This window comes from Polyodon spathula, chromosome 2 (assembly GCF_017654505.1).
Source record: "Polyodon spathula isolate WHYD16114869_AA chromosome 2, ASM1765450v1, whole genome shotgun sequence".
NCBI lineage: Eukaryota > Metazoa > Chordata > Actinopteri > Acipenseriformes > Polyodontidae > Polyodon > Polyodon spathula.
The window spans coordinates 29698444-29842622 of record NC_054535.1 but is presented as its reverse complement, the minus strand read 5'-3'; the positions used below and the strand labels follow the sequence as shown (position 1 = coordinate 29842622).

The 144179-nt window shown below is 37.2% G+C and overlaps 3 protein-coding genes across 13 annotated transcripts in view; all 3 read right to left on the bottom strand.

Moving 5' to 3' along the window:
* Positions 1–49789, bottom strand: part of LOC121295112 (transmembrane protein 131-like) — a 54931-nt gene extending 5142 nt beyond the window's left edge. Inside the window, exons 1-28 of one of the 2 annotated variants that reach the window (XM_041219521.1) lie at positions 49562–49789; positions 48806–48876; positions 46886–46929; positions 26683–26751; positions 22939–23062; positions 21588–21704; positions 20387–20491; positions 18742–18819; positions 16827–16977; positions 16197–16255; positions 15921–16026; positions 15575–15680; positions 12259–12406; positions 11924–12094; positions 11468–11534; positions 10870–10987; positions 10457–10526; positions 10116–10225; positions 8735–8798; positions 8142–8275; positions 7729–7871; positions 7211–7397; positions 6797–6982; positions 6242–6391; positions 5545–6130; positions 5130–5254; positions 4773–4936; positions 986–1174 (exon numbers count right to left, since the gene is read on the bottom strand). In XM_041219521.1, the coding sequence (XP_041075455.1) occupies positions 986–1174; positions 4773–4936; positions 5130–5254; positions 5545–6130; positions 6242–6391; positions 6797–6982; positions 7211–7397; positions 7729–7871; positions 8142–8275; positions 8735–8798; positions 10116–10225; positions 10457–10526; positions 10870–10987; positions 11468–11534; positions 11924–12094; positions 12259–12406; positions 15575–15680; positions 15921–16026; positions 16197–16255; positions 16827–16977; positions 18742–18819; positions 20387–20491; positions 21588–21704; positions 22939–23062; positions 26683–26751; positions 46886–46929; positions 48806–48876; positions 49562–49688 (3769 nt within the window). In that variant the 5' untranslated portion in view covers positions 49689–49789. The remainder of the gene's footprint in view (positions 1–985; positions 1175–4772; positions 4937–5129; positions 5255–5544; positions 6131–6241; positions 6392–6796; positions 6983–7210; positions 7398–7728; positions 7872–8141; positions 8276–8734; positions 8799–10115; positions 10226–10456; positions 10527–10869; positions 10988–11467; positions 11535–11923; positions 12095–12258; positions 12407–15574; positions 15681–15920; positions 16027–16196; positions 16256–16826; positions 16978–18741; positions 18820–20386; positions 20492–21587; positions 21705–22938; positions 23063–26682; positions 26752–46885; positions 46930–48805; positions 48877–49561) is intronic. The other variant, XM_041219530.1, reaches the window with a different exon arrangement.
* Positions 49790–54842: 5053 nt separating this feature from the next.
* Positions 54843–70870, bottom strand: mnd1 (meiotic nuclear divisions 1 homolog (S. cerevisiae)). 3 transcript variants are annotated; one of them, XM_041219489.1, is made up of 9 exons: positions 70801–70870; positions 69870–70149; positions 68500–68565; positions 66859–66916; positions 63937–64085; positions 61775–61849; positions 58719–58833; positions 56284–56328; positions 54850–55039 (listed from the first exon to the last, which is right to left on the bottom strand). In XM_041219489.1, exons 2-9 carry the CDS (start codon positions 69870–69872, stop codon positions 54933–54935), a joined length of 618 nt encoding a protein of 205 aa, XP_041075423.1. In that variant the 5' UTR covers positions 69873–70149; positions 70801–70870; the 3' UTR covers positions 54850–54932. The 3 variants fall into 3 exon arrangements, with proteins under 3 accessions (XP_041075433.1, XP_041075423.1, XP_041075442.1); XM_041219508.1 differs by having other exon boundaries at positions 64021–64085; XM_041219499.1 differs by lacking the exon at positions 58719–58833 and having other exon boundaries at positions 54843–55039.
* A 2721-nt stretch (positions 70871–73591) lies between these two features.
* Positions 73592–134944, bottom strand: LOC121295083 (tripartite motif-containing protein 2-like). Of its 8 annotated transcripts, XM_041219473.1 has the most exons (13): positions 117015–117172; positions 90379–90513; positions 89542–89655; positions 88162–88399; positions 86734–86885; positions 83728–83908; positions 82568–83291; positions 81530–81633; positions 80426–80593; positions 78997–79165; positions 77651–77721; positions 76255–76395; positions 73592–75809 (listed from the first exon to the last, which is right to left on the bottom strand). In XM_041219473.1, the coding sequence occupies exons 4-13, from the start codon at positions 88273–88275 to the stop codon at positions 75657–75659; spliced, it is 1977 nt and encodes a 658-aa protein (XP_041075407.1). In that variant the 5' UTR covers positions 88276–88399; positions 89542–89655; positions 90379–90513; positions 117015–117172; the 3' UTR covers positions 73592–75656. The 8 variants fall into 8 exon arrangements, with proteins under 8 accessions (XP_041075407.1, XP_041075357.1, XP_041075348.1 ...); XM_041219423.1 differs by lacking the exons at positions 89542–89655; positions 117015–117172 and adding an exon at positions 134854–134944 and having other exon boundaries at positions 90379–90550; XM_041219414.1 differs by lacking the exon at positions 89542–89655 and having other exon boundaries at positions 90379–90550.
* Positions 134945–144179: the final 9235 nt, after the last annotated feature.

The window sequence follows — 144179 nt, the reverse complement described above, 5'->3', positions numbered from 1 at the left end:
AACCAAAATGTAACAAATCATATCGACTGTGTGCCACCAATCTGGTTTAATTTACACATCACAGCCCACCAGAAACGGTATTAACATCCTGTGCTTCCCATCCACCTCGTCTTCCGGTGTGTTTTTTTCTATGTACACGTGGAGTGAAGTTGGCGACTCAGCGAGTGCAATAAGTTGTGTTCCAAATGGATAGATTACTTTGCTACACGAGGTACTGGCTGCTGGGACCAGCACTGGTATTTACATGTACTGGATTGGACGACGACCCAGTGCGTCACTTGTCATGAGGTTTTGTCAAACAAAACCCTTAAACCTGCAAAATCGACTTGACATTTATCTAGAATGTATTCAGAATGTATATTTTTAAACAAAAAAAATTGAAACTTTGCCATCAGCAACTTACAATGCGCAAAACAACAACATTTTTGATGAACTGAGGTAGCGAAGACTCAAGCCTAGGGATCTCATTAAGTTTGGCAAATTATAGACATACTTTCTACTGCTGTATATGCATACAAATGTGTTTCAAAATGCTGTTGTGAAAAAAATGTGTGGCAAGTGGTTCGTGGGAAAAATTTTAAACACCAAAGTGGTCCCTACATTGAAAAAGGTTTGGAACCACTGGCTTCAGATAAGTTAGCAGTTGTAGGTGGCAGAGTCAGCAGACTTGAAAACTTATATAAGCTGCCCTCTCTGAGATGCTTATTTAACCCAATTAAAAGAAGAACTAGTAAACCCTGTACTGCACAGTTTTCTCCTGAGATAGACAAGCTAGTCAAATGATTAAAAAATATTTTTATATTAATAAAAATAAAGTTTTTTTTAAACACAATTTATAAATATAAAATTGATTTTCTTTCCATCGGTAATGGTTAAATTAAAATGTTAACTAACTTCCAAATATGAAAAGAACACAAAATGTGATAAACAGCAATTGTAGTGTCGTGGAACTATAACAATGAGAGTGACATAGACATCAGTTTACTTTTAGCTGTGGAGGTTGTGCAGTGCAGTTTGGTGCTCTTGTGGTCCTTCTCTCCATCCAGGCTGCTCCAGCTCCCCCAGCTCTCCCTGCTGGCTCCCACACTACCTGACGAGCTTCCCGAGTCTGAGCCAGAGTCTGAGAACAGCCTCCTGTCCAGGGACTTCCGTCTTGGGTTTGTCAAACACACAGCTACATGGGGGAGCAACAACACTCTTAAATATTCAATACACAGGGCTCAGTTGCAGTCTATGCAAAGCTGTTTTTTATTCACGTTTAAACCCTTCTTCAGGAGAGGCTGCCCAGATTTTGTTTGTTTATTGGCTGAAAGGTCAACATCTGATGAGTTACACAGAATACTACTCCCCACTTGACTTTATATAAAAATAAATACATAAAAATCATGAAAAGCATTTTTTTGAAGACCTGAATTATTTCATTATAAATAGTGTATAGCACATAAACAGTCACACAATGCAGTTGTATATTAAATATTCTCCACCGTTAAATCAAACGGTACTTTGCTTGCTGGCTTCTTTGCTCTCCAATACTATTTGCAATTGCTTTTCGCATTATTCATTTTAATATTCACTGTTTAGATTGCCACTTTTTCCCACCATAGGCTACCAACTCCTCTCAACACAACAAAGCAGTTGTGTCCTGGCCGTTGATGAGCAAGCCATGCCTTAAGTACTTAGAATGGTGGCTTAGAAACACCAAAAAGAAAAACGTTATACCACAGTAGAAAATGTACATTAATTCGAGATGTTGTAGTATTTAACAATAAGCTTTCATACGTATATTTTACACAGTTCAACCGAACATTGCCATTTAATGTGTTTACCACGGTAAAGAGGCTTGCGTTTCTAAGCTTGAGAAATTGACATGAGTGGAGTATTCCAATCACAACACCGCACACTTCTGTTCATCTGATGCATCATGTAGATAACAGATACAAAATAATGCCTTTGTTAAAATCCCGAAAAATGGAATAGAATATGCAGACCGTGGAAAAGGTAGCGGTAAACTTGGAGCATACAGATATTAAATAAACCTAAAGACATGTCATGGAAAAAGATGTGCGTCTTTATGTCTTCTTACACACAAAGTGAGCACAGTGATAGAAAGTCTGCCATTTTCAAGTATCCAATTCATTATACATCGGTCCCTACAAGGTCTGATAAGGTACAGTAGGTAATGTTTTATTCTACTAACATCAGCTTGGGAGGGAAAAAACACATACACTGGTATGTAATGTTATATTCTGCATAAAAGAGTTGATCAGTAAGTTCCTGCTAGATAGGTTATTAAAATAATACATTCAGTACAAAACAAAATCAATTAAATACAGATAATTAGAACATAAGTTTACAAACAATAGGAGGCCATTTGGCTCATCTTGCTTGTCTGGCTATAAGTAGCTTATTGATCCCAAAATCTCATCAAGCAGCTTCTTGAAGGATCCCAGGGTGTCAGCTTCAACAACGTTACCGGGGGGTTGATTCCAGACCCTCACGATTCTGTGTAAAAAAGTGCCTCCTATTTTCTGTTTTGAATGCCCCTTTGTTTAATCTCCACTTATGACCCCTGGTCCTTGTTTTTTTTTTCAGGTCGAAAAAGTCCCTCGGGTCGACATCGTCAATATCTTTTAGAATTTTAAATGCTTGAATCAGGTCGACACATAGTCTTCTTTGTTCAAGACTGAACAGATTCAATTCTTTTAGCTTGTCTGCATATGACATGTCTTTTAAACCCGGAATAATCCTGGCCTATCTTCTTTGCACTCTTTCTACAGCAGTAATATCCTTTTTATAGCGAGGTGACCAGAACTGCACACAATATTCAAGATGAGGACTTACTAATGCCTTGTACAGTTTTAACATTACTTCCTTTGATTTAAATTCAACACTTTTCACAATATGTCCGAGCATCTTGTTGGCCTTTTTTATAGCTTCCCCACGTTGTCTAGATGAAGACATTTCTGAGTCAACATAAACTCCTAGGTCTATTTTATAGATTCCTTCTTCAATTTCAGTATCTCCCATATGATATTTATATTGATGTTTATTTCCTGCATGCAGTACCTTACACTTTTCTCTACTAAATATCATTTGCCATGTGTCTGCCCAGTTCTGAACCTTGTCTAGATCATTTTGAATGACCTTTACTGCTGCAACAGTGTTTGCCACGCCTCCCTCCTTGAATCCCTACTGCGTTCATGCGGGACTTTGTCAAAAGCTTTCTGAAAATCTAAATAAACCATGTCATATGCTTTGCAATCCATTACACTATGTAACACAATTTTTGGACCTGGGTAGTAAGTGTTATTTCCTAATTGCTTATGCCTCAAAAGTATAGAAAATGGCTATTACTCCCCACAGACTTTGCTTTTGTGACCAGGACAGTGATATTTTGAAATTTACCTATTTCCAATGAGAAAACGGTCTTTTCATTCACATAAAGTCATATAACATATGAATCCAAATTAACATGTATTTATACTAAAGTAATACAAAAATGACTACAAAAGATTTAGAAGTGAGTAGTTTTTCGGGATTTACGATTATACTGTAAATCACTTTCACGAATCAGCCCCCAAATGTAGTCTCCCATCATGTTCTCATTATACTGTCCTTGGTAGCGGCGTTCAAAGTCCAGTATATCCTGGTGGAAGCGCTCACCTTGCTCCTCCGAGTACGCTCCCATGTTCTCCTTGAATTTATCAAGATAAGCATCAAGGATATGGACTTTGAGGGACATCCTACAGCCCACTGTGCCATAGTTCTTCACCAGAGTCTCAACCAGCTCCACATAGTTATCGGCCTTGTGATTGCCCAGGAAGCTCTGAACCACTGCGACAAAGCTGTTCCAAGCCGCTTTCTCCTTACTAGTGAGCTTCTTGGGGAATTCATTGCACTCCAGGATCTTCTTTATCTGTGGTCCGACGAAGACATTGGCTCTGACCTTTGCCTTAGACAGCTTAGGGAAGAAGTCTTAAAGGTACTTGAAGGCTGCCGACTCCTTATCTAGAGCTCTGACCAATTGTTTCATAAGGCCCAATTTGATGTGCAGTGGTGGCATCAGCACCTTCCGGGGGTCCACCAGTGGCTCCCACTTGACGTTGTTCCTCCCCACAGAGAACTCGGTCCGCTGTGGCCAGTCCCGCCTGTGGTCGTGCACCTTGGTGTCCCTGCTGTCCCAAAGGCAAAGATAGCAGGGAAACTTGGTAAAACCGCCTTGGAGACCCATCAGGAATGCCACCATTGCAACCTCTTGATGCCATCTCAGAAAAATGCAGATATGTATCCACTTAGGCAGCTGGAACTAAACTGAACTGGTGTGCTTAAGGCCCCTGTATTTATACTACTATTTATATTACTGGAAAGTAATAGAAGTTACTCCAAGTTTACTCAGCACTGAATCTATCTGGAATGTTCTGGAAAATAAGTAAATTTCAAAATATCACTGTCCTGGTCACAAAAGCAAAGTCTGTGGGGAATAATAGCCATTTTCTATACTTTTGAGGCATAAGCAAATCTGTGCAGAACTACGGAGAATCTGCGCTACAAGAACTCGACCACTGCATGCTTATTTGTCCAAATTACAGATATAACGAGAATACTTTTCATAGCAAGACCAAATTAAAGCACTGTGGAACAATGGTTCCACTATTCTCAAGGCATTTACAGGCAAATCCAAAAAAACCAATCACATTTAAGGTTTTAAGGTTAATCAAGGCTTTTCAAGGTTTTCAAAGCCCCGTACGAACCACGTATGTATGTTTCCCTACCATTCGGCATCTGCTTGAGAGGGCTGTCCAGTTTTGGGCATGATGTCACAGGTTCCTGTTTTCCATTTAGGCAGCGATTTCGTGATCTGTTGAAATTTCTTGGTTCTTTGCGCTCAAGATCTCTGTTCTTCTCTGTGGACACAGCAACAGTGTGTTCGGGAACTCTAAAACAGAGAGATCAAGGTGAAGACTATAATTACTACAAATATCATGACAATAATAACAATAAAAATCGACTTAATACCTTGCTAAAAACACTGTACTGCAAAATGCAGAAGACCAATAAAACAAAGTGAATACATTCTTATTGGAAACTTAAAAGGCCAGAGAAATGAGGATATCAAATTGTCCACCTACCCAACAAAAACCGGAACCTTCCTTCTGTTTTTCCCAGAGTTCCTCCTTGCCTTTCCACTTGCAGCTGTGGTATTAAACTCCACTCTCTCCTGAGGCTTTCTCTTTAACTGTGCATCTTCCCTAAGCTAAACATCAATAGAAACATTGCCAGCGTCAAGACCTAGAAATATCACTACAGCAAAGAATCAAAATAATGTAACGTGAATGCAATTATGTGATGATTCTGCTGCAGTAGCAGACTGGAGTAAAGAAGAAACTGTGCCACCTTCTCAAACAATACAGTATTCCAGTGCTATCCTGAATTACAAGGGAGATCATTTGGTTTGTTTTTCAATCTTATGTATTTGCATTCATAAACCTGTACAATGAATTAAAATATGTGCAATACGATGACACAAATGGAAAAGCCACACACCTCTGCGGTGGAGGCGTCCACTTTTTCCCATGGCTTTTTTCCCATAAAAGGAAACAAACTGCTGCACTGTTGTATTCTTGGGACTTGGTTGTTGAGCAGTTTCTCCTCCAAGCTGCAAGCGTAGAGGACTGGTGTGCTGCCTACGGTCTCTGTTAGATTCTCATTGTGGTTTGAGTGCGTTTCCATGGGAACCAGACATGCTGTCACCTCCCCCTCGTCTTTAGCACTATGGTAAGGTTCTTTAATACATTGTGCTGATTTTTCTGGCAGGGCCGCGTCTTCGTCAGTGTTATTATTGCAGGTAGTTGGGTCCTGATCCATGTAGTCACCCAGGTTGTCCACTTCTTTCACTGGCAGACACTCTTCCTCTAGAGCAGTAGCCACAGTAGTAATGGGGTTCACTTTATATTTACTATAATACATAGAAACCTTGTGTTTCTTCTGAGGCTGAGCAGGTGCCCCCGAGTTCTTTTTTGACCCATTCTGGCTTCTGTTTGGACCATTTACCACGGCAGGAGACCCTTTTCCTTTGCCTTTATCTGATGCACTGCATGAATCGACAAATGTCTTGCAACTACCTATAATCCTGTAAATTAAAAAAAAAAAAAAAAAAAAAAACAAACAAAAAAATGTTTTTTAATATAAATGTATAAAGTATGTTACTACCACATCTCCTCCTAGTAATTACACTTCTTACCTAGCGGAACTGGAGCTGACTGTATCAACAGGGCTGTTGTCTTGAGTTAATGCAGAGTCGTGATTATGTCTGGTCCCTGGTGTGAAAAATTCAGTCAAAATGTAGCGGGCTTGACGACAGGCCATCCAACACACCCCACACAATGACAAGCTGTTAAAACAAAAGCAGCAAATTAACTTCAAATCCCACTAAGCTTAATGTATTATACATGTACTACAATTTGAGGCATATGACCATGTTTCAGTCTTACGAAAGCAGTGCTCCCTTTAAAACGATGTAGTCAGGAAACATGGTAAGAGTCTGTGCATTTTGTGTTCTGCCAAATAACGAGAATACAAGAGCAGGTGTAATGGCAATGTTGGGCAAATAGGAGCTACTACCTTATAACAGTGTTATAAAGAGCAACAAGGGAGCACTGTAATATCAAAAGGGAAACAGAACAAAAAAAAAGTAAACAATTCAGACATTGTTTTACACTAACCCTTTGCGTATGATATTTGAGTGAAATCCTTCACTCAACCCTCAGCTCAACTTAGACGCATTATTTTGTCTTACCATGTGATGATGATGGTGACCACCCAGAAGTTCTCCTCCCAGCTGGGTCCTGGAACCACCAGTGCACACAGTGGCAACATGTGATGAGGGAGAGTCACATTAAGAGTGAAGGAGAACAACGTGCCCCGACCTGTCACAAGGGTCAGATCTCTGAACACCCTGGACGAGGTAAAATCTGGGGTGAAACTGGGGAAAAAGGAAGAGCACGAGACATTTAATCACATTCTTAAAAAAAAAAAAAAAAGAAAAAGGAGTACTTCTCATACACCCGAAAGCACTTTACAAAGTTAACCGCACGATTTGGAAAATGTGACAGCACTCTGCAATGTTTAAATGACCCTCTGCTTGTTTCAAAGGACCTGTTTCAGTATGACAGTGTATCACTGGTAAATAATAAAGACATCCTGTACGTACGCAATGCTGATTTCACGGGAGGAGTTGTAATCCATCTGGAATGAATGACACTCCAGTACTTCAAAGCCAAAACCTTGGCACTTGTATCCATTGATGTTCATTGACATCACTTTTAATGGCAGCTCTCCTGCATTTTCCACTTTAAAGCTCTTCTGAATGACATATGATGGTTTGTTGTTTTTCAACCCTAGACCGGAATAAAAAAGGAAATGTAAATTGTTTGCAAGTTTGCCATGATTTCATCTTATCTATGTGGACAACGCAGCCTTGACTGCAATGTTGAGATGAACGAAGATATTACCAGAACATAAAGGAAAGTGATTTTGTGTTTGTTTGCATGATGCTTTGCTAGGCTAATAATAATAATAATAATAATAATAATAATAACAATAATAATAATAAGTCATATTACATTGCCTCTATATAAGGGCTAGTTACACATTGAGGATACTGTTTATTAACCACTTGGCCTCTGTATACTTGAATACAAATGCAGGTATCGGTATGGCGGCCCTCACCGTTTCTACATTCCATGAGTGCAGACTGCGGGAAGTTGAATCTAAGCGAGGCCCCTGGCCCTGGCAGCTTTCCTCCCACTCGCAACATCTCTCTGGCACCTAACCCTTTCACAGTGACCATGTCAAACACTGTCAAGTTATTCCTGATTAGAAAAAATACAAGCACATTTAAAAATAAATAAATAAATAAATAAAAAATAATAAATCAAAGGTTTTTATTTTTAAATTGAAGATTGCAAGTTACCATCACACTTTATGAATCATTGTTTAAAATCTAATCTCCCCATCCAATCACTTTTTTTTTTTTTTTTTTAAATGAAGTAATGTTCTTAGAACTCCTAAAGATAATCCCAAACTACAGATTCAGTCGGTATTTCACGATTAGGAATACAGCTACTTGTGGTCACAGTCACCTTATCAGTATGATTGACGTTACGGTTTTATGCTCTGCTGGTGTAAAAATGACACCAATTTCCTTTGTCTCCCAAGGTTGTAAATGGATCTGTTGCACTCGCTCCCCAGCCATGCTTTTAATGTCACTGGTATCCTGCATTGCAATATTTAATAACTGTTAGATACATTCCTGTAAGGTCCCATTTAATTTGCTAAAGCCCACATATTTTTTAAGTATATATTCTGCTGTACTACATTAATAAGACATTGGTCCCTCACTAAATTCCTTATCATATTATACTTATATATGATATTGTTTACAATAATTAATAGTTACAGATGTTTAAAGGAAATCTATCAGCTTCAATAAAAAAAAAAAAAAAAAAAAAAGTTTTCATACATAGTAAAAACTGTTTTTCTATTAGGAAGATAAATACATTTCTATTAGAAAGATAAATAATATCCTAAACAAGATTTATCACAGTTAGTCAGCATTTCTCTAGACTTACAGTATTTATAACTCTAAAGTGTGACAAATACAAAAATTAATCTTCAAAAGGGATTAAGGGATCAGACCCTGCAATATAAACTGACAAAGATAAGCTATACATACCAGATTTTTTTTCAATGTGAACTCGGTTGTAGTGACATTAACAACTAGTGGGTTTATCTTGAACCTTAAAGAAAAAGAGAAAACATTGGTTTAATAAACACCACACACACAATGCTGGCCTGCAGGCATTGCAGTAAGACCACTTTATTACAAGGATGATGGAATTAGGTTAAATGCACACACTTGTATTTCACTCAGGTGAGTAATGTAGTTGTCTTACTTGATTGCAGGTCTTGGAATTTGTCCATACTTCTTTGTTTGATGTAAAGGTATTCTGCATCTATCCATCAATGTGATGCTGATCATTACTGGCAATACAACATTACTGAAGGAATGCTTTTATGTGTATTAGTTGACTCTGCATTTTGGCAGTCTGTATGATACAAGTGTTTTCACAGCTTGACTACAATTTCTTTTGTGCTTTTATGGTGCAGTTCTATTTATTTATTTGTTAATATTCAGGCTACATCATTTACTTGATTTAAAATTAATTTCTGCTATTTAAGTGATGTAATATTGTAACATGTAACAATATCCAATTACATGTGAAGAGGTGATCCGAACTCAGAGCATTATTTATTTATTTATTTATTTATTTATTTATTTATTTTTTGGCCCATTATTTTTTATTTATTTTCCCCCCAATCTGGAATGTCCAATTATATTTTTCCTCCTCACCGCAGTGAGTCCCCACACAGCACAGATGTTCTGAGGGCGTGTGAGCGTCCTCCGATCTCACAAGCCTAAAACCACATTCGCTTTTACACCAAGCAATCCGGAGCAGAGATGGGCAGGCTACCGATCCAGGAGAACAGAAATCAGACCTGCTTTTTATCCACTCTGAATGTGCTTGGAGTCTAGCCAATAGGGTTCGCCGTTGAGCGATAAGGAGGAGGAGTCCCTGCCAGTTTCTCATCCCCCACCTTGAGAGCGTCAGAGCCAATGTGACGCCACCTTCTGAGTCCCCAGCAAAGTTCAGCCTCTTTGACAGCCTGGACGCAAACTGGTGCCATCCAGGCTGTATGGCTCATCCTGCGCTCCCAGCAACAGAGGTTTAACAGGATAAACCACTGGGGACCCCTGAATCAGAATATAATTCAATCCTTATAGACCTCATTCTACGTAGCACTATTAGCTCATGTAACTGGAACTGAATTAAATGCACAATGGCAGGCTTTAAATATGTGAAACTTTACTTCAACATATATATTTTTACTAGCAACACCTATTTCAAAAGCAAAGAACCACACACTAGATCATACAGTCTTGTACCACACATTTTACAGTAGACTAAAATACACATCAATGTGTAATTTGTCATTATTGGGTCTAGACTGGGTTAAAATGTAAGAAATACATGACCATTAAAGCCTATAATTACCATTTTGTGAGTAAATCCAGGGCTCCTAAGGGATACGGATATAAAGACAGTGGAAGAAGTTGCACAGCAATTGGAGAAGCCGACGGGTTCTTTAGTGTGAAATGCTTCATCTGTTTGGTGGAAACAACAATTTACACTGTATCAGTGTTATGTTTAGACATTGTCAGAGTCCTTACTTTAACAATTAAAGAAGTTGGCAAATCAGAATCCTTTTCTATGTTTAATATGTTTTGTAAGTAAAAACAACATATTGCCATAATATTGCTTGACATAGCACTGGAATTCATTGACCCCGTATTTAGATTCAGAAACTGTTTATTATATATTATATATTTCCAGACCTTGCTGTCATTGACCAGAGTAGCAGCAAAGTCCATTGTGACACCACTTTCCATTGGTAGTCGTGGCCAGCTGTAACAAACAAAATGTAATAAGCGTAACAGAAAATCTAACTTCCAATAAGGTCTTCCTTCTACCTACTTTTACAGCTGCAACATGTAAAGCAGGTCATGTACCCACAGGGATTCTTAACCCTTCTCTCTAACCATACCAGTTAACAAAATATACAATTAAATAAAATCATATTTCCCATAGTCTACACTCTGTTGCAGAATGCACATCGTCAGAAATAGAAATACAACTCCTAGTGACTGCACATAACCATTAAAAATGCTGCAAGTCAAACTCAATAAACTTTTATGTTTGCCAGTAAGCTCAGACTCGACTAACTGGAGGTTTCTGACATTTGAATTACCTGCAGGTCTTTAGGTCCTTTCTGTTTTGCCACATTTTGCACAATTCTGTAGCAAGACCGGTGTCTACCTTCCAGGTGCTGGAGTCCAACAGGAGGCTCTTCTGCCACTGAGGAGCCGCTGCCACACCAAACAAGCCAACAGTAGTGATGCACAAAACATACCATTAAAATGCACAAGATGGAACAAATTATTATTATATAGCTTAACCAGCTTAAACTACATTTTTGTCTGCGTTTTTTTTCCATCACAGACATAGTAATTAAACATACTGGATTTTTTTTTTTTTTAATACATTACACACACAATTAACACATATTTTAACTTGAAAGTGTCATTTCATCACTTAAACTAATGTCACACCATCTCTCTTTTTTGTTTTATTTTACCATGTCAACATTCTTCCGATTCTTTTCAGTTGCTTGATTTATGTGTCACAGCAAAGAGTGCGCCACTGTCAAGCGCAGGCATACAGCACCTAGTAAACGTGCAGAGGCTTATTTTATTTTCGGTCTGGTGTGAGATGGACGCTGTGTGCGCTACTCCACAATGCACCTGATAGGATAGGATTTGACAGGAAATATTGAGGGTGCATTTTACCTGCGGCAGGTATCCCTAGGAGACACTGATTATCGCACTCTGCACCGGCCTCAATACTTGGATCCCCCTGTTGGTGATAAAAAAAAGAATGTATGAATTGTGAAATCTGACTTATCAACTCCTTGACCAGATCAACTAAAAAAGTATGTAACAGACATATATCCTGCCACACAGCTGTAAATACAAAACCAGAGATATACCAGAATACCATGAAAAAGTAAATCTCTGTGACCTACATTCACCATAGTACCATGGAATAACGAATGACATACACGCTTACAAATGTGCTTCAGAATGACCTGACCTAGTTTCATACCACATCTAGATATATGTAAAAACATACATGTCTGCAGCATTTAGATGTGCAGCCAGTTTAGATCAACTTAACAAATATAGGAAAATATGTATTACTTTTATTATACTTTATTATGATAAAGCTATGGGCAATAAAAGTACCTCCGATATGGTGGAACTAATCTGCAGTGGTATCTCCAAAGAGAAACCAGCGCTAGTGACCAGGACCAGACTGGTCATCACATTCACTGGAGCATTCCTGGCTGTGAACTGCAAAGAGAACACCTTCCAGCAACCAGGAGGCAGCGTCACTGGACCACTGAAGTTCACAATCTAAACAGAAGGAAGGAAATATGAATACATAAGTATATAGTGTGAATTCCACATATTACTCCAAATTGTGTTAAAACACTGACAAAAAAAAAAAAAAAAAACACAGTATGCAGTATGAAAGCAGAAAGATTCCAATAAAATCAGAACTTTGGACATAAGTTTACCCTGAATAAGCCTTCGACTTCATGGGGCCTGATGACATCATTTACAGTGAAGCTAAAGTCAAAGCCATTCGTCAACCAAATGTCCAACAATTCTCCTCCATTCGGTTTCTGCTTCATGTGAAATAAAGCTGGAGGTTCATAGCCAGAACTACAAAAAAACAAACAATATTGAATGCTTTTCCAGATCATGTACCGGTATACACTGATGATGGTTCAGGGCAGGGAAAGCAGGGAAAGGGGCAGCCCAGCAAGTTACAAGTACAAGAGTAACGTATACATGAAAAGATGAGTACTTCAGAAAAGTACTACAGAAACATAGTTTAGAACTGTAAAACCTCCCACTGCCAAATCATTATTTACCCGCATCACAGAGATCATCACAATCTTTGTCAGCGTCTTTCATGTGAGAACATTTATTTAATTTTAGAGCCGAGTCTTTAGCACTGCTGAATGTTTTGTCAGTGGGTGTTTACATTTATGGATGGTTGAGAGTTCACTGTGTTCAGAGTTTAATGCGTCTATTCTGTCACCGCATAGCTATGCCGTGTTTTTAAAAAGCTTGGTAATACCTGAGTCATCATATTAGTTTTCGTTAAAACATCCATATGCATTCAGACTGCTTTAAACCACATTAAATTGCTATTAACACCTGCTTCAAACTGTAAGGTACTAGAGGCACTGAACTTGATAATGATTCAGAGGCACAGCAACAATTAAGTAATAAGAACATAAGAAAGTTTACAAACGACAGGAGGCCATTCGGCCCATCTTGCTCGTTTGGTTGTTAGTAGCTTATTGATCCCAAAATCTCATCAAGCAGCTTCTTGAAGGATCCCAGGGTGGCAGCTTCAACAACATTACTGGGGAGTTGATTCCAGACCCTCACAATTCTCTGTGTAAAAAAGTGTCTCCTATTTTCTGTTCTGAATGCCCCTTTGTCTAATCTCCATTTGTGACCCGTGGTCCTTGTTTCTTTTTTCAGGTCGAAAAAGTCCCTTGGGTCGACACTGTCAATACCTTTTAGAATTTTGAATGCTTGAATTGCCACGTAGTCTTCTTTGTTCAAGACTGAACAGATTCAATTCTTTTAGCCTGTCTGCACATGACATGCCTTTTAAGCCCGGAATAATTCTGGTCACTCTTCTTTGCATTCTTTCTAGAGCAGCAATATCTTTTTTATAGCGAGGTAACCAGAACTGCACACAATATTCAAGATTAGGTCTTACTAGTGCATTGTACAGTTTTAACATTACTTCCCTTGATTTAAATTCAACACTTTTCACAATGTATCCGAGCATCTTGTTAGCCTTTTTTATAGCTTCCCCACATTGTCTAGATGAAGACATTTCTGAGTCAACATAAGCTCCTAGGTCTTTTTCATAGATTCCTTCTCCAATTTCAGTATCTCCCATATGATATTTATAATGTACATTTTTATTTCCTGCGTGCAGTACCTTACACTTTTCTCTATTAAATGTCATTTGCCATGTGTCTGCCCAGTTCTGAATCTTGTCTAGATCATTTTGAATGACTTTTGCTGCTGCCACTCCTTCTACTTTTGTGTTGTCTGCAAATTTAACAAGTTTGCTTACTATACCAGAATCTAAATCATTAATGTAGATTAGGAATAGCAGAGGACCTAATACTGATCCCTGTGGTACACCGCTGGTTACCACACTCCATTCTGAGGTTTTTCCTCTAATCAGTACTTTCTGTTTTCTACATGTTAACCACTCCCTAATCCATGTACATGTGTTTCCTTGAATCCCAACTGCGTTCAGTTTGAGAATTAATCTTTTGTGCGGGACTTTGTCAAAAGCTTTCTGGAAATCTAAATAAACCATGTCATATGCTTTGCAATTATCCATTATCGATGTTGCATCCTCAAAAAAATCAAGCAAGTTAGTTAGGCACGATCTCCGTTTCCTAAAACCATGTTGACTGTCTCCCAGGACCCTGTTACCTTATAGGTAATTTTCCATTTTTGATCTTATTATAGTTTCCATAAGTTTGCATATAATAGAAGTCAGGCTTACTGGTCTGTAGTTACCTGGTTCAGTTTTGTTTCCCTTTTTGTGGATCGGTATTACGTTTGCAATTTTCCAGTCTGTCGGTACCACCCCTGTGTCAAGAGACTGCTGCATGATCTTGGTTAGCGGTTTGTAAATGACTTCTTTCATTTCTTTGAGTACTACTGGGAGGATCTCATCCGGCCCAGGGGATTTGTTTATTTTAAGAGCTCCTAGTCCCTTTAACAATTCTGCCTCAGTTATGCTAAAGTTATTTAAAACTGGATAGGAACTGGATGACATGTGGGGCATGTTGTCAGTATCTTCCTTTGTAAAAACTTGTGAAAAGTAATCATTTAATATATTTGCTATTTTTTTTTCTTCATCTACGATTTTGCCATTTGTATGTTCGCTTGCTGTTGTAATATTGGAAAAACATTTTGGAATTGGTTTTCGCTCCCTTAGCAATGTTCATTTCTATTTCTCTCTTGGCCTTTCTAACTTCCTTTTTGACTTGCGTTTGCAGTTCTGTGTACTCTTTCTGCGTACTTTCTTTTTGGTCCTTTTTTAATGCTCTGTAAAGTGCCTTTTTTCGCTGAATATTTTTTTTAATTGATCTATTAAACCATTTTGGCAATTTAGTTTTACATTTAGATTTGTCTACTTTAGGGATATAATTGTTTTGCGCCTCTAGTACTACATTTTTGAAGAACAACCATCCTTCTTCTGTGGGTGTTTTCTCTATTTTACTCCAATCTACTTCTGTTAGTCTCTGTTTCATACCTTCATAGTTTGCTTTTCTAAAATTGTAAACCTTAGCTCTAGTCATTACTTTTGAGGTTTTAAAAAACACTTCAAATGAGACCATGTTGTGGTCTGAGTTTGCCAGTGGTTCTCTGACCTCTGTTTTAGTTATTCTATCTTCGTTATTTGAAAAGACTAAATCAAGGCATGCCTCCCCTCTAGTCGGTGCCTTGACAAATTGTGTTAGGAAGCAGTCATTTGTTATTTCCACCATTTCTTACGCTACAAATATATTTAAGCAATAAATGAAGGGTGCCACATGTCCAGGTTTGTATGCTTGCAAGGGATACAGTTGTCTCTAAGTACACCCAATATGCTTTCTACTCAAAGCTGTGGAATTTAAATCAGTATATGCGCTGTTTGTGTGCCGAGTCTCAAAATGGAATCACATTCAGCGGCCGGCTGTACTGCGAATTTGGAATCCCGATGGGAGCGAAAGGCAGGGATAGATTTCCCTTGTCGCACAGTTACCAATTTACATGTATCTGTACATGCTTACTTACCCATCTGTGATGAGGAACGCTGGGTATGTTTTCAATGTGTAGCTGCCTTCGAGTACCTGCAGACTGATTTGACCCAAGCAATTGCTCTTATTATCACATGAGTTAGCTGAAAAACCAGACATGTAAACATCTTATAAACCAATCCAAAAGTGCAAAAATCATTCTGGGTGGTGGTATAATTATTAATCCACTTACAAATACAAATCTGCTGAGGGGGGCATCGGCTCAGACAGAACCTTTGGCCTGATTTTATGTCATCAGCATTGTCAAATGAACCAGAACCAAATTAAAAACCGAATAAGAAACTTTCTTTAATTCGTGGGTGCCACTCAGACAATACACATACCTTTAAATACTACCGAGGCAACATGTGTGAAATTTGCTGCAGAAGCACTCAATGGCACAGGCTCAAATTCTACAGTGCTTTCAGTCTTTGAAACAATTTGTATTTCCTAAAACAAAGACAACAAAGTAAAGACCATCATTACAAAGATTAACATGACAATAATCTATGCATGTTAAGTGAATCCAAAATCTAAAAAAGAACTGCAAGTGCAACAACAAAAATAAAAACTACAACTTAGCGCAGACATTCAGTACAAAAGAAGAACTGATTTCTTACCTTTACATGCAAATGTTTGACTCCTGAATTCAAAATATAAATATTGATCTTTGGCACCCCTGAAAAAAGAAACAGCAACATTTAAAACATTGTCAATTTCTTGAAACTAACTTTTACATGGGCAGGCTTTAATGCATACATTGTTCATTGTTCACAGACAAAATTAAAAAATGCAGCTGAAACTAATTTGTTTGGACTCCTGTATCTTCTATATATTCTTTTAAATTTATTTGAACTATTGCAATTTTCCACTAGAGGGCACTCAATTATCTCTTTAAACTATTACATGTTTCAGGACATAACTTCAGACTGCACTTCTGTAGAGAATTACAATAGAGGAAATCTAACACTACTTATTTCCTGTTTGAAAACTGCTAACAAAGTTTTAGAAAAGCTTGTTAATTAAGAAATAAAATAAATAAATACAGACAGACATTACCTGAACCCTAACTGAAAATCCTTCACAGCAATACAACATTGCTGATTCCATGCATGACATTAATCACTTAACTAAAAATGTCACAACATCCTATTCAGATTTTGTGAATATTTAGTGCGTTTCAGAAGGTTAGATTAAAATTCCACTAAAATGAATGTTGTAGAAACCACATAATAACCTAGTATACTTACACAATCCATTGTCACCTGTTGGTATTACAAGCAGCACAGAAACATGTTCCAGTATGTACTGCTTCAGCTTCTCGAACTCTTCATGTTTTTCTCTTTTTTCAGACAAACTGATTTGTACCATAAGCTTTTTGTCCGTTACAAAGGAGAACCCCTGGGAAATAACAGGAAAACATTCCAGTCACGAAAAAAAGAAAAAAAAAAAGGGGTTAAGGCCTACTTCACTATACAGTAACGTCCTGCCGAAAAGTTACTACAATTGACAGAGTGCCTATGTAGTGCCTGCTTCATGGCGAATTTGTCATTTATTTATCTGCACCTTGGTGCAGTCAGCCATGTTCGGACATGAGACTTCTTAGACCAAAAACTCTCGATATAATGGAGGAGATGGGCATTGTTAATCGTATGTTCATATTAGGGCTGTCAAGCGAATAAAAAATGAATCATGATTAAGCAAGAGATTACAAAAATGTTAAATCTCAGTTAATCTTGATTTTAATCACTTATTTAATTGATACAATTACTGCACCCATCTAATTTATGTTTATTTTATTACTGATGCTATTATTATCATTATCATCATCATCATCATCATCATCATCATCATCACCCTCAAACAATTCAGCATTTGTTGTTAAATTGTTTGAACCAACTGTATTGAATGTCCATAATAGTAAATATCATTTAAAATTAAAATGTGGTTATTGAAATAAAACAAAGCTACAATGTTATCAGGTGTGCAGTTAGTAGCTACCGAGTTTGCAACAGCACTGGTTATGGTATCGTACTGAGCTTGATTCATGGGTTTGCCGTGATCCTGAATTTCTAAAAGAGTACTCTGTCGAAACTGACAGGCTTCATTTGTTGTTGTATTGTTGTTGTCTGTAGCAGAAGAATTACTCAAAAGTGCATTTTGAAAGTGAAAGCATTTTTTACAGCACGCAGGTGGTACAACAGACTAGATGCACTTCTGGGATAGTAGAACTCACTTTGACAAGTAAATTATTTCTATCCAACAAATTGTCAGAAAGTTTTTTAAAAAATAAACCTCCCACTCACAAGTCCTTCAGTTTGAGGGCTTGTTACATAATGCAATTCTGTGACCAATGCATAATGCAGTTCTGTGATTTGATATTCTTTTCATTGTTCGTGCCTACAACTTTAATGCCTTTAATGGTATTTTCAAAATGTCCTCTCTACTGCATTGACAGATAAGGATCATTGCCCACAATGTCAAACAGGTAACGCAGCAATAACAATCCATGAGTCCCCCCCCCCCCCCCCCCCCGTTTTGTTTACATGCCATTTTGTAACGATGAGGTGCACTCGTCAAAATCAAAATACAAAAATGTAATGACATGACGGTGGTTCTGGAAAGATTAAATAAACCAATCAATGTCCCTCAACACTCTCGTGATGACAAGTTGCTTTCTTACAAAACAGTACTGTATCGATTGTGAAAGAATCACTATCAGTGCCAAGAAGGTGTTCTTTTAAGCGAAGTTCCTGTTCCTTTAGCTGGAGCATTTACAATGAGAAAAATCTGTTTTGCCACAAGGGTGTTCCCTAAGGTGAAGTGTTCTTAGGAGGTATTCCTATACGTGGAGACTACTGTATTTGAAAAAAAAAAAAAAAAAAATCTGATTTGGAAAAATCTAAAAATTCAGAACACCAAAACTCTTCACTTCTTTTTAAACGCACCCCCACCCTTTTGAAATCTTGGATAACACGTTTGTTTCTGAAAAAATGGCAAAAAAAAAAAAAAAATGAGCAGATTCTGAATTTTTTTAATTTCCCTACAACCTATTACTTATTTTATCCTGTAACAGAAATAACAGTTTGTCACTTTTTCTGTTACATTTAGAATATACCACAGGGCCTAGCCGATCACAGATTCATTCTGTGTAAAGACTCTCACCTGAGAATATTTGTAGCTTTTATTCAGTAAACTGCATTCGAGTTGTAGTCCCAGAATGCTGGTATCAGATGCATATTCCTGTACACACAACAAATTCTGAATTAGTTGCAGCTCTTCCAAAGTACTACCGGGATACTGGAATTTTCTCGCCCAGTATATTAGTACGCTGCTAATGGAGAAGAAACCAGACAACACAACATAGGCAGGTAAGTTATGGGTTTGTTCCTTAAAGTGTGTTATCAATGGACTATAAAGAGCGAACCGCACATTCAATTGTGCTCCAAAACGTATATATTTGATTCATAAAAACTTCACCAACGTTTTAACACAAAGATACCTTCGTCATGGACTATAGACTATAGGGTGTGGAAATGAAAACGGTCAACTGTGAAGAAAATGGAAAGTCACATATATATCACATATCCTTTACCCTTAGCGGTCCATTTATTCAGTGCTTCTCAGGCGCGTCGGGTCCAATTTATTTTCCCAAGTGCTGTTTATTTTACACGCACTGTTCAATTTTTTTTTCAGAGTAAAACAGGTTTAAAAGGCAATGCATAGCAAAAGGACACTCAGTACTGCATCTCCAGCCAAGCCCCACCCCTTGTTCGTACCTCTTCATAGTCATGCATACTAATAAATCCTCTCCCGATCACTCATTTTTATCACCGAACTCCTCAATAATGCAATCCAAGTCATTATTTTATTACTATAACATCTCAAAAAAACTCAAATGTCTGTGATATTCTTTGAGCGCTGGATGCGGAAGCAATTATCTTCTTTGTTTGGGTCCATGTTTTCTCTGTGGTGCAGGGGCTATGTGTATTGCAAATTTTTTTTTTTTTCGGCTTCACTCTGCTCCTATTGGTCTCACTCGGCCATTGAAAGGTTTTCTAGGCTTTTTTCGGAGAAAAAATGGCAAAAGACCTGTGCTTTTCATCTTTTTGACGATGTCGGACAGCGTCCGACATCGGACTGGAAAGGGGAAATTGTAATGTCGGACCTGATATGACATAGGGTTAAAGGGTTAAACATCTATCCTGTCAAAACCCTCTCACCTCCCCTAAAGCAGTCAATATGAAATCTATTACTGTGTCAGCATAGCCACAAAGAAATGGCGTCCAAAAACATCACCATTTAACTAGATTTGTTTTTTTTTTACAATCTATATGTGTCCTATCATTTTGGGTCACAGGGAAGCAGCAGATGCAAATTACAATGAGCAATTTCACACAATAATATTGTGCTTTGCATGAAAAAAAACAAGTATGTCAAAGAGATACACCCACTTCAACACCTATAAATATGAAATCAGAGCCATCAGTATCACGAAAAAGTAAAAATCACCACGACTTGCACCCACCAGGATTGCTTGTAACTGCAGTTTTCTGCTTTGTATCCAACAGCCACTGACTTCCTATACAGATATCTAGATGTAATTGGGCAAACTTCCAAAAACACAATCCCCACAGAAGTTCCTGCAGGTAGATCAACATCAGCACTTGCTGAGTGCAGTTGTCAGCTGTCACAGGCTACCAGATATGCAACATTTCTACGCCTGTAGGAACACTTAGGAAGTCCGAGTTAGGGTGAATGTTGACTGAAATCTTAAACAAATTATAAAAAGTGTACTTTAATAACTTACCTGCGTTTGTGTTAACTGTATACTTTGTATATGTGGAAAAATTAACACATTGGGATTTTTCTGAGTCAGATTCGAGGGACCACTGGATACCCCAACTCCAAATATCTATATATTTAAAATAAAAAAATAAAAAATCACAAAATATTATTACTATTATAAATATTAGTACTACTATGTTTGTCCTGAATCATTCAGCAATACAATTGCTAATGGTAGCAGATGTAAGAAGTGCTCGTTTAAATCATTAAAATACTCCAAAGGAATTTTTTTTACGAAACACTGACACTGCTCTGTTTCATATCTTTGGAACACAAAAGGTTCTATAATCATTTAGACCGATTTGTGACAGTATGGGTTCCAGGTTATGTACATCTGAAAACACTTATAAGTGGGATTTCAGATGCAACATGGAAACCACTTTGTCAAAGTGGCCTCAATAATCACATTATCCCTGGTTTTATTAACTGTAGATCCAGTGGTTATAAATTCATCAGCACATATTATAGTAGACAGAAAGATAATTGATGATGCAGAGGAACACACTAGAGAGTAGAATCTGAAAGAGGTGATTTAACGTGAAGAGATTAAGAACACCACCTGCCGAAGTCATAGGTAATATAATGGTTTTGTTTGACTAGTGCTATCTTTTGATCTTTATGCTGTCTAAATAATGTGATAACATTGCCATTAATCAAGCAGAGCCTTTTCAGTACAATCACCAGGACCTACCGGGAGATTCAGCGTCCACAGTTTGTATAAACAGGTAACATCATTTGTTTCCCTTGAATTACTTAAACTTAATCAAGAAAGTCAACAAAAGGAATAACACAGTTATGCAAGTGCACTTTACTCCCACTAGCATGACATTTGTAATTTCACACGATATAAAAGGCTTCAACTGGTGTTCTCTGTAGAATGAACAGAGCCCTTGATTTATAAAACAGCTTTATCTAACTTTTAAAAGCACTGCTTGGTAAAGTCTATATTAGATATAATCCAACCTTGCAGTATTAATAAGGCAGAAAGGCTACTCTGAATATCCCGGTATAGGAATCCGGATGAAATAATGACAAAGGAAGCTTAGAAGTTGAAAACTTTTTCTTCTTGCCTTTTCTTTTTTCTTCTTCATAGTTGTCACACATTGAACCTACTTCTATCCAAGTCTATTGAAGCTCTATACAGGACGGGCAGTGTTACTAACCTGATATGACAGAACACCATGAGAGGACGTATTTATAAATAATGAATTTTCTACATTTCCTTCTTCTGTTGGCAGGAAGATGACCCTAAATGAGGTTTTTCCTCTGGGTATGATCACCTGAAATAGGTAAGCAGAAACTAACAACTAACATTTGGAAAATAAATCATACGACAAAATACTATGTCCATAAGAGCAAGCAAGTGGCATTTAGGAAAAAAATAGGTTAAAATGCATTCAGAAACAGGGACAAACTATTTGAATTAAACTACGTATAACAGTGATTCTGATTAAATATAAAACCACATCCATTTGTGTTTTTAAACCATTTAACGTGGAGATTTATTTTACAGAATGTGTTACGTTAAAGACTTGCAAGGCTTCAACAAGATTCTCATTCGTACCAGACATCTTGTTAGAACAAGGAAATTCCCTGGTTCCCAACAACCACACTCTAATTACGAGGTAAGAGAAAGCACGCTGGAGCTTCTTTTTAAATCACTGTGTATACACAGCTGAATGCAGTATGGTTTTCTTTAACATCTATAAAGAAACACTAGATGATTTGACAAAACACACAGGATTTCCTCGGAAGGCTTAATTTACTGGTGTTTGTTTGTTTTTGTTTTTTTTAATGAATGTATATTAGAGATGAAAGTGTTGAAAAAAGTGAGAATAAAAAAGAAAATAAATAAAACACTCAATCAGATTAGATGGTGCAACACTCAACCCTAAAATTGTAGGTGATGCAAAATGTGCGTACGTAACATTGCAGTTATAATGGAAGGCCTACCCCATCACCATTAAAGATTGTACACTATTTACTGAGATTACGCAACGTCCACTGACATTCAAGTATATAAACAATGCTATACCTTGATGTAATATTACTGATTACTGCTTTCAGTTTGGAGCGATAAATAATCTGGAATTTATCTCTGGAATATATATATATATATATATATATATATATATATATATCTCCATTTGGAAAACCACGACAGTAAATTGTTCTTTAATTGTTCTTTAAGTCATACGAATGCTGCATTGAATGAACGACAATCAAGGTTAACTTGAGGCATATAACTCATCAAGAGCTACATAAATATATCAAATCAATACATTTTCTTTAGTGGGTGTAATACACTAGTATATTAAGTGTATACACTGCAACCTCTGGAATGCAATCGTATTCTAAATACTGAACATTAAACCAAAACAATTTTTTATAAAAATTAGATCAAATTGAAACCTTGCTTTATTTTTTAACTTACACCCTCCTGTCCCTTTTCCATGCGTATTCCTGCTGCGAAGGATTTTACAGACGCTTGCGTAAAAGAGAGAATATACTCACCCTTCTCTGGAATGAAGGCATGTGAAAATGTCTGCTAGATGTAAATACTGATATCAGTGTCACTGGCAGCTCCTGGCTGGGGTTGTGCACATATATTGTTTCTGCCCTTGGCAGACCCACAAGCCTACAGAAGGGAAAAAAAAAACCCAAGGAGTTTATGACACACGTAACACTGTTAATAATTTCACATGCACCATGCACAACAGGATTTGAGGATTATAAAAGCAAAAGAGCTATAATGTGCTTGCAAATGTATTCCAATGCTATCTTTATACTGTACCTAATTTAAAACATAGTTAATTGGCTCATACAATTTTAAAGCTCTATGCTTTATTTGTTAAATAAGCATGCCTTACAAAAAAAGGGAAATGCTCAGTACCATCTCATGTCTAAATGGCATGCATTATTCATACATTTCAAGTGTCACAGGCCAGCATGATCCACCCACTCGTGATATTTCTTAATCTAATATTTTTACTAACTCCACTTTGTGAACGCTGGCATATCTTGTTTCAGAATAATAAAGCAACTACATAATTGTTTAGATACGCTGCAGACTGAGTATAGTTCAAGCTCTGGGTTTTCAGTTGTAACTGTGTTACCACATGATCCCAGTCAGTTTAAAGTTTCCTCTACCAGGTATGAGGCCTGTCTCCTCCTAGGATGGGAGGACCTTTGGTGTTGAATAAATTAACCTTTGGCGGCAAAAAGAAACAAGAGCTGGTTCAGCAGTTATATCTTGGGAAGAAGCACTGCAGGGAACTGACTTCAAAGTGGAGACTGGTTGGCATTAAAGGGACACTTTATATATCATCTACAGTTTTATAATACACCACCCACTCAATATATCGCGGGTGTCGAGGTCCAATATAAATCCACTATATAAATCGAGGGCCGTGATATAGTGAGAGACCCACAGAAAAACAAATAGGCTAACAAGTACTATACAACCACTCCCTCGTTTTAACGGAAGCATCAGGGTCCAGTATAAATCCTCTACACAATCTGCTTTTTCTCATTTTTTTATATAAAAAGAAGCACACCATTTAAATTTGTACTGCAGAGGGTAATTGCTTTGCATCAATTTAAGTCTGCAATTAACTTTATGCATCTTCCTCTCCTTTCTCAAATGCACACCTGCTGCACTGAAAGAATCCATTGCCAACATAAGAGGCTTGTTGCTAGGGAGCCAACATCACTGCCCTGTGATTTGTGCATTGCCGCCACACGTGAACACCTCGTTCCCTCGTTCACTGAAACAAACGCTTCAGCAAGTAGATATTTAATTTCCTTTGTGTTGTTGTGCGACGCGTGTGTATATGACAGTATGATATTAATGCTTTGTTTTTAATTGTTTTGTATACTTTTGTTTGTGATGTGCAGTACGAAACAAAACAAACAGTAATTCTAAGTGAAATTGTCTATGTATATTGCAGCAAAGGCATGTGCAGTTAGACTGTAAAAAAGGGGAGCCAACTCCAGCACCACGATATATCCGAATCCGCAGTATAGCGAGGGCCGGTATAATGAGGGGGAGGGTGTATTTCAATTCAGCTGCACACCGTGTGGTCATTTTTAAACCACTCTGCTATCAGAAGTAGTTGAAAATGTACCATTTTGGCGTGCTGCTTAAGACAGACTTTAAGAACAAGAAAACCCTGTCCTTCATACTTTAATACAGGTCCTTCCGTTTAGTAGCACTGTAAATACAACACTAAGCATAAACAAAAACAGTAGCTAATGATGGAAAAGTCCCCCCCCCCCAACACTGTGGATGTATCTCTTCTGGTACTGGAATGCTTGTTACCATTGTTGCTGTTAACTGACACAGTTCTCTTCCTCTGCATTGTGTGAAAAATGTATTATTATTATTATTATTATTATTATTATATATTAGAGTACATCAGGTTTCCTTTAAAATACCGGCTATACCAAATTTCGAGGGACTGGCAATAACAATCACCTTACCAGTCTAAGCCAAATGCATAGTGCCATTTTTTGTCATGAAATTCTACTATTTATACAAAAAACACAGTGAATCATTCATTAAAATATGTAAATAAGAGTGATTCAAATAAACACATACATTTTGACATTTCAAACAATCAGACATACATCTTCCCCTTTCCTTGCTTTTAAAAATCACTATACACTTTATAACCCATCCTTAGCACCAATTAAAATGAAACGACTGTGAGTCTCCCAACACATAAAACACTGCAAACATCAATTAAAAACTAAGCTGATATTTTAAATGACTCACTTTGGATAACTTACAATTACATGTAAGTAAATATATGCTTATTAAACATTAGCTAACATTATGAAACATCTGCAGTATATAGCATTACATAAATTTTTCAATACAATTTCATATCACTAGCAAGCAGGTGTGATTAATCAATCATGTAGATCGGATCATTAATCGATCAATAGAAAATTTCAGGAATACAACTAAAATAAATAAATCGACATTTCTGGAAAGGTACTAACAGAACATAAAAACGTAATTGCAGTGGTTGTATACAACATGTTTGGTCTGGTTTTCACAATGCGAGCTGAAACAGACATTTACAAGTGTCAGGGTGGAAGCCCAAGCAGCATATTTGGCCAGTCAATGGTTTGCATGGTGTGACTTATAACCACAAAGAATGCTTATGAAATTGGTTCACATGTGGAAACCTTTTCTAAATCTCACAGAGCCCCTGAGAGTGTGAACCTCAACCTCTTTAGTGAGTTATAGACTGCATAAAAAAAAAAAAAAAAAAAAAAAAAAAAAAAAAACACTTCTATATTTGGACAGCCTCCCTCTTCACTCTGATGTGCTCCTAGTTCTTGCGATTACTCAGCACAGTAGTGCTTGCAGATTACTTGCTTTGAGTTTTACCATTTGGTCTGTAACTGTAGGTGCATGGACATGTTTTTAAAGTGAAGGGAGTGTAAATGATATTACACAGATTCTGACTGCTAAAAGCAGAATGGATTCTTAAACAAAAATGTTTTGCTCTTTCTGTTATTCCCTTATAAGCATGTTGGTGGTACAACAAAGGGTACACTGTCTGTTGGCCAACAAAACATTACTTTTAAGAAGCAACTATATTAATACAGACACCTCTGAGAATTAAAAGGATCTCACTAGCATTCTGAGTTCTGAACACACACATATTTACACAATCAATGCTGTAAATACACAGGCTTTTTAACTAGAAATGCTAGGTTTTGGGAACAAAAATAAAGCATACTTGGTAGGATACTTAAGAGGTATGTCATATCACACCAAATTATTTGTAACAAGAAGTGGCAATGTGAAAAAGATCCGTACTTGATATGAACAGAGGTTAAAAACAATAGGGAAGAGGGACAGATCTGTGTGCTAGTAATTACTGTCCCTGTCAATCAGATAAGGTTTTTTTAAATATGTGTATTTTATCTCAGTGCTATATGTTGCAGTAGGTGGTAGCTTTAAGACACCTATAAAATAACACCTTAGTAGAAGCAGGTTCTATTTGTAGGAGCAAGTTTTACCAGAGGTCAAAATAACATGTTATAGAATCACCTGAATCTGAAGATCCCCCAACTTATTATTTGGTTATTTAGGTGGCACACTCAATGGAAAACATTTACAGCACAGGAAGGATGTGTGAATTTGGTTGCAGCATCTTTAATTGTGAGCAGGTTCACATCCAGATAGGATACCCAAGTCACTGGGGTTATTGTTATGATTCTCACGCAGACAAAACTTACTGTGTTCCAAAGTCTAGCACTGACGGCTGGAAGTACAATGTTCTCCCACTTGGCACAGTAAATGATGAGCTGGGGGAACAAAAATAAGTACTGAATTGTTAGAATCATCTATAAGTTTGTACAAATTAACACCTTGTGAGAAACAATCCTGCTTTGTATGATTGGAAATTTAAAAAAAAAAAGTGGAATAAAAAAGTCTGCAAAAGCACGTACTGGAGCTCCAAAAAAATAAGGCAGTGCAACTTTAACTACTGAAGACTTGAAAAGACATTTCAATACCACCATTTCCTTTTAATTTTTTTATGCCATACTTGAAAAGCCTGCACAGTTCTTGCCGAATTTAAGTTTTTGGATGGGCACAGGATACGAGTATAATATACAGTATAATATAAATGTTCCGTTATATACAGAGATACATAATAAGAGCCAGATATTTGTGGATAACCTTGTTGCACAACTAAAAAGTTAGACCTCCATATAGAGTGGGGAGGTCTGCAGAGGATATTTAGTTCAGTGTTAGAAGACCAACCATATGCTATCCAAATATCACACTGGCCAGCCTTGCTCTCACTGAGGGCGCTGGTCATCCAGCTAATTCTAAACACTAACTCTTTCACAGTCATCTGCAATCGTGTTTACATTTCAGGTACATTATTTGAAATGCATTTGACCTTTTGGTAATCAAAATAATCCAAACTATATAAAAAGGCTTCCTAAAAGCCTTGTATATGTTGGATATATAGAAACACCATCTTATGACATCTTCTCTTATGTAACCCTAATATTAGTCCATAATTTGTATAGTACTATATCCTTAAAAGATACTGTATAGTATTTAGGATTAGTGTATATACAAAGATGCATATACAAATTGAGTGAAATGGCAATACCCATAACAGAAGTATTAAAACCATCAAGTAAAATGCTTATAAAACACTACTTTTCACAGGATAAAAGTTACCTTGCAAAGGTAAAACCTAAAAAATAGACTAGTAGACAATTTAGCCATACTGTTTTTAAAAGTGTACTGTTTTTTTTTTTTTTTTTTTTATTTAGAAATACACCACAAAATAGCAGGAACATAAAATGTGAATATTTATTTTTACCAAATGTATTTTTGATTGGATATATGCTCTGTGCAATATGTGCCCCCACCTTGTAAAAATTATTTTAAAAAATTAAACTTGATCCATAAACATATAAGTAACAGGTTTTAAAAAAAAAAAAAACCCACATCCATTAAATAAATAAATAAAAAGTCTACTTTTACATATAAAGAAAAACGCCCAACCACCAACGTTGGAGCCTTTAGTCTAACTGTAACGGCTCGTGTGTGTGTGTGTGTGTGTGTGTGTGTGTGTGTGTCCGTGCATCTTCTACTGAGCCACCAATAACATCTTGCAGCTGCTGCCATCCCACTGCCTGCCCTCATTTTGGTTTTTAAAAGGGCTGCCCTATTTTGACAGTGAAGTGCATCTTTGGGAGACTAACTGCTGTGCATGCTCAGCATGAGCATGCATGATTATTACAACAAGCTTCATGATTTCAACTCCTTTGCAGCTCTTAAAGTGTGTGCGAGTGTATGTGTGTGGGTGGGGTGGGGGGGGGGGGGGGTTAGTGAGTCGTGACTACTATTCTGGTTTCCATTTCAGTTATAGCAGCATTATGCAAGATGCACTCAGTTCAGGAGGAAGACCGTGAACATAGCTGTGCAAAACATCAGTAAATGATTATTTAAAAACAACACAAGCACCAGGTCAGGATCTTCCTGATAAAGCAAACAAAACACATACATATTAAATAAATAAAACAAACATTCTGATATGCTTCTCGTGAATAAGAAATACAAAACTATGTAAACCATAAAATTGCTGGCAATTCTCTATGCAGAACCTCATGTGCGTTTGAGAGGGGCTGCACAGCAAAATGTTTAAATGAAGAAAAAAAAAAAAACACTTGATGGTTTCCTGTGCTAACGGTTCAACATGTTATTTCCTACCTTCTCTCACTGAACTTTATTTGCGTAAAATTTCTGCACTACTGTCCTCTGAAGAATGCAAAGCTGTGTACAGCAAAAGTTGGAAGCAAATCTTTTGCTAAAACTGCTGCAGCTGCTCATTTAAACTCTTAATACCTTCCAGTGAGGGTTGATTTAACAAGGAGCTGTACAATACTGAATCGATGCCACAGCATTACAACTACATAGTGTTATCAGAACCGCAGCTTGGCTTTGCTTATTTCAGTATTCTGATGCTGCTTCTATTCTAAATACCATGTACGTATAGTTCAGAAATAGATGGCTTCAGCTTATTCAAATCATTCTATGCAATACACAGAGTGAATAGTTCTTTTTTTCGTGTGAAGTGAAAAAACACGATATAACTGCAACATTTGAGTTTACATATGATCTATATAGCCAGTTTCAATACAATACAGTATATTCTATCTGTATTTGTTTTTCTATTAATCTTTTGTCCAATTTTTTTTTTTTTTTAAACTACCAGACTTTAGTGAATACTGTATTGGTGATTCATTCTTTGCTGTGACCTACAGAAAGACAGCCTAGCAGGATTTCATACCAGATCCAGTTTGATAGTCTCCTCCATAATTTAATCTTCAATATGATTTAAAATGGTGTTCAGGCAGAGGTACTATACTTCGCACTAAATCATGCACAAAGATTGGAGATTCCTGGACCTGACAGATACTGTAACCACACAAAGCACCATCAATGACTGTGTGCCTGTTAATTTATGTGAACTGATTACTTAACTAGAACTGATGGCACAATCCTAGCACAGTATGAGTAATCACCTTTAAAGCAGATCACTTTTAATGGTCTTTATTTCATAGAAGGTAATTCAGTGGCTGCTGCAGCACTAGTGACAGGATTTCATTCAGAAAGGAATTAGTTTACAAGCAGTTTCCAATAGAGTAAATGGAAACTTTTTACCGGGTATTAAATAACTGTATGAAATCACCTTTTGAACTACAGTACACCACATGTGGAAACATATTTTTAGCCTTTGCCTCTTCAGCGTATGTTTGAACACCAAGTGTGAATATTATCACTGAGGGTCAAGATTATATTTTAAAACCTGTTTATGCAAAATAAAATGAACTAGCTTTACACCATTCAACAGTTTATTAATTCAGTTAAACAGACACCTAAAAATGACCTGAAAATAAAAACAAATAAAAAAAAGCTTCACTTTTATCCGGTTGTGTACTGTACATTACTATACAACTGAATTAACTTGAAGGATTAATGACTGATTAATGAGTCCATTCTAGTGATCTAAACTGTGGAGGATCAAAATAACAGCATAAAATTTGACTGCCTGACGTTTCACATATTTTTTTATAAATAGAAATGGAGGCTATATATACCAGCTAAACTGACCCCTCTACGTGTTACAGTAGGTTACAATGCAGATATCTGACATTAAAACAGACAACTTCCTGTTTGTTTGAAACTCAATAACTGATAATGAAGGGAAGTTTTTCCTGTCTAACAGACAGACCATCTGGTATAATGAGAACTGTGGCATTTGCAAGCTAGCCACTGCCTGTCATTGTGTTGTCCAGGCTTTCAACGTCTGTCTTCACCATTAAAGAGGATGATACAACCCAATCTAAATGATCATGATTCAGAAACTCACCCGCTGGGATCTACAATAACTCAAATCCAAAACCCTGTAGCATATCCCACTGAGCCATTGTGATTGGCAGATACTGAATGCATTTTATACTTGACAGCCCTTTGGATTATGCATAATTTTTGTTACCGCCTATGCCAGTTCTCAAAGGTCTCCCAACATTCTTAAATGGAACCCACCCCCATGAAACAGTTCTGTTAGTTCCAGATTTCTAGGATTTCTTATACTACATTTACTTATCAGACCAAATCTACCAGACAATTGTTATTAAAAGAACAATTAATTAAAAGAACAGGATATTAAAAAGTGAGCCACTTTCACAATCAGTGAGGCAAAAGGTTATGGTGCATTTGAGTTGTGAAAACGCTTTTGTAAAGGGTTAAAAAATTATAATATGCAGTTTATAAACCAGAAGTTGGCAGTTAATGTTCAAACAATCAAATTTGCTCATAATTAGAGTGATTTTATTTATTTTATTTTTTTACCCTAGTAAAAACAAAAAAAAGGTCTTGGTGGATGTGTTCCACTTTTTCCTGCTGAAACATGTTAGCATACCTAAAACCTCAAGGCTACTTTATTTTGCTGACTCTTCCAAAGATGCATTTACTACGGAGGTACTTGAAAAACTGCAAGTTTCACACAGTTGTCTTAATGTAGGTGAATCCAGGTCCACAAACTGAATAAGTTCTCTCGTAGTTTCTAATATACTAAAGGGTTTACAAGACCTTGGAAATTAATCTTGCTGAGAAAGTGGGGTCAATTTAATTATATAAATACTGACACATGTTACTATAGCTTAAGTGTCGAAAGCATACTGATCTCACTTCCTGTAAAAAATAAATAAATAAATAAATAACAACAAAAGTGTGAAACAGGAAACTGAAGTCAATTTTATTGTTGCTCGAGCTGGTGTCTTAGTCAAACATCACTTTCCCTGTATACAATTAAAACAAGGGCAGTACAAGTCATTTATATTTTCATTTTTCAAAACTACAGCAGCTAAATTTCATAGCAACCAGGGCACTCATATTAATGGCAAATCTTCTAGCGAGATCATGTTTTACAACTGCCTGCTCAGTTTAAATATCTATGTCAAGGTATCTGCTACAGCCAAAGATGTGGCAAACCACTTATTTATGGCTAGTGCAGTGTACATAGGGTCCCAGTCATTTTACTGCTGCTAACTAACATCCCCTACAATAAAAGCATAAAGAAGTTTTACTTACTTAGGGGTAAAAAAAAAACCAAAAAACAACACACTGGTTCGGGCTAAAACTGAAATACATTTGTTTAAATAAGAAAAACAAAGTACGGCAAGAAACCATAATGTTACCAACTTTTACACATTACATTAATACAATCAAGGTCAATTAAAAAAGTACGAGGAAGTGTTTTGGAATTGGTCAGTTTGCATGGTGTGCACCTGTCTGTAAACCGATGTCCCTAATTTGTAGTGTAGCAGCAACTAATCGATGCATTGTCTGTCCTTAAATTTCTCGAGCTTCGATTACATATTGGTAAACATCAAATAACCCATTTTTAAGTCTCCTGTTGCGGGTTTTGCATTAAATCCTTGAGTGTGCTTTTTTTAGTGCTCTTATGGTAGATAAAAAGCAAGTTGCTAGGATACGCACTTTAGGCCTCAACATTGGCATTGGATATACCCCCTATAAAATGAGCTGAGTTGCTTCACTGGAGTCGGTGCATATTTTTTTGCACTAAAAAGTGACAAGAACACATTATACACCTTTTATGTTACATGCAACCATTTCAAAAGAATGCCAATATTAAAATCTATCGATTACCTTCTTTTGTTTCAAAATATGTTGTTTGGATTATTATATAAAAAAAAAGCTGAAATTAGTACAGTAGTTAATTAGTCAGGATTTATGAGATTAAAATGTTTTGCTATGCTTTGGACTTGAAATGTTAACAGTAACGAACAACCTTAGTTCAGATAGAAATGACTTCTGTTAAAATATAGTATTTTTTATTATTATTACAATGTTAAAGGGACATCTGATGCAGACGCACGCATATTCTTTTCAGTCCTTTGTATTTCTTTTTTTTTTTTTTATAATCGGAAGTGTTCTAATTTGAATGTAAGCTATGCCTTTTTGTTTATCTATTACGCACAACAGTGTCGTAGTTATTGGATCTTGTTAAAGAAAAAAAGGTGTGTTCTTTATTTTGAAAAATAAAACGTCAACGCATTGATTATCGTTGACAAATGCCTATACGATAATCAAATAAGAAATTAGTTTGCAATTGCACAACTACTAATTTAATCACCAGATAGGAAAACTAGTTGAACTCCATGACAGTGCATAACTTTTTTGTTTAAGGTTTGATTTTAATACCTTATTGGAGCTGTATGGACTAATATATTTCAACTTACCATATACATACATACAAGAGTCTGTGCCTGGCTACCACAGGTTTCACTAACATAGTTTATTTATTCTATAAGTGTGGGTTACAAACACTCCAATTCTCAAATTAGTGCCCAGTGTAATCATGGTCATACTCATAAATTATCTGCACGGTAAGTCTGAGTTCTGTCGCTGTCACTCACACGGAGGACCTGGCAAGTACAATCACTTCACATGCTTGATACGGCAGCTTTTCAAAGGTCACCCAAGGACAGAGCAGTTCTCTAAAGGAATGGGAAAAAAACAACACACATGCACACACTAGCTCTTGTACGACTAAACAAAACGAATGGACCTGCTTACATGACCCGTCCCACAAAGTCAACTAGCCTAACAATACATACACTTTACATTGCTGTCTTGTACTATCCTGGTTAAATCACAATCAATGCGCAATGAAGTGTGAGTTTTTTGTTTTTTTTTAAACCTGCAGCAACCTTAATTCAACCTTACTGGATTGGAGACATGGGTGTGGGTGATAGCTATGCATTTATTAAACTTTGACAATTGCAGCAGAGTGGAAGCTAGTATTTAAACACAGATGTAGAACAGGGGGTGTGAAAATGAGCACTCCAAATCTGTATCTGTCAGCTTTGCAGATTATCACTGAGAGGCAATCCATCAAATAAAGTAACAACAACTGTAACCATCTTATAAGAGTCTTAACTCTTTTCAATAACGGCATGAATAGATGTATATCTGAGTTTTTTTGTTTTTTTTTCTGGAATTGTGATTTTATTGTTTATGAACTAAATTTGTTTATTTGGTTTTGTTCTGATTATTTTTTATTTTATTTACAGTAAATGTTCTTTTCTATCTGAAACAAAATATATGCATGCATATACAGAGCCTATAGAAAGTCTACATCCCCTTGAACTTTTTTCACGTTTTGTTCTGTCAGTGCCTCAGAGTTTCATGATTTTAAATGAGGATTTTTTTTCCACTTATCTACAAACCATACTCCACACTATTAAGAGGAAAAAAGTTTTTATTGAGAAAAAAAGATTACATATTAAAGATACAAAACAAAGATTATAATTGGATAAGTCTTCACCCCCCTGAGTTAATACTTGGTGGAAGCACATTTGGCAGCAATTACAGCTGTAAGTATGTTGGGATAGGTCTCTACCAACATTGCACACCTAGATTTGGCAATATGAGACCAACTGTTCAAGTTCTGTCAAGTTCCTTGGGGAGCATTGATGGACAGCAGTCTTCAAGTCATGCAATAAATCTTCAATTGGATTTAGGTCGGGGATCTGACTGGGCCACTCAAGGACATTTACCTTTTTGTTCCTTAGCCACTCCAGTGTAGCTTTGGCTGTGTGCTTTGGGTCGCTGCCATGCTGAAAGGTGCCTTTCCATCCCAGTTTCAGATTTCTTGCAGAGGGCAGCAGGTTTTCCTCAAGGACTTTTCTGTACTTTGCTCCATTCATTTTCCCTTTTTATCCTAACAAGTGCCCCAGTCCCTGCCAATGAGAAACATCCCCATAACATGGCTCTTGGTGGTGCCATACATCTTCCACATCTTAATAATCACCTTGACCATGCTCCAAGGGATACTCAAGGCCTTTGATATTTATATATATATATATATATATATATATATATATATTTTTTTTTTTTATACCCATCCTGTGATCTGCACCTTTCAACAACTTTGTCCAGGAGTTCTTTTCAAAGTTCCTTGGTGCTCATGGTTGAGTCTTTGCTTTGAAATGCACTACTTAGCAAAGGGAACCCACAGGAACTGCTGAATTTATCCTACAATTTAACACAGGTGGAGGCCACTTAACTTGGTGTGTGATTTTGAAGGCGATTGGTTACACCTGAGCTAATTTAGGATTGCTATTACAAGGGGGGTGGACACTTATCCAACCAAGCTATTTCAGTTTTTATTTATTAATTTTCTACAAATTTATAGAATATTTTTTTCACTTGGAAGTTGTGGGGTAGGATGTGTAGATAGATGAAAAAAAAAAAATAAATAAATAAATAAATAATGCATTTTAATTCCAGACTATAAGGCAACAAAAGGTGAACATTTTGAAAGGGGGTATAGACTTTCTATAGACACTGTATACATACAGTTCACTTTCTAATGCTTTGCTACAAAAAATGGAAAGAAAGCTACATCAAATTCATGTCTTTATAACCACTCTTAGTCTGGTCAAAATCTTAGAGAGGTCTGGAAAATGGAATATAAGGCATTTTGTGTTAAAATGTGGTAAACAATGGATTCCTAATCATTTTGACCTGCTGAATCCAAAAATGTTGTACACTAAGTTGAAATTTGTGTTCTTGACCCTCAAATTAGGAAAAACTAAATAGTCACCAACAGTACTGTATACCTCTAACTTCTGAAACAGCTTATTTTTTTTATAAAGCTTCTTATGGGTAACTGGGAGAAGATTTCAGCAGGTTATTGAAGGAATGCATTTATTCGCTCAATCTACTTTTAAATCCGGCATTTTGGCTCATTACTGTGTTGTGGGGAGACGCTATGTGCCAACAGTGATTACAGTACTTCTTTGCAGGTATCACACAGTTGCATTGACTACCTCTGCAACCAATACCTTAACCCTTTTTGAGCATGCCATTTGCAGTATGAAAGCTATAGTAGAATGTTTTTAGATTTCTGGGAGATTTGTTTGGCTCTGCAGGATGAAAGAAGTGGGAGGGTGGAGGCGTGTGCCCCTGGGGTTTCTGTTAAGAGCTTGTTACTGTACTTACTGAAGCACTGTTAATCCACTTTAGATCACTGGCTCTTTAGCAAAAACTAGGCCTAATCTATTGAAAGCATAGACAGGTTTACTTTATCAGTGCTACTTGTGCATTTGAACTGCGGTGTGCTGCCAGGCGTTGTATTTCTCTTTCTTATGGTTTAACTGCCAATCTGTACTGCCTGTCTGTATTGGTATGTATTCAAGTGTGAGTGTGTGTTGGTGTTTGGGGGTTGGGGAGTATAAGACACAATAGGAAACAGAAAGTGCTGATTGGCTTAAGTCTGTAGTTAAAGCACAACAAACGTTTTGGAGACTGACAGAAACAAATACCACGTTTTATGTGTCTTTTGAACTAGTTCAAAATATATTGCCTGGCCCCACATTTATGCCCCTTTTACTCATGAAATGATGAGAAATTATCCATTCATTAGCGGGGCTTTGCCCTCTTGCACAGGAGATGGCAGCGATGGCTCCTCTCCCTCTTGCACTGGAGAGGGCAGCGATGGCTCCTCTCCCTCTGGCGCTGGAGACGGCAGCGATGGCTCCTCTCCCTCTGGCGCTGGAGACGGCAGCGATGGCTCCTCTCCCTCTGGCGCTGGAGACGGCAGCGATGGCTCCTCTCCCTCTGGCGCTGGAGACGGCAGCGATGGCTCCTCTCCCTCTGGCGCTGGAGACGGCAGCGATGGCTCCTCTCCCTCTGGCGCTGGAGACGGCAGCGATGGCTCCTCTCCCTCTTGCGCTGGAGACGGCAGCGATGGCTCCTCTCCCTCTTGCGCTGGAGACGGCAGCGATGGCTCCTCTCCCTCTTGCGCTGGAGACGGCAGCGATGGCTCCTCTCCCTCTTGCGCTGGAGACGGCAGCGATGGCTCCTCTCCCTCTTGCGCTGGAGACGGCAGCGGCGGGGCTTTTCCCAACGGAGCTGGAGATAGAGGGAGCCCTGCCAATATCTGCAGCCAGCTAGCGGATTACTATGACTGCAATGTCTGGGAGGGACACTGGGATTATTTTGTAATCCACACAATTTAAAAAAAAAAAAAAAAACACTCCTGGTCTGACGCTTGGTGACGCTGTCGTCCTGTTTCTGACACCAACTGTGAACAGGATGGCTTTGCAGGAGTGACGTCAGACCAGAAATACATACTCTAAACAATGAGGAACGGCGGTGAACCTGTGAGGATACGGCATCCAGTTTTATTAAATAATAATAAACAAACAAAAAGATTTAAACAAAACACACAAAACAAAAGGGCGCCACACTTTTGTTTCATACTGCAGCTGGCATGCACAAAAAGGTTTAAGGTATCGGTTGCAGAAGTAGTCAATGCAACTGTGTGATACCTGCAAACAAGAACTGTAATCGCTGTTAGCACATAGCTTCTCCCCGCAACAAAATAAGTAAAATAAATATTTTATAAAGATTTTATTCTTTAATGTTTGCATATCTGGTGATACATTTTCAAACATAATTATATAAAGTATTAAAATAAAATCAGAACTGATTATATTTAGCCTAGAACAAAGAATTTGGGGGAACATGATTGAAGTATTTAAAATCTTAAAAGGAGCAGAGAAATTAACTTGGACCTACTTCAAGCACAGCACTGCAACCAGGACAGGTGTTGGAGATTAAGTGGAGATAGACTTAAGACAGAGGGAAGGAGACACTTCATACAAAGTGGTGAGGGTATGGAATGGGCTACCTAGTCATACTGTTGAAGCAGAATTACTTGGATCCTTTAAGAGCCAACTGAGTTTCTGAGATTAATCAGCTACTAGGAACTGGACAAGGATGGGCCTAATGGCCTCTGCTTGTCTGTATATTTTCTTATGTTCCCCTTTTTAGAAATTACAGAGCCACCTCCCAAAGTAATTCAATTATGTCTCTGCCCAGATATTTTCTTTTTTAAACTACTGTAATTGTATTGTTCCCACTTAGGAGAATTCTGACTAGTCAGCCTGATGCAGGCAGAATGACAGACAATGAGCAACAATGGGAGTCAACCTATTGCAGTTTTCTGTCTGTCTGCATCAGTTGGAAAGCATGTGAATGAGCTCATTTTTCTGTACTACAGTACCTGTTTTCAACGTAAGTCACTCTCACACTGTACAGCCTGTGTACTCTAATCTGCATGACCTTCCACAAAAGGAAGAAAACAGAAATGTGCAGAAATAACGCTGCACACTAGAACTTTAAAAAAAAAAAAAAAAAATTGATAATCCACTTCTACTAGAGAATGTTTTTCTCTATTATTTAATGTTATGAAGTACCTTCTGTTTTTGCAACCAGTCTAAAACAACACTATTTTAATTTGGATTTGCAAGACGTGCTTTCATCTAAATCCTGACTGTTGTCAGCATCCCCCCCCCAAAAAAAACAAAACATTATGCTGTTTAGAACAAGACATGATGACCATGTAATCAGTGTTGTAGACTGCACACCACACTGGTGCAACAGATCTCCAAAAGTAGAAAGATTTCTGAATTCTGGAAAGGCAGCATACAACCAGTCACAGCTATTTTGACCCCATAGTCTACCTTTCTGTCCATTGTTCATGAACGACCCTTAAAAGATGAAACCCAGCAAATCTGAAGTCAGCTGTGAAAAAATATTTTAGTACATGCTAGGGTAGACCATGATCGTGTTGAAGTTCCAAGTACAAATAGAAACAGCGAATCAGCTGAGGCTACACAAAGCAACTGATACCAATGCTTTGTTGTGTAAAGGGAAAACACAGAGATGCATGTATAAGGGTCAGTTTCCAGCTTACAGACTTAGGCTTTATTTACACAAATTCCAACATCTTAGAAACAGAATGTCTTATTGTGATTTACTAATGAAGTGGTTTATTTGTAAATCAAATGTTACTTAATTACATTAAAAAATTACCACATGAAACAACTTACTTAGGCTAGTATTTATGTCTCAAATGTTGTGAAACTGACACTGCTTAAAAAAATCTGTAGCCAAGCAACAAGAAGGCTACCTAGGCTTTGAATCTCAACTCTACCACTGACTGATCTTGGGCAAAACAATCTCCCCGCATCTTTAAGATATAAACCTGTTTAGAAAAAGTGCAACACTTTAATGGATATATCTCAGAGGGATAATCCTGGCAAAATGTAAAAACAGTGAAACACCAAGCATCTTGTGATTTGCATTGTAGAATTCAATTTTTTTCCTTAACTACATCAAAAAAGTCAAACGTCAACATTAGCACATTCTCCATGCCCCTCTTGTGGTTTAAAGACCAATGTACTTTATTAAAACAGTACATAAATTAAGGTACTGTATTTTTAGCACAAGGTCTGCTGCCTATGAATGTGATACTATTGGCAAGGTTTCTATGTAGCCTGGAAACATGCCTAAACAAGGCAAACAAAGTATACTGTAACTCTCCTATTTTGCCTCTATGAAGTTATGGCTGAGAAACTAGTAGCAGCAACCGGGACCCATTAAAACACACACAGGCTTAGATACACAGTAACCTAGGAGTGCAAACCCCTTATTTAGTAATTTACCAACACCACAAACTAAATCTAAAGCCACATCCCCCTCAAATACAAGCTTCCACATTCTAACATCACTTCCCCACTGTACTTTATAGTACAAACATGTGCATAAATAAAGTACAAACATGTGCATAAATAAAGTACAAACATGTGCATAAATAAAGTACAATCTTGGAGATTCATCCGTTACATCATTCTTTTATTAAAGAATAAATGACATATGTGCTTATGCAGTACAAAACAGTACCTTTTCAGCCTAAATACAGTTTGCTCTATTTAAACATCTAATGTTGCCATTTTAACAAGTCCAAACAACTTTCTGTTTTAATTTTAAATGGATGCTTTTGGATGCACTCATTCTAATATTCATGAAGCCCCGTATTATTGTACAATAGAGCCACTTCAAAGCAGGAACACAATGTTTTACAAGGTAAGAACATTTAAAGGAGCAGAAACTCACAGATCTACTAGATCTATGAGCTAAGCAATACCCAAAGTGGATGTCATGTCACCTCATGACCATCAATGTGAAAAACAGATGAAGTGTTACTTTTTTCTTATTGCAGTACAAGTAAATCACAAGAAAACTGTACAGAATACTAAACAGCACATTAGAATTACAGTAAGCATGCAGTACACTTAGGGTTGCCAACTGTCCAGTTTTGACCTGGACATTCCACCAATTGGCATCTGTGTCTGGGTGGCAGGAATTACCAAAGCCTGGACGCCCTAATGTCTGGTTTTAAGTGAAACGCATATGGAACACCAACCTTCCTTTAATATTATCTTTGACATGCATTAGTTGCTATAAAGATTTCCACTATCATATTAGAAATGTAGTATTGTACATTAGTATTGATCTGTACTTTCTACTTACTCAAATACTGGGGAGGGACAATGAACATATCTACATTATGTAAACAATCCAATACAGTACTGAGCTGATGTGTGATTCACTGGATTATAAAGTCTGAGGATCCTTCACTCTGATCTTGAAAATCCATGTAAACATGCAGCGTCATGTCGCCTCCTTGCCAAATTTCGCATTTTTGCGTTTTCTATTGGTATTTAATCATAATGTTTACTTGTATTAGTTTTGTTATTTATCATCTCTGGATGCTTTACATTACACTGATTTGTGTGTGATTAAATACACAACCTTTAAATACAAATATAAATAAAATATAGTTTCAATATGATATATAATGGTAATTAAACCACAACCAAATTTTAGTAATTATGTTTTCCTCCTTATACTTACACACAACCGAAGGTGTTTTGTTTTGTAGTTTTTAACATGTATTAATAATGTCTGTTAATATTTATTATAGGGCAGGCAAAATTTGCCATGCTATAATCGCCGCAAAATAATTATGACCATCAGACGGGCTTTTCCTAAAGTATCAGCTATTATTTTTCTGGATTGCAAGTTCGATTGATAAAAATATCAAGAGCACAATACTGTCATACTGCATGATTATTGATTTGTACTAGGATCTGGTGGTTTTGTGTTAAACTATTACAGTATACTACAGTTTTGATAGACCTAGGCTGATTGAGAAATATGTCTGGGTTTGGTCTGTGGAAAAGGTGGCAACCCAACATACAGTCACTAATACATGAAGTTGATGTTACGAGAGTACAAGAACACAACAAACTGTGAGCAAGTTGAACGATCATACGATACAGGAGAACAGCCCATCATGCTTCTGTTCTGCTTGACTGAACTGTAGCCATTGTTAAGGGTTAAATAATGTTATCAGAAACTGTAGCTGACAGTTAATTCAAACGTGTTGTCAAAAATTATTATGCCAATTGCAGAGGTGGGTGATCTTTCAAAAAATATCTCATGATATTTTAAAATGTTCTCTATATATTATATATATATATATCTATATATTATATAAAAATATATCTATATATATATAGATATATATATATATATATATATTCCAATTGTAAGCTAAAATATAGAACTAGAAAGTACTTTTAAAAGCTGCTTTAATATAACCCTACAGGCCCAAACACTTCTAATACTGTATGTTTAAATCATTTGCAAAACATAACATACTTACATACATACTTTTCACATATTATATAGGCAAATGACGGGGGGATTAGGCTTACTCTTTTACCATGGATTGTATGTATATACACAAAGTACGTTTATTAACATACAACAGCAGAAATGTTGGGCAAGTAAATATAGTTTAATATTCAATATTACAAGCAAGTAAAAAAAAAAAAAAAGTTATATAGCTAGTGTAATGCGGCTCACCCTAGCAAGTGACATCGAAACACCACAAGGTACTGCTTTAACAGAATAGTAACCAGGACGCTACGTTTTAGATTTTTAACTACTGGCCCCTCGGGCCACTGAGCTAGTGTTTTTACTGCACCGGATGCAATTTTATCTGGCCCAATATATTTATATATTTTTTCATGATGGTTTTTATTTTCAGTATGTTTCTAACTGTGTGGTAGCCAAAGCGAGCCCACATCTCAAAAGAAAGCTGCTAAACGAAGCCTTTCAATATATGTTACTTCAGCCATTTAACATGTATATAGCAAGTGCTAAACGAGGTATGGTAATCCAACCTTTGGTAACATTGAAATTAGAAAGGTAATTTAATGTTATGATGAATATAAAGACATACTAAATGTTAAGCACAACAACACAGTGACTATAAGAAAATGCAAGATATTTGGAGTTGGAAAGGAGTTATTTTTTAACTCTGGACTGTAGTTCAATGTAAAACAACTACTGTTGACTTTCTATGAATGGATGGAGTAACGGCAACATTTGCACTGACCATTAAAAGTACAACCAGGTATCCTTGTTTTGAATTATTTACAGGTTATTGAATAAACAAAGTAACTTGACTGCGACATCTGATGTCAGTACTTGATGGTTAGTTGTAATTAGTAATATTAAACTACTGTAATGTTGGAATGTATTTTCTATTTTGGTCAGTTTACAATATTTACACTGAGATGATGTTATAAATATTATTTGTTAGAATTAAACAGATGTAGAATATTTAGGTTGGTATATGATAGGTGTTATTTTACTCTGAATACACTACAGCAAAAATTATTATTTGGTGGTTTGCGCAATATTATGCTACTGTTGCTTTAATAAGAGATACACGCTGTGACATTGCTGCTCATTGTGTTCGGTGTATTTTAATTAAGTAAACAAAAGAAAACTTGTGCCTAAGGAAATAGGGTACAGAGCGAAGAAATCTCATCTTGGACATTGTTTGAACACTTTGTGAACCCAGCTAAACTTTACCGGCATACGCTGTTATGCTGTCTGCTTGTGCTCACACATTTGCCTTTTACTCTTGGTAGTGTAAGGGACCAGAGTTCGGGTAATCGATTACACAAAAATGCTGCACCATGTGTATTCAACTAGGAAACAATTAGAAATTCCCATCCCTAATCCTAATAGTAAACACTATTAAAACAATATTCATTATACAAAATAATAACAATCCTACTTAGAGCATTGTCGCTTTGCAAGGAGCTTATATCAGGCTTATGTCTCTGTGTGTGATTACGTCACCTACCAGCCCTGCTGCTACCTACCCCCCATGCACGCTACAATAATTTAAAATTACCTTTTTTAAAAACTTTAATGTGACGCCCAATTGATTAAATGGTTGACTTGACAATGAATAAAATAACATGAGTTCTGGAATTAAAAATTGAAATAATATACGGTAAAACAAATATCAATCTGTACTACCTATTTACCTCCCTATGAAGTTCAAATGGATCAGTCCAAAGCTTAATACTTTCAGTTTGCGCCATGCACAAGAAAAGGGTTGACCAAAAACAAATTTAAATTGTCATTAAAAAATACCAAACAACAACAATACCGGTACATCGCCCAACCCTAGCCAATTGCTACATTAAAAACACTGGTTCTGCAAGGACAAGAGGCTAAAGGTGACTTGCCAAACAGATAAATCACCCACTGGAAAAAATGTATTGCCTCCTTTCGTATATATCTTGAACTGCTAGTCAAAACCAACTACTGTAGTTCTGCAAGCTTTTTAAAACAGCTAAGGACATACAAGGTTATTAATATAGGCAGGAAATCTGTGATTTTAATGATTTCTATCAGCCAAGTATACATGTTCTGTATAACTCAATTGTTGTTTCTTCCCCTCTCCCTCCTCATACACAAAGAACCTCGGTGTCACCCTCGACTCCTCCCTCTCAGCACATCTCTACTCTGGCACGCTCCTGTCACTTCTTCCTCAGCGACATACACAGAATTCGCCCCTTCCTCACCGACTATTCCACACAGCTCCTTGTTTAGGCCCTGGTACTGTCCAGCCTTGACTACTGCAACTCCCTCCTGGCCAGACTCCGCTCCAGCTCATCCAAAGCTCTACTGCTCCCCTTGTCTTTTCCCTTTCTCCTCCTTAAGACACACCTGTTCAGACAGCATCTGCAAACCTCACAACTCTCGACTGTACTGGACTCTATGGCACCCAATTGTACCAGTACTTGCATCATATTGTACTTGCACTGAACTGCTCCATACCTTGCCGTATTCTACTACTGCTCTCAATTATAACTACTTCCTGTATTCTGCATTTGACTTTACTCTTATAGGTATCTGTATTCACATTTTTTGTAATTGCTGTTATTTTAAATCATTTTCACCCACTCATTATACTTACTACATGCTCATACTGGATTTTACTCAAAGCAAATATTTTTTACTATTTTTAACTGCTCTTAGTCAAACCCACTCTTGCATGTAATTACATACTGTAATCCCTATGTTTTGCTCATTTGAATTTGCTTTTTTGCTCCTGATTTTATTGTAGTTTTACAACTGCTCTTATCTGTAATGTGCTATTCTGTAATGCTATACTTTACAATGTGATACTTTGTACTGTGATATTTTGTAACAACTGTAAGTCGCCCTGGATAAGGGTGTCTGCTAATAAATAAATAGTACTGTATACAGTCAATTCTCATAAATACGAATTTCAAGGGACCAGCAAAAATCTATCAAATTTGTATTCAGAAATCTAACGCCAAATGCACAGCGTCAGTTTTTATTTAAGTTATAGTAAAACTGAAAGCAAATTTAAATTACAAAACAATGAAAAATATTATAAATTTAAAAAGTAGGCTACTGTGTGGTTTATTGAAAATACAGCTGTAAGTGAACTTTAAAAAGCATACGTTGGAAATGTACTGCAGGGTGCGAAATAACCGAAGGACCAGTGGCAGTTGCCGCAGTGCCCAAGCTGCTTTTGCCGAAATTCCTCTCAAATTAAAAATAATAATAATAATAATAAAAAATAAAAAAAAATACTTACAGCAAAAGTTGCCTGCAAGACCGCCAGTCATTGCCGCTGGTGTCCCTCAGCACCGACAGATCTAATCAACAACCTATTCACAAACTTGCTCAGTCAGCTGGCCCATTCTGTCACAGTTCAATTTAATTTAATTCTGTCTAATCTCGTCCTCCTTGAAAATAACTCATTATCATAATGTATTATTGTTGCCATTCTTTTAACTGTGCACCTCCCAGGACTAAGCCACAAACAAGACATACTGTACCATTGGTTAATGACGGGCAAACAGAGGGAGGGACGCTGTTAAACTAAGCTTAATATGACCGCGCCTCCAGGAATTTTCAATCACACCTGTTCACTGGCAGTGAACTCCTTTCACGTCTTCAGTGTATATACATTGCTAATTTATATAGACATTAGCATGACCGCTGCTGTTTTGTAACAAAACACCAACACTGAAAATGAACACATGCTAGGTAGATAATTATTAGTTTTGCTCAAATTCTTTCATCAAAAAAAAACAAAAAGCAGCTATGACATGGTTCAAGTAGCAGCTTTCTGCGTTATGAAATGAGTAGGAGAAATAGCATAATAGTTAACCAAACATAATCTTGAAGTACATCGATTTCTGTTTTAATTTATTTCTGTGTAATACATTCTCACTACCTTACGTAGTTTTTCTTTTTAAGTAGTAAAACGTCTGCTTTCACTAAAGGAGTTAGAACGTGTAGTATGCTTAAAAAACATTATTCAGTTTTTTTTGTTTTTGTTTTTTTTCCTGAATCAAGTGTCCAGCAATGCACCGCAACAAAACTGTAACTCCTTTGCAACTGTACATTTCAAAACTATATGTAGTCTCTCAAATGCAAATACCTAACACTACGTACATCCTGCTGTTCGTCACTGTGATGCACAGCACTCGCCATTGCCTGACCAAGTTTCTAGTTCTATTTATAGTATTTGTTTTTTCAAAGTTGTGTTGTTTGTACAGGTTGCACAGACACTACTACTTAAATTCCAGCCACGAGCAAATCTTCAGCCAGTTTTCCTGAAAATCTATCTTTAACTTTCCCTTCACTGACATTGCTTAGTTTAGACTGTATCTAAGCCTCTAGTCTAATCTATGTATTAGTCATTGGTGTCTGAACGAGTTTAGTAAAAAAAAAAAAAAAAAAAACACCCTGAATATATATATTTTTTTGCCCAATTACCCTTATGTTGTTTTTTAAATTTGATTTTTTTTTTAATACCATTTTATTTAAAATAGAAAAGTTTTTTTTGCTTGTTTTTTTTAGTAACAATTACTGTTTGAATCATTCAGATAGAGTAGAGATAGAGTAAGTGCACTAGAGGCTGTTGCAGGTGTGCCTACCACGAAATATAACCCACCAGACCAGCATGACACTGATAATGTGATATTAGCATACAAGAGAGAAACTTTGGTACTGCAACAGGGAGATATAAGGGTGTGTGCCGAATTATCTCTCGACTGCAACGAAGAGACTCAGGGTGAACTCCGGCACAAAGTTATCTTTCAGAAAAGCATATTAAAAAGTATGACGGGTCAGAAAATTGTTGCATTTCATCAATCCCATGTTGGACCCCAAGAAAGCTGTATAGTATCCTACTTCAACAAACAGGCATTGCTTACAGTAACAAATCTTAGGAGAACACTTTACATTGTATTATTTACCAGTTAACCACTAGAGCAAGCTGAAATGTGATTGCTGTCACAGCCCTCCACTCCCCCAACATACTGACATCTCTTGTATCAATAGCCTTGTGTCAAGAGGTTGACAACTTCACGACATATCAGGAATATGGTCGTTTTTAGTAGTTTTCAAAGTAAAAGCATTTAGGTTCTTAAGGAAACTGTTACAAACATTTGTAACACTTCATTTGTAACCTTAACCATGAATTCACAGCTATACAGCAATCTACAAATGCAATAACTGTATGCTACTTACACTTGTGTACTGTACATGTTGACAGAACACTCTGGTGTAATTTCAGCAGCTTTCTTTTTATGTATTTTATAGTTTAAGTGCTCAACTGCTTTATGTCAGAAGTTAATCATTCAGCCTGCTGCTGGATGCCATTGAAACAAAAGGATGCTGGATTTTGAAAACTCAAATGGGGCTTTACTAGAAAAATAAATCTCCCCACCCCTATACTGCTCTCTGATAAATTGTATTAACTTAAATACTACCCACTACACTACAAATCATCATTGCATGCTACCCACACATAGCAGATGAAGCCAAACATCTTTGCTGCAGATAAACGGGACTTCATTCTGCAATCTTCTGCTTATTTAAAAAAAAAAAAAAAAAAATCTGCTCTAAAGGGCAAACCAGCATTGCACGGCACATCCCTAGTGACTTTTTCTATTCTATCAAATCTAAACTTAGCAGCTTGGAATGTAAGCCTGTGAGGACTTTTGCTCTCACCACTTCCCCACACAAATCACTGTTTTTTTTTGGTTTTCTCTTATTCAAACTGCTACCACAAGACTTTGTTGCACAGTTTATATTATTAAATAACTTTACCCTTCTTCCTGCAGAAGGTCTTCCGTGCTCTTCTCAGCCTCAGCCTAGAAAAACAAAACAGTATAATTCTCGTTATCAGCTCAGATCACAAACAAACATTCATAATACAATGGGCAGATCACAAGCATGTATAAATTAGTTCAGAAAAAAAATAAAATAAACACTAGCCAATCATGTTCATACTGTAGAGAAATGATGTACACTGCATGTCCCTGCAAGTTCTTTCTGGAAACGTCAAGGCAAATAAAATCTACTTTTTCTTCAGCCCTGCAACCACGCAGTTAATCCTACCCAAAGTCCAAAAAACCTAAACTTAAAATGAGGTTTCCCTTCTAAAAGCTGACTATGGTATTTCTGAACAGTATTTCTACAGTTTTACCGTGCTTTTCCATAGTTTTACTATGCATTTACAATAGTTTATCCTGGTTTGCCATGCTTTATTACTTTGCTATGCTTTTACTATGGTCAACTTTTATAAGGGTATTCAAATCATTGTCAAATGTTACACTGATTTAGTGTACCCCACACCTATTTCAACGTAAGCATATTAGTCCTTGGAGGATCAATTTTCCTAGAAATACTGGTCATGGAAAAGACATACAGTATAACATATCAAAGGCCATTTCCATACAAACAGCACACCACCGAAAATGTGAGTAGCAACTGGACCCTGAAATGTCACCCATAAACATCAGCTGATCTAGTCAACTGGCACAAAACCTAAATTCCAGCTCTGCAGCTTTTACAAGCTTTCCTAAAAGACTTTCAAAGTTCTCAACTAAAAAGTCATAGCTTTTTAGAAGCTTATTTAGCTTATTTTTTTAAATTAAACTACAACTTTTTAATATGATTAACATGCCAATAGTTTGTAGAGCTAATTACATTATTTTTGGGCTCAATGTAAACTTCTACATTATTATCTCATAGAACCAGAGATGACACGTAGTTACAGCACGTTACTTCTGTTTAACATGTACAACCTTGCAAACCACACCTAATGGAACAATGAAGCACTAGTATTTGTATATAGAGGGCAGCAGCACAATGCAAATGGCATTCAACTGCCAATATATTATTAGTTAACCTTGCTGCCATCTTGAGGTTAAAAGGTTACAGACAATGACAAAATCCATTCTATGCCATTTATAGGTCACAGCTTAGTTTATATATAAAACACAATAAACAGACATGCTAACAACAGTTTGGAGAAAGAATATTGCATCATGTATGTTTGAAACTTTAAAAACTTTCCCAATAGGAGGATGGCAGTTCCAGCAAACCAAGACTCAGTATTATTCCAAACTAAGGAGGTGTTGCTTGCCAATGCCAACCAATAAAGACCCTCCCTGTATAACAGGCAAATAATGCAAATCATCTCCCCTGAGAAGTAACTAGCCTAATGTATTATTAAGGTGAGTTGTACCTTTGACAACAGATAAACACAAGTCAAGCGATATTGTAGCGTTTCAGACGCTAGGCCATTCATGAATACGGACATGCAAGCCCAAGCCACATGGTCATTAGTCAAACAGGTGACTCAGCCCATTCCTCCCTGGTCTCTCCTTATTACCATCAATATAAAAAGCCTCACGTGTAACTTGTGATCAAGTAACAAACTATGTGTATGTATATATATATATATATATATATATATATATATATATATATATATATATATATATATATATATAAACCCTGTCATACTCCACTCAAGATTCACAAAGATCGAACCTGCCATACATACATACTCCAGCACACACACATCTCAACCTCTCTAACTTGCTCCTACAGATGATCTCATGAGTGAAGCCTGTGTTCTGCTTTTTCTATTTGTCTGTCTTGCAATTTGACACTGAGGTAATGTACACATTTTAGTTGCTTTTGCCACTGCCAAAAAATGCTGCAATGAAACTTTCTCACCTGAATGGGAAATAATATGCCCACTTCTTCAGCCTGCCAAACTTCCACCAAGCTGGACATCTGAGTAAGAGCTTCGTTTGGAAAATAAAGTTCATAATTAAAAAGGAGACACAAAAGGGAAAGTAAACGATAAGGAAATAACCCTGGAGGATGAACCTCGTTTTCTTCCTTTTTCATACATATATTAAATAGCAACTACACTCTCAACACATTTGTATTTAGCTATTGTTTTGCTCAGTAATAGACAATGCTTTACAATCACGATACCATGATGCACACGGTTGTTATTATGATATAGACAGAATCGATAACACTTTGCCACACAATGTATCAAATGCTCCATTACAGTACATTATTTTATCTGAAGAGTATGAATTATACTGAAAAAAAAACAAAACAATGTAAGACTAAATGTGATAGTCTTTTTTTTTTTTTTTTAACCAACACAGGAAACACACACCACTATGCACAACACACATGAATATGTTCAGAGCACACGGGGGAAAGCGACCCGTAACTTTGACAAAATAACTGTTATTTCAAGACGTTTAACGTCCTTAGATTATGCATGAAACTCTTATGTCTAAGGTATACACACACACCAAAAAAACATTCTTTCTTTCTGTTCACAAAAACGACTTCTGTTTCACTAGCCCAGTTAAATATTCAAACAAAATACACGACCCGTTGTGAGCTCTTCTCCTTTCAAAAATAATCAAATGTGGACATTTTAAATATATATTTGTCCTCCCCAACCTTGTAGTTGTGCTTCTCCTTGGTGAAAACAGTGCAGAATGAGTTGTAGCAAGCTGCACAGCAGCAATTTGATCCATGTTTTTTCATGGCAGTGGCTGCCGTGCTGCAAGTCCCATAGCCCCGCCATGCTGTTCTTGCTTACTGCTTACTGCTTTCTCTCTGTCTGTGTCTCGCCCGCCCTCTGACTGAATGTGAGAGAGTGTGAGGGAAGTGAGTCCAGGAGATAAGACTTCCACCGTGCGCAGCAAAACGTTCTGCTGCCTGCTGCAGAGGGACATGCACAATAACCTCAGAGCACCGCCTAGAAATGAGACGAGATACAGAGTAAGAACAAGCACAGAGTAAGAACACATCGGCTTAAAAATGACTGTATAGACTAGTATCATATAAAAATAATTTGCAATAGTATATATCTTGTCTTTCTTTCTCATATATCCTGCGGATCTAATTCGAAGAAAGGGGTATACAACGCCATGTCAATTAACAACTGATCGGATCCAGTAGTTGATTTGATCAGTATTGTCTAAAAAAATGGGCAGTAGTATTACCTTTGCATTACCCCTAGATAAAGTTACTGTATTATTATTATTATTATTATTATTATTATTATTATTATTATTATTATTATTATTATTGTATGTATTTATTTATTTATTTGATTGTGGTAAAAAAACAATACACATGGATACTGTATATAATATACAGTAGTGAGAATTAGCTAATCAAAATGTAAAATAAATGTTTTCAGAACGTATTCAAAAGGGAGCATTAATTTAACAGCAAAGGCAAACATGGAGCAGAGTGAGGCTATATTTGGCATTATCAGAAATAAAACCTGCACTGCACTCTTCCAAGGTACAGCTTGGTGTGATTGGCTAAGAAATGTGCCAGACAACAACCCCTCATTACATCATCCAAAAAACAAAATTACAGCCTCACTTGAGGGCTGATTTTGTATTCATTCTTCATCTTCAGCACAGGACATGTTTTATGCTTACAGTATTACACCCAGCTAATTATTTGGTGTAATGTGGACTACACAACAATCCCCTCAAAGGCACAAAAACTAAGCTTGTATCACCTGATCTGTACTGAACATGTTATGTAGATGTTTTGGGACCGAACATGAGCTGTTGAACAAGATGCTAGAATATTCACTGTAGGTTGTGCACATTAAAGAGTGCATGGCTCTGAGTATTAACAGTTATATGCATCCTATCAGCCTTCACAAACACTGTTTTGTAATCAGCAGAAAATATAAAGTAAAGGACAAGAGAGGCACTCTGCACACTTCAGAATGGTAGAAGTATTTAACTGAAATGTGTGAATATGCGGGTTTCATTTTATGCACCATTATTAAAGTTGAGGAGGTTTCTATTGTCAAATGAGATATCACACCGAACACACCAACTCCTCACTCATACATACTGCAGGGATTTGGTTATAAACTGCAAACTCCAAAAAGATAACATTGTCCTGTTTGCTTTACTTGTGAACTGTAGTTTGTACACACCCACATTGTGTTTTAATTTATCAACACATTATGCAATAGGTCTGGGTGTTGGTCTGTTGATCCATGATATACACTCTAAATTCACAGATTGCAATGCTTTAGGTGCAGTGTTTACCACCGGTACAGAAAGCCAACCTGTATTTTTTCCCATAGGAAAAAATATACACCTATGTGTTTATAAATATCACTTTTGCTGGAGATATTGTTGTTGTAACTTTGCAACATATATATATATATATATATATATATATATATATATATATATATATATATATATATATATATATATATATACATACACACACACACACACACACACACACACACACACACACACACACACAGGGAGCAGGGAGAGGTTTAATTTCCTCCCTGCTGAGAAAAAAAAAAAATCATGTGCAATAATTTAATTATATTGGTGTTAATTGTTTTATTATTAATTATCCCCTGCACCTGGTGATTATTGTAAATTAGAGCCAGGTGCAGGGTATTTAAAGAAAGCAGCCAGTGTACTCAGGGCTGCTGCTGTGTGGAGGACTTGGTTGATGGTGTTTTCAACCGTTATGAAAAAAGGTACTGGCGAAAGCCTTTTTTGTGGTGTTAGTTTGTGTAACAGGTAAACTAGCTGTCCTGTTTTATAGTTTAGGTTCCTGTATTGGGAGTTAGTCAGTGCTCTGAAAAGAGCTAGGTGTTTATTTTGTTTTTGTAAATATTAAATGGTGTGTCGGTGCTGATAAACTTCCATATCTGTGTCCTGGGTCTTGCATTGACAGGGGCAATAAATCGTGGTGAGGTGCAGTTGTGTTACTATATAATAACTTTTTTTTTTTAAGCAGGAATCTTTTTGAAAGTATCTGGTGTTGTAATTAAAAAAAAAAAAAAAAAAAAAAAAAAAAAACTGCATCCTTTGAATTAAAGGAAAAAAGAAATGGATTTTAGAAGTACTTTAACTGATGTAGTTGAGTTCTAGCTGAAATGTGCATAGTTAATCTGTCAAAGGCTTTCTTTAATCATCTTGCCATAATAAACACAGAGTAATCATTATGATGCATAGTACTCATTTCCTGGAATTTGTTAAACAGCACTCTGGTTAAAGGTTTGCCTGGAGACTGATGACGATACGCACAGAAATAACCAAGTACTGTAGCACTAGATTTCCAAAGCCTTCTGGCTTCCTCTTGCTATATACACAGCATTAAAAGTATCTAGGTCATTTAAATGGCATTATAACCACAACAAATGATATCCTTGTTTCTTGTTTTAGAATGTGAATTCAGAATTATTATACATATGTTTAAAATAAAACAAATATATTGAATCTTTTGTGTAGGTTTGTTATTTAAGATAGATTTGATATCTTATGTAACTTCCAATGTGTCACTAATATGATTAATTTGTTTGTAAAAAAAAAAAAAAAAAAAAAAAAAAAAAAACCTTCAGTTATTATAAAACAATAGAAGGCTGTACTGTAAAAGTAAGCCTGTCTTAATGTTAAACATTAACATCATGAGAATTTGACTTTTTTTTAAACTAGGTGGTGTGATCATGTGGTATTAGTGTAACTGAATTACTTTGTTTTCATTCCAGGTGTGATGACAGGGTAATCTTCCATTAGCTACAGATATCTGTTTTTCTGTGATAAAAATTGCAGAGGCAGAATTCATTCTTTAAACTGTAGTAACCTACAAACAGAAACACACTAGTTATTGCTCAGAGATAGTTTACAAGAACTAAAGGTTTGGATATTTGCTGTGTGAGAAATTCACCCACTGTATAGTGTGTTGGAAACTTTCCGCATACTTTCAATTGAAAGTGCATAGTTGTTTTTCCAGGAAATGTTTAAACAACTTCTACAAAGAACGTGCAATCATAACCAGTATTTTGTAACTGCTTATCTGGCATACTTAGTAAGGGCCTAAATGTGATTAAATCATAGGTGTGACTGTCTGATTACTACAGTTACATATATATATTTGTTTACCAGTATGGTTAGCAATATCTTGGCATTAGTTTAGTGGTGTGATGTTTTGAATGGAGTTAGCCTACATCTATAAAGGCCTGCAAAGAGTTAAATTGGGTTTTGCTAATGCAGTAGTTCTCATTTTCAATTTAAAGCCGGGCAATAGAGAGCACATTTGTTCTGCAAAGGCTTCCACTGAAAGCACACTCTAAACATATCCTGAAATGTACTTAAACTCCAGTCACACATTACATTTTTACTTAACATGTCTTGCAAAAGCAGATTGTTTGGGACAGTGTACCCTGTATGACTAATACTGACGATTAAGGAGCCCAAAGTCGCTGAGGATTGTGTGCAAATGAGTACGTGTACTGATATTACTGTACTTTCATAACTGCTCTTATCTATATTATATTCTGTAATGTGACATTTTATAATTGATAACCTGTAATGTGATATTTTAAATGCAATACTTTGTACTGTGATAACTTGTCACAATTGTAAGTTGCCCTGGCTAAGGGTGTCTGCTAAGAAAAAGAGGAAGAAGAAGAATGTGTCTGTGCATTTTTGTTGAAAGGTTGTTGGCATGTAAAGACATCTGAATTTAGTTATGGTTAAGTCTCTGGAAAAGCATTGCCCACTAGCTTAAACTAAATAACATTTCAACTACAGCTATGGCCAAAAGTTTTGCATCACCCTATAGAATTACCTAATTTCATTCATAAAGTTGAATGAAACCTGTTGAATAATGTTACATTTGAATATTGAATTGCATACTGCTTTCTAGTTTTCCCATAGTATTTAACCAATGTGTCAATGAAAAAAATTTGACATTTCAAAAGCACAGAAAATACTATGCTACTCCTAGACTTGAGATGTCATGTTGTAGTTTCTTTGATTACATTATGTTAAATCAAAGACCTAAATTATGTTCATATATATAAATGAGGTAATGCACAACTTTTGGCCATAGCTGTAGATAAGAATGTTTGACTGTAGGAGATCAAACACTATATTGTTACAAGGGGAGATGATGCAGAACTGTATACAGTATTGCAGAATAGTTGCTCTTGGCATGATTTATCTTATAATCCCCGCCTGCGGAAAGCATATTTCAAACAATAGGGATATAGTGGTGGCAAATGTTTAGATGTCATTAGGTTATTTTTGAAACAATAGACACTTAGATAACCTCTCATCCAATTGTGATAAAACTTACTAAGGGCATTCTGTCTCTCACATGGTCTACTCTACACTCCTTTATTTACATAATTTGCACAATAAAAACATGTATGACTGCACCTATACAATATTTTTCCTAAATATAACACACTTCTTAAATTGCCTTACCTTAGGTATGATAGTAATATTCACTGTCATCCTCATAACTTACTAACAATATGGGACTCTGATACTTGATTCCCATCTCATTAGTCAATAATGCTCACTTCCATTCTCATAACTTTCATTCTTATGTTAAAGCAATTAGCTTACTTGACAGCAGCATTTGCTTTAAAAAAACCTTAGTCAGTGCTCTGTTAGAGTGAAAGAGTTAGCCAAGCACCATTTCTTATTTCAAAATCTTTGAAAATGCACACACTTGCTTATCACATTTCCCAAAGAAGAAAGTCTAGAGATAAGGAACTCAAGGTGTGGAATTCTCTCTGGGACATGAAAACCTTGGATACAAAAGTAGTAGAGTGTAGAAAAACACAAACGGGCTGCAAGTCACTTCCGAATATTTACTTCGGAAGGTTAAAATATATATTTTGTATTGTTTTTGCATGTAATAAAATACAGGTGTCTTTTGTCTTAATTCCCAAACAGCTGAATAAATACATTTATTTATTTATCACAAACAGAAAAATACAACACATTTTCTAAATTGATCAAAAACTTCAATCAATGTAGTCAAAATCCTCTGGTATTCCAAACGTTTTATCAATTCGACTTTCCTCAAAGCCAAATTTTCTCTTGGCCCACCCCTTGATAGCAAAAACATTATCTGTGAAGAGAAGAGATGTCATGAGCATGGGTATTGTTATCTATTATAATATATTGCCATTACTCTGACTTTTGGCAACCGGCAAGGATAAAAAAAAATTGTCAATCAGATAGATGGATTTAATCAATAAAATTGCCAGTTCTGAAAGCTTCTTAGAACTTATTTTTTTATACATGTTGTGTTCATAAAGACACTAATCAGATTGTTATTGCAGCATTGTTACTGTAATATGGCTCAGGCATTCTCAATAATTGCATTACAACCCTCTATCTTTGAATATTTAATGTGCACTACTGTATTATAAAACACCAGTGACAGCATCCTGAAGGTGGTTATGAAATGCTCTGTATGACAACTGAGCAGAAAAGCTTTGCTAGGCACCACTTTCATTTATTATCAGCATCAGTCACCGAACACTTAAATCACAGTATATCATTTTTGTATTCACATATGTAGTAGTTATTCCTAGGACATTCCATTGGAATTAGTTATAAACCTGATATTTTTTATTAAAACAAGAAAATGGCTATACCTTTAAGATTTTCAGATGTATATATTTTGTACTAATGATACTGACTTAAAAGAATATCAATATACTTCAAGATTATAATAGAATTGCATGTCAGATGTTTTGGAAATAAAAAAATTGCAACCTCCCACTGCTTACTGTGGAGTAATGTCAAAGTTATGATAGCGACCCCTGCTGGCTGATTTGACTCAATGCAGCAGGACTGCAGCCCACCTACACCCTCCTCAGCAAACTACTGCCTGTCAATGCTTGTGTTTATTATCCATCTGCATGTTCATGCAAAATCTATGGTCACATATCAAATACCTCCCACTAGCGAGCAGAAGCAACTGCCAAAACATCTTACCACAAAGTGAAGGCTTTGTGATGGACACAGAAAACCAATCAGCTGGGGGATTAGTTCAGATCGAACAGACAGATCTGACATTTGAACTCATAACCTTCTTATACAGGGTGCTGATAACCCAGCAATGTGCAGATATTAAGGAATATTTAATTGCACTAAACCATGATGGACAGAAATACTGGCACTGTTTACGGTCTAGTTTTCTTTCTGCTGCCAAGGTTACAAAATCAGACATCTAACAATGCACGGGAGTCTCTTTGGTGCACAATAGTCAGGAAGGGAGGGTGTCATTTTAATGATTTAAAAAGGATTATAATTGTAATTTTCCCCTCGATCCTTTGAGGAAAAGATGACCAGTGTCTGACCCACCTGTCCACCTGTTGGCTGCATCCTTTGCAATTTTGTTCGACTGCCCTGTAAAACAAAAAGTGGGAGGTCAACTACAAAGAATGGCTATTTTGTCAAAATCGAAATAAACTACGTTAAAAAAGAGTATTGAGTCAAGAGATTGATAAATTACAATGCTGAAAACAACCTCATGCAGTTTTCTGGGCAGGGCACCAAAAACAACTAGAAGACTCTTAAGGACCAATACCTGACTGGTTTCAGATATCCTCAGTTTCAAGCAGTCAAACACTGGGAAGCAAAAATAGTTATTTTATTTTGCACCAGCAAATATTAAAAATGTTATCCCTTTGTTTGCCAGCATATGTTTTGGGGAATAAGCTTGCACCTAAATAAAGACTGCAACACCTTAAAGAGAAAAAAATATATATTTATATTAAGTGAATGCCAATAAAAATCCTGGTTATGATAATTTTCAGCTGGCTGTACTGCTGTTCCATTCATAACAAACTCAAATTTGCAGACAGGCAAATACCATGGTCTGATTTAACAGGATAATTTTGCCTCACATATTACATATAGCTATTGCATATTGGGATTTTGTACATTGGCTGCCACCAGGATACAGAATCCAGAGATCATATACTGTGTTTCAGTATTTAAAAATGAGGTTGCTTTCTTTGAACATGCAGCAGAGTTACTTTACCTTGTAACTTGAAAGGTCTATACCAGGCGTGTACAATACGAGATCCCAGGGCCACATTAGGCCCCCTGGACAGTTTATTCAGTATCTTCAAGGGGTAAAGCATACAGGAGGTGCAAGCTGTATTTTTAAGAACAGCTTGCAGTGATGCATGTGGATATCAGTTTAATATCGTACACATAAACAAGCACATGGCTCTTGCAATCTCCCAAAAAATAAATTAAATACAAAGGTAGTGAAAAGCTTTTTTTGTTTTGTTTTTAAACCAGTCCATGAATCAAGAATAAAATGTTATCTTTTATCTGAAATCTACACTTAAAATCATGAATGCCAAGTCAAAGCTTTGGAAACCCTGGAAGGTGCAGTATAACTTCTGCTGCTTAGAATTCATATTTCATTGCAGTGGACTGGCAGGACCAGTTTGTCTTGATGGGTGTGGCAACTACATATTTTTTTATTTTTTACTATTATTTTTTGTTTTATTTAGAATCAACACCTGCACAATGCTGCATTACAAGAGAAATATTGAGTGTGAAGGATTAAGTTACAGTTATTTATCTTGCTAGGTTTAGGTGAACAGTATATTTTAATGTGCTTTTCTAATTTCACAACTAATATGAAAATAACACTAGATAAATAAAGAAACTGTTAAAGCATTAAAATGTCGCGACAGAGAATTTATGGAGCTGACAAGAGTTGAAAAGTCATACTGTCATAAGACTTTAATGGATAGCAGCGGTTTAGTGTAAGCTCCAAGCCAGCTAAAGGGAGACTTAGAGAAACAAATATTGGGGCAACAGAACCCACAACCACAAAGGACTGCAAACATCATAAAATAGTAAGATGAATATAAATGAATTAATTAAATAAAATCTATAAAAAGACTAAACTTTAAGCTACTTAATCTTTAAAACAAAGCTTCAAAGTGGTTCTCAACTTCGCTACGGACCCAATAAAGTACGTTAATAAAAACAATAAACCCTGGGAAAAATACTAAAGCAAACTGCACTAAACAGTCACAGTTGTTCACATTTGATATACTGGCTCTCACTATCAGCAGTTTGTCTAACTCGGCTCACAACTCAGATTGGCTCAAATTACAATGCAATGGGTGTGCCATTTCTCTCTGAAGGATGTTGTTGAGTTTCATTAAACTAGGAAGAGTTCATATGCATAACAAATGTATTACTTCAATATTCTGACAGCATATACAAGAGATATCTAGAGTATTGATATTATATCTACAGTGTATATAATGACAAGAATCATAGATCATTCTCATTAGATGATCCGCTAAACTTGGATATTAAATGTACAGTCCGGTACAAAGTAGTTTCCTAAATTTCAAATGCAACTTGCCATTTAACTTTACCGTGGCTGGTAAGCAAACACATTTTAGTCACACCTGCAGACAGCGGTTGATGAAAAGTTACAAAAGTGAACAGGCCATCACAACTTTAGGTCAGGGCTGACAAGGTCAGTTCCCTTCATACGAAACAATCAAAACCTGTAGGGCAGCAAAGCCTTGCTTGAAATTAAGCACCATATAAAACTTTAGCTTACAAAATGGGGAAAAATATATATATAGAGTTTATTTTGTTTTTCAAGGATGAACATGCAACTTGAAGTAAAAGAAAAAAGAAAAACACAACATTTTCAGACAAAACTGAAAAATAGATGGGCCTAAGGTGTACAGCCATCTGCTACTTATATTATTCAGGTTAGGGTTAAATAAGTGGTCAAAGCATGAACTTACGAATTTCTTCCACCACCTCTGGGTCACATTCCCTGTATTTTTCCACCTCTGCTCTCAGCTGGTTCCGTTGTTCCCTCAGCACCTGAAGTTCCTTCAGTAAGGCTGCCCTATCTTCCTATAGGCAATAAATACGATTATCTCCCGTTAGATTACACTTTTTACATGAAGTAGAAATGGTCCTGATGTTCATGCTGGGTCAGTGGCGGCTCACGGCCAAAATTCGTGGCTGTTCACACCTCAGATGCAGGTGAGGAGGTGGGGTCCAGGGGGCCAACCTCAGTGATAGAAGCACTGTCCAGTGGATCTGTTTCTTGTTGGAAGCGATAGAAAAATTTTGCTCTGCAATGTCTTGTGGCAAATTTTTCGATTACTTTAATAATAAAGTCAAGAATGGCAGCCATCATGTCTTTCAGTTGACAACATGGCTAAAGCATTTAATCTTTCATTTTATAAAAACATATAAAAAGTGAGATGTTGAAATGACACATATATTAAACACACTGAATGTACTCTGAAATTGAAATGTGTTTTTATTTAAATTTAAGTGGTCCCTGAATCGAAATCAATCCCAAGTTCAAAAGACCAAGAACAGGAAAAAATAAGACCTTAAACGGAAGTCACAATTAAGGCTAAAGGGGAAAATAAAACAAAAAAAGAAATAAAAACCAACAACACACACCACTAATTAACAATCAAGTAGATTTTATTTTTATTTTCAGGAACCATCATTTAATTTATAGACCTAATAAAAGACTGATCAGCTACAAACAAACAGTAAAAAAATAAAAATAAATAAAAAATAAAAAAAAAATTAAAAAAGACCTAGGAAACAGGATTTAAAAAGATAACAAATGATATAAATATTAGATTCCCCAAACATGTAGTAGTGGTCAGTAAATTAAAATAAATAAATAAATAAATAAATAAAAAAATAAATGCTGAACACAGCAAGCTATTACTGTGCTTAAGTCAAAGCACTGCTGAGGAGCAGCAGCTTCGGGAGAGAAAAAAACAAAAAAAAACAAACAAAAAAAAAGACAAACGGCGCAAAATAAAGGCAGATTAAATCTGTGAAAATAACCAAGTTCAACAAATAAGAGTATGAACAGCACATCACCCAGAAGAAGTAATTTAGAAGTGACTGGAGTCTACACCACCCCAATTGACCAGTCTGGACGAAGAGAGCAACTCCACAGGAATAGAACTGTATTCTATTTTTCCTGCGCATCGCAGTAGACTACAGTGAAATGGAACAATCAGAAGCAATGTCAGAAATATCAGTAAACTTGACAGGTCATAACACAAATATGCGATAAACATGGAACACGAGAAATGTATTCAGGAAGTGCAGCTGTAGCCTTTGCATTATGATTGTTCATTAAATTCATACAAAGACAACAGTAAAAAAAGACAGTGTCTGGCAGAACATTCCAGGCATTATTAATACTGGCATGTCTGGTGAGTGACGCAGAAGAACTGCAGCAACAATAGGGTCACGTGAAAGTTTCTGGACGTTCGCCTTTGAACGATGTAGATACAAAATTTGCTCGCATCTAGTATAGACTAGAACCACCGACTCGGGTCTCAGTTTCTTTATACAGCTTACGGTGGAACATGGCCCATACATGCCAGTCCATATATGGTCGGAACAGTCCTGATTTCGTAGCAAATGTCCCACGTCCCGATGCATAGGAATAAAGTCCCGATAATTTACACATAGAAAACACATCTGTTGATTACTAACTTACCGGTATACAAAGGTAAGAACACTTGCTTGTGTCTGTGATTACTGTCATGCTGGTCATGTGGTGTTGATTTGAGAGGATATGTCTATTATATGACGAGTGTCCCACTGAACAGTTTCCAAATGTTGGCACGTATGCATGGCTTATGAAGAAGGGCAAAAACCACCACCATTAAAGTCACACTATTAAAATAAATAAATAAATAAATAAATAAATAAATATCTAGTGGATTCTATTTAGGGCTTTAAGTTTTCAGGTTATATTTTTGATCAAATGACGTCCCTTTAAACTAATTTTGAGCCAGTTGTTTCCTAATTAAACTGTTAATTACAAAACAATGTGAGCTGCTTTTACCTTCATATCTTGACTGAGCCAGAATCTGTTTCGCCTTATTTTTATTTCAAACAGGTGACAAATTCTGTTAACTGCTCATCCCTGATCCTATTTGCAATTCATTCTTGCAGTCTAGTTTATAGTTTAACAGCTATCCTGACATTTTCTTTTCATCATAAAACACCCAGTGCAGAGTGTAAACTGGTAGATTTAAAATCTCCTTGATCTGTAGCAAATGTAAATTGTCTTACAAAAAAAGTGGAACATGTGGGCTAATTACTGTATATATTGCAGCTTTTCTTTCAGATCATCTATGATCCTGGTTTACTCTCTATGTAATGTTCTATGGGTTGGTTACCATGATCAGTTTAACTTGTTTAAAGTTTGTATTTTCTTTTCCTGAAGTCAGTTAATTTGAAGCAAACAAATCACAAACACACTGCAATCGACTCAATGCAGTGGAAGAAAAAAATATATAATAATCTGGAAATCAAAACAGAATAAACAGCAGAAAAACATAAGGAACTTGTTATGAAAATGATGGAGCACATGTTTTTAAATCCCTTGTTTATTCATCTTTAAATGGGACGTACCACTATGAAAAAGCGTCGTTCACCTTCAAAACAGACTGAGATTCTGCCCAGAGCAAGTCTTGAAAATGTTCTAAAACCTGCATTCAGATTTTCATTTGCTTCAGGCTACTAACTGAATTGGTTGCTGGCACGTATATGAATATCCTATTGGAAACTACTGTGAGCCAAACACCCAAACAGCTATGATGTCTCTAAAACGCAGTGCAGTACATCTTGATTGCAACAAAATATTTGCCAATAATGCATTACAAAATTGGCAAAAACTGGAGAAACCTGGAAAATATACTATTCTACTGAGCTAACAAGCAATAATGCATAAAAATGATACAAAGTCTAAAGCAAATACATAAATACATCCATCAAAATGGAGAATGACTTGACTTACTGTTTCTTGCCGACCCACTTTTGCCTTTTCAATACCCTGCTGCAGGACTGTTTTCCTCTGGCTTCCCTCTGCATGCTGCAAAATGAGAACAGTTAAAATGTTACATGAGAGCCATTTCCCTTGAGCTCCTTCATCAAGATTTTTTTTATGTACAGGCTCTAACATATTTGATGAATCCTGACTTGTCACATACAGTGCTGACTGCATACCATTAAAAGTCTATCCTGTTTTGCCTGAAGGCTTAATGTCTATGTGTTATTTATTTATTTTTTATATAAAGGCACATGAGCCACTGTTAGGAACTGGTTCAAATGTATGACGAGTTTAATTTTTTTACTTCTAGGTTGTCAATAGTATTTGCAACCAGGGAATTATTTCAGGATATAGGAAAATGTAGACAAGTTACCTTTGGGAATTGTGTCAACTATCCTCAGAGAAATGATTCAGCATGTAAACATTGAAAAACATTTCAATATTTGCAATATATTCTTACAGTTTAGAAAGCCATCAGTGATTTTTGGGTTCCTTGTATTAACACACAATTGTATAGGCAAAAAATAATAGTAATACACCTGAGCACTTCTATATATACAGCTATGGCCGAACGTTTAACATCACTTAGAACTTTGGTATTGAGTCATAGTTAAAAAACATGTATGAACATAATTTAACGTCTTTTATTTAAGAAACTAAAAAAACATATTACAAAAGTCTACTGGAAGCCACCATAGTAGTACAGTATTTCAAAACATCACATTTTTCAAGTATATGGAAAACTACAAAGCGTTATGTAATTCAATATGTTAACGTAACATAATTCAGGTTTCATTCGACTTCATGAAGCAAAATGTGTTAATTCTATAGGGTGAAGTAAAACTCTTGGCCACTGCTGTAGTTTATTTCCAAAAATTATGAGACAGCACCGGCATTTGAATCACATTCTAATTCATAGCTTTACTGTAAGTATCACACAATACAGCCTCTCTTTCTTGGCAAAGCCACTGGTCTCAACAGATAATACCATTAACAACTGGTTGCCAGGCATCCATGTATATAATACTGATATACAGTAAAAACCTTCATCAACAGTGCAAACAATGTCACAAAACAGCAGTCTTTCGATTTCTGAGTGGTGTCAAGTTATTCATGATTGTTTTTGCAGATTAAAACAATGTCTCTAATTTGTATGGTTACTTTATAATCTTTTTAAAACAACATTAAATCAGATTGTCTCGCAGGAATGACAAATCACTGTACATATCTACCTGCCTTGAGGGAGAAGGACATGACGCCACTGAATTGGTTTCTGCATCAACCTTGTAGGAGGACAGTTACAGCTTTCCCTCATTATTTCATAATTATTCGTCACAAGGACATGTCTGAAAACTGTGCATAGCTGGACTATACTTTACAGCAGGGGTGACCAATGCAGGCCCTTCTTCCTACCCTGTTTAAATAGGGTAATTGAACCAATTAATCACAAAGCAGGCCCTAAAGTAGGATTTTTTGTATTTTACATTTTAATCCTGGAGTGGAATGGCCCTTTGGAACTGTAATTAAACACTCCTGCTTAATGTTTAATGGCCCCTCACAAATTCAGTATTTCACTTTTTAAGTCAGACAGCGGTATAACAAGGGAGCATGCACAGAAAGGAAGCCACAAGCAGTAGTGAAACGTTTTTCTTGCATTTCACTTCCTCCTTCAATAATACCAAAGTACTATATATTTACCTGTGACCCTATCTTTTTGGAAACCCCCTTCTGAAACAGATTTCCACACAAAGCTGTACTTCATTAATCTTAAAAATGGTACTTTTTAAAATAGATTTAAAAACAAAACAAAAAAAATACATAAATTCCCAGGTTTTTTTTTTGTTTTGTTTTTATGATTTTGTGTCAACAGAATCCAGATGTATCAATTGTTTTGCTCAGATCACCAGCCTACCCTGCACTTGTAAAACAAAAGTATAAGCTATTGCTGTCAAGGTGCTACACAGAGAATGCTCTGCTGAAACAAAACTGAAGATTAATATAGAATGAAACGGCTGCTTTATGTCAATTGTAGTTTTACAAACGACAGAATATACCGTTTGTAAAATGTAGGTACTTTATGGGAAACAAAAACAAATCTACATAAAAATATTTTAAAAAAGCAGTTTTACCTGCTTTTTCAATTCTTCAAGTTTACACTTCCTTGCATGAAGAGCTTTGCTTGGGAAAGCCCAGAAGTAATTGGATGTGCCTACCCTCTCGGAATCTACCATACCGTCATCCACTAGACTCTGCAGGACCTCCTTCACAGACATGGGGGCTGGGGGGGAAGCAGATCACAGCATATGTTGTAGAAATATTTTCCAAAGCACCCTATGTATTAGATCTTTCAGTTGTTAATATGGCGAGTTGTAGACTCGTAAAAAGGCAATACAATTCCCAAAAAGGCACTCATAAAAAGGCAATGCAATGCACGATTACCCTTGGACACAGTGGGTAGAATTGGGACTCTAGCCACTGCAAGCCAGCTTTTGTCATATTACAATGCATTTTTTAAATTTATTTATTTTTTACATGGTTATGTGCCCTGCTAACTGATTTTCAATGCTCTTCTGTTACTTTATCCAACGTTACAGATAGACATTATTGGGTCAACTGCAACGAACATTCAGTTAGTTCACATCAAGTGTACAAAGTTACTAAATTGCGCTCTAGCCGTTCTGGTACTTTTCTGGGGATCATCCCCAGCTGCGGATTAAGTTAGTTCCAATTGCAAGGAACAAAACCCTAAGTGCGTGTGGCACAAACAGATTGATTCCAGTTCGTGATAGTTTTTATGGGATTAAGCAACAATTAAAAGTTGTATATAGTGTATGGAAAACACAAATGGAATTGCATAGGCCTAAGAATTCACTGTCATCCCATTAAAACGCATTCGTATTTTGGGATGCTCTTGTTTATATATATAAAAAAAAAAATAATAATTATAATAATTCAACAAGCCTGAAACTTGTGTGTAGTATATGCAAAAGGTATTTATTCAGTGCCTCAGAGTTTCATGCATTTAAATGAGAATTTGTTTCCACTTATCTACACACCATACTCCACACTGGTAAGGGGAAAAAAGTTTTTTTTTTATATATATTAAAAATACAAAACTGAAAGATCATAATTGGATAAGAATCCACCCCCCTGAGTTAATACTTGGTGGAAGCACCTTTGGCAGCAATTACAGCTGTGAGTCTGTTGGGATAGGTCTCTACTAACTTTGCACACCCAGATTTGGCAATAGCTGACCATTCTTCTTTACAAAACTGTTCAAGCTCTGTCAAGTTCCTTGGGGAGCGTTGATGGACAGCAATCTCCAAGTCATGCCACATATTTTTGATTGGATTTAGGTTGGGGCTCTAACTGGGCCACCCAAGGACATTTACCCTTTTGTTCCTTAGCCACTCCAGTGTAGCTTTGGGTCGTTGTCATGCTGAAATTTGAACTTCTGTCCCAGTTTCAGCTTTCTTGCAGAGGGCAGCAAGTTTTCCTCAAGGTCTTCTCTGTACTTTGCTCCATTTATTTTCCCTTCTATCCTGACAAGTGCCCCAGTCAATGCCGATGAGAAACATCCCCATAACATGATGCTGCCACCACCATGCTTCACAGTAGGTATGGAGTTCTTTGGGTGATGCACTGTATTGGGTTTGCGCCATTCAGCTTTGCATTTAGGCCAAAAAGTTCCATTTTAGTTTCGTCTGACCACAAAACTTTTTGCCACATGGCTATAGAATGTCCCTAGTGTTTTTTTGCATACTTCAAACAGGATTCAAGGTGGGCTTTCTTGAGTAATGGCTTCCTTATGCCACCCTACCACACAGGCCAGATTTATGAAGTGCTTGGGATATTGTTGTCACATGCACACTTTGACCAATCTTGGCCACAAAAGCCTGTAGCTCTTGCAAAGTTGCCATTGGCCTCTTGGTAGCCTCTCTGATCAGTCTCCTTCTTGCTCATTCATCCAGTTTGGAGAGACGGCCTGATCTAGGCAGGGTCTTGATAGTGCCATACACCTTCCACTTCTTAATAATTGCGTCTTGGTGCTCATGGGTGAGTCTTTGCTTTAAAATGCACTACCCAGCAGAGGGAACCTACAGGAACTGCTGAATTTATCCTGAAATCATGTGTATCACTACAATTTAACACAGGTGGAGGCCACTTAACTTGGTGTGTGATTTTGAAGGTGATTGGTTACACCCGAGCTAATTTAGGATTGCTATTACAAGGGGGGTGGACACATCCATCCAACCAAGCTATTTCAGTTTTTATTTTTTAATTTTCTACAAATTTCTAGAATATTTTTTTCACTTGGCAGTTGTGCAATAGGATGTGTTGATTAATAATAATAATAATAATAATAATAAATAATTTTAGTGAATTTTAATTCCAGGCTATAAGGTTAGAAAAGGTGAATATTTTCAAAGGGGGTGTAGACTCTATAGGCACTGTATCTCATTGCTTCTCTTCATTGAGCATGACAACATAGTTTTCATCAAGTGTCGCTATGAGCTTCGAAATCCTGTGAACAATACAGCAAACAGTGCTTTGTGGATGTTAACCAGGCCCTCTTATTAAAATTTGAAAGCTCTGCTAAGTGCTAGATACATATTTTGGATTATATATATTTGTCGGTTTTAAGGGTTTCATTTTAGAAAACTTGTCTTTTAATGAGGTTTCTCATTTTAACTTGAGTTAGTATGGAAACTATTCTACTTAGTCTAAAGAGCTTGGTGGTTTAATTTAGTACCGTATATCAGGAACATCTAGGGGACAGCACTCATCATCTGGAGTTCGTTGCAATTGGGAACATTTTTAATCCGCACCTGGGGACTATCTGGAAGTTCTTGGTTTGTTGCAACTGTTGATAACTAGCGCACTAGTTTAGTCAAGTCCTGACTAACTACGGGACCGTCCGCTTTTTGTTCATTGCAATTGATCCATTATGTTTGGCTATCATCTCTAGAATGGCACTTGAAATGTCATGATCTTAAACAGTGACAGCATGTATTATTGGTTATTTGAATACAAGTTATATTGCTACCTACTTATTCCTTTAGTCTTTGGGGCAATCTTTTCAATATCTTTTAGCTGGAACACATCTTTCTGGAAGGAAGAATAGGATTAAATAATGCATTAGAATTACTATAATCCAACTCACAACAGCAGCAGCAACTATACAACCACCAATGTGTTGTTATCAGTGTTTATATGCTTTCCTATTCACAAGAAGCTGCTTTTTATATTAAACTTAGTGACATGGAGACATTTAATCAAAAGTCAATGAGCAGTACGTTAATATAATACCTCCAGCCGAGCTAGAATAAGAAACAAATGTGTATAGACAGGAAGTCTAGGATATTGTCACTATTCCAATTGTTGTTTCTGTACAGACCATCAGTCATCTGCAAAAATATATTAAAACATTTTTTCACAGGTTAAAAGAAACAGGCAGTCAAACCATTTTCTTGTAGAATATATCTTTTCGGTTTTTTAAGTAGGTTACATCATTCACTCTTAAGTAATGTTAAAGACATTATGCTTGCAATTCCATAGGTTTCTACCAATAACACTCTGCTATATAGAGCCCCAAACAAAATGTATTCATGAAAGATAAAATTACAAATAAAATGAGGAATGTTCAATACAAGGGAACCACTTACAAACATATGTTATTATGAAATTATGAATAGATTCCAATCACCTCAAGAACTTCTGAACTATCTGAAAAATGCGTCACGTCCTAGCCCCTGCATTAATTCCAGGTTGTCGGGGATACATGCATCCCAAACAAGAGATAACGAAGAAAACTTAATGGTCTACTATAGGCCACAGAAGCAACAAAAATGAAGATACATCATATTGATTCTGTGTAAGGGAGATCAACTGTTGAAAATGTTGAACTATCAGAAAAATAAAAACAAAATGTACTTATTTATTTTTATTATTACTGTCACTGAAACCAGATCTGAAAACGCACCTGGCTTACAATATGGCAACACTATCCACTGTATAACAGTTTATTGGGCTCCACTGAGTCCTGAGATTTTATACTGGAGGTGTGAGAGATGTCTTGTGGTTAAACAGTAAGCACACAATTGAATGCAAATGAAAAGGTCTGCTTAAAAAGTGCATTAAAAATAAGCATTCAGGCCTGCAACCATCATTAACAAACTGGCTTTGGGCTGGCTTTCATGTTTTGTATGAACACCCGGTTCAGTCCCAGGGCAATCAACAAAAATTTAATTAAGAAACCATAGGACTTTTGTGGTTTAAAAGTAGGGGCAAAACCTTCTGAAACAGCACTACTCCTTTACGTGGATTTGAAGATGACGTAATGCTGGGTTTGAGGAGGAGGTTGTGTGTGTTTTGTTGAGTTGCAATTTCAGTCATGAATAGCAGGGTTAAGGGATTTCAGAGTTTTAATGTTTATGGTTCAGCAACAAACCATGTTATTAAAGGCTCTGTGGCTTACTCACAATTGCTGTTACAGCTGTACAGACACTAACAACCTAGCCTGTATTTCCATTTATGTAATTAACACAGAAACATAAAACAAATGATTTGGTTACATAACACCAGTAGTGTAAACTGTGGGTTCTGTTTTTGAAGAAGAGTTGCTCCTAACAGATAAAAGAGGAATAGGTATTGTTAGTGCTGGGTCAAAATAACACAGTAGGCCTACTTACCGTCTCAAAAAATATCTCCATCATGCGAGTCCGCTTCTCCTCCAAGCTCAAACCTTTCTTCTTGGACTATTATAAATAAATAAATAAATAAATAAATAAATAAAAACCACAATATGGTACTGAACAAGTCTCCAGGCCCTAAGCCACTTCTCCTTGAATGACCACACCTTCTAGAACTGCCATCACCCATACGTTTATGACACGTGAGTGGATAACCATGTACCAGTTAACAAAAAAAACAACCCAAAAAAACACTATTTCAGTCCACACTAAATTAGTTAAGACTAACACTACTGTAAAAGCGAGACCTATGTGAGAATTGTAGTCTGCTGTGTATTCCAAATGTGAGGGTATTACATTACATTACATTACAGGAGAACAGCTGTATATTCCCAAAGTTATACACACACACACACACAGTCTCATTAGTATGGCACGTAAGGTATTAAGCACGCTAAAACGTATATCAGCATTACCAATATTCTTAAGAAAGTTAAGCATGCACTTTCACACCTATAGTACTACATGTCAACTTATCGTCAATAGCCTAGTACTGTATTATTTGTTTAGCAGACGCCTTTATCCAAGGCGACTTATAGAGACTAGGGTGTGTGAACTATGCATCAGCTGCAGTCATGTACAAGAACTTGTCACCCGAAGCACAGCGAGGTTAAGTGACTTGCTCGGGTCACACAGTCAGTGGCTGAGCCGGGATTTGAACCAGGGACCTCCTGGTTAGCACTTTTCTTTAACCACTGTACCACACAGCCTCATTGCACTTGAGTATTCTAGTATATGTAAAGCTTGTCCACCTTGTTTTTTGACGGGTGGCTCCCACTATCAAAACTTTGAAGACAGAGACGCAATCTCAACTTCCGATTGCTTCACAACAGCCCATGGTAGACGCAACAGGTTACTATTTTAAATACAACAGATAAGTATACCTGTGTAATATTTAAATCTGTATCATTCTTACAAACTGTAGGGGGATTACTATTTGCAACGTTGCGCTTATGTTATGCTTATTTACTCCCGTGTAAATAAATTTAGATCAAACGTAGCATTTGAAACGGTATTTGGGAATACCATCAATGACGTGACAAAACTGGGTTACAGCATGGCATTACAAAGTATTAAAACAAAGTCCTGCACATTTTGTAGTGTATCTATTTAAACTATCACTAACATGTTTAAGTTACGTAATTTAGATACAGTACTAAATAAAAAGATATCGGTACCTTGTTTCAATTCGCGAGCCAGTTTATTCTCGATCCAGAAATATAACTGTTACCGTACTGTACACAGTTTGCAGAAATGACTGGTTTTTCCAAACGACAAACAATTCTCAATTGCCTTAACTTGTGTCTTACCATCTTGTATAGTCAGTTGAACGATAATCAAACTGAACTCCAGTCTTCACGTACAAGGCTAATATTCACTTCTTTGCTCCCTCGGATTTGTTTTGCTAATTTTCGCGCTACTATTTTCTGGGTGGAGACTCGGTCGTGTTCTTATAGCGCTGATCTGCACAGATGCGCATTATTCGAGGGCTGCTGCGTGACGTCACTAAGCTCCACCCGCTGCAAAGCTGTGCAGCTCCTGCACAGCCCAGCGCAGATGTGAAAAGTTCCTGCGGGAGGCTGTCTGCCACTGTGAAATAAAACGACAGAGATCATGAGTGACCTGCCAATCGTAATTCAAATAGCTACTAAAACTACTGCTGCCCCCTTGTTACTGGAGGGGAAAAACATGTTATCTCTATGCAAAGAAGGGTGAACAACCTTGTCAACGTTATATTTCTGTTGATAGGTAATTCATGATGAATGCAGTCAGAATTAAATTATTAGAATTAGACGTGTATTCATCATGAATTCCTGTTTTATCTCACTGATAAATTAGTTCATTCGTAATTAGACAAAATTTTAAGTGTTACCCACATAAATAAACAAATCAATCAATATAAAATATTAATTAAAAGTGCACTAATAATAATGTGCTAATCCATGATAAGTAATTTATACTGTTACAATAAAGTTAATGACAATAATTACATCAAATTACTCTGTATAGCCTGACTATCCAGAAACTAACCACGACGTTTAAAAATTAGAATTATAATGGACTGTAAATGAATGCACTCCCCAGGTGTGATACATTGTGATCAATTAAATAATTACATGTAATTACGTTTCATTATATACAGCAAACAAACAGAATAAGTAATTCGTTATGCAACTACAGTATAAATAGGCGATGTTGCTGGTAAATTTCTCAAAGGTTTGGAAAAGGCGTTGCAGCAACCTCTGGGAAGCGTTTCTCTTCTCTTGTAGCTGCGCCTGACGTCAAACAGAGAACAGCCTGGAGCAGCAAGCGCAGTCATCTCTGGGATACAAGAACACGACCTCAGTCTGGGCAGCTTCTGAAGAAATACATCTCAAGCGCCCTCTGCTGGGAAAACAGGACAGGATAGTCCCCTTATGGTACCATTCCCTTGACTGGTGTACTGGTCGAATGCCAAACAACATTAATAAAACAATTCCTACATATCTTAGGCTTGCAGTCGTTTATTTATTTATTTATTCAAGAAAAGAACATATAGCAAGTTCTTATTTGAGTTTTTTTTTTTTTTTAGTGTTGTACTTGTTAATCGGGTTAACAATATGGGTTTTCCTATATAAAAATAACCCCCCAAATTGGATTAAGACGGGGTTTTATAACTCGCCCCAAAATAAAACTTACAATATTATTATTTGATTAAAAAAAAAAAAAAAAAAAAAAAAAAAAAAAAAAAAAAGCCCGAACCCTTCTCTTTGTGTGTGCAAAAATAAATCCTCAATTAAACATTTTTTTTTTTTTTTTTTACATAATGCATTCAATAGCCAGGTGCAATACGATCAAATCACATTAGATTCAGAAGTAAATATATTTTTAAATGCATTTGTACTTCATATAAAGCAGACATGTGGATAAAGTGAATTGAACAGAAGAACTTTCAGCCAGTACCACACCATAATGAACTTAATTGAAATGTATTTTACACAGGGCCGGATTAAAGGACGTGGGGACAGAGTGTGAGCCAATTTCATATGGAGCAGTGGAGCAGAGCGCAGGAACTGAGAAGTGAGTATGGTTTTATTTTTCTTGAATACATGTTCGGCCATCGAGTTTACAAAATAAAAAAATGAAATAAAGTGGTGACAAATACAGATGCAGTCGTCACTTAGCAGTTTTTTCCATCATGCCTGTGCGTGGTAACCATTAATTTTCCAGTTTCAAAAGAATTAGGCACGTTTGTGTTTTTGCAGACTTCGGAATTGCGTAATAAATAAATAAATAAATAAATAAAAATGAATAATCAATGTGATTGGCGTTGCACTTTATAATTCATTATAGAGGGAAACATATGGTTGTGGAACCATATAGAAATGTGAGACATGTGAGAAACGTCACCAAGTGTGCCCAGCTGTCTGCGGTTATTACATGGCCTACATTGTTTCTATGCAGTTCTATGGTTGTACACCAATCCAGCGCTGTGAACACGGTTAACATTGTAACGCCTGGTGCCGCCGTCTTCAAGACTGAGACAGAGCTGATACAACAGTATCACAGGAAGCTTAGCCGTTACAGTAAGTAATTGTGTTGAATTTGCATGAAAGACTCAGAGACCAAGTATGCTGTAATCAAAAAAGAAATGCACAGCCATCATAAAAGAACACTATTAATCAAAAGCAAGCTTCTGTGCCCCTCTCTTCCTATGTGTGTGAGCCCATCAGCATTCAGTTTTTGTAAAATGCCCCAAACAAATGATGACATCGCGTGGGCCCCAATTCTGCTGGGGTCCCTACGCTATAGCATAATTTGTGTATAGGTTAATCTGGCCCTAAATTAGTCACCAAACTGTGTCAAACCTCGGTTCCCACAAGCAGGGGCTTCTTACAGACGGAGGTCAAACACGAAACCAATAACACTCTGAGAAAGAGCCGGGCTCCCTGGCAGTAGCAGATATCAACCTAACGTCATCATGTTTTAGATTGCATCACCTACCAGCCCTGACCCCTCGTCCTGTGCATGTTACAATATGGTTCAGCAGTACATGAAGCTGAACAGTGTGAGGATCAATACGTTTAAAAGTCTTTGTGATGTGGTAAATGGGACATTGTTAACACACTGAAACAAATTACAACTTCACAAGTGGTCACCAATACATTTAACTGAGGAATTTTCATCACTGAAGAAAAAGAAGCTTTTCAGATCGCATTGTTAGGAGCTTGCTGCAGAAGCAGGTATTCAGAATCCAGAACAACCTGTTAAGGCCCAAGATAAACAAAACACAATTGAGGAGAACTGGTCCCTTGTCTAGGAGCTTGGCGTTGCTAGTTGAGATAATTTCCCTATATTACTGATGCCATGTAGATATCACTAGAACAGAAAGGCTGTGGCTTCCATTGCCTTTTGAGACTTGTTTACTAACCAGTTAACACTATAAATAAGTCTGGGAAAAGCAAACCCACTCAGAACTACAGACTGCAAATGCAGTCTAGCAACAAGAACTCCTCTCATTAATGCAGACTGGTCAGCCTGTCCTGATCTTGCATATACCCCTATATAGTTATTTCTGTTTAAGACATTTCATTATGTATACCACAGTTGTTTTGTTGCAAAGTTACGTGGCATGTTTTTAACCAGAGTGAAAAATACACAACAAGATCAGTATCACATCCAAATAAAATACGGGAAAGTACAGAAGAGTGAGAAGCTATGGAATGGAAGAGTGTCTGTTGTCACAGCCGTATCTGTGAGGGGCAACAAGAACTGCTGAGCCGCTCCCAAACTCAGGAGAAAGCACCTTCACACAGACTTATAAAAAAAAAAAAGGAATAATTAAGAGCAATTGCCATAAGAGAATGGGAATTAATACTAACATCATAACAAGTTAAGGGGGCAGTAAAAAAGAAAAGTTAAATCTACCCATTAATACTGCATGGTGTCATTGCTTGCTGAAGAAATAAGTTTTTGCTTGGATATAAAACTGTACATGTCATGTACTTCATAAGGATCAATAACAAAAAGACGATGTCCAACAAAATCAATATTCAATGAATGCAGTACTTTATTTCTGTGCTGTACACACAAAGGTTTTAACTCAATTGCAACAACGGAATGTTTGAAAATAAATAAATACAAACATTTTGTGCATCCAATGCAAGCATTGAAAATGGGCACTACTCTGGATATCGTGAACGGTGATCTTTACTGCAGGTTTATGAAGCTGTGCTAGTAATAGAGCATTCGGGCGGTGAAAAGGATATAAAAGCATGGACTCTGAGGCTGTGATGCTTACACACATTACATAGTGCTAGACATTCATCATCACAAGCAACACAACCACTGCTTCATTCCTTTTTTAAATCCCATGTACAAAATCTCTAGTTCCAAAATTTACAGCATACATTTCATCAATAAAAAAAATCCCAAAGTATAGTAGCATTTTTTTTTTTTTTTTTATTATTATTTTTTTAACAAAAATACTTTCTTTTAAACATAATCAGCTTCCTGTGGGCACTTTGTTTTCCATTTTGGCAACACAAACAAAAAAAAAGACAAATAAATAAACAACAAAAGACATTCACATTATAGCACTGACTGTATCTGCATCTAAATAGACCCAGTTGTACTGATCAATACTGTTAATTATCCTTGCAGTAATCGTGCAAAAGTAGGTATACCAGCAACTCCTTAATTACTCCCATACTTTTAATGTGATACTCAATTAATAATAGATATTACTTTTAATCTGATAAGTAGTGTCCATTTAGTATTTGAAAATTAAAGCCATTATTGCTTATTGATATAATTTCAACACAATCTAACTGAAGAGAGCACTGAATGGGTTATCAGTTAGTATCGGTGTCACATTTATAAATGAAGACAAAATTGTAAAATATGCAGCACAGTACATTCCCACATACTGTAGATACACACAAGCAAAACGCATTGTTTGGAGACACAAGAAGCCTTTGAAAAAATATGATCTTGTCAAAGTCACAGTAAGTTTGCAGCAATATTTAATTAATTACCATTAAGAATAAATTAATAATATAAATTTGCAATAATACCATTGTAAATACCATACATTATCTCTTGGGATCAGGTGTGACTATTTTTGTTTTGGCTTTGTTACACAGCCACCACCATTTGTGATAAAAAATAAAAAATGTTGGTAAGTCACATCAGGTTCCCCAATCACTTTCTGGATTGTTTCTTGATAATTGCAGATGCTTACAATGATGCAATAACAGCCATTTTTGCTTGATTAAAGCTGAAGGCCAAGTTAAATGTTAAAAGCATGTATGTAAGTCATGGAAATGAACATAAACTGTCTGTCTTAACTGCAAGGCTTTGTATATATACATGACAATTTTAAATGCTCAAAGTACAACTTTTTTTTTTCTTAGAGCTATTCTTTGAGTATAGAGGCATCCTAAGATACCATATTGCCCTTTCTATTTCCCTCTCTTAAGTAAGAAGCCACACACTTTCTCAGTTTCCAAATCCCAATTAATAATAACATCTACAGATGAACTTATCACCCACTTTATAGTATATCGTTTTATTGATGTCTTTTTCAGTTCTGCAGCTATGTCAATGAGTGTTAATCTATCAAACGATTACAACAGCGTAACATCAGGCATTCAGCATTCCTGCCTTTTTTTTGTGAAAGACAAACTTAGTAAAAACTACAGCATTGCAGAAGCATAAAGGTATTCAGAAAGCTCAAGATTTTAAATACTGCAACAGATTATGCTCTTAAACTATACAAGTAGTTAGTAGTAGTAGTAGACTACAACATAGTATTAATATACAAGTTCAAGATTTATTTATATATTTATTTTAACTTGGCACATGGTCCTCATGTTTCACTAAATCACTTGATGCTCAAAGCAGGCTGTATGTGGATGGACACTGAACATCTTAGGTAAAGGAATTCTCTAGTTCTCATGACGTTAATGGAGAGGGGCAAAGGAGAAGCCACAACAAACAGCAGCTGCAAGTGACTCTCTTCCAAACCCAGTGGATGGCAGACTAGTTTGGTTAGTGCAGATGCATCCAGATGGCCTGGAGGGAAACGGAGGCAGGGGAGGGTTCGCAGGTCACTGTCATTGTAAGTAACGATACACTTTAAAGCAGTGGTTCCCAGAATCTGCTACCACCACATGGCCATCGGAGGTGAGGGCCAGACCTTGTGGACCATACAGAGGATCGGCTGATGTATTAATGTAGGAGAGGAATGATCCACTGCCATCAAACACCTGTTTGGATGGAAAGAAAATAGTTGAGAATCATTAAAAAAAAAAAAAAAAAAAGTTTAATGCCTGGATTGATCATTAGAACACATTACGTCAGTGTGTCACATGACTATGAAACCATACATAATTTTGAGTAAAATATCCTCCATTTCAGATGGTTATCGTAGTAAGGGTATGCAGGAAAATCTTGAAAAACAGCATGAAGAAACAGATTTAAAACAGTAATTTGGTAAGACTTAACAGTAGTCTGTATATGGCAAGTATGTACAGTACTGCGAGGGCACGCTACTTGATTGGGGATAGTTTTCCACTTGGCATCAATTCCAAGTAACAATATTTACCAAAATGACTGCCAGGAGGAAACCACAAGTTCTATTGTGATAAACCACAGTGATTCAATAGTACATCCCCCCCCCCCCCCCCCCCCCCAAACAGCAATCTTGCCAACCTGTATTCGACTGTTCCCCCAGTCTGCCACAATAATATTGCCATTGGTATCCACAGCCACTCCTGTTGGGGCATTAAATTGCCCGTTGCCTTCCCCGTTGGACCCGAATTTCAATATGAATTCTCCCTCCTGATTGAAAACCTACACAGGGTAAACAACATAAGCAGGGTAAGCATAAGAGGACTGTACTGAAGCTTGCATTGTCAGTGTCCCCAGTTTGAATATGTGCCCCCATTCTGGAATTTAATTTTTTGGAATGCAGATCAAATAGGCTGGCACCTTGAACTGATGCCGCTCTCCATACATGAATAAATATTTCATATTTTACTTTAAAGCATGTATTAAGTGGTTCTGATCAGTGGCGGAACAGCAGCTGGTGCAACAGGTGCCACTGCACACGGGCCTGCGCACTCCGAGGGCCTTGGAAGGGTTCGAAAGTTTTTATTATTTTTGAACAATGATAATATCCTTTGCATTTATATTTGCAGATGTTATACATTTGTATCACTATAGCTGCCGGTGTGCGGTGACAGTAATTCAGATTGTATCGCCCTTTCATTTTAACAGGTACTGCAATTGTCTTAAATTATCCTAACTTTCTACCCCCGGAGGCTGGTACGAGGCATGTCTTCATGGAAGGTTTTGGGGTACTATTCAGCACAGACATTTGCAGTTATATTCTGTGTGCACGATTCATCCTGTAGTTTAGACGGAAGCTGTTGGGTGCTGCTGCGGGCACCAAAATAAACTACAGCAAATCAACATGCCTGCATTTCTGATTTAATAATAATAATAATAATAATAATAATAATAATTTCCTATGCGAGAATTTTTGCAAATGTCTGTGCAGAATGTTGAATTCTGTAATAATTTCTGTGATCGCAAAATTGGGGAATCTTGGTAAGGTTAGTGATTAAACCTGATCGTTTATGATTAAAAAAATAGTGTAGTGTTGGATGTAAAGATGTACGCAAAATAAAATAAAGTAGGTGAGTGGAAAACGTTCTTATTACATACTGTTTAATACATGCTAACATTCTGACAATTAAATACAGTTCAATAGTGAACACTTTATTTGGTATGTTTGATGTTTATAAATAAGGGTTAAATTAATGTTTGGGGAGGGGGGCCCACAATAAGGTCCTTTACTGGGGCCCATCTTCCTCTTCCTCCACCACTGGTTGTGATAATATGTCAGTTTGTACTGCCCAAATTAGCAAGAATGGTAGTCCTAAAAATCGAAAAAGGCAGATAACACCATACAAATATCAGATTTAAAAACTAGCATTTACAGGGTTTTATATTTAACATGAGGACACAAACGGTTTAAAGTTAACTGATAATGAGAGAGAGATACATGAAAACAGCTGTACAGCAGATCATTCTTCATTCTTACCTTAACAGAATGGTTATGGAAATCAGTAACAATGATTTCATTATTGTTGTTCACTGCAGCAAAGTGAGGACCTACAGCATAGAAAAGGAAATGTAAATTGGATATAAAGTATACATCTTTATTACTGTAATAGAAAATATCTCTGACTTATTTACATAATGTGAATTTAAGGGACCTCTGTTTTCTGGTTTTCATTCCAACTGATTACTTAAATAAACCCTTAGTCAAACTAATAATTGGCTTAATAGGCCTTTTTAATTGTTTTCAGCTCTTAAACAGTTGGAGATTTCAACTTAACTATAAAATGTTATAAATAACTGGAGAGCTTGAATTTTTATAGGTGCTGAGAACTATAAAAAAAGTCTAATTAAGCTAATTATTAGTTCAATTAAGGGCTTAGTTAAGTAATTGAGAGCTCATTTGGAATGAAAACCAGGAGATACGAGGGTCCCCGAGAACCGGGGTTGAAAAGCATTGCTCTTAATCAAGGGTGTCCAACCCTGGTCCTGGAGAGCCGCTGTCCCTCCTGTTTTTTGTTCTAACTATACCCTAAATTCCTTAATTGACAAATTAAGTGTTTATTAGAAGCTTAATTGGTCCAATGAAGTAACTTAGGGTACAGTTGGAACAAAAACCAGATGGGACACTGGCCCTCCAGGACCAGGAATGATGACCCCTGCTCTAAATCATTCCCACAAGGAGAATATTAGGTCAAAGGTAATCAAAATGGCGTTTGTGCAAACTTCAGACCCATTCTCATCAACCCTCTTTCTCTTCAACCACAAATGGAGAAAATACCAAGAATCTCGTCGACTTCTGGAATTACCTAAATATTATAAGGAGCTGTTTTGACCCAAATATTGTAATTTCACTATACTACGCAGTCTAATTTAATTGGTTTAAAAACAAAACAAAAAAAACCAAAACAACCCCCCCCTACAAAAATAAATAAATAAACACATTGTCTAGGGCAGGGGTGCACAATTACAGCCCTCAAGATCTGGTGCTCTCCTGGTGTTTGTTCCACTTGTACCCTAAATTACATAATTAAACTAATTGAATCTCTAGGTCTTAAATCACTTAATTATTTAATGATGCTTGTAAATCCTGGTGGACTCCAGATCAAGGACCGAATTGGTGCACCCTGGTCTAGGGTTATTAACATTTATTTTACAATATATTAGACAGACATTTAAGGAGTGACATGCACACAAGCGGTTCTGGTGTTTGGATAATGAAAAGGGAGACGTGCATGTGATGCAATGCCCTGACCATGCTCCGACTTCCATGCATCTGGTGAGCATACAAGACAAGAAAGGGGGTTTACATATTACCATCAAGTGTACCTGCAAACTGCTTGTCCCCGTTTCCACGGTTACCAAACTTTGTCACCAGCTTCCCATTGGGCTGGAAGATGAACACACAGCAGGCCTTGTTGTCCACCACAATGATGTGACCGTTCCGGTCCACCGACACACCTTTGGGCCCCATCAGTTTTCCTGAACCGATTTTAGTCTATTAGAAAAATAAGTTGATAAGATATACACAGTTTAAAAAATGAAAATTCATTAAATACAATGTTGATATTCTATGTCCTGTTTGCTGGTTTTCATTTTATTTTATCAGTGGTAACCAAGTTATGTTTCTTCGTTCTGGCATCATGGATCTTGTTTTTAGTGCACAAGGTAACTGGTTCAATCCTTACAATTGGAGATCGTTCTGCTATTTTGCTTCAAGTAATTCAGGCCAGTCCCTTTCCAGCATAAATTAATTTACTATGTGTTTAAAGTGGCTGCAGCTAACAAAATAATTTGATAAATGTTCCTCACCAGGCATATCCGTTCGTTATATGGGTCTCAAATGTGCAGTTTTAAAAGAAACACACACATTATCATTTTAAAACATGATTTCTGGTACTACACTAGATAAATCTCTGACGTTTTGTTCTAAAATAAAAATGTTTGCTATAGCATGTGCTTCTTCAAAACAGCACATTCGAGACCTACAGTATATAACCCCGGTTGTCTGGTGCTGCACATTATTTATGGCTGATGGCTGATATTTTCTTTTAACAGCATTGTTGCTTGTGTTCATTTTGTAGCATTCTGTTGGAACAAAAAGGCAGCGCATTGAACTCCTCAAAATCCATTAGGTTTTTGTTCTAACCATAACCATAATTACTTAATTAAACCTCTATATAGGTGTGAAGCAGTTAAATCGCTTATTTGCATACAATCAGTGAAAACATACAGCTCTTAATTGTGTGTTTCCTAGGCAACTCATACAAGAGGTGTTACATTAAAGAAATGAACCTTTCTGAGTGCAGCAACACAACACTGCTGGTAACCTCCTTATGCCCTGATCCCCTTCATTCATCTGGCTGTCCATCTGTCCATCACCAATAACTGATTTAAACTGCTTAAAGCCTGGATGAAGTCTTCATTTTTTCAATTAAGTAATTTATATTATAAACATTGAAAGCAATTATTTTACTGTACACTCTAAAATGATATAAAAATGTAAAGTTTAAAAATGCCTTTATATGAAACTGGTTTACCTTTACTAGGAACAAATTCGTTTAATTATGGAAAGAAATGTGAGGTCAGTCTGTTCCTTGCAGTCTAAGTACTATAGTTCCACTCAGTCTGACCAAGACAGGTAATCACTGTGAAAGGTCAAATCTGTTTTTTCTGTACACCAGGGTACTATTCAGATTATTGTACCAAGTGATTACCTGAAACACGTGCAAATCCATAAATCTTCCATAGACCTTACCTTGAATTTCCCATCGGATGAGAAAATGCTGACCCATTTGTTGTCATAATCTGCGATGATGATGTCCCCGTTGGGGTGGAGGGCCACCCCTGTAGGCCGCTGCAGCTGTCCTGGAGACCGGCCACGGACACCAAACCGGCTTTTAAACTGTCCGTCGTTTGAAAATATCTGTAAAATATATTCCAATATGTTAGTTCTCCTTTGTGGCTGGCGATTTCAAATCTATTTTTCACTCAGTTTCCCCATATTATTATTATTATTATTTGTTTGTTTAGCAGACACCTTTGTCCAAGCGATTTATGTAGACTACTAGGGTGTGTGAACTATGCATCAGCTGCAAAGTCACTTACAGCAACGTTAAATGACTTGCTCAAGGTCACACAATGAGTCAGTGGCTGAGCTGGAATTTGACCCAGGGACCTCCTGGTTACAAGCTCTTTTCTTTAACCACTGCACCACACGGCCTATTAGGAGCACAGATGAATGCTGGGTTTAAATCATTGGCTAAAAGACCTGTCTCACTTCTGTCTGTGTCTTATGGGTCCAAAAGTACTGTATCAAAGGATTTATTTGTCATTTTTAGTGTGGAAGTATAATTTTACAGGTTTGGAGCTAAAAACATCTCTAGCGAGTGTATTGTGCTGAGAAGTCTAACTTTTTTTTTTTTTCTTCCAATTAAACAACACAGGTTATAATAAAGTGTAGACCTCTCCACAGAAACCTGTTTGGTAGTTATTTACCATAAATATGAATTAAGGTGAAGTAAACATTTATACCTCTAATTAACATAATTTCTACTATTGAGCATTGGATGTCTTCATTTTGCAGGTGCTGTACAACAATATAAAGCAGTCCTCTTGCTGGAGCATTTCATTTTGTTACAGTTGAACTTGGTAATCATATCCCTTTCACAGGAATTTTTAACTGCGTCCTTCACCTGTCCTATTGTTTCAGTAAAGCAAACTAGATCAAAAAGTGTTCAGAAAGGAGTTAAAGTGAACGACTGCAATAGGCATAGATGAGACATGCAGCTCTACAGTATTGTGCTCTCAAAGACAATATATGTATTTGAAATAAAAGGGGGTGAAATTGAATATTTCCTACCTGTACACATTGATTGTTACTGTCTGCAATCAAAATCTTTCCAAGGGAAGACGCCGCCACACCTTGAAGGTTTGTGAATTCCCCTTTGTTTCTTCCCTTGGTACCTGGGACATGCAGAGACGCATCTTAGCATCACTTTCACTATAACACACTCAGAATGAAATTTCAAAATACAAGTTTCACAAACACAAAACAGTACCTACAGTCCTATAAAATTAGTGAAAGTAATTTTGTTTTTGTTACATTTACATGGAGAGAATTGTTTTGTTCAATAAATAGTTAATTCATTATATCTTTAGTGCTGTCCAGAGGCAAAATACAGAACATTTACAAAAGTAGAAAATAACAAAAAAAAAAAATGTAAACACTATATAAATGCATTGAAAAATGGCCCCAAAAAGTTTCAACTTTAAACTAAACAAACATATAGGATTGAAATTGATTGAAGACCCAGAAGGAAACATTTACTAATGTTGAGGACCAACACAAAAATACATATAACACTAGTACTAAAATGAGTAAAGGCCCATAAGATTTGACACAGTTTTTTCATAACAAACACATTTTGGGAAAAAAATAATAAAATAACATCACATTTTGCCCCTGCTTTTTCAGTTTTCATTCCCTGAGCTGTCAGGTGCTGTATACATGTCTGTGTTAAAGAGGGAACCTTGTACATCCAGCTGAATACATTTTACACCAACTTGAAAGCCAGAGTGCACAGGCTAAAATTATGGTAAAATGTAGTGAACAGATACTCATGATCAAACATTTTTTATAGGAATGTTGGATGCAGAAGATTTTAATAATTCTTCAATTTTAAAAATATTAGTCACAAACCACTGATAGAAACTGTATTTGAGTTCTTTACTTGCAAAGACATAAGATGTTGCTACACTGTCTGATAAATCTTACATCACATCTCATCTTAACAGTAGCATCCTTTTACCCAAACTAAGATTACGAAAGAAACCCGAGACAAGAAAAGATTACAACGAAAACAAAAAGAAGGGTGCAAAAACAAGAGCTCCTGCTTACCAACTCTGAAAATCAAATCGTCCTCAATGGGGTTCTCTTTCCGCTTCCCTGTGCTGAACATGCTCGCTGGCCTTTTCACAGCCTTCTGCTTCACGTGTCCACTGCCAGGGGACTTGACTCGCTTCTTAACCCCGTCTGTGGTGGGTGACACGTCCGTGGACTTGGTAACCTTTAGTTTGAAGGGGCTGCCCTTAATGTGCTGGTCGTAGAGTCTTAGCGAGAGCGTGAAGTCTCCTTCCTTCTGTATTGTGTACAGGAACTCATAAGTGCCATTTTTATTGTCCAAGATCTCCCCATCTGCCATGCTCCCATCAGGGGTGAAGATCTCTGCAGCAAGGCTGGCATTTCCGGTCTTGCACAGCTCCCCGTCCTTGTCCTTGGTGGTGATGGTGATAGAGGTGGGATGGTCCACCACACACTGCCGCAACCCCTCGCCCGTGGCCACTGTCTCATAGGCCACAGCGTTGGTGGTGATGATGGTGCCCAGGTTGTGGATGGACTTCTTCAGGCCATCAGTCTCAATGAGGAAGTCCAGCTGATCATTCTCCTCAGGCTGCAGATGGTACTCCTGGCTGGCCAGCTCGCTCAGCCTCTCACTCATCTGCTTCTTGACCAGCAGCACCTCTGTCTCAGTGCTGTGGTGCAGAGCCTGCTCTGTGAAGTTACAGCTGCTCTTGATGCCCTCCTGACCCTGGAGAAGAGTGTCCAGCTGTGTCTGGAGAACCTGGGAACGTGTTCACCCATCAGTCAACATTCCAAAGTTATATATTCTTCATTATAAGTTTAGGAGAAAACAATCTATGTGAAGCATTCTTAAAAGAAACTATGAAAGGCAGACAATACTTTCTATATACAAATTCCATCAGTGTTACATTACCTGATTTTGTCAAATGGATATTTGTAGACTACAGGTTATAGATTCAACATCAAGTCAGCTAATGAAATGCTGTAAATGTAGTAAACAGACAAAACCCAGAATAACTATATAAAAATGTGATATTTACAAACAAATCAGATCAGCTGTATAAGAAGCAAACCACAACTGGAGCTAATCAAATGAAGCGCAAGAATTCAATTCAATTCAATTCCCTTCCCTTTAAAGGGAATGTGGAATTTCAGCAAGGAACACTTAATGAATGACTTTTAAACATGATCTGTACTTTTTGTTTGAGGCCGTATGTCACTTCGAGTTCCATAAGCAGCACACTCTTCCGCACATTCAAGGTCTTTTGGAGCTCATCAAAGGTGGAGTGAATGTCTTCCTCAATGGTGGACTTCTGGCTGGTGAGCTGCTGCAGGATTTCGGACAGGAACTGAAGTGCCGAGTCTATTTCAGGCAGCCTGTGTAGTCAGGGGGACATTTTGAACTGGTTAAGAAATAGGATAACAAATCTCAAGCCAGTGAAGACAAACAACTTGTGACAATGCACAGCATGTTACTCAAGTCATACTGACAACAGAACAAAACAGAAAAAAAAAAAAAAAAAAACAAATAATGGGATCTGACAGCCTAGAGCAGGGGTGTCAAACATATGGAGCAGGGGTCGTCAAACATACACGGGTCGGATCCGGTCCCCCCGGAGCCATGTCATATATATATATATATATATATATATATATATATATATATATATATATATATATATATATATATATATATATATATATATATATATATACACACCTGTATTCTACTGAATAAAAAAATAAGTGCTGGGACGAACATAAAAGAACTAACGTTTTTGACACTCACTGCTGGAGCTGCTCCGAGGTGAGGGGGGCATGGAGCATTGAGAGGCGTTCTCCTGGTGAGCTCTGACTGTCAGCTAAGATCATACCGACCGTTGCTATTCTTTCTATTTGCTTAATAAAATAGCTTTTTTGGAAGATACAAGTTGCATGCTTGGATTCTTACCGCCGCTACAATCGGGGTCCGTTTCTGTCTGCAATACTATGATACTTGCAAAACTCGTATATTAAATCAACGTTTTAATTTTTTCACGATGCAATCCTAGCAACCCTAAAAACTGTGAGTAAATATTGTTTATATTGTACAACGCCGTCTTTTTAACGTGTATTTATTTGAAGTGTTTGTTCAAGTTAAAAACCAATGTTATTACTTTATAAAAACGCATCTATGACCACTTTGTTTATTTCCAAGACACTACAAGGGCAGTGATTAGTATAAAAAAAAAAAAAAAACTTGAAATACACAGACGATTTAACTACTGTATTACTTTCTTTGTTTTGTAGTAAATTCAGGAAAGTAAGGCCCTTCTTAATTCTGGAATATTTTTCAACATTAATACAGTGCTACATATAATGGCTTTGATAACGTTTTTAAAACGAATATCCGAACAAATATCTACATAAATCTTGAACGAATATCCAAACATGAAAATTCATGTTCATCCCAGCACAACAGCAAAAAAAAAAAAAAAAAAATAGATACTGATCTTTTTTTTTTTTTATTTAGCACTCAGCAAAAAGATAAAAACATTAGTGACTGCTACTGCTGCTCCTGATAGCTGGAACCTTTGCTTGAACCAGCATCAACATCTGGATCAAATAACTGGGCTGAGGATATCTTGAGTATGGAGTAAGTTGAGAATAACATTTTGATTTGTTGATATTAATGACAGATAAAAATTGCTGCTTCTCAAGACACTATTTCAGCAGCATTTCTTCAAAAACTCTCCATCAGAAAATGGTTTTGAAGAAACAGCTATTTTGTGAGCAATCAGGCTTGCCTGAACAGCACAAGCATTAGTAAACATCAATTGCTGCTTTTTTAATGACTGTGCTAATTCAGATTATTTATTTTCATGTACTGTTCCTGTATATGTATCATATTTCTTGCCATGGTTTGCTTCATAGTCTCTTTTAATGTTGTATTATTTCACAACAGACACATGTTACTTACAAATAAAGCACATTGGCTTTGCATTCATGCCCTCAAAGAAATACGAAATTCCCCATTTCTATTGAAACACACAGCACTCTTGTTCCACCTTTCTCTTCACGGATAAAGACACAATGACCCTTGTCACCACAGAACCTTGTTCTGGTATCACTTACTCGAACTAACTGACACACTGCCATCTCACCCACGTGGTCGGTGATTGACAGCAATCACAGCAACATGACAATTTGTGTTGCTGAAGCAAAGGTTTTGGATTTGTATAACTGTCACGACCCGTGCCAAGCGCCAGGGTATCGGATCAGGCCAGCTAAACTAAACGAGTTTGACACCCCTAGTCTAGAGGAAGGTATACTGAGAGATCATTAGTCTCTAATTCCTTTACCCTGTGGACATTAGTCCACACCACATCACAAAAATATCACAATTTGGCACACTATTGTTTTCACCTGCGTCCATCACACATCTGTTTCTGTTGCCTCCGATTAAGGATTGCTACAGATACATCCTCCCTGCCGGTGTGAGCAGCAGAGTGTGTGGCGATCGAGTAGGAACATCGGGAAAGGACACTGGCTGTTTTGGGGCTGTTCTGGGATGATGCTGTGTTGTTATGTATTGTGTTATTTTATTAGTTGTGTATTTTAAATGGTTTACAGTTCTTCATTTGCTTTTATATATCTGCTGTGTCTTCATGTGCCATCTCCATATCCTTATTTTTTTCTATTTTCTTTTTACTTCTTATAATAAACAAAGTGTTTATTATTTTTATATTTTGTTTAATTTCTGTAAGTCGCTTTGGATAAAGACATCTGCTAAATATTGAAGAAGAAGAAGAAGAAGAAGAAGAAGAAGAAGAAGAAGAAGAAGAAGAAGAAGAAGAAGAAGGAGGTAGTTTCTGCTAAATAGAATGACGGCACTGATGAGTCTTTGTAGAGGGGAGGTTTGGCATGCCCTGAAGCCTGTGTCATAGTCTACTGCCACCTTTCAGGGGCACTACTCACATGCCCTGACATTAAAACAAAAATAAATGTTTCTGCCAGTTACTGTGCAATGAAAAAAGCATACTTTCTACTGTGTGTGTGTGTGTGTGTGTGCCTTCAGTGGAGTTCTGCATTGTGCAGACTAAAGTGCTGCCAGTTCCCTTTTATATTTCAAGCCAAATGATTAAAAAGGAAGATATGAATGCGAGAATGCAGGCTTTGGCTTCAGAGGATTACATGATGCTCGATGGATTTGGCTGACGTACCTGTTCTTGACAGCGTCCAGCTGATCCTGTAAAGAAGCCTTGTGCTGCTCAACAACATCTTTGAGAGGGACAGTGGGATGCTCGGCATGCTCACCCATTGTACATTCCTGGCACATCGCTGTCTCGCACGAGGGGCAGTAAAATTCCATTACCTAATCAAGAAGAAAACCATTAGCATTGCTGACCTGTTTTTAAATTAGTTAGATAGCTCAATCTGGGAATGGACACCAGCATTGCTGGGCTAGACATAGGCACTGTTACACACACTACTGATGTTATCACAAGAAACAGGCTCAAAAGCTATGTACATGTATGGGCCATTTAAAAAAAAAAAAAAAGACTTCAACTTTCCAACTCAGCTTCAATAAAAAAATTAGGAATGATCACATACAGTAACAAACAATTTTGTGTTCATTCCCTTCATCTACTTAAAGTAATTGTGGAAAACTACATAGTTCCTTAGATATTCACCTCCGTGAACATTCAGTCATTATAAAGGTCTCAAATGAGCAAACACAAACAAACAAACACACACAACATCTGAACCTACACTAGGATAAATAAATCTCTGCTTTCAAGCAACAAACTGTCTTTTAAACTGTCTTACATTTCCTGGCTTAATTTTACTTGGAAAATTATGGACAGTGATTTATAGCATAAAAGCTCACATTTCTTACACAACAATTCTTTCACACAGCGCTGTTTTTGACTTATACAATGACTTTGGACTGGGATATTCTGGATTTGATTTAGGCCAGGGTTGACGTAGCCAAGGTGTAAAACTAAAATGAATAGGTTGGAACAATAAATCCCACTTGGTTATAAAAATAAAATTGTCACTATGGAGACCAAATTAAGCTGCTTCGTCCAGCTGCTGCTGGAAATGATGAGATGGGCTGAACAGCTGCAGAAGTTAGTTTTTAAAAAGTCAAAGAGATTTGTGCATTCTCAAAAAATCCTAAAAACAAGTCTTAAAATATTATAATTTCTTCAGCATTAAAGAGGTGGTGCTGCATGTTTAAATCCTAATCACATAAATAATTTGTCGAACTGTATCGTTGATCTGGCCAGAGCTTAAAACAGTGTGGTAGTGAAACGGTCAATGTTTGCTCGGCAACACTGGAACTTTAATGAGAAAAATCATAGAATACTGCTGTGTAGCACATATTAAAACAGTGAAAGAATGATGCTAAATTAAAAAGTGCATATTCCAACTCATATTTACATTGGTTCTTTTTTTGTGCATCTGTATTGCAGGATATTAAAACATTGTGCATAGTCAAGATTTAAACACAAAAGTAGTCAGGAGCTATGAGCAATGAGATGTAGAACTTAGCCATGCAGGCACTAGTTAAACAACTACTAGGTTTTTAAACCAATACACATTTATGTGCAACAGGACAGAGGGATTTTCTGAAGCTGTCTTACATTGCCTCCATGATTGGGGCAAGAGAGTGGCTTGCCGGTGGCCACAGCGGTTACAGTCTCCAAGGAGATGGAGTCCTCGCTGCTGCTGTCCGGAGACCTCTGCAACATGTCCATCAGGTTGGTGATGAAGAAGTTGTTCTGCAGAGCGGAAACCCCTTTCTCTGGCAGGATGGACGTCTGGCGGCACACTGGGCACGACAAGGTCAGACTATGAACAGGAATGTAGTTTTGTAAGCACCTGCAACAACAAGAAGAGACATGTTTAATCTTTGGTACTTTAAGATGTTGCCTTTCTGAGTTGTTAAGATCATTATAAGCCAAATGAAAAATAAAATAAATAAATAAATGTCTCCCCTGGCATGAATCTTGGGGGAAGGGAGGCATCGGCTTATACTTGGGCATAAGCTGTTTTTTGAGAAATATACAGTTAATCCTTTGATTTCACATATAAGCCCATGAGCCGAGTATAAGATCCCCCCAAAGCCGAGACAAGTTCAAATACAAGACGTGGCAGGTAAGATGGTTTTAAATCTCTACTATACACCAGCATGGTCAATTGTGACAGTACACTGATAAAGACCACATTAAAGCATTGTAAATAGATTTTAGTTAGATTTTAAATGTTCTTTTTTCTCTTCCAGTGTATCCTAAAATAGTCTTGCATACAAGCCAGCATACTCCTATGTACGCAGTTACACAGTATCATCTTTATTATGTGGTTGTATTATTGGTTGAGGATATTACAGCCTCATGCAAAACAGTACAAGCCTGATGTATTTCAGTGTTTTATTTGAACATACATTTTCTTATATAAAATCGAATGGCAATCTGTTGCGTATCCGCCCGTCACATATCTGCCCTAATTGTTTATTGCCATGATCAACCTCTTCAGCAACGTTAGTTTATTATTGAACAGAGAATTGCTGGTAGTGTCCTGCCTGTCACTCAGCGGTGAATGGCACACCCACACGACAGACAGCTACCATGACACAAGCATTAATACCTTGTATCTTTCTAAACAAGGGATTTAGGGGAGCTCCCTGATAAAACCTCAATATCAAAACAATAATTGTGTGAATATAGTAATTGTTACAGTTGTGTATAATGGTATTTAAAACAGGATTCATGTATCCGCCTTTTTACATATCCACCCTTACTCTGGTCCCACTGTAGCTGGATATGCAACAGATTACTTCCAACAGCATAACCACCAATGTGCACAAAAATGTAGCAAGAGAAACAAACCAGCTATACAGCAATTATCTGTTTTTCTAGTATTGAAATTGGTCCATTTTACTTCAATATCAATGCTCCTTTCTATCCCTACTGTAGTTTAACATGCACAATACAATTAACAGAGAATGCTATTTATATATCTACCTTGCATTCTGAATGTTAAACCATCTCTCCAGAACAAAAGCACAGAGATTTCAGATGAACAAGCTGGGTTTCTTTCTTTCTGTATTATTCTTCCCCATGAAGAGACTGCCACAGCTGCTTCAAACAACAAGTGAGAATCGAGCAAGCCAGGAAAACAAAAACACCACAGCACTTAACCTCAACCATCTTGTGTTGCAGTTTAGCTCCTAATTTCACATTTGTCAGCTGCCAGCCTGAGCAGTTTATAAAATAATAAAGAAATAATTAAATCTCGTCTTTGCCATCTTGTCTGCTTTAGTCAGGTTTTCATCATTGGTATAGGTCAAAACAAGCAAAAATGACTACTATTTTACAGCATTTTTGAAAAAACTAAACATAACAAAAACATACTTCTCTTTTCCCTTTCCACACTAAACAAATAGAGGCACAACTTCTGGAAAAGAAGAGCTCTGGATTTGTGTCCAGGCCAACATTGCAACTCAATTTGGGGGGGGGGGGGAATCGTAGCAACGACCATACACATCCAGTTTATTTTGCCTTTCTTGCAGCACATTCTTTTTCTGAATAAAGCATTGAGTATGCTTTTTGGCTTAACAGTGTATTCATTTCACATTCAGGTAATATGAGACATTACACTAAAACAAACACATTTTAACCCCTGTACTGCGTTGTCACTATTGCTAGCACAAAAAAAGGATTAAATTCTCTGAAAATTGATTTACCAGTACTAGGCATTTAATTTCTTCAGTTTGTCAACTTTAATGCATGGCCATGAGTAGGTTATTGCCATCAAAGATTAATCAAGAAGTCCACAAAACAAAAACCACGGTCCCTTACCTCTCACAGAAGGTGTGTAGACAGGGGAGTACTTTAGGGTTCTTGTAGCGATCCAGGCATATGCTGCAAATCAGGAACTGCTTGTCAATCTGACGCACCACAGGACTGGGGATGCTGGAGCCTTCACTGGCCATCCTAAAACGTTGACATATGGGTCACGTTTACTTTCACCCTGCACACCGGACAAAAAAAAAACCCACAACAGACTGATGTTAAAAAACATACCATACAAGGGGTGGCTGCACCATCACACAGAAGAGAAATTCAAATAATAAAGTACATGCATTTCAGATAATACCCTCCCACGCAGTCCTAACAGCTCTGGATTCGCTGCTTGGTTTATTTTTACAGTATAATACACAGGGGTTCTTACTGCCCCCCCATTTCCACTTCCATGATACTTGAGTTAAATACAATAACCTTTACAGTCTATAAAGTGTTCTGGCTACCCTTAGTTTACTTAAAATCTTTTAGCTCTGTCATTTACATATAGAAACTGATGTATTTGAATTACTTCTACAAGCATTAAAAAAAAGTCTGCATTGAACACTTTTGTTCCCATATATGCACATAATTACTTATCCAATCCAAATAAAACTTGCTTAGCACAAATTATTGAGTCATATTTTGAGAGTATAATGAAATGCCCTATGCACTCTGTCTGTATGGTCTCATTTACACATGTATCCTAGATTTTGGCAGTTAGGACCTATACAGTACCATGAAATTCCCTGAATGCAGGTGAAAGTGAAGTGGAGGCCCTGTGTTTTTCACAAATACGAAAAAACACAAAATGTAACATTTTAAACGACATGCAAATGTAAAAAAAAAAAAAAAAAAAAATAACATGAAAAATCATTATGATACAAACAGTGACATTTTTTATTTTAATTGTGAGGTTTATACAGAAAATACTATAAATAAATATTGGCAATCATAGATGTCAAGGCTTAGTCATTACCATAGACACAGTCTGAAGGGAAACGGAATAGCACTCTCGCAGATGTATAATTTGAAGCGAGTTGTTTGGGAATTAAACTTGTGATGGAAGAGAAGAGACATTTGTTTCTAAAATGTTTCCACAATGAAGCAACGCTGTGAAGAATTTGAGCATGAGGGGATGTATGCAGCTGACAGTGACAAAATAATGATGTGCAGATTTTGCAACTGTCGGCTGGAACGGGAGTCGAAAGATAGTGTCATTAAGCGTTAGCTGTGTATTGCTTTTGGGGAAAATATAGCTTGTTTGCTTGTACAGTATTTTGCATTAGCGTGCTCATGCTTTGTTATTTCAAGTGGTGCAAACTTTGCACTGGAGCAAATGCTGTTTTGGTTTTGAATGGATATGAATTAATTAATCTGCTTTGCTTAGTGTTTAAAAACTGAGAAACCCCAAGCTTGTTGTAATGACCATGTCACTGGTATAGTCAATGGTATTGAAATATGTTTAGGATATTTAAATTTAATTTTTTTTTTTTAAATTGATAGATTGCTTTATGTGCACGTTAATGATACTTTGTAATAGGCACTTTTCTAAAAAGAGTTGGGGACTAGCACATGACGTTACTTACCGCTAATGAGAAATTAGGTGACAAACAGTTTTACAAAATTTTTTAAAATTTAATTTTTATATAACCTGTTACCAATATATATATATATATATATATATATATATATATATTATATATATATATATATATATATATATATATATATAATAGTTAAAACATGATTAAAACATGATGTATACTATACTATTAGTAATATACCTCTATTTGATGAATTGTTTTATTAATGTGTATCTGTAATAAAACACATTTGTGAAAAATAAAACAAAATAAAACGCCATTTGTGAAAAATAAAACAAAAAATTATAAAAAAATAAAAATTTCACAGGGCTCTCTGAATTGGAAATGTAGGCCAAATAAAAACCATGACCATATTGTGTTATTAATAGTTCTGCAGTGTAAAGTGCCGACTTAGAAAAAGAGAGTCCTATTAACATCAATGTCTCTCAAAGCTTTGACATAAAGCTTTACAATACGTGCTGCCCCCAGGACGTTATACTAACCTGCGTAGTGTGAAAGCGTTTTAGAGTTTCAACTGCACCTTTGAGACAGGAACAGTGTGAATTAATTGAAAAAAAAGAGTCATGACCAGGGTGACTGAAGACAAAGGAATACTAAAAAGAATCAAATAAACAGGGATCATTATTCAAGAAGGAACAACAAAATAAAATTCCTTTTATCCCTTATAAAATTTCTCATAGTGAAAAACAATGTGTAATAAAGCATAGTGCAAACATGGTTAAGCATTGGTAAGCACAGAGAGGTATGGTAAAAAATATTTAAAACAAAAACATGTAGCAGATTCATAGTATAACCATGAGAAGATAACGGTAAAAGTGCACAAATACCATGGCAAACTTTTATAAGGGATGTACCACACCAGAACATCATATTTTACAGACATCTCTATGGTATCGGAAGCCTACAGCACCCTACTGTTAAAAAAGCAACAAGATGTGCCACAGCTGTAGTAACAGGTGACCTACATTTGCAACCCTATGATGTTTATCTAGATACAACACCCTGGGAAACTATTGTATTGTCCTTTAAAGATTTGATGTGCAATACAGTATAAATCTAAAACTGCAGGATAAAGACATTGGTTAAAATTCATGGAGATTAAATGTGATTCAACTGCAAATCCAAACTAGAATTTATCTAAAGCCCTGTGCCATGACGTCAGTGCTCTACATGGATGCCTATTTCTCTGTCTCATTTGAAGGTCACTGCATTCAAAACACCAGTCCTGGCTGGAGCTCAAAAGGACCCTTTATTCATTTTAAATTCATCACCAACCCTACTTAACCACTTTCAAAGAGGGGGTTGGGCCTCCAAACAAGTGGAATTCACATAGCTCTTTGTATAGCAATTTGAGTGCAAGGTGCATGGAAGAGGGACTGCTCAGGCTGATCAAGTAGCGAGGAATGTCCTAAATGGTCATACGAATAGGTCTGAGACTATAATGGGAAGTTCAGCCCCTCATCAAAGTGGGATGGTGAACTAAAGTAGGCTTAAAATAAGAAATTTTATCATCTTTATAAAACAAACTGGTACTTCAGCTTTTGTATGTTCAATAGGCCAAGGACAAAGGAAAGCCCTTATTGTTAGATACCTCACAGGAACTATTGGTCAGACAGTACAGCTCAACAGGGGGTTTAAACTACAACCATGCTTAACAACTGAACAGGCTGATATTGCTTCTAAAGCACCGGATGGCCTAGCTAGGTACTGAGTCACTGGCGTTACAAAGCTCTTTTTATATTTTACATCAGTGGTTCACAACTCAGATCATGGAGAGCCGGTATCCCTCCTGTTTTTGTTCTAACCATACCCTAAATTAGTTAACTTGACCAATTAAGCTTCTAATAAAGTCCAATAAAGTACTTTAGGGTGCAGTTGGAATAAAAACCTGCAGGGACACCGGCCCTCCAGGACCAAGTTGTGCACTACTGCTCTACATGAGTATTACAAACATATTATTTTTATACAGAATTATTCCATTGCCAAAGTACATAATGAGAAGAAGCAAAAGTGAAAATAATCCCCAAATAGTCTCAGGCCAATAATTTTATAGTTAGAAATTAGTAAATATGTAAAACCTACAGCTACCTTGAATAATTTAGGCATTCAGGTTAAAACATAAACAAGAAAACAATTCAGCATGCATTGTCTGCAGCTCTTCGAAAATGCAGCATAAGACACAAAATCCCAGACGAAAGAGGAGTATCATGCATTGCAGCGCACAAAGCCCTACCATGCCAATCCATCCTCAGATCAAGGGCATATCTTGTCACACGTAGTGAAGCTCCACTCCAGGTATGGCAGAAATATTACACTGATTTACACCAAACCTCAAATGCAATCAGCACATACAGTATTAGGTATAAAATCGAAGAAAACAAAATAAAATAAAAAGAAGGGAAAAAAATAGCAGGGAACCCCAGACCCCCCCCCCCCCCCCCCCCCCCCCATCAGAATTTCAAGCAAAATCAATCTTTATTTCAGCTCTCTCATATTCTCTGTCAGCCTGTGCTGGGAGACTGCAGCAATGCATGCAAAGGATGCTGGGATAGGGATGCAGAAGCATGCTTCAATGAGATTTGTTGCTTTGTCAAAAAAAAAAAAAAAAAATCGGCAAATCAGCTGGTGCCAGCCTCTCTGAGTCACTGATTCAGCCAGGAGAGTGCTATGTTACAGAACTAGAAGCAGGAGGATGACATCCGGTATCATGTTGTGATGTTACAAGGTGGCGGCCTTCTTCCATACAGTACAGTATATGCACATATGTTGCAAGGGAAATCCAATTTGACAGGCCAAGATCAATATGGGGAAGTTAACATCTCCTTGGTCAAGGCTTTCAGAAATTGCAATAATTATGTGTTGGCTTTAAATGTATTTTACTTAGAAGCTGTACATTTTAACAAGAGTAGGTATAATTTTGCACATATTAATTAACACTTGTATTTAATTCTTATACCCAAATAATACATTACAATAACTGTATTAATTTTAATCTATTATAAAACTGCCGTAAGTAAGTATTTCAATTCATATCGGCCAAATATAATGCAGAAATGGCAGACTGCCGTTTACTTGCAAATTGCAGTGCTGTCCCAGTTGGATCGTATTTCAAGAGTTGACATGCTTGTTTCTAGATCAGATAAACTCAAAATATTTAGACCAATGATTATCAGTTTCCTAAGTGGGTCATTCACATAGAGAACTACCAGTTTTAATGAAGAGAATGTCTTGAAGTTACCTAATTTAGCTTTTGTACACAAAAGGATGTTTCAACATCAATAAAATTGATAAGCAATCTCCATATATTTTACCACAAGTTCACAATTTAATAATAAGTACACTTCAGAGTACTATGAACAAAATGCTATGCTGTATATCCACATTTAGTTCCAACTGTTGAATTTGTACTGGATTGTGTAGTGATCTGACCTGAATTAAGATTATACAGTAGACATACAAGTATTAAGGGCGAGTTAAACCAAATTATGACATTGACAAAAACATTGTGCAAACTTTTATCAACTTGTCTCCACAGGAAAAGTACAGAAATGCACACAACCATGGTCCAGGCTGTACCCTTCACTGTCCCCATCCTGAATCAGCACATCTGTCAAGGAAGCATTTAAACAACCTGTACTGAATGTTACTAATAATGCCATTATCAATTAAGTTCTAAAAAGTAACATATTGGCCAACCACAGCACACTGTAAGCATGTTTACATCGTCAAGTGCATTTTAAGTTTTGATTGACACATGCTGGTCATATTGATTGGCAGAATGTTTGCCACAGCTGTTTGCCAGCTTACACTCCTTACTCTGGAAAGAAATAAGAACACTTTTAAACCTTTAACTTCAACATTTCATACCTCGGTAAAAATGTATTCTTGAAGTAGATCAAGGGAACAGTTACATTAGCAATACAGAATGTAATGGAAATAGAAGTCCATGTGACAGCTATCCAATATGCCTCAAAAAACATATGCTTCACATGAATATAGAAATTATGTAATAAAATGAATACATTACAAAAAAAAACAACTTATAAAAACAAGCTTATACTTTTGGATTTTGTTTAGTTACATGTTCAGACTTCATAGAATCTGGTAGAAGTGTGGGTTTGGTTGAGCTTGACACAGAGCTGTGTCCAATATACAGTACACAGAAAGACACACAACACAAGAAAATAAATCAGGCTGGTGGGGCTTTTACATTGTGCCTCTCTTGACTACTTCCAACTACAGTAATTAATGCCTCTGTGGCAGAGCAAAGCTCTGCCCTTTTTAAATTGGCAGGGATGGGGTTAATTTCCCCTACCTGCCTGGGTTTATTATGTTCAGGTGGCTGGGGTTGATTAGTTGATTAGGTTAATTAATGATCAATCAGCACCCAGCCACCTGACATAAAAGGAGGCCTCTGCTTCTCATTTGGGAGGAGGGAGCTGAGGAAGCAGGTTGGTATTTGTGGGTTTTTGTGATTTGTGAATTCTACATCCAGTGAAGGCATTGCCCAGCCTGGAAACCTTTATTTTTGTAAGTTTGTTTTTTGTACTGTTTTTTTGTGTTTAAATCCCTTTATTTTGCCCTTGTGCACTTTTATTTTGTGTTATTTATAATAAGTTATTTTTTGAACTTCAGACTGTCTCTGGGCCTCTATCCACTCGCCAGCCTGCCACAGCCTCCCTTTCCAAGATCTGAAACAACCCATGGTGAGGACTGAGCATACTGTAAATGTCCACTTAGCAAGAGCTCAGCAATCATTCTGTAACTAAGGTGAAAGGAGGCTGTGAACGCAGTACAGCACACCTTCGACTTACTCTGTCACATTGTGTGCCTCCTTCCAGGAATTCTGATTCCTGTTTTCAGTTTTATTTTCATAGTCTAAGCTGGAGGGGTTCATGGGCTGAGACACATGGCCAGCCATGCGTATCCTTGACCCTGTGTTCAGGCCACTCTCTCAGCCCGATGTCTGGCACTGCAGGTCCAGCATTTTATTTGCATGCCTATATTTCACTTCAGTAAAAATACATCTAGATTTAAAAAAAAATCACAAATTACATGCATGAGAAATACAGAGTGCAAGCTGAAAGTCAAATGTCAACTGATATTTGCCTTATATACAGTATAGTTATATATAAAGACAATGAGCAAGACACAAACATCCTAAACATATAAATGACCTTGGGAAACAAATATTGTATACCTACTATACGGAATAAGTATGTTTTTAGAAAGTTGCAGGACTGAAGTATTAAAAGGAACTATCAGGATTTTTTACATTTTTTTTTAATTTATTTTTTTGGCCTTGGGAAAAATCAATTCCATATGGGTACTGTGTGATCAGTGATGTTCTACATTCCAATGGGCTGATGCCAAACATTCTGACACCTCAAAACAACACTGAAATAGCTTCCACATTGATGATTGGGAACACAAGCTCCCCAGCAGGGGGTGGTCTGAAGACAAATTCCTGCCCTCTGTTACTTCTTATTTAAAGTGTGATGCTGGCAATGCTTAAATCTGACTCTACATTCAGAGTCAAAGGAAAGCTCACATTTTAACACACGCAGTACACAATAAAAAAAATGAAATGTCCATGCATTGTTTACTAACCTTCAGTTCTGAGACCTTGTTAAATATCCTTAAAATTAGTCAGTTAATAAACGTTCTGGTGGTCTGAGCCTTAAATGGATATTAGTCCCAATATTAAAATACTAAAGAGGAAATGCAAGGCACACAACTGCTGTGTTACTTGCCTAATTGCTGTCACTGCTTTGTACAGTTGTTTGGTCTAAGATAAATAGAGATTACACTAAAGTCATTAAACAGGTCTTACAGTAGGTTATACTGTAATTGCTGAATTGATGTATTTCATCCAACATTACTCAACACTATACCATGTCTGAATTTCAAATATACCACTGCGGTATCATATCTGTGAATTAGATTAAGGAAAGTGTTTTTTTACTTTAGGTCACTGTAATATACTTGGGGGACTCTAGATAGTTAGGTTTAATTTAATTTTATTTAACTCTCACACATACACTATAGACGTGCTATACCCAAATTAACTCTATTACAGGCCTTTAAGACTACAATTACACTGGCTCAGATATAGTAATGTTTTTTTTTTTTCTTTTTCCCGAGAACAACAAAGGATTAAAATAGATTAAACAGGCCCCTCTATTTCCCCTCCACCAGTAGAGGCATAAATCAATGCTGTGCGCAGACTCAATATGACAAAATCTGAGATGCTATCTCCCCCATACTGTATAAATTATACCATACACTCAGGGCTCTGTATTCTTGTTTAATGTTGTGTTCATTTTAGAAACAGGAAAACTAGCACCCACCGAGGTAATGTGTTTTTTTTTTTCTCCTCAAGTCACTCTTTTTGTTAAATCTGCCATAGGCTACAGTTAGTTACTACTGAGTTGGCAAGGCAACAGCCTTATTTAAATGTAGTCTATTAACCTGCCTTCCTATCCTCACAAACTCCAAACCATTACTGCTTTCAGTGGGGGAAATCGATCACTGTTTATGTATGTGTGTAGCCCATTAAAATAAGCAAAACACTTTCTTGGATGTTTATTACCAAAAACAGAAACCTGAATACAGCACTAAATTAAAAAAAAAATATTTAAAAAAATCATGACTTTGATATTATGGCAGAGTGGTTGCAGTGCGTAGGTGCTATGGTGTCACAGACCAGGAAGAAGCACCTCAAAACACAGGAGGGCGGGGCAAAACTGAAGCGCAACAGTGATCAGCGTGTTTATTAAAAAGATTTATACAAAACAAAACACCAAACAAACAAAACAAACAGTAAGAAGTAGTATGCTGGTTTGCGAAACCAGCATACATAGCAATTGTTTACTTCTTTTCACAAACTCAAGTCTCTCCTTGACACACTCTGCCATCTGAGCCAGCAATGGGTCTTTTTATATTCGTGGCTAGAGCCTTAATTACCTATTAATAAATTACCTTATTAAGGCTCCAGTCACATTCCCACGAGGGTACTAGGGAAGGGGTTTTAACCCCTATAAGAGCGGCTTTTTCGTCAGTCTCAAAACGGTAAACAATAAAAGACGGACGGTGCTCGACAGCCCACACAAACACAATAATAATAACAACAACAACAACAACAACAACAGAATACATACATAAATAATAAAATACACACAATGAGTGGGCACCCCATCACAGATATCTATTCAAAATACTGTCATATTGACTTATATACAGGATATATCCTATACAGGACTTATCCAGTCAATGTTATATTAAAGTAAAACAGTTAGTCTATTGTTAAGGTGCAGAAGAGACAATGCCCTGCACAGAACTGCACAAATCATCTGGCAGATAAACCCAAGGACTGCTATTAAAAAAAAAAAAAAAAAAGATAATTATTCTGTTTGTGATGTCGTCTTGTGTGAGCTGTGTTTTAGTCAATTCCTCAAATTATGATCAAGTTCCCTCTGGATGAGATTATACAACTGCCATCTGATCTCAATCGCAACCAAAATGATATGCAATGATACAACAGCCTCACTATTGAACTGGAAGTGTGGAGAGACAGGTGAATCAGAAATACCATGGTATCATACCAAATACTAAGCAGTTTGCTCACATCTCTAAGACACAGTGATAAGGACTTATTTCTGAACCTGTAAAAGATGCTACAAATCAGTCAAATTATCCTAGTTACGAGTGCTGAAACAAAACTTTTTTTTTTTTTTTTCTATGCTTTGGCATGTCAAAACAGTGCTAAGATCTACGATAGGTTAAGATCGATCGGCTGCACTAGTTCTAAAGAACATGCATTATGGCATGGGCATTGATGCTTAAGATGTCGTTGAAAGATTCATAAGAAAACATCCTTGTCTCTATTCAATGATTTACAAGAAAAATCCATAATAATGTATAGAAACACTGAGTAATGTATACGTTAAAATGTTAGTATGTAGTGCAAATATAGTTTAGCTTAATGAAGTACGGAAATCAGAACACTATTTAGGTGGAGAGTTTTTAAGCTTCAGATCTTCAAAAATATTTACTCTTATCATTTGTTAACAGACTAAGAAAAAAAAAAAAACTATAAAAGCTTATCAAAGTTTTTAATCCCTTTGTCTTTGGCATCAGGTGATTTAAAAGGGCCAGGTCACCGGCGGGATATTTAGCATTGGGCGGATTCAAAAAGGATAATTTCACTGTCTGCTGGTTGAGATACTGACAACTTTATTATTATTATTCTTCAATAAAGTGTAAACCTTAAATAACCTCTTTGCCACTTCAGTGAATTGCTTTTATGACTTTTATGATTTTCATATGGCTGGGTAGTTACTTTGAAAGCTGAGACAGTAATCTGAATATTGGGACTTTGCAACATGTTTACGCAGCAAAAACAAAAGACCAGATTTCCATGTTTCAAGGCAGAGAACTTCCTGTAGTAGTGAGGGATGCTTTCATTTGCCATGGAAACCATGAAATCACAGGAAACCAAAAAGGGCGAAAGAGACATCCAGTGTAAACCTATTTATTTCCACTCCCCGAGCCAACCACACAAAAGTCCAACCAAGAGTAACCACAGCGTTTAGCTTCAGCTTGTCTTGTGTCACGTTTTATAGCTGAACTTTGCATCAAATTGAAATTCAAGCACAGGGGCTCCCAGTTCCCAGCGCTCATCATAAACATTACATCATACCTCAAAACCTGGGATATGTATAGAGGGTAAACAACAACAACAACTTCATTTTGCACTAATGGAACTAAATTCTGTGTATGTTATGCTGTACAGACTGTGTAAATTGAACACTACAGCACAATTTGAAAGGTATTCCTGAATACATGTTGTGATTCGTAATAAGTTCACATGTTCTGTGTATGTCCTAAGTGACACCTTACTCACAATGTATCATACAGAACGAAACAACCCTTAGTAGTACAGCCAAAAAAAGGTGTGTTGGAATTTTCAGGAAGCAAACTTTGATTAGCAAAGAAAGAATGAATTATAATACCAACAATAGAAACTTTGCAAATCATCACACAAATGCTGCATAACAGAATGGACTCCATACAACAGCCTGTATTGATTTTAATAAGTAGAGTTTTACTTATTTTTATTTTGCAGCACTAAAATTACAACATAAATAAAAGAAGCAAGAACCCAACACACTGCCTCAGTTGATAGGTTTGTGATAAACAGTGTTTTCTTACTTACCAGTTATGCTGTACTGTAAAATGTAAGAAATAACTTTCCTTTTCAACTTCTATCCTCAAAACAGGCTTAATTTTATATCAAAACCTGACAGTTTGTCAGTTAGTTTTCATTCTACGACAGTTTCCAGAGAAATGAAGTCAGCTGTTTTTCTAGGGCAGTCAACTTTGGAAAATCACAAAGCAATATGATCTGTCCTGTCGCTCTCCGTTCACTGCTGGCTCACTGTGCACACTCACCATAGACTGCTTTCAGTTTCAAATAACAGGCTGCCCTATAGATAAAGCTGCCCGGTGACACACACAGCACAGGCCACCATCTAGCAGTCCTCCCATTCCACAGTGAAAGAAAAGCCAATCACTGCAATTCTGCACTGCAGTTACACACCATCACATTCTGTAATACATTTAGCTGGCTTCACTAACCTGAACGCACAGGCCATTCAAAAAATATTTAAATAAAACTAAATGTCCAGCACTACTACACCCATCTGCATTCTCAACTGTAATGCGGCAAACTGAATTTTTTTTTTTTTATTACATTTGCCTGCATGTCCTAAAAACGGTCACAAATTCAACGGCCATTTTCAACACAAGAAGGGAAAATGGAGATTACAGCCTATTGTATCCACAACAGTAGCACATATTTATTTACAACAGTCACACACAGTTGGCTGTCAGATAGCACGACTTGCTGCTACTACTGTAGTGCATCAAAACCTGATGAAACCCTGGATGCAACAGATGATTTACCAACATGAGATTTTCGAGCTGGCACGTTTACAGTCTTTTGACAGGCAGATCTTAATTATCTGTATAACTTATTGCAGGTCAGTAGATACCATGGTTATCAAGGAGCTTAGTACAGCAAAATATATTGTATGATCAGGATGATTAAAGCAAAATCAGCTGCTGATCAGATAACCGTTTGATTTTCATAGCGCATGTAAAACAATAATGTCCACATAGATCTTTAACTATGACAATGGTCGTTAAAAAGTTGGACATATTGGCTACTAATTTGCTTAATATCCTATTTGTATTTAATCATTATATAGCATTTATTATTGTTCATTACAGTGCACTGTACTATTATCTGTAATTATTATCTGTACTATATGCAATGCTCCCTCTGGAAATCCCAGTGAAAATCAGGGACTTCACTGCCCTGACTGTGTGACCCACCCCGCACACCATAAACAAACATCTCACCAATTGTATTGGTAGCAAATGGATAAGCTTTTATTAATTGTTTACCCATTTTTGAAGCGAGATGCTTATCTGTTCATGGATACCAGCTGTGAGGCATCGATTAAAATCATGCTAATAATTATTTATTTAGGCTCTTTTACACGTTGCCCTTGTTGTGTGCATACATTAAAAGTAATGCTGATATCATAGCCTCTGTGCTCTTCAAACTCTTTTACTGTCATTGCAGACTACAGGGCCACCATATGGCTCAGTTCATACCACCATAGCTGTTAGCTGAATGTGTTTGAATGGCTTCAAAACAACCGGATTATTAGCAACTTTTTTACAAGGTGAGGCAAAGTAATAATGTTGATTAAAAATAAGTATCTATCAGCCTAATAAGGAATAATAAATTCCCTTGGTAGCCCGCAGTTGAACGAACCCAAATTATTAATATTCCAATTCTAAACCACAGAGGTCACGCTTAACCTACGATTTACACTGCGGCTTTATTGTAATTGTTTCTAAGACCTCCACCAGTCCTACTGACCTGTGAGAGGCTGCTGCTGGTTGTCTGTGTTTGTCCTAGCTAGCCCATGAGAGGCTACTGCTGGTTATCTGTATGTGTCCTAGCTACCCTGCGAGAGGCTGCTTCTGGTTGTCTATTTGTTCTAGTTAGCCTGCGAGAGGCTGCTGCTGGTTGTCTATTTGTCCTAGCTAGCCTGTGAGAAGCTGCTGCTAGTTGAACCAAACTGTGTCGGGGCCAGAGCAGGGCTAAGTTAGTCGTATCCTATGATATAATTTTACCTTTTGTTTTTACTCAGTTCTCTCCATTAAAGGGTACATAAGGACCTTTTTATTTTATTGTGTTATATGTTCCCATGTGTTGCTATAACTGTTTACATAAGGTGGGTCTATTGTTTTAATTTAATTTCCTTTTTTTTACATTTTGATCACTTTTTTAAAAACTTTTACATTGCATTCCCTGCCTCAAGATGGCTTCCTATGTACCAGCATGGACCGCTCAACTACATTTCCCATCATCCTCCTGCTCACTGGTAAATCCATCTCAGTTACATGTGGGCAGGAGCCTGATGGGAAATGTAGTTCTGAGAGGTACATGTGAGTACATAGGAAGCCATTAAATTAGCAGTTAATTGAAAATGGTTTTAACAAAATTAATAACACGTGGTTAGTTTTGGATACTGAAGGTGAGGCTGAAAACGACTCACAATTTTAACTTAAATTTTAAATTCACCTGCTCCATGTGACGCTTCAGTGTCACAGCATTACATTTGTACTGTATGTGTGCGAGGGATCTGAGTAGGTACATATGAATAAAAAGCAGGAAGTGAATGGAGAGTGGGTAACTGTTAGAAAAAGTACGAAGAGGAGGACAACACTGAACAGTGAACATAAGGAGGAGATTGATCTAGCTTATAGATTCCAAGCACTGAGCAATGACGACCTAGTGCTGAATGAAATCAGAGGTGATTTCTGTCGACAGTTATTTTACCTGTAAAGATCCTGTAAATAGGGTTGTTACCTGCCTCCCTGGAGCAAAAGTAAAGGATATTGAATCAAGAGTGCACAGATTATTAAATCACAAAAAGTCATTGTACATGCTGGTACAAATGACATAAGGAACAGAAAATTTGAGATTCTGAAAGGATTTTAAACCATGAATAAGACTGCTGAAAAAGTTAGGATGCAGAATTATTCTCTCAGATCTACTACCTGTTGTTGGTGGTGCAGATTAAGTATTCAGTAGAATTAGGGCCTTAAATACTTGGCTGGCTGGCTGGTATGTGCAAGAAGGACTGGGATTTAAACAACTGGGATTACTTTGGGAAAATAAATAGATATGGCCATGGGCAAGCAGGCTAGCTAATAACACTGAACACCACCTAGCAAAATATTTAAACTAGGAACTGGGGTGGGGAGGGAATCGAAAGAGGCATGTAAAATTCATGTTAAAGTATCCTACCACTCGCGCTGCCTGCTCCGTAAACACAGAGGTGCATGCTACAGTAACCTTCGTCAAATTCCTATTACCCCTGCTCAATCACATGCTCTTGACTTAACCAATTTACACCTAGGTTTATAATAAATGCCAGGTCTCTGTCTAATAAGGCTCCGTTAATTAGTGATTTTATTCAGGATTACAACATTGATATTCTCTCTTTAACTGAATGGCTTGGACTGAATGACAATGTTTCCTTGATTGAGGCTTCTCCACCTAACTACTCTTTTTTTTTTCCAGAAAGCTCGCTCTACTGGGTAGGGAGGTGGACTTGCTATTGTTTTTCATTGTGAACTTGGAATCAAACAGGAAATTGTTGAAGGTTATTCATCCTTTGAAGTTTTAACCTAGATATTAAACAGTCCATTACCTGTTCATATTGTAATTATTTGTTGACCACCTAAGTCAAACCTATTATTTCTGAATGAATTTGAGGATCTGCTATCTATACTGACAGCCAAATATTCTTTTATTACGTGATTTTAACCTTCATGTTGACATTGATTCCGATTCTAACTCTGAATTTTTGAGGCTACTGGATTCCTTAGATTATATCCTGCATGTCAAAAGGTCCTACGCATAATAGTGGCCATACTTTAGATCCAGTAATTTCTCGTGGTTTAGCTGTTAAGAACGTTATAACCCTAGATCTTATTATTTCTGATCATCTTGCCATTCTTTTCAAGGTTAAGTTTTCTGATGTATTGATGATGAGTCCTCATCAGTAGATGAGCTGGCTAATACCTACAGCACCACCTTAACTGGTATCTGTATACTGTATCACCAATGAAAACTCAGAGAGTGTCTTTTAAAAAAAAGCTCACAGTGGTTTAATGATACAACTCGTAAGATGAAATATGAGGGTCGTAAAATAGAACGGAGATGGCGGGAATCTAAACGGCACAATCATTACATCGCATGGAAGGGCCACATGGCTAAATATAGGAAGGCTCTGGCATTGGCTAGATCATAATATTATTCAAATTTAATTTAAACAAAAAAATAATCCTAGATTTATTTTTGCTACCCTAAATATATTAGGTAATTGTTCCCCTAATAGTGCTACCCTTGCCACTAGCTCCGCTCACAGCTGCAATTCTTACATTTCTTTAAAAAAAAAAAAAATACTAGACATCTGAAATGAGATTCCACAGACTCCGTCTATTAAGAAGAACACCTATTAAGGCTACTATGGGAGCTTTTTCTTTGATTACCTTACAGGAATGGACAGAGCTAATTTGACATATGAGAGATACTACTTGCTCTCTTGATCCTATTCCTACAAAACTATTAAAATATTATCTTGGTGTTATTAATACCCACATTTAAAAATGTGGAACGGTTCACTTTCCTCCGGTATAGAATCCTCAGCTCTTAAGGTCGCTGTGGTAAAGCCTATGCTTAAGAAACACAATTTGGACAAAAGAAGAAAAGAAACATAAGCTGTCTGTTACTTCTTTGCACTATCACAGAAATTTCTTTGGCATTGTGGAAGAGTGGTGGGTAATTCACTGACACAGGAGACAGACAGGTGGATTTGGCAACACCGCACAGGTGCCCAGTTTTATTTGGGGTGCTCTTTTTCTTTTAGCCCGCAGAGGGCGCTGTTGGTCCGTGGTCTGCTTACCAACGATGGTAAACAGAACCACGGGAATACCAAGCGATGGTATACAATACCGGCGCACTTGCAGATGCTTCGAAACAATAATTCAAAACAGAAGGCACAAAGAAACAGGGAAAATAAAACAGTAACAAAACTACGAAGAAAAGGTGCTGCACTTGACAGCTATCCGTGCGACCCGGATCACCGGCCTACACTGCCGGCTAACTAGCCTGCTTAGTTATTTTTTTCCTGGGGTCTACCCAAGGGTTCCCCGCCCTCACTGTCTTGCTGTGAAACGTTTAGTTTCATTTTCTCTCCCGAATGGTTCTCGGTCCTGGACCAGCGCTTCCACACTCGGCCGTCTATAAGGGCAGACCTGCAGAAACAGCAGAGCGTTAACTTATAGGGCTAACAATCTCCCCAAGACTCGCCTCCCAGCCATTCAGAGAGGGGGAAAGTCCACACACCCGCTTTCCCACCTCCCTGTGTCACTGCCATGACTCGCAGGCGGTTGTTGGACGACTGCAGCCCTCTTCCTGCAGCACTGTGAACACGCCAGCAGAGTCAGCACAGATCTCCCCCTGCTACAGGCATATAAAAACCAAGAATGATATTATCAATGTATAAGTGAACTACTGTACAAAGAATCAAAAATGAATCAGAAGATACAAGGTGAACAACAATTTGACAAAGTAATTGGACTGTGTGTTTCTGAAAACACTTTATTCCTAACAATTTCCATTATGCAGAATGTGACCAAATTATTATTATTATTTTAGTGAAGGAAGCTGTGTATAGCATTAATATATTATAAATCTCCTTGAATCTCTCCTTTGAAGTTGTTGCAGTCAATTTTTCTGATAGCGTTTTAAAAGAATAGGAACAGTCTCAATGATTGAAAAAATCCAGGCCAGGTATGTTTTTTTTTTCCCCTGTCTTGAGACTCCCATTGTGGACTAACAGTAGGGAGACTGCACACAAGAAGAATCCATGAAATCGAAACACAATACCAAACAGTGAAAAAAAAAATCTAAAAAAAATAAAAACCCATTCCATAAAACTCACTGGCATAGAACATGCTACGCCATTCCATTCAGAGTTTACAGTATACTTGTGCAGTGCAAACAGTTTTTACTGCATAATGTATGGTAATAGCTTGGTATATATGTATAGTAGATACTGTACCTTTTACAACACATATGACTATATCAATTATTTTTTAACTGACTCAAAATAATTGAACAGGTGACATGAAAAAATAGGCATAATTTTAAAACAAAATAGTAGACCTTGTACGGCCTATTTATTTTTCCTCTTAGTACCAATCTATAGATCAGGCCTCACTGGGCTTCTACTGTTGGCAGCAGAATCTGTCCAATCCATTTGTAACTAAAGGATCACTTCTTTCTATTCTGCTTATTCCTCTATTGTCCCAGACTAGACTCCAGACAAGCAGCTGCATAAAGAGCACTGATTTTAGACTTCCATCTGGTCAGAGTGAAATCCATGACAAATTACACATTTTAGTGGTCCTAAGGTTCAACCTTTGACGGTAATTAAACCCAGACTTAAACCTTAATGAGATGGGGGTGATGGAATAACACTCACTGCAAAAAAAAAAAAAACACAACAACTGTCAACCCTAACCCCATCCCTATAGCACCCATCATGTTTACCATCCCCCATCTGTCTGACAGCCCCCCAGGGCAGTTCAAACTACAAATCCCAAATCCTCAAGGACTGAGGCTTTAGAAGGATTATTTCTGGAACTCTGCAGTTAATTTTAAGTGCTTCTGGGGACAATTTTTACAGTCTCTTCTGTTTTTGATATTTTTTATCCAATTTTCCTCGGTTCATTAAACAGCTGAGGAATTCTGCCAAAGTAATTTTACTCCTCACAACTTGTCTTTCTGCAGGGAATGCGGGGAATAGCAATAAAGGTAGGCTTTCTTATTTAACATTTCAACAGATAAACACTGATAGAATACTCCCAAATGTATGTCCTAAAGAAATTCTTAGACCCATTTTGCAGTGTTGTTATATGATTTGAGCAGTTCTTGGCAGCTGTCAAGTCATCTAAACACCAATTTTTAGCCATTTACAAAAATAAAAAACATAAAATACTTGCATTCTTCTGATTATCTAATTACATTTATAGCATAATTTGAAAGGACTCAATCTGTGCCTTTTTCTTATTTCCATCCCTGGACTGTTGTAAATTAGCAATATGTACCCCTCCCCACCCCACCGTCTCCTGTCACTCAGCCACTGGACTAGTTTGTTGTGTAATCAAAATCTCTGAGCAGTACCAGCATTCAAAAGGACAGGGAGTCAAGATAAGTGATGAAACAGCAAGCTTCATTAATCTCAAGACATCAGCACTTCATTTGATGGCCAATGTCAAAGTGTACTGGACACAGTAAAAGACCCCTGTCAGCGCATCCCACGTCAACATCAAACTGCATGTCACTTCCTGTGAGGATTAGCTACACATTTTGACCTATTTCTTGCAACCGCTAATTAGTTTTGCTTTCTATTCTCTTGTGGCAGTAATGAAACTCCCCTCCCCCCTCCCAGTGTCCTTCATAATGAGATAAATACTTCAGTCTTGGAAACAGACACTATTTAATGCTCTTCCTGCAGTGATTTAAACACACAGTTTTTCACATTAAACACACAGAATTGTACACACAGTAATTACAATTGCGACTGCTCAGAAACAGAGCACACAGCCCTCTAATTCCTTCTTCTCAACAGTCCTGAAATTAACTATTTGTGAGGCTTTTATGCAACACAGAAGCAGGTACAGGCAGCTGGCTTTAATTTGTAATTAACCTTGCCAACTGCCAAAACAATAAAACAATTAACAAAACAATCAACTCAACTTAAACAATTACTCAAAATTAACTTGGGGCCAGGTTTGTTACCTGACTCCACCTGCTACCGTGCTGTACTACATATTAACGATCTGTGCATTGTGTTTGTGTACTGTCATTCCCGCTGTCTATATGTGTTTACATGCCGTGCATTTATTCCCTCCCCACTGTATTCCGCTGCTGCTTTGTTGACCTTTTGTGTGGGTATTCCAATGTATAACGTAACCCGTCTGCCTGTTTGTCTTCCCTGGTCTGTTACCATTGGTTGTTATCTACCTGTGCCCATTGATCCTAGTGTGTGGCTGAGGGCCAATGGGATGTCCTGGAGCCCTGGTACCTTATTTGCATAAGGGTGTGGGGCTGAGGTTATAAGAAGGTGCTGCAACGCCATTTTGTGTTGTTGGTAAATGTAACCAGAGAAGCTGACAAAGCTGTGGTCTGTGTGTGGGTACTGAGATAGCATCCAGAGAATAAAAGGTTTTGGAAAGATCCAAAGAATCTCTTGTTTTCTGCCTCCTGCAAAACGCTTATATAGCATCTAATATATATATTAGAGGTTGGCACGGGTAGAAAATCCAGAACCGGGTACTTGTCATGAAAAGTACCCAGGTACCCGGATCTCTTTTGAGTAATGATTAAATAAATAAATAAATAAATCACACATAACTGCATGATACATTTAGTCCCTTCAGCTCTGTAGACTTGTGTAACCTTTTTCAGTACTGGAAACATTGAAAGAAATAATAATAATAATAATAATAATAATAATAATAATAATAATAATAATAATAATAGTTATTAGTGTTAAATACGTATCACGCTGTGGGATTCTTTGCGAAATATATTGGCCCTATTCCACTGTAGTAGTTGCTGTTGATATGGCTGTTATGTTCAGTTTTAAAACTAATGCAGTAGCACAGCACTGCTATTACCTTATGGACGGTCGCAATAGCTACCGTAAATTGAGCCAGCTGGGTTTTGATGGCAGTCACAGTAGAGACATGTGCGACTGTTTGGTCATAACAATAATGTGCCGTTCCTGATCACGAACTTCTGGCTTGTGAATAAATAACAATGACATCCAACCAAGCCGGAGAAAATGGAATTTGAAAACTCTGCCAAGGAAATATTTCACCTGATTTATTTGCTTATTTATTTTTAAATAAAGGCTACTTATTTGATCTTTTTGGTAAGAAACTATATCTACGCAATAACTGTAGATAAAGCATTCCCTATTGGAAGCCACACCGTTATTATTAATGTATCACAGAGTTATCACTGACGCCATTTACAAGCACAAGTCATGACCTGTTTGCCGTACTTTTCAGGAAATGCGTTGGTATGCAGTTCTGATTTAAGAAAAAAAATAAAAAATCGGCCATACCAATGTAGATAATTCAATTCATAATCATTTAAGGGAGGGGATATTTATATGTCTGTGTCTGCTTACGAAGTAGGAAAAGAACGATTCTGAATATTGTAAGGAGAGCGTCATGCTTTCCCATGAAGATGAAAACATTTAACAAGAGAAATGTTGTCACTTGTTGTCGCGCATAATCTGAATTACACCGTGCATTAGCTACTTGTTTGTCTGGCTTTACAACCTTTACAACACAGATACGCACACACACAATTATGTAAAATATAAATTTCTACCAGTTTTACTACTTAGAATTTATATTTGTGTGTGTGTGGCAGGCTGTTGAGTGGATAGAGGCCCAGAGACAGTCTGCAGTTCAAAAAAATAACAATTTTATTATAAATAAAACACAAAAATAAAGTGCACAAGGGCAAAATAACAGATACTCAAACACAAATAAAGCAAAAACAAAACTCACAAAAATTAAGTTTCCAGGCTGGGCAATGCCTTCACTGCATTTATCAAAATTCAAAAATCACAAAACAACCACAAACACCAACCTAGTTCCTCAGCTCCCTCCTCCCAAATGAGAAGCAGAGGCCTCCTTTTATGTCAGGTGGCTGGGCGCTGATTGATCGTTAATTAACCTAATCAACCCCAGCCACCTGAACATAATAAACCCAGGCAGGTAGGGGAAATTAACCCCATCCCTGCCAATTTAAAAAGGGCAGAGCTTTGCTCTGCCACACACCTCCCCCCATGTACAACGTACACCGGCCGCAATCGGCCAACTCCCCCCTCCCCCCCTCCCCCCAAGAGTCCAATTATGTCCCTTGGGTGGGCTATTATGGTGGGTGGTGGTGGGCAGGGTTGATGTCGGAGCCCCCAAGCCTTCTTTGGTTGAGGGGGCCCCGGATCTCCAAGATAGTACGGCGACAGCGGCCCGGCTCCCTCTAGTGGCGGAGGCGGCGACGGCGGCCCGGCTCCCTCTAGTGGCGGAGGTGGCGACGGCAGCGGATCCTCGGCAACCCTAGAAAACAAAAAGGAGACACCAGCAGTCCCAAGCGATGCGGAGCAGCAGGGAACCCCAGGTGATGCGAAGCAGCAGGCAACCCCAGGCGATCCAAATGTGTCATCCCTGAGCGGAGCAGGCGTGGCATCCCTGGGCGGTGCAAGGCAGGCATCCTTGGGCTATAGCTCCTCCCCTCTGGCTCCAGGAGCGACGGCGGCTCCTCCCCCCTCTCTGGCTCTGGGAGCGACGGCGGCTCCTCCCCCCTCTCTGGCTCTGGGAGCGACGGCAGCTCCTCCCCCCTCTCTGGCTCTGGGAGCGACGGCGGCTCCTCCCCCCTCTCTGGCTCTGGGAGCGACGGCGGCTCCTCCTCCCTCTCTGGCTCTGGGAGCGACGGCGGCTCCTCCTCCCTCTCTGGCTCTCGGGAAGGCGGCTCCTCCTCCTTCTCTGGCTTTCAGGAAGGCGGCTCACCCCTCTCTGGCTCTCGGGAAGGTGGCTCACCCCTCTTTATTGGAGTCACCGGGGCATCTCCCATGTCTACCACCAGGTAATTAACCACCATGAGGGCAACCTCTGGGAAGGACGCTGAGTGGTGTTGTTCCTCCCACTGTTCCCACCTCTCCCCATCTCGACGCCACAGCGTGTTGATAAGTATGGGGAGATCGTGGACGAGGTCTACCTCAGGGTGCATCAACCAGCCCTAGATCTCCTGGGATGGTGGTGAAGGTGGTGGTGCTGGCGGTAGTGGGGTGGGGTGAACACTGCACCTCTTCCTGGCCCTGGTTGTAGGAGCATCCTGCCCAGTTGTGGCCGTCCTCCTCACACCGGCCACACCAGTTTGCCGGTGGCACGTCTGGGCAGGACCGCCAACGACGGTCCTCCTTCCCACACCAGGAACACCAGGGGAAGAGGCTGGCCTGGTCCTCCAGCTGTGGCTGCAGCAGCTTACATTTCTTCAGCTGCTGCTTTTCCTGCCTTTGCCACGGTCTGCTCTTTCCCATAATTCCAAAAAAAAAAAAAAAATTCTCCCAAAAATTCAAAAAAATAAATTAAAATACTGCTCTGAGCCTCTAGGTGGCGCTATCCCACTAATAACACCAAATGTGGCAGGCTGGTGAGTGGATAGAGGCCCAGAGACAGTCTGCAGTTCAAAAAAGTAACAATTTTACTATAAATAAACACAAAAATAAAGTGCACAAGGGCAAAATAACAGATACTCAAACACAAATAAAGCAAAAACAAAACTCACAAAAATAAAGTTTCCAGGCTGGGCAATGCCGTCACTGGATTTATCAAAATTCAAAAATCACAAAACAACCACAAACACCAACCTGGTTCCTCAGCTCCCTCCTCCCAAATGAGAAGCAGACGCCTCCTTTTATGTCAGGTGGCTGGGCGCTGATTGATCATTAATTAACCTAATCAACCCCAGCCACCTGAACATAATAAACCCAGACAGGTAGGGGAAATTAACCCCATCCCTGACAATTTAAAAAGGGCAGAGCTTTGCTCTGCCACAGTGTGTGTTTGTGGAACATCTAAAAGTTGTGAAGAACCGTCAAGCATGGTGGTGGGAGTGTGGTGGTTTGGGACTGCTTTGCTGCCTCTGGACCTGGACGGCTTGCCGTCATTGACACAACCATGAATTCTGCATTGTATCATTGTATCGGAGGATGTCAGGCCAACCATCTATGAGCTGAAGCAAGACAATGATCCTAAACATACAAGCAGATCTACAAAAGAATGGCTGCAGAAGAAGAAGTTATGCGTTTTAGAATGGCCTAGTCAAGGTCCGGACCTAAACCCCATCAAAATCTTGTGGCAGGACCTGAAGCGAGCTGTCAATGCAAGGAAGTCCTCAAATGTCACCGAGTTTAAGCAGTTCTGCAAAGAGGAATGGGCTAAAATTTCTCACTGACCAACAGTTACAGGAAACACTTAGTTGAAGTCATTGCTGCTCAAGGGGATGTCACCAGTTACTGAACACATACTTGTTCACACATGGACATTGAATGTTGAATCATTTGTGGATAAATAGACATTGAAAAAGTGTCATGTTTTTGTGTCATTTGTTTAATCAGGTTATCTTAATCTATTATTAGGACTTAGACTAAGATCTAATAACATTTTAGGTTTGAAATATATGAAAATCCTAAGGCGTTCACAAACTTTCTCGGCACTGTAAACCAACAGGATGTTGTTATATTGTTTTGTTTCCGATTTAGTTCCTGAGAAGAATAGTCGCCACAGTTATTATTATTATTATCGATTTGTGCTTGCCGCTCGCTGTGCTATTGTTTTGTAAAACACTGATATCCTGTCAAGTTTAGAAAAGGCTTAATGCAAAAACTTGTTTTAACGTTATCTTTATTACACATTGCTTACAACTATATTGTCATGTTTTCTACATTTTCTTAAAATTCTCAAATTAATAAATCGAAACCTGGGTAATTTAAAACCTGACAGGTACCTCTATTTATATATATATATATATATATATATATATATATATATATATATATATATATATATATATATATACACACACACACACACACACACACACATACACACTTTCAGGTTCGTAGCCCCTTCTCACAGACCCAGATACATGAATTTGAAGTTTTGAAAGCACTTAAGTGCAAAAATTGTTACAGAAATAAAAGCCAAATGAACAAAAACTAAACAAAACGACCAGTCAGAATGAGGAACGGGGAGGGACTGAGGGGGTGTGCGAGAGGAGAGGGAGGAACAGGAGCTGGGCGGGGTGGGAGACTGAAGGGAGCAAGTTGAAGGATTTGAGAGGAAAGGAGTGAGAGCATCTATAAAAAATAAGATAGAAACAATAAATATACAACTGCTTTGAACCGCAACCTTTCTCTGTGTCAATCATTGTATCCTGGAACGCCGCAGCTCTGGGCTACACTACCATCATCATCATCATCTTACCAACGATATATATTATATATATATATATATATATATATATATATATATGCTATATATATATTTTAATTAAACACTGGCACCAGAATTAGCGCCATAGCATTAAATTTGCACCCTTGCATTTTCTAGAATTTTTACAGGGAAATAAAACAAAAATACATTAAAGTATGAGTATTGTGATTATTTATGTTTAACGGAGTGTTTATGCTCCTAATAAAATTAGAAAGATTGTGCTTCACGCATTACTAGATGACAGAGACTGGAGTTATGCGTCCCGAGCCGTAGGCGAGAGCACTAACGAAAGTCAAGGTCATCTACCACACGGTAGAGCCCGCATCGAGAGGGCTCTATCGCTATTAGAAAATCACTTATTTCTTTATTTTCTCTTTAAAAAGAGCTCTAAAACCTATATTTACCTTGAACTTCTGATATTTCGCCAGGTAACATTCCGCAGAGGAAAATAGCCCCTAACATAATTAGAATAGAAAAACAACACATGTAGAGAAAACATTATTATTAAAATTATTATTATTGCTAAAATATTTATTTAGTAGGGTCTTACTCATTCTTATGATAATTTATCTGGACATGTAAAATTGTTGTATAGTCTGTGTAGTATTGAGTTTCACTCGAAACTTGTTGGAGGCGGGGCGTCATTCAAGAGGGCAGGGAGTGGATTGGCTGGTGCGGAAAGAACTGAAATAGGGTTGAGAGTTTGACTGGCTGGTTTTGACGGGGGGTGTTGTTTGGATCCAGCCAATGACAGAATTGTGGACCAATCTTATCTTCCCTGTTGATTTGCTGTCTAGTAGCTGCGAATTGAGCCTTCATTACATTGTCCTGTCACAGACATATATTTCCCTTGTCTCTAGACCAGCATCAGAAGGTATGTTTAAGTAGCTTTTTATGTTATCAGTTTAGTTAGAAGATTAGTAGATTAGAATGTTAAGGGAAAAAGTACTTCAACGTTCCAGCGGGCATCTATGCAGAACAGAAGCCCGCTAGATTTGGAAGCGGATTGGTGGTTTGTACTCAATCGTTATCTAATCAATTATATCACCAGTTGAAAACTGCAAGGTTCATTCGGCACACATCAGTACTTCCCATAGGAGCAGAATTCTCAGACCCCTGGTGTCTGGTTTGATCTTCATTCACCACCTCTACACTACATTGTAGTAAGGATGACGATGTAACTTTCCTTTGAGTGCGCTTTTTTGTTTTAGGCCCTGTCCACACTATGCCTTTAAATGTAAAAGTATGGAGTATTGTGATTATTATTAATGTTTACCAGAGTAGTTATACTTCTAATACCAAACAACATTTTTTTGTGTATCCTCCAATATCTCAAAATGCTTTGTGATATGTTTGGCGAAAGACTGGCTATCAGTGTATACTCAGGTATTAATTGTTATGCCTAAAAGAAATCTGTCAGGTCATCTCTGTTAAACCAGTGGGGAAAGTAACAAAATCACAATGTTAAATTAGGTGACAGCAAAAATGAAATGCGAGTTAAAAGTAGGATCGGGGATGAACAATTCACATCATTTGTCAGCTCTGTTTGAAATAAAATTAAGGGGACCAGAAATAGGCTCAGGCAAGATGACTGTAAAAACAAAGATTGTTTTGTAATTGTCAATCCTGCGTAGTGTGAAACCATGTACTGAGTTAACCTGGGTCCGGAACAGGGTAGAAGTGCCAGTGTGAAAGGGGCTTTAGTCTATCAAAGGATTAAGAGGGATTCTGGAAAACTGAAAATCTCTTATACCGGATTGAAATTTCTGTAATAACAGAAGATCATTTGTTTTAATATAATTACAAAATGCAGCTACTCCTCGGTTATTAATGTTATATAGTATTTTCACATCCTAGTATTCTTATATTAGCAGCATATTCTTAAATCAAACATTTGCTAATTCAGAAACTGTGCTTTTATTCCACTATTAATTCTCATGGGTGCTGTAACAAAATGAGAGTGCCACTTCACACACAAAACACATGAAAATGTTTGAAGCTCAACATGTCTTCCTTGGAACCTCAATTTAAATAAATAAAGTATCTCATTTTTATAGCATTACTTATAAACATGCATCAGCAAAAAAAGGCAATTTACTTAATACCAAAGGCTTTTTATTTATTTATTTAAAATTGTTTAGTATGCCTAGGGGCATTTCCACTACCCCAGTATTACAGTATTTATAATTGAAAATGTGTTTATTTAATTTTATAGAAACAAATATAAATACACATCTCATTTGTAAGTAACCTTACTGTTAGGTTTAATGAAACATGAATTTCTAGAACTACAACTGATTGACAGTAGCATAAATATCTAATCACTCACATGTCTGGTGATAAATTACCAATGGAAGGGAGGAATATAACAAAATGAGTATAAAAGCTAGCATTTTCCAGACTTCATTATCACAGAACCTAAGCAAATAAAATCTGTGTAAGGTGGTACTTGCAAAATTTACAACAAACTAGAAACCCCTTTGCTACTTATATCACAGAATTTGAGAATATTCAAACTCAAAATTCCTTTGGCTTTTTCTCCCTTTATAGACAACGCCTGATAAACGGTTTACATGATTAATTTATGGTTACAATTATAGCAAACAGTAACCACTTGACTAAAAAGCCACCAACATGAAACTTTTTTCAGTTAAATATAATTCTCATTTTTGTACTTCACAGAGAAAGATTGCTTACTGTAGCACAGAATCCAGTTTATCTTGCCTTTACCCATATCAGGAAGACATCCTGCACATGATAGACGAATGCTCATTTTACAAGGACTTATCTCCAATAAATACATTAATGACTTACTTGCGCTCCATTGCTCCCATTCTTGTGAATCGGGTACCGATGCAGAATATTGATTCTGCTCAGCCTTTCAGACAATCAGCCCCATTATAGCCATCAATCGTGTGGGTTAAGTGTTATGTTACAAAAACACAAACGACTGTCAGCACAAGCCATGGGAGTGGGCAGGAACTCTTATCAAGGGATGACAGCAGCCAATCGCTTGCCTGTTCTGGCTTTGAGGTTTGATTAAGATGCAGGGTCAACCCACAATATTCAGAAGATGAAAAGGCAAACTGGAAATGCTGAATAGCACACAGCAGCAGTGCCTCAAGATAAGTGTAGGGTTATAGCAATCCAGAAGAAAAGTGTTGCATGAGTTACTGTAGCATGAACCCAAAATGCAAGCACTATTTGTAGTACATTCCATTATTAAAGTGGCATGTGACTTTCAGGACAAGAACTAGCAACAGTATTGTAAATTTCTGCTGATGTGACAGAATGTTCATGAATTAAGCTTGTTAATATATTGATAATGGAAACTATTTTAAATGACTGTACTAAATGGTACTGTAACATAGTTCTCTTTTCAACAATGGCTTTCTATCTTGCAAAAAAACAATTATAATAATAATAATAATAATAATAATAATAATAATAATAAATAATAATAATAATAATAATCACTCATGCTAAACACTTATACAGTATTTCTAACTGCATCTCATTCAACTACCGTCTGTACAAACAATTATTAGTTATATTTAATCTGTTTCATCTCATTTTCCTCCACAGTTTAAAACCTGTTCTGGAATATGCAAATAATCCCCCCACCCCCTCCCCCCAAATAAATGTTTCTTTGGCATGTGCAATTGAATTTTAAATAACCCTATGCTCAATATCCATTACCCATGAAATAAATACTGCTTCTTTGGGACATATAAACTAGAGCACTCAAGTAGTGGAGCTGTCAAGATTTGAATGATAGCACAGTCAAGCAGTACTGTATCATTATACTCCAATCTTTGGGTTATAATAGTGAGTGTGTCCAGGCTCTACAAAAGATAGTAAGACAACTACAGGGTAATCCACCCCCACCCCTCAATTTGGCACACTTCATTCTATGTTGAAAAGGTCAAAATTGCAAAATTCCTGTGTCTAGCTAAATCTAACCCAGCTGCTATACATGTAAAATCCTTGAGAACTGCACTAACCAGTTATCGCATAACTCACAGATGTAATCTTTATGTAAAACTCCTCCACTTCAATTTTGGGGTTATTTCAAACATCCATCCTCCTCTACCCCCATGAGCACCACAAGGGAGAAACAAAACTGACAAAGCTTCTCATGACTGTACAGACATGTCTGCAGCCTGCAGCTGAGCTCATATTAACACTGCAATGCTGGAGAAGCCTCGAATCCACTTCACTAATCCTAAAAAAATATTCTCCCAGAATAGCTTACATCTCAGAGCTGCACTCAGAGGCAACCTGTTGACTGCTGCAGCACACTTACAATGAGGTGTAAACTGACACACAATAACAGAATGACAACACTAGAAAGTGAGCCATTTAAAAAAGTACACCCATACAAAACAAGCATGTTTCTGCCCACTACCCAGCTTTAAATACAAAATTAAAGCCATCATAGTCATGAAAAATAAGATCGCCATGACCTACATCCACCAAAACGTTGAGTACATGTACATATTTAAGTGTGACTTACAGTACATATATATGCAATGACAGACAAACAGGCAGAATATTATATCCTAAACACTCAATAAATGGAAGCTCACAACTCTGTGCTGCAATGAGTTGCCATTCTTGGCTAGGGACCCATACTGAGAGCTGCATTAGACTCACAAGGACTGGGGAGAAAAAGACAATCAGTTGGGCAGGTTTGCTTCACCCCACTACAGTGACCTCTACTGGTCTGGTGCCAGACAAGGGCAGTTAAAAAGAGACGATTGGCATGACAGTGGGAGTGGAAGTTGCCTTTTGGTACCTGGACATTAAGGTGACATACACATTGGTGAGAAAATGGCTGTTAAAATAAATTCTAAACCAGTCAAAATTGGTTAAGGATATACAACTCAATTCAGTAAATTGTTGAAAACTTAAGCTGTGTAGATAACCTTCAGTTTAACTCTTGTAACATGGAACCACTATTATACAGCAGAGATTAAGTTAACCATACTCTGGTACTAAACATGTACTGAATTTACAATGGTCATTTATATCTGTATAGTGTGTCACTGTTTTTTTAGTATCTTGATATTTCCCCAACATACATTAACAAAAATAAAATGGTTACGACAACACAACTACAACATTGGTATTTAACCAGAATGCATACTGGTACTTTTCAAACTACTGTATTAACTTCAGATGCATTTTAACTAGAATAATTGGACAATACCATACATGCTTTATCATTGCAGAACAGACAAAAGCCCACCTACTATTTAACTAAAAGCTGGCTGTAGCTTTTCTCTCTAAAACCATACATACTTAATTCCTAGAAGCCATAGTACAATAACTGGTAACAATCAAGTAGTTGTTTAACATGCACCTAACTTTAAATACTATGGCTACTACTCATATTAAATCACAACAACAACAGTTTATATATATATATATATATATATATATATATATATATATATATATATATATATATATATATATATATATATTCAGTATATACAGTACCAGTCAAAAGTTTGAATACACCTGGTTGAAACCAGGTTTTTCATGATTATCTATGCTTTTAACTGTATAAACTAGTCTATAAACACTTAATATTTCATTATATGATACGTGTACTTATATAAGCTGATAATCATAAGTGAATTGCATTCAAAAATTTAATTTTTAAATGAAAATGTAAATCTTGTCAATTTCAATGAAATGGTCACCCAAAGCAAGGGGATTTCAGTCTGAAGCCCAAGTCAGTTAAAATACTAAAATGTGTATAACACGGTGTTAGAACACTGGCCTAAGTATAAAAGTGTCTTTGTTAGATGTTCTCTGAGTTAACTAGCATGTTACCTAATTAACCTTTTGTCACCAATTATTGTTAACAGGTGAGGGTTCATGATTACTATAAATATAGGTAGCATAGGCACAAGTTTGTCATTCCTGAATGTAAGGGAGCAGAAAATGGCAAAATAAGTTCAGTTAAAAAAAGAAAAAAGACAGCCTGTAATTACTTTAAGAAATGAAGGTCAATCTTTTAGACAAATCACAAGAACTTTGCAAGTGTCTGTAACTGCTGTGGCCAAGACCATTAAACGATGTGAAGAAACTGGTACTCATGAGGACCGAACAAGGTCAGGCAGGCCAAGGGTGACCTTAGAATCAGAAAACAAGTTCATTCGAGTCACAAGTTTGTGAAACCAGCGAGTAACTGCCTCTGAAATACAAGCTCAGCTAAATGCTACTAGAAGTACAGATGTTTCAACATCAACTGTTCAGAGGAGATTGCGTGAAGCTGGTCTAACTGGAAGAATTGCTGCAAAGAAACCATTGTTAAGAGTGCAGAATAAGAATAATTTTTTGCATGGGCCAAAAAACACAGAAACTGGATGTTTGAGGAGTGGAAGTCGGTCTTATGGACGGATGAGTCAAAATTTGAAATATTTGGGTCCAACCACCGAGTATTTGTAAGACGCAGAGAGAGTGAGTGCTTGAGGTCTGTATGTGTGGTTCCCACTGTCAAGCATGGAGGAGGCAGTGTCATGGTCTGGGGTTGCTTTGCAGGTGACAGAGTTGGTGATCTTTACCAAGTCCATGGCAAGCTCAACCAACATGGCTATCATAGCATACTTCAGAGGCATGCCATTCCATCAGGATTACGGCTAGTTGGGCAGTCCTCCATTCTTCAGCAAGTTAATGACCCGAAACACATCTCAAAGTTGTGCAAGAACTATCTGGCGAAAAAGGAATGACAACTCAATCTAATGACCTGGCCTGCCTAGTCTCCAGACCTCAATCCCATAGAACTTGTATGGGACGAACTGGACAGAAGAGTCAAAGCAAAGCTACCCACAAGTGCCCTACATCTCTGGGAATTGCTGCAGAAGAGCTGGGAAGACATGTCAGGTCATTTCCTGCTGAAACTTGTTAACCGAATACCTTGTGTTTGTGAGGCTGTTATTAAGGCAAAGGGTGGCTATTTTGAGGAATCCAAGACTTAGAGACAATTTTCTTGAACGTTGCTTTGATAATCCTTGTGTTTTGTTTTGTATATTATAACATGTTTTCATTTTCAAGTATTTACAGAAACATATATGACGTAAAACATTGTGAATTATGAAAAAAAAATCTAGTTTCCAGCAAGTGTACTCAAACTTTTGACTGATATATATATATATATATATATATATATATATATATATATATATATATATATATATATATATATATATAGACACACACACACACACAGCAGTGCCCAAAAGGTTGTCCGGTTGGTAATTTGAATTCTGCTGGTAATAATAGCTTAAACATGGCTTGCGTCATTGGAAGACAGCACTATGCCTTCCTAATTTAATCAAGGAAGCTGCCCTAGGCTTTTTAATCTTCACCCCGAAACAATGTTTAGTAACAAGGCACATGAAGCACCATTTACACCTCCACACCTTACAGTGCTAAGCCAGGTACTATAGTACTTCAATAGGGCTAATTAACAAGTTTGTTTCACAGATTAAGGTGGAGGTCTGCAAAGATCAGTTGTAGGGTTGTCCACAAGATTGCTCTGGACACTGAATGCAGGGGACAGATGGCATCCCAGTCCCATCATGTTTTGGAATGATCCCACTGGTACCAGGGTAATTTGTCTTCCTGTCATTGTCTTTTAGTCCATGATGCTGCAGCTCCGACAGCTCCAGTCAACAACACACAAAGCCCCCCAATATAAATGGATAATACATTCTTTCATTCAGAGACATGAGGATTTTGTTTTTATAAAAGTTTCAACAGAAGGAGTGATGTGTTTGTTTTACACAGAACAGATGTTCTTTGTCCACAATTGCCACTCATACACTCTCTAATTGTTTATAAATAGGTTAGAAAGATCTAGTACTTTACATAGGATAGTGTAGGAGAACTCACAAACAAAAAACAACACCCCCGTTTTCTCTGTGAAATGATGAATTACCATAAAAAGGAACTTGTACCAAGACATTTTGTAGAACTACTGCCAGCGCTCAAGATAAGCTGCATACTTGGTGTTTTAAGCATTTAAAAAACAGGAATTACACATGACTAACAATATGATTTTGTCATGGAGGTCATGGAAATCGTGAAAATCATGAATTTGAACAAAAGTCTGTGAAATCTTGGAAACGGATAAAAACATTTGAAGAAAGGAAAACCCCCCTTTCTTTATAGGGGGAAACCTTTGGTGGCTCCAGCGGAAGGATCATCCTCACTCCTGACATACTAGCAGTAGACTGTTGATATGAAGATATCTCAGATGAAGAACATATATATGACTCAACTGCTGATGAGGTCCAGAGCCCCATTTTTTAATTAGATGATGGTTAATCTTTGCTCTTGTTGCTGATCTGGCTGCCCCGGCTCTGAATGAGGGGTATAGAATTGCAGGTGAAGTCCTGCTCTGGAAAGTAACGTAGACAGATGAGATGTGAACCAATGTCTGGATATAACAAACAATCTGTCTTAAATCGATGAACAGTGGGGCAGATTTTGAAATTCTGTGATATATTTCTGCATGGAAGTATATGGGCATAGAAGAGAGATAGCTGAATAAATTGACCTTCCCAAAGCTGATCTGTTTTGGAAATGTACAGGAAGAGGATAAAGTGGGAATATAAGATAAGTGTGAGATCACTGCAGCGAGTACCCAGCATAGGAAAGCTGGCAGTAGAAGGAACTGCATATTCTGAGCATCTTAAAAAAACAAAAATGCAGTTAGACATACAGTTTCCATTGTTAGGTCATCAAATGTAGAGAAGCAACCTTGATGGAGGATTTAACCCTTTGCAGTCCATTTATTCAGTGCTTGTCAGATGTGTCTGGTCCATTTATTTTCACACAGGTGGTGTTTATTTTACATGCACTGTTTAAAATATTCTTTTTCAGAGTAAAACAAGTTTAAAATGCACTGCAAGGCAAAACAACAATAGTACTGCATCTCCAGCCAAGCCCCACCTCTTGTTAGTTGTATTTTTCACCTACCTCTATATAGACGTGCATACTGATAAATCCTCTCCTGATCATTAGTCTTACCACCAAACTCCTCAATAATGTGATCCAAGTAATTATTTTATTACTATAACATCTCAGAAAGCTCTGCAAATGTCTGTGATATTCTTTGAGCTCTGGACGCAGAAGCAGCTATCTGCTTTGATTATGTCTGTGTTATTTCTGTGGTGCACGGGGCTATCAGATATTCCCCTTTTTTCGGCTTCATTTGGGTCCTATCGGTCTCACTCAGACATTGAATGGTTTTCTTTTCTTTTTCCATGGACAAAACCACTAGAGACCTGTGCTTTATGACTGGAAAGGGAAAATTATAATGTCGGACCTGGTCCGACATAGGATCACAAAGGGTTAATTTAATTGAATGAATTGCATCTGAGATGGTAATGTATTGTAGAGAAAATTGATCTTGATGCATGAGCGAGATGATACTACTGGAGTGTGATCCCTGTGGTGCTTACAAGTCTATGACGAGATGCTTTTTTCCTGACATTTTCCAAGTGGTGATGCCGATAGGGGTAATCTTGTAGATTGTAAATGGGGAGATGAAAACAGGCCGACCTTAAATCCTTTTTTTAAAATCTTTTAGGATAAAGAGATTGCACTTTCTTGGTTTCTTATAGAAGAATGGAGTTTTTTGATTGGGAAGGTTTTCTGCATGGAATTTGACTGAGTCCAGTTGAAAAAACATTCTCTAGTCCATCAATTAAGTAGATGACAAAGTTTTTGTTTTAAAAAGGAGATATTTATGGGAGTGGAGACTTTTTGCACTGCCTGAATGAGCATATACCAGAGCTGAAATTATTACAGATTTGCCTTCCTCCTGCACATCTGATTATTCGCCAGAATTTCGTCTTTCCTTGTGGATTGCTCGGGTAGGGCTGAAGAATACATGGAGTTAGGGATCGAGATTCTGTTTGAAAAGCCGGAGGAGTGATGCAGACTGCTGATCTGCAGGAGGTTGATGCTATGGCAGCTTTCGGGTAGAGAGAGGTTGAGTGGCCAGTGGACCCACAGACCACACATGCCTTAGCTCAGAGACCACTGAAAAGCCTGTTGAACAGATCTAAATCAGATTGTGCCCAGTCGATGATGTTTATGCTGCTTTTGCTGAAAAGGATTTGTGGTAGTACAAAAACATGGCCCCTCCATACCTGACAGACAGCTCTATGATGTAGAATTCAGTTCTTGTCTGTGGTTTGGGTATTCAGAACATAGTACTTTGTATATAGTGAAGGCTAGGATGAATTCCCCCAGAGTTAGATTCTTCAGTAATCTGGGGTCTCTGCATTTCAGCATGGCTGATAGGTCTCCACAATCCGCTACTCTATGGTCCAGAAAATGGGATGTAACCATCAACAGTGAAACCAGGTTAACATCTTTACCTTCGATTATGCTTTGTCAAATCTGCAGCGATATTGAGTGACAACGTACAGTGGTTGAGGAGGTGAAACCACATGCTGTGACAGTTGCAAGGTTGTAGATCAGAGGCTGGAATGGATGGAAGCTGCCCTGGTGGTGGGCGAGTTTAATGCAGGAATGAAGGAAAATACTGTAACTGCGGAACCTTGCTTCTCTCGCTCGATGTTGGACACCCGTTTATCCAAATTGCTGTGTTTGGCACTGACCGAGGATAAGGTATCCGCAAATGGTTACATGAATGCTTTTATTTCATAAAAAGTCAGAGAATGTTCCTGCTGAGTTTCGCTGACTAGAACAGCTGCCTGCTGGCCTGATGTGCTGGCTGCAGGAGGTGCAATCTGCTTAGGTTCAGTACCATAATGAAAAAACACAAGACGAAGGTATAGTGTGTGACTAATAGTTAAAATTGGCAGTAGATCTGATTGATGACAGGAGATAAAAGGATATGGAGGAGCCTAGCTCCTGCCCCTCGAACCACACCTTGGGTCAATATGCAATGTTTTTGTAGGATCAGCGATTGCCTAAGTGCAAGGCAAAATCCTTATATCCAATTATAATGTTTGTGCCCGCTTAGTATCTCTTTTATTGTCATTTGAATGAATTTCAATATAATTTTAACCCTTAGTGGTCCATTTATTCAGTGCTTGTCAGGCGCATCAGGTCCAATTATTTTCACAAGTGCTGTTTATTTTGCTGCTGCATTTTTCACACACCTCTTTATAGATGTGCATACTGATAAATCCTCTCCAGATCACTCGTTTTATCACCAAACTCCTCAATAATCAATAATAATCAAGTCATTGTTTTATTACTATAACATCTCGAACGGCTCTGCAAATGTCTGTGATATTCTTTTAGCGCTGGATGCAGAAGCAGCTATCTCCTTTGTGTCCATGTTATCTCTGTAGCACATGGGCCTATCAGAAACACCCTTTTTTCAGGTTCATTTGGCTCCTATTGGTCACACTCAGCCATTGAAAGGTTTGCTCTGCTTTTTCTGGATTAAAAATGACTAGACCTGTGCTTCACGTCTTTTTGATGATGTCGGACAGGGTCCGAATTCGGACTGGAAAGGGTTAATGGATTAATGATGGCAAAGTGCAAGTTTTGATAGCGGATCCAGAAGGCCAGATAAACACCATTCTTTACATAGACTGCATTTTTAGAGGCCACTAAAATCAGACTTTACGGCTACAAAACAGAATTTACGGCCGCATTTTGGGGGTTTTGCACCCGCAAATCACTGTGTGTATCCTTACATCTACTCCATAGTGTCTAAAATGGAGAGTCAAATTACTCAATTACCTTATTTTCTAAACACTACATTACAGTCAACTATTGTAGTGAATGGTCATGTACCTCAGGCTATACACAGCAGAGTGCTGCATTGGTCCAGGATATAACTCCATTGATCCAATACAGTAATCTATTGCTCAAAGCAAATGGTAATAATTAGCTGCTCAAGATTTTTTAAATACATTCTGAATTGTCTTCCTTCCGCATTCTTTAATGTTTGCAAATATGAATTAAATACATTTGTGTCCATGTCTTTGTTTATGGCAGGCATCACTTTTGGCGCCTTTTATTTTTGGGACCATGGTCTCAATGGAGTTTAATTTGTACAGACACATCTATTACTTTACAGAGAACACAATCAGCATTGCAACAGTAGCATAGATTAACCTACCAATTGTCTTTGATTCAAATGACCACCAATACAAAGACAGGGAATGATGAAGTCCCATGGTTACAAACTAACCATGAATTTGAAGTTACACTATCACAATGAGCCTGACTGCATTGGTTTGGGATTAAAGCAACTGCATTCCTTTGGAATGAGGGCAGGAGATGTGTTGGCTGTGAGATGCAAATTTAGCGAGAATGTTGGGGACTCTGACAAGGCTTGTTTTGATAATAATTTGATACTGCAATCAACACATAACCTTTATTAGCAGTGGTATGGTTATTTCCAAAATCAGATATACTGCCTAAATGACTGTATAATTTATATTCTTCATAGAATTTATTATACTGATGGATACAAAAAGTCAGTCTGCTGCTTCACTTGGGCCAGTGCCACTAGGCCTAGCATTTGTTTTTAATTTACAATTGATTGCCCCCCATTTCACAGGGCCTGCAGTAAAAACCTTTCAAGGCATTCATCGTGCTCAAATGTGCCCATCCTGCTTGGAATGATCGTTTATACATGTCTTACATTGTATTGGATCCTTCTGAATATAAAATGCAAACACATAAGTTTTTTTCTATGTGGTTTATAAACACCCTATGTACCCCACACAACATATTTGCAAGGGGGTATTATGGTCCCACTTTATGCTGTTCTGTCTGATGAAACATATTAGGAGGAATGCTCATCTCGCCAATTGCAAATGCTAATTGCTTCAGACAGTTCTTATGAATAAAAAATAAGTTATTGCCAAACTTTCCTTGTAAAGCTGCTGCTTTTATAGTGGATACTGCTACTTATAAAACACTTCGCTAAAGATTAACCTCTCCCAAGTCTCTCTTTACGTGCATTACCTAATTTAAATTATTTAAATTGTACCTGTCTTGATTATTTATTATTTAAAATCACTTCAATGCAATCCCCCTTTTATTGTTGGGAAATTATTATTATAAAATTACTAAATAAAAGGGAGAAAGTTAGTTAATGGAGGTTAAAACATGAAACAACTGAAGTTTATCAGTATAATTATTTGCAGGTAGGTGTTTCTGAGTTTATTGACGAAAAAAAAGTCATGACAAATTACATGAGGGATGCAACCCACTTGCTGTGTTTCTGTCGTCATAAGATACTAAACTGTTCTTATGATTGTCCCAGCATTCTAGAGACTCATGTCAATCCCCACTGAAGTTATCAACTCTGATTAGTTCTGTTGCAGCTTCTGTCAATAATGAAATACAGCAAATGCATTTCAAATTCTATCTCACAGTGATAATGACATAAACAAGATGTTCAACAACAGAAACACATAATGTTCTCATTTACCTACATGCCCCCTTATGAAATGAGTATTCAGTTTCTGGGAAGCAATGCTGGATTTCCTGTAGATTTTCTTTTCTTACTGTGTTGCAGTACCCCTGTTCCAGGTACAGTGCTGTACTACTTAAGTACCGTAGTTCAAAGTGCCTGAACACTAACCATATCATTACACACTTGCAGCAGCAACTGTACATATTTCCTGAAGCCAGCCTCACATAGGCAGGGGTCAGCAGATATGACCTTTCACCACCTAGAAGCAATTAACCTGTGTGACGGGGTGCCCACCTCCCTCTGCACATTTATTTATGTATATTATTATTATTATTATTGTATTTGTGACATTATAATTTATTATTTGTAATAGGTAGTTGGCGTGGATGGGGTTAAAATCCCCATGCTAATAAACCTTATGGGAATGTGGCTGGAGCCTTAAAGGTAATTATTTAATTAATGGGTAATTAAGGCTCCAGCCACAGAGAATTAAAAGACCCACTCCAGGATCAAAGTTGAGAATAGAGTGGAGTTAATAGCGAGAGTGAATGCGACCAGAACGTGAATTAAGGTACTTGTTTTACAAAATAATCCTTATTGTTTGTGTTACTTTGGCCAACGTGCCCATTTGTTTTGGTGTGTCTTGTTTAACTGTTTTGTTTGATTAATTAATAAAAAGCTGAGCGCCATTTTGGCTCAGTTCAGCCCTGTAGGTTTCTGTGTTTCATTTCCTAGTCTGGTGTCACCACTGCAGGCCTTATGGTCATACCTGCAAACGCCATAGCTCTGCATGGTGGCCCTGACAACAAACCTTTTCTAAGAACTCCACACGTATATGCAGCTGTTATGCTTGGATTAATGGTTTTAATCATAATCACAAAAGTTAATTTTTTTGCCACTTTATCGTGTTCACATTTTCTCAAAATATCAATCAATGGCTTGCCTAGATGCCCCATCTCTGAGGCAAGACTGCGCTGGAAATAAAAAGCAAGCATTGCCAGTAGGAAACTGTTCTCTAGCATTTTGCATAAAAAAAAAAACAACAAATGAACCAAGGCACATAGACTCCTTATCATCCAATATAGCTTTAAACAACCTATCCATACCACCTGCAAAATCCAACAGCCTCACTGTTTACTTTATTTTGTTGTAGTATAGTATAGGATTTTAATCACTTGGACAACACTGAATCATTTCATACCCTTTTCTCTTCAATAATACTTTGCTCTTCGTATTTTTGTGTTTCTAATTAATTTTCAATAGGTTCACCAAGTTCAGAGAGTCTCTGCGTCTGTTATGGAGCAACGCAAATTGCTGCAATAGAGAAATAATGTGTCATATTTGCACACCGTAGGAACTAAGCAACACAGACTATGGCAGCAATGTGAAAGTTATAGTTTGTCAAGATTTTAAGATTTACAATATAAACAATATCTGAACAAGCATGCAACATACTGTATGCTTCCCTCCACTGCTATAAAATTCTCAGTATCATAGGGCATCTACCATGATATGCATCCACATGTCATCTTAGGGTATGCCAAAATTGAAAGTACAATATTGCAGTCTTACCTTCCTTAGGAGTAAGCTTGATTAATGGCACTTCTATCCTTACAGCTTTTTAAGTTTTTTTCAAACTAACCAATATCAAAAACTACTGTATGATAAACTGTGCAATTATTTAATGATACTGTAGCGATGTCAAGAAGGAGACAAAACAGAGCTTCTTGAAGTACAACACTTGGCTTTATTTCACACCCAAAAACACTGACCAAAATAAGTTTAAACAATTTCCAGGTAGTCCCTTTTCTCCAGGCAAACCCCAGTGTCCAGCTCCCAGGCCCTTTTATAGGGGAGCCGGAGGGAGGCAGTGCCTGTCTGTGGTGAACACTTCTTTAACACAATGGGGGCTATTTTAATTATCTTAACAGTGGTGGAAATTCAGCTAAATCCTTTTCGAACAAATAATCTGCTGGTGTTTTATTCCAGGGGATTTACTGAAGAGAATGTTTTTACATTTTAGGGATGCAGTCCAGCACTGTTTACATTTTTTATTAGCCCCGTTCTTTTGTATTATTGTGGTTACAATACAAAAACAAATTGAAATATAGATGTTACTTACTTATTCAGCTTCCTGGATACTCCCCAAACATGCCACCACATATATATATATATATATATATTTGTATGAGCTTAATATGCAGCCTACAGCACTCAGTATTCCCAGGTGGTCTCCTCTCCAAGTACTAACCAAGCCCAACATTGCTTTGCTTAAGCATTGCATGGTAAGTTCGATTTGAAGAGCTTTTTGCCATCAGAGACGTTGCCCAGGGGTCACTACAAGGAAGTAGCTCTTCTTGATCCCCCCACCACATGTGAAGTAATGCAAAAAGATGATGGTGTGATAACATTTTTTTTTTTTGGAAAGTTTGAACAGTCAATCACTATAACCAAAAATTAATCATTTTTATTTTTGGTTTAATAAAGCAACTTACTCTTCTGTCTGTGTAGAACCAATGCTATATGAAGCTATTGCAGCAGAATTAAATGGTTACTACAGTGCTTTCAACTACACAATGCAACCTCTCTGCACAATTGACTTGCTACTGCAGCAAGCAAGGCATTTGGCACCGTGACTGCATAACAGATAATCTACACGTCACTGTTTACAGAGCATCACTGCCAGTTGTAAAAATGATCAGTGTTTGCGGCCAGACTTGATTAAACAATCCAGTTTTTTAATCCCACTAATTATCTACTACCCCGAGTTAACTGTAGCATCAGCATCTCTAGTCATGCAATACCATTAACTATTGATCACAGACAGCACAAAGGCAACGTTTTCCACAACCACCATCCAAGCCTGAAGAGAACACTGCACAGGCTGCTTTATTCAGTCTTCTAGAATATGGCTAATTAGAAAAATATATGGAACACTATCAGTATGATGGTTGCCCATTTCAGTCACAGAATTTAGAACAATCCATGTCCAACATCAGTTACCATCAGAGAGGAATCATGTGCTAATTGTGTAGTGATGCAAGTAGCAAAATGTGCAAATGAGAATCTTATAACATACTACAAAGAACTAAGCAGGAAAATATGTCTGGTAGACTGCAATAATTTGTACTGAATGCTATGGGCAGCAGAGTGGAAAATAGGATCAGTCTGAAGCAAACCAAAGCAGCAGGGGTCATTTAGGAATCCTATAGTAGATACACGTTGCAATGCACAAAGAAAAATAAATCTATACACATATTCAAAATGTTAATAGAACAAATGCTGAAATCTAAAAGAAAAAAAAAAAAAAACACAATATATCGTATTACTTCAATTTGGCACTGCCCTCGTATTGGCGCCGCAGTCAAATATCAGCTTTATAATAGAGGCCGCCCTCGAATAAACGCCGCTATCAATAAAGAAACATGAAGGTATTTTTTTTCTCCCCCTACTAAAAGAAACACACACAGTAAACAAATAAACGTGCAACACTAACTATGTATATGTAACACCCCCGAAGAGACGGGAGCCTCAGTCTAGCCCGTAAATTACAAACTAATGTACACACATAGTAAGCACATTTTATTTTATGGTAGTACAGTTCTGAAAGAAAATGCAAGAAACTACGTATGTACAGAACAGCAGTCCTTCTGATGTTCTTATAGGTGGTTTTGTTGTTTTGTTTTTAGTTCAATTGTAATTCCCATACAAATAAAAACAATGTGCTTACCATCTATGAGAAGATTTAGTTTCGGTTTCTCTTGCAGAGAAATTACAAATACACATGTTACAGTGAGAAAAAAATAAGCGAGTAGGATATATTGTAGTTTTTACAGGAATCAAACTGATATTCAGAGGTAATTTTTGGTGCAGAAAAACATCTACTGTACACTCTTGGATTTGACTGCCACGCCAGCATTGTCCCGCCCGTAGTAACCAGTACGCAGTCCTGATTCTCTAGTACAGTACTCCCCTGACCTTCCAACTCCCACCTAATAGGCTCTCGATAACTGTCACTGATAAATGTACTGTTGTCAAAGTAGGTAAGCTACACTCGCTGCTACAAACAGGTAGGCTACCGGATTACAGAAAATAAGCAACCGCGATACTTGTAAAATGTCATAAATCATGTAATAAAATATTGCAGCGTTTGGAAATCATAGTATTATTAATAATAAAGGTCACCCTCATATAAAGGCCGCCCTCTTTTAAGCGCCACAGTCATCTAGATCAATTTAAAATAAACGCTGCGGCGCCAAATTGAAATAATATGGTATTTGTTTATATAAAATTTGAGCAATGTATAAAGTCATTTAACTTGTATCCTTTGTTTAAAACAAGGTTATTGAATAGCAGGTTTATCATCAAATTACAAAGCAGGCCATTTTGAATCACAAGAGTGTCAGGCAGATTACCTACAAGGTCACAACCTTGCCCACCTTTCTCTTGCCATTAACATCATGAAATTAACCTCACCCGTGCTAGGCCTCAAAATTACCTCATGGGTACAAATTCAGAGAGATCTGCAATATGCCTCTTAAAACGGCATGCCCTGCAATGCAGCAAGCCCTGAAAGCCATGCAGCAAGCCCTGAAACTGCAGGATGAGAACAACGTCTATTATATAATATATAAAACAAATGATAGTCAATGTTTCTATTCTTGCAGTCTGTCCCTTAATCACTCCAAGACCTTCACCTTTATATTGCTTTCACCTCACATATCTGTAAAGATATTATATTTAAGTCAATTGTTTCCAGATTATAGAACTTGCCTCAAGGTTAGGTCGTTCCCATATATAACAGTAATAATACAAGCTAGTATTTAAAATAACAAGTGTGTATGTTGAGGAACAAGATAAGGGTGGACTCTCATTGCTGTTGTCAAGCACACAAGTTAAGAAATACATTATTTATGAGTTGTCAGAGGCATAAATATTAAAAGGAATCCATCTTGCTAGACAGGAGAAAATACTATGCAGGTTGATGCTAAAGTGAGTCTTGCTTGCATCCACATTTACAGCTTTGTCAGACTTAAGTCAACACAGTAAAATGGGGCAAAATGATTTCTGCAGAAATTCATCAGATCTGACTGGCTCCCTGTGTATAAATCATTTTGACAACAAGCTAAGATGTGAATCAAATACATGAGCACTAAACCCCTATAGGTATCATCTGCCCTTTTAGAGCAGCCAGAGAGTTCACACAATATTTAAAAGCATTGTTATCATTTATTTCCCCCTACTTTTCCTAAATACATCTCCAATATTGCAAGTGTGAGAAGTGCAACTAAAAGCCTGGCAGCCCAAAACTAAATGAGCAATTTGCAAAGAGTAACAATTACAATGAAAAATCTGACAGCCCTTCAAGCAAAATACGCCCCCATATATCAAAATGAAAAAGCCCAAAATCTCATATCACAGTAAGGCACCGGTGATAGAAATATCTTTCATCAAACAGAAAGTTGACATGAATGCAATGTTGCGGGATACAAATTTGATGATGACAGTGTTGTGAGAACCAGTTTATAAAAATACACACAACAGTGTTGTCAAATCATTGTGGATTGTCATTCATGTAAAGCCGTCTGTTGAATCAAACACAACTGTGTAACTAGAAATGTGAACAAAAGCTAAGCATCCCCAGAGGCATGGTCTAAGGGGTTTGTTACCAGGTTACATGGTTTGTCAATATGTAGTAAAATGGAAATATGAAAAAGTTGGAACTTAAGTAAGACAATCAAAGAACACAGTGGTGTACCAAACATTATGACAATAACTCAAATGTCATGCCTAGCAGCTGCAACTTCAAAAGTTACATGACCTCAACATGACAGCCATATTGGGTCAGAGGTCAATTAAATGGTCAGCAACACATTTAGCATGAAATCACTAACCCCAAATGGTTTCTGAGATACAAGGCTTTGACACTGGAGAATAGAAACCTCACCATTTGTTACCTATAAAGCATTATGGCATAATGTACAGCTCAGGTTAGTCATGCCAGCATAAACAACTTTGCAATAACACTTTCAATAGTGGGAAAGGCCACCACGGGCAGCCATGCTAGCTCTGACTTGACATGTCAAATCTGCAAGGTGTTGGTGTTATAATTATTCTGGAGGGATAGGTGAATAAATACACAATAATCTATTCTGGTGAAAAGGTGCAGGAACTCTGTTTTGTAGAATGATCCACAGACTCATAATTTGGACCGTGCCTTGTTAAAAATCAGTAATCTGTTCAGTTTTACATTGAAGCACCTGCCAGCTGTCATCCACGATCAGTCCTTTGTTAATATCTGCCATCTTACCTATCAGGATTCCGTCTCTTAAAATTTACAGTTACACCTAAAGAGACCTTTTTGGTCATGACAGGGAGTGTCTGAATATAACAGTTAATCCAATAAAGTGTCAACCCATTAATTCTAACCTAATCTTAAATACACTGGCAGCATTTGTGCAAATATGTACCATGCATGCTTCCTCCTTTTTCGTGCACGATTGAATGCAATTTTGGAACAGACCACTTTCACTCAATATAAGCAACAACACAAATGCTCATGAGTCCTAACGTTATCAATGTTTAGCACCCTCACTATATATGGGCAATAATACAAGTAATCCAAGAGTTAGGATTGTTGTGCTTAAATACCGCAGTCTCCCAAACAACATACACATACAATGAACATGTTACAGATCTTAGTATTATGTTCTTAACCCGTTGCTACGTTTTAATTATTTGATTATATCATACATTAACTGTTAATACAAATGCATACAAACCCAAAACTATAATAATAATGCAACAAATCCCCCCCCCCCCCCACCCCCCCCCCCCCCCCCCCCCCCCCCAACAAACCCCCCCCCCCCCCCCCCCTTTATAATTTCAAATTAAGCAAAATAGGTTAAATCAATCAATTTGAAATGCAATATCCCACGAGTTTCTCTTTTACCAAATTATTACTTACTGTACTGTGTCCTACCGTTACTGTACTTCATAACCTGCAATGAGGCCATACATGTTGCTTAAATCACATAAACCATTTCCAGCATTTTCGTGTACAAATCACAGCTGATTCAAACATGAATCCTCAGCAGCATATCATCACATCCTTTGAGTCTAACCCGTTTCTTATCTGCCCGGCTAAACAGCAAAAGACGCTCCCTCAGAATTAATTTGCTAGCTATCTGAATACAATGACACATACATACTTACGTTTCGAATTGTATTTGTGAAATGAGTCCACTCATCCAACGCATTTACAAAGAGAACGCAGTCACCGTCAACCTTGCAGTCAGGCTCTGCTCACAGAACTTGGAATATCGGCTGCTGCCTGTGGTAGCGATTATTCCTCAAATTGACCAACGCATCCCATGTGTATGGCATACAACTGCCAGATTTAGAGGGGTTCTTCCCAGATGAGAATTTAAATGATCTCCTTGTTAGTTCATAGAATAGCCTTTAATTACCAAACCAGTGTTTGGGCTACGTATGCTAATGTATGTTGATCATTTTTTATCTGTACTTTTCTATTTTTCCTAAGAATTACAATAGAACTACATTTTATTGTATTATAATTCTAAATAAATTAATTAATATATTTGGAAAACAAATGTTTAATTTGTGGTTCCTTTTTAAACATTTTAAATCAATTTAATTTGCAATACAATGTTGTATATTGTTATGTAAATATAGAAAAATAACACCTTGATTTCTACACATGCTTTTCTTAATAGGCTACAATTTGAAAATTTTATTTTCAAATTAATGTTAAATTGAAAATAATAAATTTAAAATAGACTGTCCTAAAACCAATACAACCTATTATTATTATTATTATTATTATTATTATTATTATTATTATTATTATTATTTTACCTAAGATGCCATTTTCAGCTCATAAAATAGCCTACATAACTAAGGTGGCCTAGATTCAAATTCTCAGTTGGCTGACCTACTTCCAGCAATTACACCAGGGGTGTCAAACTCCAGGGCTGCAGGGTCTTCTGGTTTTCATTTCAACTTAAGCTCTCAATTAACACAATTGATCTAATTATTTGACATATTTAGTATTTTTCAAGGTGTTTTGCAGTTGCGGGTTTTAAAAATACACTTGATTCAAGGTGCACTCCCTATGAAACATTTTGAGGCCTGAAGAGATGTGTTAAATGTGTCCAGTAATAAATAATTAGACAAATTAGGTAATTGAGAACTTGGGTGGAACGAAAGCCAGAAGACACTGTGGCCCTCCAGGAACTGAGTTTGACACCCCTGAATTAGACAATGGCATTCCAAAAGCTAATTTTGGAGTTCAGATATAGGCTTAGTTATATCATGAATGAACTCTTGCTGCATTTAAACTGAGGCATACATATGTATATTTTCAGATGCAAGGATACTGACAAGTTTACAAATGGGCTGCATTTTAATGCTACTTGTAACTGGTTTTCAACCACAAAATGCAGAGTGGAATTAAAGTAAAATGTTAGACCCTCAAATACAGTACCATCGTAGTGAACTATTTACAGTACAGTTAAATGTTCTAGAGCATTAATTATGTATTACTACAGATGAGGCCAACATTTCAAAAAATGTTCAGTTCAAAATTTCAAATTTTATTTTGGTTGAACAGACGTCTGTTACAACATTTGTGAACCCTAAAGCTACACCAGTGCAATCTACAGTAGCTTAATATCATTCCAATCCCATTCACTTCCTTGCAGGCACCTGCCTCTCAGCATGGCACTGGTTTCCCAGGGAACAGCCGACATCCATTATTTTCCACAGGGAGGAAGTTGCTATGGTGACATTATATTATGCATCAGACTAGAGTAGAAAGCCTTTCAGACTGGAAGTTATTTGCATTCTCTTTTGAATGTCAGCATTGTTTTCTAGCATTTATTAAAATAGCTTAGTGAAAGCTCACGCCATCCATTTTAAATACAAAAAAAAAAAAAGTTTTTAAAAGTGGAAAAGAAATTGAGCTGCATTTCCAAGTGAAAAAACTATATATACAGGAACACATGCTATCATAGGATCATTCACGTTTCTATAAAGGTGTGTTTACATGAAAAGCCTTAGGACAAACTGTTTTCTACGTATTTCTGTTTTTTCAAAATGTATTAACAACACATTATACCTTTTTTTTCAGTATTGAGTAAACATACTTTTATTAATATTAATACTAATATTTTATTTAACAAAATAAACAAAGATGCTGCTCTCCTTGAATTAAAGTATAGACTGGAATAATGCAAATATTAGGCTCTAAAGTCTACATGTGTTGGAGAGCAAAGAGTGGTGTAGTACCCCCTGGTAACGGAGAGGCTACACCCTGAAAGACTGCCATCTGCACTTGCTGATATTGCCAGCTGGACTCTTATCATGGTTTTCTTTATCTTAAGGCAATAACAGTCCTAAGCTGCATAATCAGTCTGTCTGTAATGTTAAATAGGAGAGCATGCTCTCATCATATTGAAATTGTGAGTGGAAACCAATAATTAATAGGTATGCAGACTTTAGTCCATTATATAAATGTATGCCTGTGACAAGGTAGATGGAATTCCTGCACTGAAAAGTTCACCTCCCACCAGCAGAGGGAACAGGAGGAATCTGGCCATTGAGCAGGCTCTGGCAGCTACGGAGTTAACATTCTGCAGAGTTAGCCTGCTAGGAGGCTAGTGGTGGAGAACGAGGTACACCTGGTTCCAAGGCCATGTAACTGAATAATGGGTGGCGCCAAGGTGTGTGTGTGTGTGTGTGTGTGGGTGTGGTGTAGGTTGTCAGCTGATAACAGGAAAGAAAGCGGCCAGCTTATTTTAAACATGTGAAACGTGAGAGTGCTTAGACAAAGCCTTTTACAGTCTACTGAAAACAACATGTAGTACAGCAAAACTAGAAACACAGAAGCCTTAAAAAATAGACACCCTAAATGTGGAGATATTGTATGCATGCCCACTGTGGATAATAAACCATGCCTTATCATTACAGCTTTGCCACAGTTTATAACATCTCTGGGACTTCAGTCTCTATTGCTTGACCTTTTATGAACAATAAATCACAGAAAAATATAACAGAACATAATATAATTTAAGGCAAATTGATTTTTAATTAAAAAGCACTGTTTTTTTTTTAGAATCAAGATTAAATGATTCTTGACAGCTGCTGATCTTTAAAATGATGTATGAGTAGAGCTATTTGGTGTTGGGACATAAAGTGCAAGTCTTAATCTCCAGCCTTGCTCTTAATTACTGCTGCAAAGAGTTATTAGGTGTAAATAACTTAAATAGTTTCCTCACAACAGGGCCAGCTGTTCTCCAGATACAAAGCTCTAAAGTGTGACATATGTCCATATGTACAGGCTGCTAGCTGGCAAAGATACATTATTAGTCTTCTGCCTGTTTCACAAAACAACATTTCAAGACTGAACAGTATAGTTATGCAGAAATCAGCATAGCCAGTCTAAATGACTAAAAGCTAAGTGTTTTTCTTCTTTTAAATTAAACTTGATTTAGCAGACTTATATTGAGTTATTTGGGTGCCTTATCCTCATAACAACGGTTAACTGTGGCATAACATGGATGTCACAATGACTCCTCAATGCTTGTGCCTATATTAAAATGTCACTGCACAGCATGAGAATTGTGCCATTTTCATTCTTCACCCAATATTCTCATTGCAAGTTACTGAAAGATTTTGTTCATCTCCTGTGACCTTTCTTGCTTTAACATCTATTTATTAGAAGAATAATAGCTTGACTATATAAATCCTTCACTGCAGTATCACAGAATAGATTGATTAAGTTTATATAGCTTTGCATACTTCAGTACTGGCAGTACTGAGTGTGAGGTATTACTGAGCTTATATGTAAATAAACATATTAATTGTGCATTTTATTTTTTATATATTTTATTTATTAGGTTGTTTTTTTTTTCCTTTTCCCTTTGTGAATAATGACAGTTTGAGTGTTAGGCCTCAGGCAGGTTAAGGTGTTACACACCAGTTTGTAGCAATCAGCTTGCATGTTTTCTGGCCATTGAGTCAACTCTCACAATGTAAATATGCATGCCAGGGCCACAGCATAGTGTTGCTAAGGAATAGCATTGCAGTTTACAATATAAATAATAGTGTGTTAACTAAAGTTTTAGAATCTACCATCACAGGACTTGTATTGTATTGTATATATCTTTGCTTGCTTTTTATACTTTAATAACATATAATGTACATAAATAAGTACATTGCTGTAAATCAAACTGGCAGTGTGCCAGTGTGGCAGGGTGGCAGGGTGAAAGTCCTACCGGTGTACGTGTGTGAGTTGGTATGGAGAGTATTGAGTTGGCAGGAAGGAAGTTAAATTTCTCCTTGTCAAAACACGCGAGAATGTAGCTGGAGCCAACAGTTGAATAAATGATTAATTAGGCTCAGGTGTATAAAATACGTGTTCACAGGTGGTAATTAGAAAGGATTAGAGTCGATATTGGTGATAGACGTAAAGGTGGAAGTGAAGGTTGAGGGCTGAGGGCTGTGGTTGATGTTCTATGTTCCGTGCTGTATTGTTTGTTTATTTTTGTGAGTTTTTGTCAAAACTTTTGTTTGGCCCTTGTGCCTTTTATTTTGTCCAGTGTGGTTTTGTTAGTGTTTTGTCCACTTTGTTTTGTTTATTTGTTTAATTAAAACATGGATTAGTGCATTTAACCTTGCAGCTTTCTGTGTCTGAGTCTCTGTCTCTACCATTTGCATCTGGGCTAGGAGGCTACCATGCCACAGAGTGAAATTGAATGACACTGCATGAAGTCATTATGCATCAGGACTAAGATGCAACAACCTTTACTTTGTAAATTTCAAATTAAAGTATAAAATACAAGCATAGAAAAAAATACCTTAAACAGAGGTTAGTGCAGCTGTGCTTCCCAAAGAATATTTTAAAACAAATATGTTACTGGTTAGTTATTTCATGTTAGCAACTGATGTACTTGATAGATATACTAGATGTAATGTTGCCAAAGTGATTTTGTTTGTTTGTTTTTAAAAGAAGAGATTTAATGATTAATGAATGTTACACTTTACACCTTAACAACCAATTCTCCATTGTTCAATAATAACATAATTTTATTTAATAAACCCTATACACTGTTGACACTGACAAAAGAGAGTATAATCAGTAAAAACTGTTCATTAACCCAATTAAAGCAAGTATTAACATTGAAATGACACTGGATTTTAATATGCTGGAAACATCCCAACGGTGAAGTCATAATGGGCTGTGTAATCCTAATATGACCTTGTTTCTACTATAAAGAAAGTTGCATTTTAAAATCACCCTGAGAACCCAGAGGCTACGTGAGGGTTCTCATTGGAATGTATTGCACTTGTGTGATGTAGTATATGGGGCTGGAAAGCCTGAGCTCTCCTTTCATGTCCCCGTTGTGTATCTGTCAGCTCCTTTTACAAACTTTGTGTAGAGATGGAGAGAGCCTCAGTTGTCATAAACAGCGAGGATCAAGAAAAGCTAGAGTTGTCAAATCTCGACTTCCAGGACAGTCAACAGTATGTGTACAAAGTTTGTGTGTTAACTAGAAGGTCTTCGATGCAACACATCTGGCACAGAGGACATATGCACAGACATGATTACAATGTGCAAGAGGTCTTTCCTGAGGAGCTGTGATAACTGAACCCATGTTCTCTTGTCAAACAAATTCATATTTGGCCTTCAACTGCCACCAAGAGATTGTACAGTATTCCATTTTCAAAAAATATAAATTTAGAAAATCCTATTTACACTTACATTATTATTATTATTATTATTATTATTATTATTATTATTATTATTATTATTTTTATTTATTTATTTATTTATCTATTAGCAGGCACCCTTATCCAGGGCGACTTACAGTTGTTACAAACTCACATTACAGATAAGAACAGTTATAAGATACAATAAAGTCAGCAGTAAATTAGGAGCAAATTCAAATAAGAGAAACTAAAAAAACAAATACAGTAAATAATTACATTTGAGAGCAATTTTGACTAACAGCAATTAAACTTATAGTAAAAATATTTGCTTATAAGAGTATATACCATTATGAGCCAATAGTAAGAACAATAAATGGATAAGAACAATTTCAAATAAGAGCAATTACAAAAAAAATGTGAATAGGGTTACCTTTAAGGTAAAATCAAGTACAAGATACAAAAAAATAGTTATAGATTTATACTTAAATGTGTCATATATCTATTTCTGCTTTCATGCTAGGAATCATATAGTTTCTATCCACTGTTGGGAGAGCTGTGCACCAATTTTAATAAAAAAACTTCTAAAAAAGAAACCAAAAGCCAGAAAAAAAGAGAAAAAGAAAAGGGAAATGTGCTTCAACAATTTAATCACTTCACCCTCTGAGAAGCTGAATGTCAATATCAGATGCAATTAAATTAAAAGCTTTCCAGCTAAGCATAGCTCATTCGTGTTTAGTGCACTTAGGGCTTCTGTGAATTCAACCAGCCTTCTTAATTCCTGTGCTTGAAGCACTGCTCTAAAAGTGAAACATATATCAACTGTTGCCACTAATTAAGGTACTGTAAGCTACAGACTGTAACTGACAATTAATTGGATCATTGTTTAGGGGACCTTTGCATTTTAAATATGCACTATACCTGATTAGTGTTATTAATGAATATATAACATTGTGAAAGGATGGCTGTAGGGGTGACGTCAGACCAGGAACTGAATGGACAGAGTCTGTTAAGTCGCGCTGGTTTATTGTAAATTAACAAAATAAAAACGTTTAACGAAACAGCTACACAGAACAAACAAAACAGTGTGGTGGCCAAAACAAATAGACAGATAAACAAAACACAGCAGACAAACACGAAATAAACAATTATCATGCTGAGCTATGTCAGCACGAGTAGCAATTGTAAGTTTTTGTTTTTATCTCCTCTCTATCTCTCCTGTTCCTTCTCCCTGAACACCCAACCCAAGTGAAACACTGCCTCCTTTATACAGCTGTACCAAGACTCGATTGCTAATCAATCATTCAATGGAATCTTGGTACATCTGCATGTGAACTAATTGTGCTCCCCATGCTTTAATCTGCATATGGAGTGATTGTGCAATCTCTGTGCCTAAATGCAAATAATCATTTTAACAACACTTATGCTACATAGCCCCACATTATATCTTGTGCATCAATACATATACACCAACATTAACAGGCCACACAGAACACAAAAATACACACAGGGGGGGGGGGGCACCCCACCACAAACATATAAAACAAATACACAGGTTGTTATTTTAGACATCAAAACCTTCTCCAGTACGTTTGAGGTGAAGTAAACATATAAACCTCGGCATAGCTAGCAAGGAATTTGCAGAACGTGACTAAGGGCATTATATATGTCTGGAGAGCCTCCTCCTTTCTTAAATTGTCTGACGCAAACCTCCCAGGGAGCTTGCCTCACTGCCCCGCCTTGACTGATATATCATGACACCCTTGCCCTTGTTCTCAGGAGCCATGAGTTAAATTTGTATTCCGTTAGCTTTGAGTATTTATTGCCTGAATAGCCAAAAAGATAATACAGTGTACATCAACAGAAATGAAGAACTAGCTTTGTACTTTTGTGTCTTCCATGTGCCCAGACAGAGAAGACTCATAAGTGTATGTTGTAAGGGTCTTAGGATTAATTCAAACTTTTCCATATAGCTTAATAAGTCACTCTCAAACATAGGACATTCTCAAATTTAAAATGTTCTGGCAAAATGTAATATATGATAGTCTCTCCTGACATAACCATACATATTTTGTGTCATTTTTCGTCACATGGATAGATGTTCTCTATGGTGTAAGTCACAATCTTATTATTTTAATTATTCAAGGATACATCACCCCACTAACGACAAACCTAATCATAATTGGCTATGCAAAATCCGAATGACATGATATTAAACTACCACAGCCTTCAGCCAGTGAACGGAACCATGAGGAACCAACCAACAAGTCCAGGAACTCATCAATGCGGTGGAAGGGGTATGAGTCTTTGCGGGTAGCCTCGTTCAACCGCTAGTAGTCCACACAGAACCGTGACTCTCCATCCTTCTTTGAAATCAGGACCAGGGGATGTCTGACTGCTTGATGAGGCCCTTCTCCTGGTACGCGAGAAACATCCTGTAATGGCGGACAACACATTTGTTTTTACCACATTGTAGTACTTCAGGACTTAGCAATCGAATCAACAATGTTGAATCTCCTTTCAAATAAAACCAGTTCAGTGTTTTATCTATGTTTACGTTTTTAAATAACAGTATTATTGAGTTGAACAGGCAGTTGGGCTGCACTACTTTAGACAGTGAGATCACTCACTTGTTCTGCGCTGGAGGTGAGGGCAACCTGCTTGATTTTTTTGAGGATGCAACATCGATAATGGATAATTGCAAAGCATATGACATGGTTTATTTAGATTTCCAGAAAGCTTTTTACAAAGTCCCACACAAAAGATTAATTCTCAAACTGAACGGAGTAGGGATTCAAGGAAACACATGTACATGGATTAGGGAGTGGTTAACATGTAGAAAACAGAAAATACTGATTAGAGGAGAAACCTCAAAATGGAGTGTGGTAACCCGTGAAGTACCACAGGGATCAGTATTAGGTCCTCTGCTATTCCTAATCTACATTAATGATTTAGATTCTGGTATAGTAAGTAAACTTGTTAAATTTGCAGACATCACAAAAATAGGAGGAGTGGCAAACACTGTTGCAACAGCAAAGGTCATTCAAAATGATCTAGACAAGATTCAGAACTTGTGTACAAATGTGTATTATAAATATCATATGGGATATACTGAAATTGGAGAAGGAATCTGAAAAAAAAACCTAGGAGTTTTTGTTGACTCAGAAATGTCTTCATCTAGACAATGTGGGGAAGCTATAAAAAAGGCCAGCAAGATGCTTGGATATATTGTGAAAAGTGTTGAATTTAAATCAAGGGAAGTAATGTTAAAACTGTACATTGCATTAGTAAGACCTCATCTTGAATGTTGTGTTCAGTTCTGGTCACCTCGCTAAAAAAGAATATTGCTGCTTTAGAAAGAGCGCAAAGAAGAGTGACCATAATTATTCCGGGTTTAAAAGGCATGTCATATGCAGACAGGCTAAAAGAATTGAATCTTTTCAGTCTTGAACAAAGAAGACTATGCGACGACCTAATTCAAGCATTCCAAATTCTAAAAGGTATTGACAATGTCGACCCACGGGACTTTGTCGACCTGAAAAAAGAAACAAGGACCAGGGGTCACAAATGGAAATTAGACAAAGGGGCATTCAGAACAAAAAATAGGAGGCACTTTTTTACACAGAGAATCGTGAGGGTCTGGAATCAACTCCCCAGTAATGTTGTTGAAGCTGGTACCCTGGGATCCTTCAAGAAACTGCTTGACGAGATTCTGAGATCAATAAGTTACTAACAACCAAATGAGCAAGATGGGCCAAATGGCCTCCTCTTGTTTGTAAACTTTCTTATGTTCTTATTTTCTTATGTCCTTG

Coding starts and splice junctions, on each gene's coding strand:
- mnd1 (XM_041219489.1), bottom strand. Junction 66,917..68,499: donor TGGAGATATTTTTTGAGACG/GTAAGTAGGCCT, acceptor TCTTCCTTCCAG/AAAGATGTGTTCCAGCTAAA. Junction 61,850..63,936: donor TTGAAGAATTGAAAAAGCAG/GTAAAACTGCTT, acceptor CTCATTTTGCAG/CATGCAGAGGGAAGCCAGAG.
- LOC121295083 (XM_041219405.1), bottom strand. CDS start 117,034: ATGGGAGCAATGGAGCGCAA. Junction 88,400..90,378: donor CTACACACCTTCTGTGAGAG/GTAAGGGACCGT, acceptor TTGTTGTTGCAG/GTGCTTACAAAACTACATTC. Junction 80,594..81,529: donor GTAACAATCAATGTGTACAG/GTAGGAAATATT, acceptor TATATTTTACAG/ATATTTTCAAACGACGGACA.